Source organism: Pipra filicauda, unplaced genomic scaffold, assembly GCF_003945595.2.
Source record: "Pipra filicauda isolate LSUMZ 115617 unplaced genomic scaffold, ASM394559v2 scaffold35_size7292922_pilon, whole genome shotgun sequence".
Taxonomy (NCBI): domain Eukaryota; kingdom Metazoa; phylum Chordata; class Aves; order Passeriformes; family Pipridae; genus Pipra; species Pipra filicauda.
In genome coordinates, this window is record NW_024104487.1 from 3,530,528 (window position 1) to 3,640,903 (window position 110,376).

General features: G+C 41.2%; 1 protein-coding gene and 1 long non-coding RNA gene across 2 annotated transcripts; one reads left to right on the forward strand and one right to left on the reverse strand.

Moving 5' to 3' along the window:
* Positions 1 to 25,951: 25,951 nt before the first annotated feature.
* Positions 25,952 to 29,614, reverse strand: LOC120323862. Its single transcript, XR_005564762.1, has 2 exons — positions 29,215 to 29,614; positions 25,952 to 27,197 (listed from the first exon to the last, which is right to left on the reverse strand). It is a non-coding gene; the product is annotated as an uncharacterized LOC120323862 (long non-coding RNA).
* On the forward strand, positions 29,036 to 97,502 carry MAP1B (microtubule associated protein 1B). The gene is made up of 7 exons (XM_027709694.2): positions 29,036 to 29,284; positions 33,973 to 34,074; positions 77,356 to 77,438; positions 81,140 to 81,280; positions 87,359 to 93,884; positions 96,022 to 96,260; positions 96,832 to 97,502. The coding sequence occupies exons 1-7, from the start codon at positions 29,107 to 29,109 to the stop codon at positions 96,985 to 96,987; spliced, it is 7,425 nt and encodes a 2,474-aa protein (XP_027565495.2). The 5' UTR covers positions 29,036 to 29,106; the 3' UTR covers positions 96,988 to 97,502.
* Positions 97,503 to 110,376: the final 12,874 nt, after the last annotated feature.

Sequence of the window (110,376 nt, forward strand, 5' to 3'; positions counted from 1 at the left end):
CTCAGTTCAGGAAGGACATTGAGGTGCTGGAGCAGATCCAGAGAAGAGCAACAAGGCTGGTGAAGGGACTGGAGCACAAGTCCTATGAGGGGAGGCTGAGGGAGCTGGGGTTGTTTAGCCTGGAGAAGAGGAGGCTCAGGGGAGACCTCATCACTCTCTACAACTCCCTGAAAGGAGGTTGTAGCCAGGTGGGGGTTGGACTCTTCTCCCAGGCAACAGCAGTAGGACAAGAGGACCCAGTTTTAAGCTGTGCCAGGTGAAGTTTAGGTCAGATATTAGAAAGAAATTCTTTACAGAGAGGGTAATCAGGCACTGGAGTGGACTGCCCAGGGAAGTGGTGGATTCTCCATCCCTGGAGGTTTTTAAGATGAGACTGGATGTGGCACTTAGTGCCATGGTCTAGTAACTATGGCTGTAGGGTTGGACTTGATGATCTCAGAGGTCCCTTCCAACCCAGCTGATTCTATGATTCTGTTCTGTGCCTGCCTTTTATGTCCTATCTCCTGAGTTGTCAGGTTGCTCCACTCTAGGGACCTTCCTTTCTGGTAGACCCCTGGGGACAGTTTGGATTGGGGCAGTCCCCATGCTCCAAAATTACACGGTGGTATGAAATACTGATCACTGAAAATCCTTCCCCTTTAACTAAAACTACAAAAAACATGCAGGTTAGGAGGAGGCAGGTGGTGAGTTAAACTGTGCACAGTTAATCTACATGAACAGCTTCTCAGGTTGCCCTTGCTTTATTCTCCTCCTCATGCATCTATTTGTTTGGGGCAATTGTTTAATTCTATTATTGGTGGGAAAATGTTGCCCTTGAGTACTTCACAGTTCATCCTTTTGTAGGAAGAGCCAGGATCAGGCTGGAAAAGGACACTTTCGTCTGTCTGAAGAAGTCACTGTTGTTTTCTTTCAGATTTCTGCAATATCCACCACAAAGCTGCTCACCCTGGAACTGAGCTAGTGGGTTATGACAAATGAGTAATGATAGTAATGATAAAGTATATCTGAGTGTAGACAAAGCAAAACTGAATAATTCAACAAGAAAATACCTTTTTTCCCAAAGAAACTACACGCTTCAAGCCAGGTGGAGAGTAAGTAAGGGTTTGTGACTTCTGCGTGGATGTGTCTCTGCTCTATATAGCACAATGTGCTGGTTTCTTACCTTAGGAAACCATATCTTCTTTATCCTGGCAGACTTTCTTGGAGACTGGGAAATTAAGATGTTTGTGACCTCGGTGTGGCTATGAAAGGAGACTGTACTTCACTGGGAATTTTTATTCCCAGTCCCCTTGCAGTATTTTGAGGGGACAGATTCTCTGAGCTTTCCCAGGACAGTGGATGGGCAGCACCCACACACACATACACATTAGACTGGGAACTGGCCTCATGTCCCAAATAAACGCCAGGAAAACACTGTGCGGAGGTGTTACTCAGGCTTCCAAACTCCCACTGATGCTCTGGGTGCACAGTCCAGGGAGTCCATAATATACAATATGTATCAGGCATCACTTCATCCTCATGCCTGATACTCTACTGTTGCCACTGCTGGAGCTTCAGCAGGGATCATGTGGGAGAAGAAAGGCTACTGTCCAGCTTTGCTGCAGCTGCAGGATGAATATAAGGAGGATCAACAGGAGGCTGCACAGCCACTGGGGTCTTCCCGAGACGTGTGGGGCTAGTGTGCGTGGATTGCACGCATGTGTGGTAACTCAAAGCATGTTTACATATCTCCCCCTCCTAAGCCTGTACCACAAAGGACACACCTGACCTCAGACACATAGCAACTCAGAGGGTGGAGAAAAAGTTATATTCTTGAAAGGATGTGGAATAAAACATGTCTAATACAGAAGATCAATGTGCAGTGGAAAAAAGTTTGTATAGGACTGTTATTTTTCTTATCTTTAGAACAACACTGAAACTATGACAAATTAGTATACTGCTGTAGTGGTTTGAACCTTGTTTTCCCCAGAGGCTAAGAGAAGTGGTAGACCCCAAGGGGTGGAAACCCCTGGAAGTTTTGAAGTTCTGCCCAATGGGCGCTCCTGCAGAAATGTAAACATACCACAACCAGACCGGAAGAGATGAGTTGTAGTTTGGTTGTTGGAGAGGTGGCCATGTTGTAGAGCCACGAGGTAGGGGCTCTGAGCCCCTTGGGGCCTCTGGCCCCCCCTCCCAGCCCCTGGCTGGGGGCTGCAGGGACCTGGAACAGCATAAAGCTGGGCTAGGTGCCTGTAGTATGCCGGGAGATGTTTTCTCCATGGGCACAGAGCAGCAGCCGACGCTGACCAGAGAAACAGTGGCAGAGAGCCAGAGATAAGAACCTGAACTGAAGAAGCAGCAGAAGCAACATGCAGCACTGCAGAGGAGACTCCTGGAAGGAGAGTCGAGGAAAGGAGAGCCAGCAGCTGAGAGCTACAGAGTTCTTGGGGGTAAGACTGATACCAGATCCCCAAAACTCCTTTGAGACCTCCTGGAAGGAGGAAGATGATGGACTCTTACTTGAAAGAGCCTTGAAGTGCGACATGCACTGTAGAAAGGAGCTAGAGAGCTCCGAGAGGAATGCAGGGGGAGTTGACCTTGGCTTCCCCCCCCTCGCACTGCTGCCACGGTGGCAGCCTGAGAGACAGGGCACAGAGGCCCTGCAAGGAGCTTGAATCTCCTGGAGATACCAGACCGTCACGAAGACCCCCCTGTGTCTTCGTGATATGACGTGGTGAAACGACCTTGTCTGGGGTTACGAAGTCCACGGAAGACCCCTCGGTTGTGAGGCGATGGGGCCAAGAGAGAGGCTTGGATACCTCCCTTGTGGATGCTGGCAGAAAGCCAGCTATCAGCTGCTGCATGCATGAGAAGAAGAAACCTGCTGCCTTAGAAGATGCTGCTGTTCAGAGACTGGAAGGGATCTGTCCTTCTTTCCCTCCTGGACTTTTATTTGGAGGGGAGGAGAGATCTGATCCATTGTAAATACTATATGTCATGGTAGAGATAGTTATGATCATGTGTATAATGTGATATGGTATTTATTTGTACAGTCATTGTAATATATTCCCTTTCCCCACTTTGAGTCTGGTGTGTTTTGTCTGGAAAAACCCATCTCACATTAGGTTGAGATGTGGGAGGGGGAATGGAGCTAGGGAATTGGATGTTGGGGCTATCTCAAACCATGACAACTGCATATACTTGCTTCTGAAGCTTTTTTGGTTTTGGGTTTTTGGGTTTTTTTTTGGTTGGCTTCTTTTTTTTTTTTTTTGTAAATAAGATGGTTTCTGTGCTATAGAAGCAACTTTGAAGTTAATCACACTGTATATATAAAAGGTTGGCACATGTTTCATTTTAATATGTTGTGCTATTCTATATTTACACCACTTCACATACAGGAGGCAGGATGCTGATCTTATTTCTACCAGTACAAATCCAGAATAACTCCACCAGCTTTGATGTCAACACATGGCACTGACAATCTGACAGTGCAGTGCGCTCATTTATTTACCAGCCATCACCTATTATTTGCTGTTCATATACTTTCTAATATACTACTTAAGAGAAGCGAGGCCATCCTAGTCAATCCTACGTCCTTGGGCCCAGGTTTCGCACATTCCAATGTCCTATACATGCAGCAGTACCACTGATGGGACCTCTGTGCCTACAGAGCTGCTCTGTCAGCTTCTCTGTGAGAGCTGATTCTGGGTAGCATACCAAGCTGAGCTGCTCTACCCATACGAGGATCATTGGCCCTGTCTGCTGTGGGAGATGCAACCATCACCAGGGAAAAATCTTGCTGCAATCCGACCTGCAGACTGTTGGGTGAGGGGTTTTGGGGGGGGCAGCTGTGCACAGAGACAAAATGGCATGGAGTAGAAAAGGCTCCTTAGCAAAGAAGAAGAGATTTTAACAGAGCAGACAGCTAAATGCATATTATCTTAGTTCAAAAGGCCATTCTTGTCTGAAGCCCTTAAATTCTGAAGAGCAGGGATCAGTCAGCTCTTCAGAAATCTCAAAGTCAGTTCAGAGCCCTCAAGACCCCTTTTTAAAGATCCTGGCAGACAGATTTTCTCTGCCCGGTATCCTGAACTTTTCTGAACCACTTGGGGCAGCTCCATGTAGTCTCAGAATAGCATCACAAAGTGGAAATTCAGCACTGTTTCTTATTTCATGAATAAGGATTTGACAAGTGATGTAGAAATTAGGATCAAATCCAGTCTCATCATGATTCTTTCATGAATTTTCTGACCTGACTGCTAGGAAACTTTGTCTGAGTGTGCAATTAAATAAGGCCTGCTCAAGGGATGGGACTAATAAATTAGCATAGACCAGTGCAATGCCTTTTAAAAGCAGTGTCCAGTCTCACATTGATCCGATTGGCTCTGGACAATAAGATAGTGGCAATATTTTTCCTGACAGAATCACAGGATATGCAGAATTGGAAGGGACTCACATGCATCACTGAATCCAAACCTTAGCCCTACACATGACCATCCCCAAGAGGCCCACCATGTGCCTGAGAGTATCATACAAACGCTTCTTGAACTCAGTCAGGCTTGGTGCTGTGACCTGTTCCCTGGGGAACCTGTTCCAGTGCCCAACCACTCTCTGGGTGAAGAAACTTTTTCTAATATCCAACCTAAACCTCCCCTGCTTATCAAACCTGATTTCCTTTCATGACAAGGTAACCCACCTGGTTGATCAAGGGACAGAACTTCAGTCCATTCCCTGGTATCCTGTCACTGGTCACCACACAGAAGAGATCAGTGCCTGCCCCTCCTCTTCCCCTCAGGAGGAAGTTGTAGATTGAGATGATGTTTCCCCTCAGTCTCCTCCAGGCTGAATAGACAAAGTGACCTTTTGGGGGCCTGATGCCCCCCCCCCCCAGGACATGGTTGGCCCTCCTGGCTGCCAGGGCACTGCTGACTCATATTGAACCAGGACTCCAGGTTCCTTTCTGTGGCACTGCTTCCAGCATCTCGTTCCCCAGTCTGTACATACATTCACAGTTGCCCCATTCCAGTGCAGAATCTAGCACTTTCCCTTGTTGAACTTCATATGATTGGTGATTGACCAGCCCTCTGATTTATTGAGGTTTCTCTGCAGGGCCTCTCTGCCTTCAAGGGAGTCAACAGCTCCTCCCAGTTTTGTGTCACCTGCAAACTTCCTTAGTACCCCTTCCAGTCCTGCGTCCAGGTCATTTATGAAAATGTTGAAGAGCACAGGGCCTAAGGTGGAACTCCACTAGTGACAGGTCATCAGTCTGATGTTACCCCATTCATTATTACCCTCTGTGCTCAACCCATGAGCCAATTGCTCACCCAACACATGATGTGTTTATCCAGCTGTGTGCTGGACATTTTGTCCAGAAGGATCCTGTGAGAGACAGTATTGAAAGCTTTACTGAAATCCAGAAAGATTATATCAACTGGCTTCCCTTTATGAACTAGGTGGGTCACCTTGTCATAAAAGGAAATTAGGTTTGGTAAGCAGGACTTTCCTCTCATGAAGCTGTGCTGGCTATGACTGATGTCACTGTTGTCTCTCAGTTGTTTTTCAGTACTTACCAGAATAATCTTCTCCCTAACTTTACCAGGCAGTGAAGTGAGACTGACAGGACTGTAGTTGCCAGGGTCCTCCTTCTTGCCCTTCTTGAAAACTGGGACAAAGTTCACCAGCTTCCAGTCAGCTGGGACTTCTCTGCATTTTCAAGACCACTCAAAAATCATGACATCAGCAAGCTCTTTGAGGCTTCTGGGCTGAATCCCATCAGGCCCCATAGATATATAGGGATCCAGCTGGAGCAACACATCCTGCACAATTTCAGGGTCAACTGGGAGCTGATCACTCTCACAGTCATGGTTCTCCAGCTCAGGGTACTGAGACCCCCTCGATCCATCATCCATGTTGAAGACAGAGGCAAAAAAAGTGTTAAACACCTCTGGAAGAAAGACTGCTCCGTAATTTTACTCCTGGTGTTTCATACCAGTGCATCCAAATGTTTTCTGTTTCCTCCTGTATTTACTGAAAATAAAGTTTTTTCACGTAACTCAATAAATAAAAGATCTGGCCAGTATTTTGGAACTCAAACATTCAATTTATTTTCTACTACTTTAATCCAGAAGCATGGCACAGAAGCTGTACCTACTGTGTATCACTGTATTACCACTGAGATATGCAGCCTGCGTGTCTGTGCTTTGAAAGAAAGCATGACTTCTTTGTAACGTTTTCCTTTCGTGGGTTAAAATACTAAAAATATTTTTAATACATTTAAATATGAAAGGTAAACACTATTTATCAGTAAAACACAATATGGTCATCCATTTTGACAGCCAAATGATGTATCTTATTTATAGGAAGGTCTCTGTATGCATCCAACGTGTTTTATTACTGCATTCCCAGCACTGCCAGCTGAGGCAGGAATGTGAACCCTAGGGAAATGAAGATATCTCAGTTTTGGCAAATCACTTGAAAGACTTTACTACACTGGTGCCGAGAAAGGAATCATACCATTGAAGAGTCTGTGTTAATAGGCTCCTTTTCACTGAAGGAAAACTAAGGCCTCAAAATAGTGATAAAAGAAATAAGGAAAAAGGACAAATACTATAGTCTCATCAGGGTTCAAATTTATCATGAAAAATGAACAAATTGTCTGTCTTCTTTCTTCAAAGGGAAGAAATAAAGGTACCGATAAAGGCCGGAGTATGCAAATGTTCCTTTCCAGGACCTTAGATCATAAGGTGGGGGTGGAGGGTGGCTTATCACACTCTACAACTACCTGAAAGGAGGTTGTAGTGAGGTGGGTGACTATATCTTCTCCCAAGTAACAAGTAATAGGACAAGAGGAAATGGCCTCAAGTTGCACTAGGGGAGGTTTAGATTGGATACTAGGAAAAATTACTCCACTGAAAGGGTTGTCAAGCATTGGAACAGGCTGCCCAGAGCAGTGGATGAGTCACCATCCCTGGAGGTACTTAAGGTGTGAAGATGTAGCATTTAAGGAGGGACATGGTTTAGCTGTGGACTTTGCAGTATTGAATTAACAGTTGGACTTAATCATCCTAAAGGTCTTTTTCAACCTAACCAGTTCTATGATTCTATGATCATTCTATGTATTTTCCAGTTGCAGGTGTATTTTTCAGCAATTAGATGCAGACTATTGAATCATTATTCTGGATATCATTTGTCCCGATTACCAAATACTGTGCTTGGGCAAGTGATTATAGAGGTATACACTGGGTATCACACTGGAAAATAGAAGTGAGCAAACATGCATTTAAAACAATACAGAAACCATCTTGGTCATTTATCTAGTAAAAAAACATTTCAGTTAATGTCCCTTTGCAACGTGCCTGCCAAGCCATTTTTGTCTGAAGCAAAATAATTGCATTGATCACCATAGCATCACTCTTATTCTCACTAATGGACCTGGAAATAGCTCTGGTCCTCATCCACAATTGTACTTACCCAAGCCTGCAATAACTGTTTCAGAAACACAAATCTTTTACTTCACCAAAGCTGATTCTTAGCTGAAAGTTAATTCATGAGAGAGACTGCTGTGCTTTGATTAGGAAAAAATAATACCTACTAACCTAAGAGTTAAAAATATTATTCCTTCTCTTTTGGGGGTGAAGAGTCCATGACAATATAAAAAAAAAAAAAGGGCTCTTCCTTTCTTTATGTTTAGTCTCATTCTCCTGTTTATTTTGGTGGAATTTGGCAGGTAGTTATCCTTTAAGTTCAAGATGCTACAGAAGCATTACAAAAGAGAGATATTTGGACCCAAAGAGACGGAATATTCCCCCGTGAAGGACCTGGGACTTTATGCACTTATTTTTTGGATGGGGTGAATACCTTTGAGACTTTCTAGAATGTTGAGTGATTGCATGTAATCCACAACTTCATCTGGAATATTCATCATCATAGAATGGTTGGGATTGGAAAGGACCTTAAAGATCAAGTTTAGTTCCAACCCTTCTGCCCTGGGCAGGGACACCTTTCACTAGACCAGTTTGCTCAAAGCCCAGTCCAGCCTGGCCTTGAACAATTCTTTGAACACATAGTCTTTATTGCTGCTGAGTAGCATATGGTGTCGTGCATGGGAAAGCTGTGCAGTGCCTCCTTAGGTACAGAGTGAGGGTCACATGCTGTTGTGGGGCTGTTCCATGTGAGATAGTCCAAGAGCAATGATATTGTTGTGTGCATTGTACAGGCTGTGTGCTTCATCAAGGAGATGTTATAGTGATTCTTTCTATTCTAGCTGCAATAATCTAAATAAAACCACTCAGACTAAAAGCGTTTGTGAGCTGTGAAGATGCATAATACTGGGTTTCAGGGAATAATATAATAGTGTTGGGCTGGAATTTCTAAGACAGTTGGGGACTGTTGAAAATTAGAGAATAAACTATTTTCAGTAGTGCAATAAATCATAAGAATTGTTCTAGCTTTAGAGGAAACAAGGAACAAACTTTACTCTCAGGTGCTGTGAATGTTCTTTGTCAAAGCCCACATAGTTTGAATTACTGGGCAAGCCTCTTTTTATGGTGACCCTGATGTCATGATTGCATTGATTTTTGTCATGTGTTGAAATAAAAAGATAATATTCCTTTCTGGTAGTGACTATGAGGGAGCTATAAGCTCCTTGTAAGGTTTCTCAAAAAGCCTTTGTCCAAGTTCTGCCATGGAAAACTTAATAAAAAAAATTTACCATTTATTTTAATTTGTTAATCTTTAGTCTTTCCTCAAAATTTATGCTAATTATTTGGCTTTTGTTATTTCTGTATTTCTCTGAATGTAGTATTTCTGTTCTCACACTTATCGGTGACCTTACCCTTAAAGTTACCCTGACTTGTATTCTGCCAGCTTGACACTCTGCTATGTAACTGGTGGCTACTTGTAGAAGTAGAAGTAACTGGGGGCTACTTGTCCAGTCTCAGATCAATACTCTCGTGGAGGTGATAAAATTTACCATTATTGTAGCACTTTTAAGAATTTTTTACTAATGTTGAATTAAACTAATAGCACTGAAAATTTATGACATTTGAAAAATCCAAGGGAAAGGGCTAAAGAAATTTGCTTTGGCAGGAGAAAATCTGTAATCTGCAAAGTGTTTTTTCATTCGAAGTATAGGATAATGCGACTTTAATTATCATATAGGATACACCTAAATGCATTTACCTTAACAGTCAATTTCACAGGGGCAGATATGTTATCTTTGTACGGAGATGGATTTTAAGTTGGTTCCTATGTGATAAATACAGTGCAGGAAAAGGAGCTGGGAGGCAATGATAATCTGTAGTTCAACTGTTCATATTTTTCAAGACTACAAAAGCAGTGATTCACTCTATTACACCTCAGAAAAGGGCTTCCAGGCCATAAGTGGATGCTGACAGTAATCAGCAGTTGGTGGGTAGCTTCTGAGCATGCCTAGTGGAGAGGCTTATGTATTTCAAAGCACAGTTTCTATCTTAAGAGAAGGAGGAAGCTGAGTTGTGCTGCATCACTCTCCTTGCAATCTGTTCTGGCACAACTCCCCGTGCTATGTGAGGGAGTTCAGCCATTCTTCAGCACTGCCTTTGAGTAAGAGATAAGATTCAAAGGACCCAAAGGAGTCAAAACACTACAGCAGAAGAAGGTGAAAATATTTACATGTTTTAAGAAGGTGAGGGATAGAAATTTTGTTATATATAGCCTCCTGTTTTGTATGAGTCTGATGTTGGAATGCAATACTAACCTACTTTCATAATAAGGTACGTCAGAAGTCTCAAGGCCCCCCATTTCTCTAGTCCAGATAAAATGCAAGAAAAACAAACAATGCAAAGGAAACCTTAAATGTGCTGTTTGAGACTAGAAACCTTCCTTGACTACATCAAAGAGACAACTCTCCATCTAGCTTAGCTGATTTTTAGCTTTGCTTTATCATCACTGCTGAGCCTTCAGTTGGATGAGGTCCTAGAGCTAAAAGCCTGAAACTTCCAGAGAAGGAGCACATTTGGCAGCAATTGCTGATGGTATAGCACCTTTCAGGGCTACTTGCTCCTAAGCAATCAAACTGGAAATTTCTTCAGAGCCAGGCAGTACAGACTGTGCTTGTCTTCTGCAGCCACCTGCAGAGCTCTAGTTTTAAGGCAGCTTTTGAGCCCATCACACCAGCAAGGACAGTAGCACAGTGGAAAAATCTTCACTTGTCATCTTTTTTTTTTCCACCCCATTCCCCATTTATGTTTCACAGAAAACTTCACGCATAGCATTTTTCCTTGGGCTTACAACAGCAAACTAAAACTTAAAGCAGGGGTTTTGCTGTGTTTGTCTGTGCTCTCTAGAGTTACACATTGTGGGGAACATTTTGATAACAATGAGAAGTCACACTGGGCTGGCAGCAGTACACTTATGGGCTGCGTTTCTTTTAAGCTGTCAGGGAAGCAAGAAGCAGCACAGCTATTCATGGCAAGGCTAAAGCTGCGGAAAGGATAGCTGTGATAGCTCCACTTATCTTGTACAGCTCTGCTCTTGGAAACACAGTTCATAAGGCTCTGGGGATGGTGTTACTATACAGATGATGCCCTGTACCACTTGCCCTTTCACTGCTGTCATCAACTTGCAAGAATGAAGTTTGCCAAAAGATTTCTGCTAAATGTTTTTTCCAAGATGGAGCGCTTATTTGACATGTAAATACATGTTCAAACACTCTACTTATTAATTGTTACACAGAAGGTATTCAGGTTCCTGATTTCCCAAACCTCTTCCATAATTTTTTCTTTCACGAGATTGATTTAAATGATATGTTAATACTGTACATCGCCAACCTGTGTATGGGCTCACAACTCTATGCTTGCAGATCACATATTGATCAGTTACACCCATTTTTTGTTGTTATTGTTGTTTTAGTTTGTTTTTTTGTTCGTTTTTTTTTATGACAGACCATATGGTCACAGGTGAGAATCCAAATGGCATCTTCTATCCCCAGGTGATTCCTCTGGTGTAATCCACCTGACTAGAGCATGCACAAGAGCAAGCCATTGTTAGACAGCCACCTAAACTGGTCTGCCACTCAGTCAGGCAAATGAAATTACCATTGGATGTTACAAATTCCCTTCTGTGTTACAGCAAATTGCAAAGACTTGTGGAATTTGAGCTGTCCTTCCAGCTGGGTTTCAAAAGGTGTGGGACTGTCATGATCACAATGTCTGTCTGCCTGTAGACTTCCCTCCTCCCTCCCCCCTGTGACTTAGGGACTTATGGACTGGTTTTAACCAAGTTGGAGACAGTGGATGGCATCACAAACACAATTAAGCTCCTACACATATTACGAGCATTAGTGACAAATTAGAGCCCCATTTCATAGAAAGGAAGTAAAAACTGATATTATATGGTGTTTGGCAGTAATCTCTGATATTATACAGTGTTTGGCAGTAACCTGTGGCAAGCCTTTGGCTGTATGTGCAGCACTTGACTATACTCAGTAGCTGACTGAGGTGGCAGTACCGCAGAAAACATAGCAAGGGAAAGCCATGCTCCTTTAGCGGTATTGAAATAAAAGAGGCAAAAAATGCCAGCAGGGGCTGAAATCACTCTTCTTAGAATATTTAGCATCCTGTAAAGAAAAGTGCCCACTCCCATGATCCTGTAAACAAGAAACTCCACTTTCATTTAACAACAGTTTCTAGCTTACTTGGTTTCTGAGCAAACCTTATAAATAAAATATCAACGTAGTGATTATGGTTACCAAATACTATACATAGAGGTAATAATGAACTAAAAGACTAGGAATTTTGGGTCTAAAGACAGAAAGAATATTTTACTATGTTTAAGATTCATTTAACTGCACATTTGGAAACAGTATTTTTCTTAGATGTAGGCTGCTTTTGAGTTAGAAATGACAAAATTGAGTTACAACAGTGTGCTATCTGAAAACTGAAAGTGCTGAGAAGTGTACGCCTTTATAATTTTATGTCTTTCTTGAAGTGAGGGGCCCAAAAGTGAACACAGGATTCAAGGTGTGGCCTCATCAGTGCCAAGGATAGGGGGATGATCCCTTCCCTGGGATCACTGGCTACACTGTTTCTGATACAAGACAGGATGCCATGGGCCTTCATGGCCACCTGGGCACATTCCTGGCACATATTCAGCTGCTGTTGACAAGCACCCCGTGGTTCTTTTTCATTAGGTATCTTTCCAGCCACTCTGCCCCAAGCCTGTAGCACTGTCTGGGGTTGTAGTGACCCAAGAACAGTTCCTGACAATTCATCTTGTTGAACCTCATACCATTGGCTTCGGCCCATTGATCCAGCCTGCCCAGACCCCTCTGCAGAGTCTTCCTATGCTCTAGCAGGCCAACACTCTTGCCCAAGTTTATGTACTCCGCAAATTCAGTCCCCTCATCCAGATTGTCAATAACAATATTACACAGAACTGGCCCTCATACTGAGCCCTGGGTAACACCACTGGGGACTGGCTGTCAGCTGGATGTAACTCCATTCACCACCGCACTCTGGGCCCAGCCATCCTGACAGTTTTTTGCACAGCACACAGTGTGCCCATCCATGCCATGAGCAGGCAGTTTCTGCACGAGAATGCCGTGGGAAATGCATTCAAGAAAAAAATCTTGATTCACTATACATTCCTCTGTGGATCCATGGCATACCTATTATTGATCAGTTACTTAGTCTGTGTTCATTTACACCTGAATAATGTATTTACACAACTACAAGAACAAAAGAGATTTGAGAGTATAAAGCAGGGAAACAACAGTGTTGTCAGTGGGAATTGTTAGATGCATGATCTTTTCTGCCTTTTAGTCTATATAACTAAAATATGTGTTGGTATATGCACAGACAGGGTGGTTTTTTTCAGTAGGTGTCTCCAGTAAGATTCCTCTGCCTACAGGAAGCCAACGGGAAAACTCCACTTAAAAAAAGACTATGTTTTAAATACAGGTATGGGTCTCTGGCTTCAGGAGCACATCTTTCAAAATCTATTCTCATGCTCCTGGAGTTTGACACAGGTATGACTTGCATCAGTTTATAGCAATGTTTTCAAAAATCATGGTACTTTTTACACTGACACAAAAGCACAGTAAATCCCCTTAGCACAAACATATCTACGGGTGTTCACACACATACTTGTGTTTGCAGATACTCACCATTTTCATCATCCTGTGCATGAGGCTCAGAGAACCAGAGCAGGTGTCAAGCTGAGATTGCAGCCAAGGGTGATCTCTTCACAAACCTGCTGATTCCTGCCTCATTGAGGAGAGTAGGCAAACCCATGGGACAACAGGCTGATCAGCAGGGGTCCCAGGACTGGACACCGTTGGGAACACTGTGCCTGGAACCCAAAACCTTACGTTAAGCAGGTGAATTGCTCCCAGGAAATAAAACTGAAGTAGTTCGGTGTTCGTGGCTGTGCCTCAATACCAACTCTATTATCCTGAGACTGGGTATGAATTAAACTTTGTACATACAGTCTGAAATTTATTAAAATTGTATTGTGTACAATACAACATTAATAAATTACAATATGTAACCATATTAGGACTAGCCAACAGGACTCTCAGGATAGAAATAATGAATCAAAATGATGCAATGAGGAGGAAAGACTTTCCCACAAACCCTAGGGGTATTTTTTAAAGATAGTTTGTTGAACAGCTGATCCAAAGTGATCTGGAAATAGATGATGAACCTATGCAGGGTAAGGAACAGAAAACTGCCAAGACAAAACCTTACCATGTAAAAAGTTACTAATTTGCAAGACTTGTTTGGAAGCTCTTTCAGGAATTAGACAGCTTGTCTAGAGGCTTTCCTCTTCTTTTATATACTGCTCTGTTCTTATCATCTGGATGATCAATACATTGTTTTACGGAATCTACCATATCCACCCTCAGCCACAGACTCACAAAGGGAATAACGTCAATACAGGACACAGTCAGGCCTCCTGGCTGAGAACAATCACTGCTCTCATTTAGCACTTAGCATAAAAATGGGAAAAGAGCAAGATGGGTTTTCTGAAAGGGGTAATATTATCAAAAGGAGAAGCTGAGCTGCAGCTATTTGCATAACCACCTTTAATTTATAAAACATTTCCATTCCAATTTTAGTTAGAAATATTTTTAAAGAAAATAAACCTCATTTTTTAACTGGTGCATAGAATTTTGTGTTAATGCATTTTCAGATTCGCATTCTGAAATGTTGAAAAAGTAGTACAAAATGATGTTCCAGAGGCAACACTCAAGGCAAAACTGCTTAAAGGCCCTTGAGTTAATAAGAGCAGAAAACCAATTTTTCTTCAAACACCTTAATGGACAGTTAAGTTTAGGAGAAACTCAGCAATAAAACAACCGAACAAGTGACAAAGTATTCATTCTCTTCAGCTGGGTTTCCTTTACACAGTGTCCTGATTTCAGTCAGGACAGAGTTAATTTTGCAGTTGCCAGGAGGGGGCATGGCCAGGACCCAGAGGTTATTCTATACCACCTCACATCATTGTCGGGGGCAGGCGAAGGGAGTATCTTCCAGGGAGAAGGGGTTCCTTTGTTTGAGTAAGCTTGGCATAAGAAGCAGTGGGGTAACGCCAGTTCCAAGCCAGAGGGAGTGGTTGTTTTAATGGCAGTTCTGAGCCACAGGGAGCAGCTGGGATATCGTGGCTGCAGTCAGGTCAGGCTCTGAGTGAGGATTTTGCATGAGAGTCACTCTCTCTTTTGTACACTTCTGTTATTAATATTGTTGCTGTTACTGTTTGCTTTCTTATCTTGTTGTTGTCACTGTTCTTTTTCTTATCTCATTACTGTTTCCAGTAAATTGTTCTTATCTCAACCGGTGGTCTTTACCTGTTGTGCCTCCAATTCTCCTTTCTAGCTCACTGCAAGGGGAGGAGGAGCAAGCAAATAGCAGCATGGTTTGGAGAGCCCCAGTGGAAGCACTAAACTGGGGAGTACCATTCCTAAATCATGACACACACGAATGATGAATATTCCGTATCTTCTAAGAAACAATGAGATGTCATTAGCTGAGCAACCAAAACTACTTTAGCCTTTGCCAAAACTAACAACTCAGTTACTTTCCATGTACAATACAAATTTTTAACATTATAAGCTTAAGTTATTATTATCTTTAAGTTATTATTTTTTTAAGCACCTAATCTAGTGTCCTGAATGGTTCAGCAACCTCAGTCTCCACTGCAACAAGTGGAGGAAAAGGGATGCTCCCACAGAGTGCTCCTCACAGCACCCCAATTAGCCTTCTGCTCTGAACACTATCTCATTCCCTCCTGACAATACAAGTAGCAGACAGAAATTTCCTTCCTAACCAAGAAACCCAAGGTAGGTGTCTTTCTTAGACAACTTGACTGTTCCCAATACTCATGGTGCAGTTTTCAAACTTAACTTGGAATGGCTATTGTTGGGAAATCCTGATATGATTGTTACCTAATGCACATGTATCACTGTTAAGTAGTAATACTCAAGGACAGACCATCATGTTCTTAAGGTTGCAATAAAGACAGGAGATGCAGCTATTGTGGTCTGGATTAGAGAAATGCTTCAAATTTTAACCTGACAGTATCTTGAAGCTGTAAAACAACAGAGATTTTTGCTGTGACTTCATTATGCCCCACGTTAGACCCAGCGTGAGCAAAGGCTTGGAATGGTACACAAACAAATCTGAAAATCAAGGCAATAATTGATTAAACTGGATGCCAGAGGACTAGGTGTCCAGATTGAGGATGTCTCATTTTCTTGAAATGTAACCTTTAAAGACAGGTTAAATAATTCGATTGCAAAAATTTTAAGCATAAAAAAAAAAAAAAGCTAGAAGCTACTCAGATCAATTTACACATATTTATGGCTATGAAATGTTAAGCACATTTACAACATGTAGCTCAAGCACACTTTTTTCATTAGGTATACCTTATGCTTACCCAAGGATGCTTTTTCTTGCCCTTCCCACAAACCTGAAACACCTGCAGTCAGTCTCAGCTTATAATAATATCCACAGCTGCATTTGGGGCTCTGCCTGGTGACTAAGGGCCTGTTGTTATGCCTTGGGCCATATGTTTAGCCCCATCAGTCATCAACATTCACCCCTGATCATTATCACTTCAGCCAGTATAAACTCAGGAGATGAAATCTTACCAGTGCAATTAGAGTGTGATAACTGCAGATATGCAAGCACATCAGATCATTCCCTACCATCCACAATATGTGTAAAAATTATTCTTCCAGGTGGTTCAAAGCAGTTGGCTATGTGCCTAACAACTCACTGAGGCATTCTGGGATTGCATAATAAAATACTACTTGTCATGTAGTATTTTAATTATTGTTATCAGCTCTCAGAATTTCAGTAAACTGGGCGTACTGCTTAATGAGTTTATACTAAGCCAGAGGCATTGTATCACAAGTAAAAGAGAGCAATGCTACTATATTGTACTGGATATACTATTACCCCAACACTTTTCAGTCTCTCATGAAAAAAAATCAATTTACTGTAGACTTTTCTTCAGCATGCCTGGATCTTAAACTCTGTGAGAATGATAAACGCTATATATGATAAACTCCTTGTGTTAATATTATCACAGCATGCTTAAAATGTGTCTGGAGAATAGATGAGAGGGTCCCTCAAGGTAGGAGACTGAAAAAAGAGAATGATCATCCTCTCATGTTATGTAAACTCACCTTCACTCCCTTACGTATGGATATCTCCCTGCTTTTTGAATCAGTGACATCGAGCATAAATGCTTGAGGTAAAAACCCCCAAACAACTGAGTCACATTAGCAGAAAATTTCTTAAAAGCAAACCAGACATGTAGGAAATTGAGCAGAAGAAAACGGATATAAACAAAAATCCAGAGAAGGAAGAGTTCTTACTTTGCTGTTCTCTAAGAACTTATATCTACCTTTTCTCCTGTGTATTTCAAATAGCTTTCCAAGGCCAAGCGAACCTGTAGTTTATAAATGAGAAAACAGAAGAACAATGAAGGTCAACTACATGATTTAATATAAAGACATCTATGTGACAAATGTAAAATACATGGGTTCCCTTGGCTAGTGGGCTCTTCTCATTCTTTCAGAATTATCTAAGCTTACACTGCACAGTAAAATAATATTTTATCAATTTTTACTGCCATTAGCAGTAGAGAACAAATTCAGCTCTTGGAAGATGAGCTGGATTTTATTCTGGTTTATTTATCATCAAAAGAACTGTTAATTAAATTGTCAGTGCAAAGTATCACTGTAGATGCATCAACCCAAAATAACCCAGCTTGGCTTTCAGTGTTTATTAGATTCTCGAGTATATTTTCCTGCTCATGATCATGAAAAAAACCACAAAAAACCCAAAAAAACCCACCCCAAACACATACAACCCCCTCCCCCACCAAAAGAAACCAACCAAACAAAACCCAGAGAAACAAAAACCCTAAGAGAAGCTTTTAAATGGATATTTATAGAGAAGACACTGGAAAACAATTCTCATGGAATGAAAATGCTAGTGGTTACTACCCTTGTCAGCAGGGCAACACCAATTTGGAGATATGTTAGATGCCCCTCATCAGTCTTTCTGCTCCTGCTGCTGGTGCAATAGCAGATGGACAGGCCAAGCCACCAATGGTACAATGCAGAGACAGAGGGAGGAAGGGGTCTGCAAGCAATCCTGAGAAATTTCTCCCAAAGACGTGCGGTTCAGGGAGATCACAGTGCACTCAGCCCAGAAAATGCTTACTCATAAGAGCATTCCATTTGCATTCGGAGTTGGAGCCAGAGCATGTTGGCACTGCTTGAAAAGAAGTTGAGGAGCAGCACGCTGTACAGCAAACCTGTGACAGGATGCTGGGCCCTTGCTTTGGACAAACATTTTGTTGGTTACAGCAGGGGCTTCAGTGTCCTCTGTAGATGCATGAGAATCTTCAGGTGCCCTCCAAGGAGCTGTAGGAGGCAACCTGGAAAACCTATTCTGTTGTCAATAGGTTGAAATTCTCTCTGTGGTAATCTGCAACTACACAGCATGGCCCATGCATTCAAAAATGCTGAAATTTGATTAAAATAATAAGTTGTTTGCTCAGTCTTGAAATCCTGGAGGCAGATGGTGAGTGTAATCAATACTGTTCACCTCTCATAAGTGCCCAGAGGAGAAAATGAGAGCTGCTGGAGGTATCCTGAGAGTCAGGAGATGCCCAAAGTGCTGACTGCATGGCCAGTGCTCTGCTCCATAGGGAACGTGGACAATCATTGCTGCAAGAAATCATTCTGTTTGTCTGAGAGAATGAAGTGACTCTTTTGGTCAGTGAACACCTTGACTTGTCCTTTGTGCAATGCCTTGGCTTTTGCAAGGTTAAGGCTGAAGAGGAATTGTGCCAGAACCAACCCTCTCCCTCTTCTTCCCCAAGTGATGAATTCTCATGCTGGTACTTCCAAGGAGAATGCATGGGAAGAGAAGTGACCATGTTTAATGTTTGTTTCAATTCCTACCGTATCTATCCAAATCTCTCCCTACATCTGCTCATCCTTTATTTATGTAATTACTACCCAATTTCAATTGACAATACCAAAGCTCTCTTGCTCATCCCCTTTTTGGTCTTACTCTACTTTCCCTCCAGTGCCAATAGCCTGAAAGCAGGTATTAGTATGTGTTTTAACAGGAAGTTGCACAGTATCTGGGGCATCTTTTTCAGACAAAATAACATGACTGTCTTGATTTCATGTTGTTTTTATTCAGAAACTTATTTTCTTAAAAATATTTCACAGTCCTTGATGTTTACCCCTTTTCTGTGCTGGATGCTAGCAGAACATGGGCTTTGCCAGTCAGCAATTCCCTCTGGAGTCAGACCACTATGCTAGCCACCGAACTGTACTTCCTGAAAGGGCAAAAAAAGCTTATCGTCAACCCTGACAATCCTTGGGGCAGAAAACCAAGACCTAGACTTCAGAGAATATTTCTGAGGGAGAAAATAACTCCTTGTCCATTTTGTTATAACTTAATCAATGTCCTTTGCACTTTATCTCTGTCGTGTTTTCACCCCGGCTGGGAACTAAGCCTCATACACCTGCTCACTCACTCTCTCACCAACAGGATGTAGGAGAGAATCCAAAGGGTAAAAGTGAGAAAACGCATGCATTGAGAGAAAGACAATTTAATAGGTAAAGCAAAAGACTCATGAACAAGCAAAGTAAAACACGGAATTAATTCATTGCTTCTCATGGCAGGCTGCCTCCAGGAAAGCAGGGCTCCATCACGCATAACAGTGATTTGGGAAGACAAACACCATCATTCTGAACAGCCCCCCGTTCCTTCATTCTCCTCCAGCTTTGTATGCTGAGCATGACGCCATATGGTCTGGGATATCCCTGTGGTCAGCTGGGGTCAGCTGTCCCAGCTGTGTCACCTCCCAACTCCTTGTGCATCCCCAGCCTCCTCGCTGATGAGGTGGTGAGAGGAGCAGAAAAGGCCTTAGCAGTAAGCACTGCTCATCAACAAGGAAAATATCCCTATATTATCAACACTGTTTTCAACACAAATCCAAAACACAGCCCCATCCTAGCTACTGTAAAAAAAATTAATTCTATCCCTGCCCAAACTGGCACAGTCTCTCAATCTTTTCTTCTTCTATTTATTTCTCTTCTCAGTACCTTGCACCATAAGGTGGTTTTTGCTGTTTTCTTCTAGATACAGTTTCACTGGTCCTTCCACCACAGTCTTAATTTAGTTTTCTATAAAAGGGGCCATGGACAGCTGCTTATACTCCCTACTGAATTCGTTACTATCAAATGAGACTGAGACACTAATTGAACCCAAGAAAAATGCTGTGGCCAAACTAGAAGACTGAGTCTACAGCCTTGAGATTTCAAAAAATTAAAAGGTAATCAGAGACTCCTCTGGAGATGAGAAAATCTTTTCACTGAATGAATCATCTATAATGATTTTATTGCTGTTAAAAATACAATGTGTAAATGCAGGAAAATGGCAATAAATATTTTTATGACCGATGGGTCATAAGGAATTCTCTAGTGCTTTCTCTCAATGATGACACAATTTACTGTGACTGAACCTACTCAATGCAAATCCTCCAAAGAAAACATGCACAGATTATGGTGAGGATGTCCAGATAAATAACACTGCTCCCTCAATTTATTAGTAAACCTATTTCCTATTACAAAGTTGATACATTAAGGTTTGTGGAACGGGGATTTTCTCAGAAACATCAAAAAAAAGCTTGAACCATGTGTTCCTAAAATCTGGCGCCTTCGTAATACCCCAAAATGGAGATTACGTTCTACCTATGCAATATATTTCCTTGACTTTGCTTGGGAAGGACACATTCATGCCTTTTTACAAAACTGAGTGCAACTGCACTTTGTGTTATCTCAGAAATACCAGCATTTCAGTACTGAAAAAATATTACTGTATGTAAAAAAATAGTAGTTGCAGAATTACTGGGAGGAGAAAGAGGGGTTTCCTATATAATTTATATGATATACACAGATACATACTATTGTTCCACAGAATGACAATATAATAACTGCTATCTCAAAAGTACGTATTCAGGGTGACTGCAGTTAAATATATCAGATCAGGCTAATACAAATCTTGACTTCCTTGAGTTTCAAAGACTAAACCATACCCTTTTAAATTTGGAATTCAAAAAGTGTTTGGAACCAGCATAAGGAGAAGTTGACAAAAAAAAGCATAATCAAAGAAGTTCAAGCTATCTTGGGTGAAAGTGAATGGAATATTTCATAGAAGCATAGAATATCCTGATTTCAAACGGTCTCAAAAGAATCATTGAATCCACCTCCTGGCCCTGCACAGGACAACCCCAAAAATCATACCATGAATATTTGGAAAAGAACATAAAAAAAATGTTCCTTTCCTGCATTTTATAATGTGCTTGATCTATATTTTTGCATTGGAAATCATAGTTTCAGCAACGGCTCTACCATTGTTGCTCTACTGCCTTTGCAAGTAATGAAAAAGAACAAAATTTCCCTGTATTTCAGAAATATGATTGTGGGGTGAAGTCACAGCCCCACAACTGAAGTTTGAGGAGTTTGGAGTGTTGCGGGGTGTTGGGCCGTTTTCCACGGGAGCAGTGAAGCTAACTAGATAGTTCCCATGGACACAGTCTTGAGCTGTGTGGCTGAAGTGCAGGTGCACATTCCTCAGTGTTTTTGTGGAAATATGTTTGTGTTGTGTGTGTGTGAAAGTAGAAGTAGGAGAACCTAATAAAAGGCTGCCTGCTGCGCTGAGCAGGCAGACATCTCATTGTCTCACCATCCTCGTGTGTGTTGTGTGTCTTCTTCCCCCCTCGGACCGGGACCCTTCGACAGATACCCAGCAACATATGATAACACCATTCTAGAATTACCCAAAGAGGTTATAATGCAACTTCTGGCCAGCAGGGTATATGAGAAAAAATCAGGACAATTCTTAGAAGGAAATCATGGCAGACCACTGTCAGTCCCATGGCATGGTTCCACCTCCACAAGGACTCTGAGGCACTGCCATGGCAGGACTAGAAAGTAATCCCACGGGCACAAGGCAAACACTGATGGTGACCCCTTATATATCAGAATGCACAGGGGTGGCAGTCTCTGCCCACTTCCAAAACTGGGGTCCTTTAGCAAAATGCTCAGCTTACTGCCCTCTTTGGGCACACCTGCTGCACGCTCTCCACTTGGGTCATTCACTAAATTCTGCAATGCAACTCTTAGACAGCACATCCCAACCTCCAGCAAAATACCAATGACTAGGAATGACTTATTAAATTAAAGAGCATATAAAGAAGAAAGAAATAAAAGATCAGAGGAAAAATATTCTTAAATTGTCTTTATTTTGTGTCAGCCTACTAGAATGCATGGAACAGACAAATAAACAGTAGACAGAAAACACAGGGAAACAAAAAAAATGCTAAAATGATGCTGCAAAATCGTACCAATAATAATGTTGCTAATAATAACAAAGTGCACAAAAGGGGAAAGGAACCAGACAGTCAGTCTTGTAAGTGGTCTGAATTAACTCTTTGTTTTGAGACATATAAAATGAAGTTAACCATTCCTACTGTTTATGCTATTTGAGTATGAATATCTTCTAAGCTGAAACAGTTAAAGGACTGGATGACTGTAGCAGTAAGACTAAAGGCTACACCAGTAGAATGGCTAAACCTTGTTTAGGCAATATCAGTCACAAACTATTCCCTCAGGAATAGGATTCACTGTAATTTTCTACATAGTAAGAGAACTAGAATGAAAGGCCCCATCAAGATCCTTGCAGGAATATAGTTGCATGCACAAAAAATCCTGGGCAAGGGTGCAAAATGATGCACTACCCTGGTTGCAGCTATGAAATACGTGAAATTGCTGTAGCCTTGAAGAGTTGTGATGTTCCCAGTGCAGGACAAGGTTCTGTTGGACCTTTGCAGCAGGAAGATTGGGCAGTTCCCCCCATTCTGTGTCCAGAAGCCTGTCATTGCACTGTATGAATTACGCTTGCCTGAATTTTTTGCTTCTTATTCTCTATGTGGTAGCAATATGCTATTTCTATTGTAGTGTGCTCAAGAGAACAAGAGAATGGACCCTTGTAAAATAATAATAAGCAATTTTAAATCCTACAGAACTAGCAGAGCTAGCAGGGAACCTCAGCAAAGTATTTTAAGGCATGTCTTAAGATTAGATGAGAATATCTTGTAAAATATCTACTTGCTGTTCAGTTTCCAGAGGCAGCTTTAGACAATTCAGCTTGCAAAGAAAACAAAACAAAAAAAAAAACAAATGAAAACTGCCCTTTGCTTTAGAGCACCTCGATGTGCTCTTGCCACCTGAGTAGCTAGGATGGAGTAGCATTAGGCTGACAGCCCACCAATACGGGCTTGCGGTGAGTTACAAGACTAACACCTGACATAGAAGGTCGCTGATGGTTCTCCAGCAGGGCCATGCACAGGGTGTGCTGCCAGGGCAGACAGACTTTAGGTGGCCTGAACATGGGTGTCATGGCAGCCAACAACACGGTGCAGGAACTCTCAGCTTCCAGCTGCCTCCCAAATTAAGGAGATGATAGTGCACATCTAGTCATTCAAAATCTACCACAGCTTGTTTTACCCTGTCTTAAGTCAAGAGTGAGCTCTAAAACTGGGTTGAAAGGAAGCATATGTGGGGACTCTGGACTGCAGGGCTGCTCAGGTTCATGTGGCAGGACATACATTGCATTTTACCCTTAGAAGCTAAGTGAAATTCTGTATCTTGCAGTTCTTCAATAAGAATTTAAAAGCTGCCAAACCCATTTCCTGAAACCCAAACTATATCCTGCATCAACAGACCATTGTCCCTCTTGTTCAGAACGGTACAAAACTGAACCCTGAGTTGAAAGGAAGCTCAAAACTATGGCCTAATGGTAATTACTTATTCTTACTATTGTAAGACAGCCGATGATGTTTTATTTATCCATCCAGCTTTGTGGTACAATGGGTATCACTGCTTTCAATGTTTTTATTTTCATTTATTGCTGAATTTTAAGTGTTATCCTAATAAGTAAACATGATCTAATTATTTAAAGCCTCTCTATTTTCCCTTCAACAGTGGAGAAGTAATCTTTTTTTTTTATGTAAAGCTATGTGTTCTTTTCTTAGCAAATTTCAGGATAAAATTACACAAAATCATTATTTTCTAATATGTCTTTTTTTAATAGTCAAGAGGAAATTTTTTTCAATTAATCCTCATTGCAGTTAAATAAAGTATTCTTTCTTTTTTTTTTGTTTCTAACTTCTTTTTTCACTGAACAGATGGAAATTACTTTGATAAAAAATAATTAACTTTTTCCCCTGGCAACTAAAGTAAAATGTTACTTGGTGTTATTTTTCTCTCACTTCAAGACGGAAAGCTGAAAGTGAGAGAAAATGTTATTTTTAAAAGCACTAGTGTTGCTTTCTTCACTTTTTTTTTTTAATATTTAACTTCTCTTTTACTATGGGGAAAGTGGGAGGAGTAGGAAACAGATGAAATACCAATTGAAATGGGTATTTCACCATGAGCAAATAAAATTTTTCTCTCCTTTGCAATTTAAAAAGTAATCATTTAAATTCAAGTAATATAATATAAAATACTTGAAATGAATGATCAGGAACTTTTATTTTGTATGTAGATCAAAATAAAGCCTGCCATCTTAAAACGTGAAGTTATTTCCCCTCTTAAATTGAGAGTCTTTCATGGACTCTGAGTCTCTCATGGAGTCCAGATCTCTGGCTGCTCATCCACGTACAGCTCTCTCTGGTGATCCTGGCTTTTGCCATATCACTGCCGCAGGAGAAGCTCCTCCGGCAGCACCAGCTGGAGGATATTAAGAGATGAGGATGCTTCCCTGCCTGAAAAAATGGTGGAAGGCAAGAGTTGTCTTTATGAACCCCATATCCAGGTGCTTGCAGGGACATGAAGGGCTCATGACTAATCACATTATGGCCAGTGGCTGGAGGGTGACACTTCTGCTCTGCTGGGATCAGGGTAGTGTACTGACTGTCCCTCTGCACTTGTGCTGCTCTTGCAGGCTCTGCTGAGTTGCCCTGAAGGAGCATCACAGGGAAGAGACTCTGGGAGGTAAAGGCTGGACCCTGTGGGGAGGGTAGAGCTGCTGACTGCGGGAAATGTGGAGTGTGGGGTCACACATGGGGGAGTGGGAGTATTGGGAGTGATGGTCACATTGGGAAGGCATTAGGTAAGGTAGGAAATGTTACAAGTATTATCTGCTATAATATTGGTGCCATATTCTTGACTTCATCATGCATCAGGAAACACTTTCACATTGAGAGTGATGGAGCAGTAGCACACGTTGCCCGGAGAGGTGATGGAGTCTCCATCCGTGGAGATACTCAAACCCCACTGAAACAGCAGTCAGAAACATACTGTAAGTGGCCCTGCTTGAGCAGAATTAGACAAGATGGCCTCCAGAGATCCCTTCTGATGCCAGCTGTTCTGTGATTCTGTCACCTCTGGTGTAGACTGGCAAAGCTTCATCTCTAGAAATTAGAGCTTCCTCCCTATCCTTATGAAATCCTACCCACTTTAGGAACGTGTTTCATGACGCATTCTGAGACACTTCACTTTCAGTGAAGTTCTTAAATTCAAAAAATCATAGAATATTCTAAGTTGGAAGGGACCCACAAGGATCATCAAGTCCAACTCCTGCACAGGACCATCCCCAAGAGTCCCACTATGTGCCTGAAAGTACTGTCCAAGTGCTTCTTGAACTCAGACAGGCTTGGTGCTGTGACCACTTCCCTGGGGAGCCTATTCCAGTGCCCAGTGCTCTGAGTGAGGAACCTTTCCCAATATCCAATCCAAATCTTCCCTGAAACAGCTTCGTGCCATTCCCTCTGGTCCTGTCAGTGGTCACCAGAGAGAGTCACCAGTGTCTGCTCCTCCAGTTCCCCTTGTGAGAAAGTTGCAGACTGTGATGAGGTCTTTGCTCAAACTCCTCCAAAATGAATAAACCAAATTATCTCAGACACTCCTCCTATGGCTTCCCCTCAAGGCCCTTCACCATCTTTGTTGCCCTCCTTTGGACACTCTCTAAGAGCTCAGTATCTTTCTTATATTGCAGTGCCCAAAACTGCACACAATATTCAAGGTGAGGCTGCCCCAGTGCAGAGCAGAGTGGGACAATCACTTCCCTCAAGCGACTGAGGATGCTTTGTCTGATGCCTTCCAGGACACGGTTGGCCCTCCTGGCTGCCAGGGCACTGCTGACTCATATTCAACCCCCAGTCCCTTTCTGCAGCACTGCTCTCCACCTTCTCATTCCCCAGTCTGGATGTCAGTCGATCTGAAGTAATCCCCATGGGTATGTAATTCTCTTTATGCCAGGAATGACATTTGGCCTCAGACAAAGGGCCAACCTAAGGGTTTGTACATCACTGAAACCTCATTTAAAACTTGAAGACAGGACTTGAATGAAACCTGAGTATTAGTGGGTAACAAATGGCACATACCACCAAGATGCATGTTTTAGACTTCAAGCACTTTATTTAAAACTGCCTCTTTGCTTTAAAAATTACTACACCTAAAAAATACAGCTTTATATGTAATGTTTGACCATATTCAACTTGGGGACTCCAATTTGAACACACTAAAACAGTAAAACCAAACCAAAGCATACAAAAGCCAGACAGGTGAAGGTCTCAATCACTGTCTCTTTGAAACAGCAAGACATATTCCACAGTCCAACAATTTTGTTCTTTCTTCTACTGAAAAAAATCTATGTGATTTAGCTGTAGCTAGTCAGCTGGTATTGCTTTCAAACAGTGAGGGTCACTGGATACTAAGTCAGCTTTATGCAGCACATCTCCACATTTCACTGCGCAGTAGACCTGATGATACGCTCCATGCTGCAGAATATGAATGGGTATCCAGATAGGGAAAGGTGATGACAAACAAATCTACCTGACTCAGATACCAAGAGGACAAGTCACAGTGTGAACCTGACCACAGAGTCGGGTCCCTGCAGCTTCCTCAGAGACATGTTCAAGAGGTTAAAGCATCTTTTCTTGTCTACTTTCCATCTCAGATGATGTGGCATATGCTTTTGAATAGACAAGGGCAGAGGTCTGCATCTGTTGAAGAGCACAAGGTAGAAGACCATTTTCTTCTGAAGGCAACCTCTTGTCTTTAGAGTTTTAATGTGTGACACGTCCTCCATCACAAGACAGTTTGACTGTAACAGTTCACCTTTTTTTATATACCGTATTCTAGCTGCACACTATTATACAGTGCTGTATAAAATAGAAGACTACCTGAGCAAGCTATTTCAGACATAACTGTATTCCCTATGTATATGTAAGCATTTTCTTCCCTGATAAAATACATTCTTTTCACCTCTTACTTCTCAAACTCACAGGCACCTTTCCAGTTATGGATGTCTTAATTTTTCCTTAAAATCAGAAAGTGCTTAATGCCTCAAATGCCTTAATGCCACTCAAATGCCTTTTGAGTACTGGTGTGCATTTCTCAGAGTATCATATTTAACCTGCTGTGCTCGTGATGCAAGTAATAATTTTACCTTCATGTCCAGGAACCATTATCAGTCTATGCTGCAACCAGTCGGCAAGTTCCCTTGGCAAGCCTCTTCCATGCTCCGGAGACTAGCTGCTCTTGTTGGTGATCGAAATAAAGGCACATCCCACAGCTAGGTATTGCAGCAGGAGAAGCCTGAAGCTAGTTTTCTCCATGTGGCAAGTCTTGAGGGTATCTATAATTAGAATAGATTATTAGGGACGGGGTCATACAGGACATGCCCACAAGGGGATGGACATTATACCATCCCATGGAAACTGACAGGATCAGTAAGGAAACAGTAAAGTCACAGTGGGGCTCAGATGAACAGGGGTACCCAAAAAGCAGTACTCTGTTCCTTTGAATAACCTGCAAACTTTAAAACTGCTGCTAGTTCTCCTGCATCTCTGCCATTGCGTTTGTTCTGTCAGCAGTGTCAGCTGTAGTGAAGAATGAGCTCCGATGCTCTTTACTACTGTGTCATCTCAGACACCTAATATGGCTGTGAAAATGCTTGTCTGTACTCTCTAACCTTCAGACTAATGGCAGCTCAGAAAAACAGTCTACTTTTGATGCAACATCCAAATGCATCATGCCATATAAGCCAAGGCTCTCAGGGCCGTAGTGATGCAGAGGAACTAGTCATATTAAAAACACTAGCTACTATAGACAGATACAATATTATGGACCAGCACGTTTAACACTGGTGTTTCAAGCTTAGTAGTGACAACTTGAAATGCGTGTTAATAAGTCCACTGTGCCCTGGAACTAAGTACAAAGAAAACAGGTCTGATGTATTGGTTCATCCAGGCAAGCACTCCATTTCTGAGCAGCAGGCAGTGCATTTGAGCACGCAGTACTGGAAGAAGCTTCACTCAGAGGAGCGTCTTCTTAGTCAGGGACCAGAGGTTACCTTAAAAAACAGGTTGTAAAAGTTTATATCCTTTCCTAGGTCACAATGAAATTTCTCCTGCATCATTTCAGCCATATAAACAATAGGTTTAGTGTAAAGCAGTGCGTTGCTTATGTCAGTAAAATGAGAGGAACATTTCATAGAGGATGATTTTTGACTGCTCTAAGCCATTTTAAGAGAGGGTAAAACACTTTTAGGAGGTGGTTATCTCTTCAGTGGGTCTCAGTGAGTGCTGGGGAGCAGTTTGTAACATCCACATGAAGGTAAATGAAACTTTTGGTTTTGTAACTGTAGAGGTTTTCCAATACCATTGCTCCCTGAAGTTGCTTGAGCCTGGTAAAAATTTGTTACCCAAAACCTTTCGAACTTCTGGAGCTTTAAGAATATGGGTTTCAGCAGCTTGTCCAAAACCAGTGTTTTTCTGGTGTATGTCATATATCCATGGGCATTAAATATGTGCAGAAAGGCTATGTCTGAAATATCGTATTAAGCGAACTGCTTTCAGGTGAAAAAAGTTATCAAGAATATTTAAATTGCTGGGTGGGGGTGTGCATTTAAGTATGATTCAGATTTTGCTGCAGTGCTACAGCAAGATGCAGGAGAGAGGACTCTTGGCCTTGGGCAGTGGCACTGCTTTTCACCCATCGGCTGCTGGAGTCCCGATGCTGGCCTTCCCAGATAAGATCCCCAGGTCTGCCAGGGCATCACCTGCGGCTCCTCACCACCCTCCTTCAAGGCTGGGACCCCCGGCGGGCCTCTGGGTGACCAGCCCGGCAGGGTGACGCCCCGGCTGGTCCCGAGGAGCCAGGGACGCCGGGGCGCGGTGCCGGGGCCCGGCGGGGCTGCACGGGCCCGGGGTCCTACCGCCAGGGCCGGGAGCCGGGTACAACCCTTGGCGTCCCCTCGGGGCGTTGTTCGCCCCCCGCGTCCTTCCTGCTTCCGGGGGCCGCCGCGGGGAGGATTTGCCGCAGATGACATCAGCTGTGGATGCTGGAAAAGCGGCGGCGGCGGCGCGGAGGATGCGCCGGCTCCCCCCCTTCCTCCTCCTCCTCACCATGTCCCTGCCCTGCACCGTCTCCGTATAAAAGCGCCGCCGCCTCCCCACCCGCCTTCACTCTCTCCCTGCTGCCTGCGGAGCCATCGCCGAGCGGCCCCTGTCCCCTCAGCGCCCCGGAGCCGCGGGGCGGAGGCGATGGCCACCGTGGTGGTGGAAGTGGACTCGGAGCCCTCCTGCAGCATCGCCAACCCCACCTCCACCTCGCCCAGCCTCTCTCACCGCTTCCTGGACAGCAAGTTTTACCTGCTGGTGGTCATCGGTGAGCTGGTGACCGAGGAGCACCTGCGGCGAGCCATCGCCAACATCGAGCGAGGTGAGGCGGCGGGAGCCGAGGCGCCACAGGCAGCGCCGCGACCCTCCCCGCCGGCGCGCTGCCCCTCCCTGGGCGCGGCCGGGGTCGCCGCCCGGACACCCATCCCGCGCCAGCCGCCCAGCAGCGGTCTGCGGCTCTTCATTCCCGAGGGTCCCGCCGCAATACCCCAGCCGCCCCCCATCCTTCCCCGGCGGGGTACGGGCGCGGCGGGGCGGCGGCTGCGGGAGCCGCAGCGAGCCCCCCGCCCGCCATGGCGGGGCGGAGGGGCCGGGCGGGAGCGCAGCGCCCGCCGCCCAGCCCGTCTGCCCGGAGACACCGGCGGGTGGGCGTGGCGCGGTCCGCACTGCGGTCCCGATGGCAGCCTGGGGCGGACAAAGGGCGGCTGAGGATGGGGTGGGTGGGCTGGAGCTGCGGGGTGGCTGCCGCCCGCAGTCCCCCGTTCCTCGCCGCCAGACCAAACCGGCGGGTTCAGGGCGTTTTCCCCCTCGGTGGTAGAGGCTGCGCGAGTCGGAGCGCAGCCGCGCCTTTGTGTCTAACTTTGGGTGGTGGGACTTTTCTCCCGTCTGGGGAATTTTTCAGGACCCAAGCTCTATATACGCATATATGTATTCCAATAAAGATAACCCATGTGAGTAACAATGCTATTACCTGAGTGCTCAGCCTCGTTACTGTCCGGCTGCGGGCTGCTCTGACTCTGTGTTTATTTGTCCTTTTTCTTTAAACAGCGATGCAGGATTGTATTGCAAGTGAAATGACAGTTTAATAAGTTTTCTTTGTGGTTTATGATACAACAGATTGCAGCGTATATGCAGAGAGGGGGGAAAAAAACGTTGCAGTATTAGTGGAATGAAGCACAAAGAAAATTATTGCCAGAACCTATAGTTTGTTAAACTCAATTTATACCTGATTTTATATTATGCATTTTTTGTTTTGGGCTGGAGAAAGCCGAGATTTCAGAAACCTGCTATTGTTAGAGGGAAGGAAGAGACCTCGGAATGGGGAATTGATAGCAGCCTTGTCATGTAGGTGTGGTTCAGCAGTACAGCTAGGACCTCATCTGTCTCTATTGTTGCTTTCTCAACCATTGTTGCTTTAGTTGGCTATTTCTCTGGATTCTTTTTCACGATGCCTTGTGGTAAAAGGCTTCCTCATCTCAGCTAACCAGTTTCTCCGTGACCTGTTCATCTTTTTTGCTACCATTGTCTCCTAGGAAGAACTACTGAGGCAGGTGCTTTGTCATTCAGAGCCTCTTCAGCACTGCACTTTCTTAATTCTATCTGATTTTCAATCGTGTCAAAGTGAATTGGCTGCATTTTAATTAAATTGTTAAAATTGTAGAACAAACTTAATATTTCTTCCCTCAAAACAGCCAGTACCCTTCCTCTGAAGAAATGCTCTTCAGTCTCTTCTTGAATCTTCTATTGCTGCTGCATAGCTCAGTTGCTGCTATCTCCTACCACTAAGCAAAACGCCCATTTACAGGTTTAGATATTCAAAGGGAACATTTTGGCTTTTTAATTCGTAATTTTGGATTAGAAGTCACCTTGCTGCTCCTAGTATCAGACCACCTGATTGAAATTTTTGCCTGCTAGGAGGAATCCTTCATGAAATTTTGAGGTACATTGTTCTGGATGGGAGTCTGAAGCTCTATCTACTTGAGACAAATATGGGCTCAGCTAGGACCTTTCTCTTTGGAGAGTCTGCTGTAGTCTGGAAAAAAACCACTTCTTTCAACTTTTATGCTCAAAAGAGCTTTAAGTGCATTTTGGTTCTTGATAACTCAGCCTCCCTGCCTTCTCTGGTACATCTCCTGAGTACCATCACTGAAAACTGTGGATTTGTGCACCAAACTGCAGAGCAACGTGTCGAAGAAAACATCTGCTGATAACACATCAGTGGCGTGATGCTACGCAAGCTGGTGGAATGCAGAGTCATTTCTTAATATATCATGAGGAGGGAATGGCGTGGCAAGATGCATTTTCAGTAATTACATTTGGGATGTGACTTTGCTAAGGGCACAATCTTCCAACACACTGTCCACCAAAAGAGAAGAAGGGAGTGAAGAGAAAGCTTCAAGTTTTTTCCACTGATTTGGCAAATGCTACTGGGTGTGCCCTGCCTGCTGTCTGATTAGTCCTGTGTCTAGTGGCATTGCACCCTGAAGACTGCAGAAAGAAAGAAATAGCTCCACTTCAGCCATGTTTACAGCAGTTATGTCCATGCTGTTAATGATCTACATCATTGGATTGACCTTGGATTTTAGTTCCAGGTTTACCTTCATTCTACCCCAGACCTTATTTTGTTATATCAAGTATTTAATACATTATGCTACTCTGTAATGTACATGCATAATTTTTGCATCCAGACTGCTGAATGATGCAGTGGCAGATTTGGGACATTCTATCCAAATGTCCAGCTTCGGCTTCTAGGACTTCTGCGTGCATAGGGCATACAGGGGTTTTTTTAAACTGTTTATTTGTTTTTCTTCTTTTTCCTATTTATTTTGTGTTGAGTCCCGTATTTTGGACATTGCCTGGCTCAGCATTCTTGATTACATCTAGTCAGAATCTTATCCCTTGTGTTTGCGACAAAAACAGCTAGGCATAGTGGACAGGTCCTATCATTAGCAGCATTGCTGAATCATAGTTCATATCGCTTGACTGACCTCCAGAGATCTTCGTAGTCTCTCCATGCAAGCATGGTGTGATAGGCCAGTGAGCTGTTTATCTTCAAGCTTCTTGAAGTTCAGCATTCATTCATTCAGCATACTTCAACTTTATGATCAATATTGGTTTAACAGTTATAGTTTTCATATACGCTCTGCGTATGGTATTATATCATCTTTGCTTTCTTGCTCTCAAATATTCCAACACCTGGAAAATATTAAAGTCTGTTGAGCTGTCTTTGTCTGCCAAAACTTGCCCCAAAAATGCACCATATGGCCAAGAGATTTTTGATAAAAGAAAATAAGGAGACTTGCAGAAGAAGCTTGCTGCTTATGCCTCGGAACAATGATGCATCACTCAGAAAGTGGAGGTGGCTGGTTATAGCTGAGTTATTTTTCTCAAGTGGTTATACATAATACTGTATTTTCAAATTTTTCCAGAGATTCAAGTGGTAGCCACTTAATAGCTCGTAGCATATTACAATAGTAAGCATGCTTCTGCGTGGACTTAGATGCTGACAAGAAAAAGCCCTGGATGCATTCTCCTTGAAGAGGCTTCAGGCTGTTGAAATGCAGATGTTCATATTTGCATGGAGAACCTATTCAGAGCTGCAGTGGGAGACTGGCACTGTAGATCTGGTTTCTCTGCTATTCCCTCTCTTCTCATCATTCAGCCCAGCAACATGGCTTCTGCCATCTAAGCCCCCATGTTTCTGCTGGCTTGAAACAAAATGTATAACATGGGAAGTGGCATTGACAGTAACATCCTGAAACCCTGACAGAGTTACCAGCAGTGTTAGTGCTAGACTCATGGTGAGGGGTTGTCCACGCACCTCCCCAGGCATCCCCTTGTCAAACCCCACAGTGGTTTAACAACGATTTCATGCAAAGGCATGGTCAAGCGTGTGGGGAGGGGGTACCAGACACTTCCTCACCAGCAATCCCTTTTATGTTTGCCGCTTAATTTGTGTGAATTTAATGATGTTCTTTTAGAACAAAAGAAAATCAGTGTAATTTTGATTTTCAGAATTGCAGCAGTGCCTGGACTGACCTGTAGTGCTGCTACCTGATCATTTTTTCAAAACCAAAAGATTTTTCATAACAATTTCAAAACAAGCAAATGATAGAAAGATCTAAAGCATGTTCTCCTGTTGGTGTTTTAATTTGGGTTTTTTTTTTCTGTTTGTTTGGTTGGTTTTGGGTGGTGGGGTTTTTGGGAGGTCTTTTTGGTTGTTTTTTTAATTAGCCATCAAAATCTTATAAAAAAAATAGAAACTTATCTTTTGGCTGTAATGCCTTTTTTTTTTTTTCCTGGTCAAATTTCAATCCTTAAAAATATATTTTGGAACAATACATTTTTTGGTTATATGTGTGTCAAGAGTCTCACGTTCTAAGTAACTGGGGGGGGGGGAAAGCAGTAGGGATCAGCAATGTGCTGTTTAGTTTTTAATAGAAAAAAGATCAAGCATAGCATTTTTAAATCACAAAACTAGAGTTTTGACACTTCATAAATAAAAGATAACAAATTTTAATTTAAAATATGGGATACTTCAAAGCTTTTGAATGAAATCAGCAATTTAATACTTTATATTTAAATATTAATTAGCAACGTGCTATATAATGCTGTCTTTTTTTTTTCCTCAAAAGAGCAATATGCAATGTGACAAAAGTGTCCTCTGAGTGATTCACTCTTTCAGTATTGTAAGCCTGTGTATTTCTATTTTAAAGTCAAGTCAGGGACATTGGTGACTTCTTGTAAAGTGGCTACGAGGGTATGGGACCAGCAGTACTAAAGCTTATAGAATGGTCACCCTTTGGAAAGGCAGATTTGCTGGTTTTGATTCCTGTCAGAGTCCTTCTTAGCACTCAGCACATTCTAAAAAATAGCAGTGTGCCTTGAAAGGAAGTGAGGCTGGGTTTGGCATTTAGAAATATGCAAATAGCATGGATGCAAATGGAGACATACTCAAAACTTCTAGTGCTCATGTTTCAAGCTAGATGTGTTTTGTATTTTGAATTTTAGGAATCCGGTCATGGGACACAAACTTGGTCGAATGCAACTTGGATCAAGAACTGAAACTTTTTGTGTCTCGCCATTCAGCTCGATTCTCTCCTGAAGTTCGAGGTGAGTTTAAGAGCAGAACTAATAAATTACATTGGTTTTAGGGCCTTATTAAAGTTAAGGAAACTTACCTTTTTGACTGATCGCTTTCTTTATGTAGCACCACTTTAGTAGCCCCAGATACTGAAGCTTATTGTAGTAGGTAGAATACATACAAAAAAATAACCTGTAAGGTTTGCTCTACGTTTTGATGGAGCCAGAACTGATGTCACAGCTGTTGCACAAGTGCAGCTCAAGCCCCATGTTTCTTCCCAGGGGACATGGACTCTTCTCTTCCTTAGTATGAAAAGCTGAGTTGCCGTGAGTCTGCCTTCACTCACAGTAACTTTCTTTGGCTTGTATGAGGAAATTAGAAATTTGTAGGGCTCATAAGACTAAAACTCTTTTGCTACCTTTTTTCAAGCTTGTCCTTCCTGTCAAGGATTCATACAATAAAGTGAAACATTTGTTTTCCAATTTGGTGAAGTGTAAAATTTGGTTTTGTTCTGGTTGTATGGAAATCAAGTGTTTGGTAAGTTTTGTAAGATTTCATTTCTCTAATACAAATGCTGAGTGAGTATGGATGAAGTTAATCAAGGTTCTCAACGAGTAGTAGAGGTTGTTTCCTTGATGGAATGAATCACTGTGGCCATGTGCACATTGACTAGTACAACCTAATATTGATGCGTGTTATAAATCCAGCTTCAGGGGTATCTCTTAAGTGGTGAAAAAGGGTGATGAAATGTTGTATCTCACTACTACATCACAGTCCTAAAGCCAGTTGGTATACATTGTTGACAAAGAGATCCTGATGCCATGTTAGTATGACAGCACTGATCTCATGGTTTTGAATAATGTGCAAAAATGTCTTGTGTAACTAGTTTTTCTTCTTGCAGCATAAGTTAAGGTAGTTTTTTCTGTATCTTCCCATATGTATAGAGAGTAAAACATTGTCAGAGTTAAGAAAACAGTTACATACCTCTATGATTCTTCCTCTGGTTTGAAAACCAACAGAACTAATACAACAACACACAGCACGAAGATTTTGACTCAAGGCAAAATCTTGGGAGTAAACTCAGGCCTAGTATACATGCCTTTTGTTTCAGTTTAAATGTCATGAAGCCAATTCATATTCTTGGTCACACTAGTTGCTTTGTTTTTACAGAGAGGGGATTTATTTTTAAGGAAGGCAAAATGCAATGTATCCCATTTTTAACATGTGTATGTTTTACATTAAAACTTCAAGGAGACAAAAAAATTCCATGTTTCTCCCGTAGCAAAAATATTACAGCGTGTCTAATATTTTTACTGTCTTGTTTAGATGACACATTCTGGTACCACTGCATAAATTAAAATAAAGAAAATACTCTTATTTCATATGATAAATAAGATTATCATCCCCTTTTCAACAGAAAGAATGTAGAATTGTTTGCGAATTTTTCTCTAGGAATTGTATTTTTGGTTGATTTTTTTTTCCCTTGTTTGTCTAGACTTGGCTGTTTAGTCTGTCATTGTGTTGAATTACAGCTTAATTGCATGTGACTAGAATTCATCAACATCTCTGACAAGCAGAAATGAATGTGTTTTTCACCACTGCTCAATCTTTAAACAAGAAACTGCGAAAATCTATGTTTAAAGAGAATTAAGGAAAACTGAAACTTGAATAAAGGCAATATCCAGGCATAAAGCTATCTCTCTTAACCAACTTTTGTGTCTAAAATTTTCTGGAGAAGCCCATTTGCACTTCCAGAATCCCCATGATCAGAGGATTATTTATTTTAGTTTCTCTGCTGGTTTCTGATGTTGAATTAGAGGAGCATGAGGCTCCTTTGCATCCTCTCTACTGTTTGGCAGAGAAAAGGTTTCCTTGTTGCCATTTTTTAAAATAATGTTTCAGAATCTTTGATTTCTGTTACAGCACCCAAATGTTGAATTCTGGGTGTTTAGCTGCTGAAATGGTCAACTTTCATACTAAAGAGATGATTGTAAGTACATGTTCCCTTATGGTCTCAAACTCAGAAATTGTGTGGGATTTAGGTAACTAGGTGACCTTTTGTCCAAGGAAAGTATTCATCCAAGGTGGTGGTTTGTCTATGGAATGTAATTAAACAGCTTTCTTTTCAGCCCTTTGAGACTGAAGTCTTTGTGTGACTCGCATGTAGGGACGGTTTACTCTTGAGGAAGGCTCCTGCTGTAGTCAGGTCTGCCTGCTGACTGAAGCCTGTTCGATTCTCATGTTTAATTATGGTAATTGCAGTGCTGGCTCAGTACATGCTTCTATGCTTTTCAGAACCAGCTCGAGGATACGCACAGCAGCAATGTGAAGGGTAGGGCTCGTTCACCAAAAGGAAGCTTGAAGGAAACCTGGCCAGTTCTGTCCTCTGTCAAAGCATTCCTGTGTTTTCACTTAAAGAATTTAAGGTCTAATCCTTCTCACTGTGTAGTGGATAGCAATGTACATACTGATACTGCAGGGAGCATGACTGGATCCAAACACTTTTTTTGTGTTCTTTTCAAGGGAATGGGTTGTCACAGTGGTATTTGTGCACATTGTATTTAGCTGTTGCACAATTTATGGGTGATTTATGATTCCTGAAGAATAAGATTCAGATTGGAAATGCCAGAAGATCTTTTCTGCTATCTTGTAAAGGAACTGAGTTAGCAGGCTCCTTAATAATAACAACAAATCTTGGAGAGATGATGTCAGGTGCTGGTGAAAAATGAGTAGCACAACTAATTAAGTGGTTGCAAAGACGACAGGCAACATGACTTTAAAAGGGCTACTCCAGTGGTACCTCTGTTTTCTCTGTCATGTAATGATAACTTCCATCTTATGTTAATGTCAAAAGGACAAAAAATGCAAACAATGAATTATAACATGTACAAGCTGGAGAAAGAACTGTGCATTTGGTAGTGAGGCAGAGCAAATGGAGAGTCTTGGAAGGAGCTCCATTGAAATTGCAGCTGCACTTACCAATCTTTTCTTAATTAATGAGAAACTTTCAGCTGCATAAAGCAGCTTCACAAAAGACTAAGTAAATGGATTTAGGGGCGTGGGGGAGTGTGAAGCCAGTGAGGGCCCCTCTGTAAGACTTCCACACTGCCATTTTGTCTCTCAGTTTCTACCTGGGAATATTTGACTGTTGCTTTGGTGTATGTTCAAGCCCTTGTCTAGATGAAATCCATTTAATTTAAATAGCTGTTTAGTAGCTAGTCACCCCAAACATTCTAATAAATACTGCTCAATCTTTGTTCTTTGTACATTGTCCTGTGGTTACCAAGAACGTATGTGTTTCTTATCTGAACAATACCAGAGGCTTCCTGTTGCCCATAAGCCAGTACAGACGCCTACAGCTGATTTAAGTGACTCCTTCCTTACCTGTGCCTAAGCCTTTATAACTGACAACTTGCCTGCAGCCAGGGGGCACCTTGGCAAAGTGTGAGACATGTTTGATTTTCTTTTGGTAGCCACCTGCAGTAGCAACAACAATGGGCTTTCTTCTGTCAGGCTTCCTAAAGAAAGGTCATGGTCCTCTGAAACTGTGATTATCCCAAAAAGCCTTAATAACTTCCATTCTGAAAATTACCACTTCGAAAGTTACTGTTTAGGACTGCTAGTAACCTGTGGGGAATAACCTGTGGAGAATTTTTGGATCTGAGAGTGTTGGTCATCAATGACCACAGCTTCATACTTTGCCAAAATGCTGTATAGTCCTATTGCCTTTGTCAAAGTAGATCTAAATCCAGTTAACATCGCACCTAGTAGCTTGCAATGTGAGCTCATGAAGTCGCTGATAAAATCCTAAAGGGCATGGTTTTAATGCTGATTTACTGAAAACTCCAGTTTGCCAAAATTTGTCAAGTCAGAGGACGTAGGTACTTGAGCAAAACCTATCACTTGGAAGAAACAAAAGACAAGAAGGCCAGACCAGATTTCTCAGGTAGTATCAGAGTACCATCACTAAATGTCTAGGAATTAATTTTGGTTAATATCTCAGGTAGTCTGGTATGCACATTTAGAGATATGCTATAGATATGATTCTTCTGATATTAGAGACTATGGATAGCTGGAATATCTATTGAGTGGAGTCATTTTACCTCATTATGCATTTGCAGAGATTAATTTTAGTTGCATACTGGACTTGTTTTGTGTCTCTTAAATATTTGTGCTTTGGAAGAAAGAAAATGGAGGCAGACTAGGACTTAAAAAGTGAATTGAGCTGACTCACGCAACAGTGGCTGTGAATGGTGTCCTTGCAGAGTGACCTGCAGCTACCAGTGGTCCAGGGCTGCAGCAGTGGTGCTGTCCACGGCACAAGGCAGTGAGCCCCAGGTCCTTGTGGAGGCTCTCGGCTGGGGAGCTCTGGACTGCTGGTGAGATTTCTTTTTTTTTTTTTTTTTTTTTTAGAGGTATCCTAGGATTTTGATGGTTCAGGAGAGAATTACAATGTAACAGCCTATATGTTATGGATACGAGAATTGTCAAAACCTTTTCTTAGTAGTAATCAAAATTCCAGAGGTGGGCTAATAAGGGACTTTATCGTCTTTTTTCCAGTGAGTGTTATTGCACTTATGTGACAATCATTCTGGGATTGACTTCCATTCCTTCTTTTTTTAGGCAAGATCTCAAAGAAAATTAACATGAATTTACATTGCTGCCAAAATACCAGTACCTGCTGATGCTAAGCTGTTAGCATGAGTCAGCAAAATTACTGACAGGTTATTTTTAAATGCTGCGTATCATGAGTATATACAATGAGTTCAATAGTCTTAGAATAGCCCACACATTATGAGAACAGATTTTTGACCTGTGTGAGGCAGCTACCAGAGGCACGGGATTAAGTTAGTTATGAATAATGATAGAATTTTAACCGCATTATGAAATTTGAATCCCCATTCCTCTTTATTAGAATGATAATTAAGCGTAACTAATGGTATGTTCACAAAGGTTATTTTATTAAGGGTTATCTTACAGAATTATAATTCCTTATTTGTCCCTTGTGAGATTCCTCAATCTTTCTTTCTAAGGTTTTGTTTATGTGGGATTTCTGAAACTGAAAACTTCAACATTATTTTGTTTTTGACCTCTGCCCAGCATCATTTAGATGACCTACCTCTCATCTCTTCCATCATGGATTTATAATAAATGTGTAACCAGAATATCATTGCTACTTCTTAAATCTAATATCTGTTTGTCATGTGCAACATTTTTCTCAGATGTCTATTTTTCTTAATTTTGTAAAGACTTACAGGATTTTCTGTTACTTTCTCGTCTAGTTTATTAGTTATTGAGAGAAACATTAAATGTTTTAATTGGACTTTATAATGAGAAGAGACTTGATCCAAAGGCCACTGAAATAATTGGATTGGACTTTGGATTAGAGAAAATGCTATCTAGTATTTTGAAGGTAGAACAAGGACCAAATTATCACATAGTGAGGGAGAAAGTGAACATTTTAACTCCTTTCTTGCCAGACAAAAATGTTACTTTATTTGCAGTGAACTATGTACTACTATATTTAGAAATATGACCAGACCCAGGTAAGAAGAGTTGAGACACTCCTTGTCTCTAGACTGAGTGGAATGGAGAGCACATGGTTATGCCTGCTGCCAGCTATAGAATGAGAGTTGCTGCTGTGGCTCCTGGTATCAGCCTTGTCTGTAAAACTTGTCTATAATGGTGACATGAGTCACTGTCCTGTGTCCCTATGCCCCTGTCTCCTGCATAGCTGTGTGTGGGACATTCTGCCCATTGGAACTCTGGAAAGCTTGGGGTTTTATTTAAAACAAACAATCAAAAACCTCACAAAAAAACCTGAAAACCAAGCAAAAAACCCTCTTCCAATGAGATTAACCATATTTTTAGGCTGTGTAATCTGAGTGATTCTAGTGAGCCATGGAGACTTTCACCTGGAAGTCAACTCCTCACTGCCAGTGGCAGCCTTTGGAAGCTGTACCAGTTTTATGGCAGTTCTGTAGCTCTTCTGGAGAAAAGGCTGATCCCAGCTTTGGTTCCCATATCCTGACTCACAAAAAAGCTTATTTAGGTTTTGTAAGCTTTTTATGGTGGATTGAGTATCCCTTTCACCTCTGAGAGAGTGGAAAGAGCAAAAGTAAGAAAATACATGAATCCAGATAAAGGTGAATTAACAGATGAAAGAAAGAAGGAAAAAAAAACCCCAAAAAAACCCCAACCAAAGCCAAAACCAATCCAGCAAGCACAGTGAAGGAAATTGCTCAGCACTGGCAAACTAATGCCCAGCCAGTCTTTAAACAGTCACCACCTTGATAACTAAAACCCTAACCTTCTTCCTCTACTCCAGCTTTTGTTGTTGAGCATGATATTATATGGTATGGAACATGTCTTTGGCCAACTTATGTTAGCTGTCCCAGCTTTGTCTCTTCTCAAATTCTTGTCCACCCCCAGCCCACTCACTGGTGGATGGAGTGGGGGAAAAGAAGTTTGATGCTGTCTGGGCACTGTTCAGCAGTAGCCAAAACACTGGTGTTATCAACACTGTTCTAGACTCAAATTCAAAACATGGCACTTTACTGACTGCTGTGAAGAAAGTTAAGTCAATCCCAGTGAGAAATACTAAACTCTTCTAGAAACTCTGTAGCTTGCATAACAGACAAACTTAGAAAATAATTTTTTTGCTCATTTTTATTATGTGGCCAGTACTTTAAATCGATATGGGGGGCAAGCCTTCCAGAGTATTTCAGGACAGGATTTAATGCTTGTCTCAAACTAATAATTCAGTGGCATTACACATAATAATTTGTAGAGTGCCATTGATTCTTTCAAACTTATCATTACTAGCTGCAAAGCTCAAATTCTAAAAGCTCATTAGATGTGGAAGATTTAAATATTTTTCAATACTTGTTAGGCTTTCATACATTTAACATTTCTAAGGAACTTCATAAATTTTAATCTTATGACAGGAAGTTTTGAATAATTCCATTCTTATTCCATTTCAATCCACTCTATATTAAAAAAAACAACTTGAAATGGTATTTCATTTGTTTTTTTATTATGTTCTACAATGTGAATTGCTATCAGATGAAAACATGTCACCTTTCAACATAACACAGGAAAGACATTGAAGTCACCAAAAAGAAATCCAAATGGAGATGCATTAATGTTCAAGGAACTCTTTAAAAAGTAGGGATTGGCTTCTTTGATCATAGCACCATCTCAGGTGCATAACTAGTTTGGCTGCACCATTTGTATTGCTGAAGAGTCCCTAGTAGTTGTAGTTGCTCTGCACCTAACAACCCTCTGTACCTATTAAAGCCTGTAATTATAACAAGAATTACATTTTGTCTTCAGCTTTGGTGGGATAATGTCATTGTATATCAAAGGTGGCCTAACCAAAGCTCATCTCCCCCTTCACCTGGTTGGTTAATTGCGACCAACGGGCGTCTTCTACTAATGTGGTCACACAAAGATCAAAAGACAAAGGCATACACCTGCCTCCAAAGGTGTAACCAAATTGACTCTTGCATGGTGGAACATAAGAACCATGCTTGATACTGTGGATAGTGGACATCCTGGTCGTCGCTCTGCCCTAATTGTCCACGAACTGTCATGTCTCAGCATCGACATTGCTGCTCTCAGTGAAGTTTGTCTCCACGAGGAAGGCAGCCTCAGAGAACAGCGTGCTGGTTACACACACTTTTAGTCAGGTAAACCCAGAACCGAAAGGTATCTCTCAGGAGTTGGCTTCATGATTAAAAGAGCTCTTTGGGCTGGAAGTCAGCTTAAAGAAGACTGAAGTTCTCTATCAACCTGCACCTCAGGAAGTCTTCCATCATCCCCATATCACCATTGGCAAATCAGAGCTCAAATCAGTCCAGCTTTTTAATTACCTAGGAAGCCTCATCTCCTCAGATGGTAAGATTGATGGAGGGATAGACAACAGGTTAGCAAAGGCATGTAGTGCCTTTGGAAAGCTTCATAAAAGTGTTTGGCGAAATAAACACCTGAAGAAGAGCACAAAGATCAGTGTTTACAGAGCCATTGTGCTGTCTACTCTCTTATATGGGTTCGAATCGTGGGTCATTTACCACCACCACCTGCGACTCCTAGAACACTTCCACCAGCGCTGTCTCTGTACAATCCTAAACATCCACTGGTCGGATTACGTGACCAATACATCTGTTCTAGAACAAGCAGCAGTCACAAGTATTGAGGCCATGTTGCTGGAACACAGCTGCGCTGGGCAGGGCACGTCTCCAGGATGAAGGATCACCGCCTCCCTAAGATCCTGCTTTATGGTGAACTTGCCACCGGCTGCCGCAAGAGAGGAGCCCCGAAGAGAAGATACAAGGACTCCCTGAAACAACATCTGAGCCTTGGCCATATTGATCATCATAGCTGGTCTACTCTGACCTCCAATTGGGAGGTCTGGAGACACACCATCTATAACGCTGCTGATGCTTTTGAGAAAGCACGCAGGGTCACTCTCGAGGGGAAAAGACAACGCAGAAAGAATCATGCCTTGCAGAATATACCACCCAAGGAGTCTTTCTGCTGTGCCTTCTGCAACTGGACGTGTCTATCTCGTATTGGCCTTTTTAGCCACCAGCGTGCTTGTAACAAATGCGGGTAGAGCCTTCCCCAAATCTTCGTTCGCGAAGCCCAGCCATGATGATCAAGTAGGGGGTTACCATGGGGAAGAAGACCTTGCTAACATTCTCATTTCATGTTGAATAGGAGGATCTGGTAGTGTTAATTTGTTAGGAGCTGTTGAGTGGGGGAAACCCATTTACTGGGCTGTGCTGATTGGTGTGGGCTGTGGGTTCTCCACAACAATTTATACACAGTAATGAGGCAATGCAAAGCATTCAGATTTCCCTAAACAGTATAGACTTACTATTCAGTCCATTGAAAAGTATAATACAATCCTGTTAGACCTGTACCTACCTAAAAAGGTATTGTTTTGACTTCTGGACTGTTTCATGGCCTGTGTGCTCCCTTTGTAATTAAATTGCTCTAAACTGAAAGAAAATTCTAGGCCAAGGAAGCAGTTTCTTGCAGAGAATCTGGGAAAAACTTAGAGATTTACTTTATTTTATGTGTCTCTACTTTTTTGAGTTTCACACAGCATGATATATATTAGCAGAGTTGATGCTTCTCCAGCTTTCAGTCCATTCCTAACTGGAGTCTGTTTCCCTGCTGATGTTGGGACATGACAGCTGAGCATCACAGACAGCTGAGCATCTGTGAAATTACCTGTCTCCTTATGTATCTTTCAGACTTTCCTACAGTACTCTGAGAATCGAATGAGTTTTTAACACAGTGCCTGCTGCTCTCCAGGGGGGCAGTAGTGATGTATATTCAGCACAGGGCAATATTCCAGTCCTGACAGAATTAACACTGTTTCCCTTCTTGTCTTGACTTGTAGTCACAAAAAAACAGGGATGATGTTAAAAGAAGGGGCCATCCTAAAAGCTCTCCTTCACTATAGGAAGTGGAAGAGTGGTGGTGCAAGGCAGCCCTGTGTAGAGCTACCTGGGCAGCTGCAGATGAGCTGGTACCTCTAACCAAGTACAGTGCAGCCCCAGACTTCAGTTCCTCAGAGCAGAATGATCTCATCAGTGATGGGCCTCTCAGAAGACCATCAGAAGGGTCTCACCATATCAGTATGTAGCTTCGCCACAGCTCTGAGTTAGCAGCGCTATACTGCCATGTTTCAGAGACAGCTTTGGTGTCCCTGCAAGGGTAGTTTTTTGCATGGACAAAGCATGATCAAAGGCTTTTTTTTCTGTGACACTAACATCCAAAATTATTTTTCCATTTTTCCTGATTTTCTGTATTTCTTGAGCTTATTTTAAACATTATATCCTGTTCCCTTCTGCTTTTCTGAAATGAGTGAAATGCTGAGTTTTCATGTTAGCACACAAATTAGCAGATTTTTTCAAGACTTGAGAGAAGCTTGTGCTCATCCTAGATGACACTTTTCTTCCTTTACCCGTGCTGCTCCTTCTGGAGTCTTCCTATATGTCACAGTAATTCATGGTAATTAAGTGGTAAATTGTGAATGGCATCTTGTAAGTATTGGCTCTTCCAGGCTTACTGCCTTTCTTGGAACTGTACCACAGCTGACAACAAATAAATGTTTACTTTTTAAGAGATGAGTTTAGGAAAAACTGTGGTCAGGGATGATTCTGGTCACAAATGATGTTTTGTAGTTCTTCCTTTCACTTCTGGCTTCCTTCTGCTATTAAGTATGTTGGAGACGACTTCTGTCACTTCTAACTTTTTTGTTGGTCTTACTTTTGAACAGATTTATGTCTCCTTATCAGTGATTATTAACTTAACCTAAGCAATATTCAAATTATGTTTAGACCAAGGTCCTTGCTGAACCCCACCAAATGTTACTCCCTGTGACCATGTCTGTGACTCACTTGCAAAGATGGGATACTCTCAGAAAATATTAGGGCAATATTAGACCAATTGTTTTTTCTTAGATAGTCTAGGTAACTCAGTTGTTTGTTGGCTGTGGACTGGACACAATAAAACATTTCATCCGTAATCACCAAGGGGAAAAAAAGAGAAGATGTTTTCAAACCAGGAGAGACAGTTCTGAAACCAGCAGAGAGGTAACTTCTGTGGGTCTGCCTTGCTGTAGTAGTACGACAATAGTCATTATTTTGGAAGTGGAGTTAACAGGACACTATTTGTGGTCAAATGACAAATGGCTACATAAAGCTTGGAATCACAGTTGCTATAGCTGATGACACAATAACAAACAGATTCACTGCTGAGTTTGATTTTTTTTCAATTTTTAGTGTCAGAGGTATTCTCACCAAATATTTTTTAAAAATCCTGATATTTTTGAAATAGAATCATAGAATTATAGAATATGCTGAATTGGAAGTGACCCATCAGAATCATCAAGTCCAAGTCCCAGCCCTAGGCAGGACACCCCAAGAATCACACCATGTCCCTGAGAGTGTTTTCCAAATGCTTCTTGAACTCTGTCAGGCTTGGTATTGTGACCACTTGCCTGGGGAGCCTGTTCCAGTCCCAACCACCCTCTGAGTGAAAACCGTTTTCCTTATTTCTGACCTAAACCTCCCCCAACTCAGCTTCATGCCATTGTCTTCAGTTCTGTCACTGGTCATGAGAGTGAAGAGATCAGTGCCTGCCCCTCCGCTTCTCCTCGTGAGGATGTTGAAGGTCACAGTGATGTCTCCCCTCAGTCTCATCTTCTGCAGGCTGAACAGACCAAGTGACCTCAGCTGCTCCTCATAAGGCTTACCCTCCATAAGAATAGGAAAGTAAAAGCAATCTCAGTCTTGCAGCTCTATTCATATTTTGTCATTATTCCTGATGCCTTAAAAATTGTTATTATTTAGGCTTTTCCAGTATAAAACTAAGGTGTAGTAGTATTCTTCTCATTCAAAATCCATTTATACCGAAGTTTCTACATAAAATTCAGCATCATGGCCTGCAAAGTTACTTTATTGAAAAAACTTCAAATGAGCAATTAAGAAAAAAACAAAAATCAAACACACTAAAAACCCAGATCATATTTCTTACTCTCCCTTTTTTGGAAATTACCTGCCATGGAATTATGCTCCCTTGTGCTTTTTTTTGCCAGTAGATGGCATTCACAATGCCCGTGCTCACTGCTGTGCATTAAATGACCACATACTAAAGTTAGGATGAATACTTGTGTTCCTAATGTAGGACATATGTTTCTACTTGAGGTCTTTTTTGGAGTCTTAATTTTGGAGACTTCAGCTCTATTGACTGTGAAAGACGAATCCCTCATTGTGAAGTGAGCTCGGCAAACTTCAGATCTCTCACTAGCAGTGGAGGAGAAGCAGAGTATAGCTCATGCAGGGCAAGAGCTCCCTCAGTTTGAAGACCACAGAGAGTGATCATTTTATGAAAATGATTAACAGTACATTAACTTTGCAGAGCCAGTAGGGAGGAAAGCAACTTTGTTACCCATACAGCTATATTTGTGCATAAATTAACACATCTGTGGATACAGATAAGAAAGTCAGCCTTACAGATCATACATTCTCTGCATTTTCAGGATGTCTCTAGTAGACCTGAGCTTCCCCTATTTTGAAGCTGCAGTGTAAACCACACCAAGACGTACAGTAGTGCCTGTCTCCCATGCTGAATTTAGAGCACAGCATGGAATAAAAGACCTGAGACCTAAGCAAGTAGAGTCTGACTCACTTGTCAAGTTTAGTATATATCAGGTTTTTTCCCGTCTCAGTCAGTGCCATGACAGTCTGTTAGGAATATAGGAGTGCAGTAGCAGGTAGTTTGACAAAGCAATTCAGTATTGTCTGTTTAAAAATACTTGTTCATACAAGTTAAATCCCAGTGTGGCATTTAACCTTTCCTAGAGATGGGAAAAAAAAATCATGTCTTTCTAAGTGACTGTAGAACACAAGATATATCATAAATCAAGAGACCTGAATTTTAGTTCTAAACTTTACCCCTCAACTATGCAAAGACTGACTGTGGCAGTCACACTCAGATGCTGTGGACAACCCATGATTTGGATTATTCATCTGCAGTATTGTAATGGCATTCTTTTTGTCTTGCTTCAGCTTCTCATTGAGGACTGCTATGCCAAGTGTGCCAGTAGGGAATCTAACAACAGTGATTTATGCAGCATGGTCTTCATTAAAATTCAAAATAAGACCACCTACTCTCTTCAAGGAAGCTACTAGCCAGATGTTAGAGAGTAAACAGGAGAGGGGTCACTCAATTTGATTTGAAAATAATAGTAAAGATGAAAAGCTGAGATTAGGCCTTCTCAAAATCGTGTAACTCCTTCAGATTTCTGAGCTGTATTAAAATAAAAAACCAAACATGTGAGGACCTTTTTATGAAAGCGAACACCTGCATACATCTGTTTAGGGAAAATCTTTTCATATATGCAAATACTGATAAATAGACAATCAAATACCTCTCAGTTGATTTAATTGTGGTGGAGTAGCAGAGCTTTGGATGCTCACTGGAAGCAGCTGTCTATTACCACTTATTTAAAAAATCCGACCCAAACAAAAAAGAAAAAACGCCCAAAACCATATCCAGCAGTTTATCTTACATTCTGATTACCAAAACAATTTGACAAATTCTGCCTTGAACAAGTGTAAATTATGAGGAATTTTACTGAAAACAGAAGGGTCTCTCCAGATCTACCCTGTTACACATTAGGGCAGCATTGGAGTGCTGCTGAAGGATTGCAATTTGTAGACATCTACAGACAGTTTGAGGGAAATGGCTGTGGGCAGCTATGCTTCGGAACAGGTTCTACGTATAATAACATGCGACACTGCTGGGTTGCTGTGGCACCACTTGAAATAAAACTTAGCAATTCTCTCCTATGGTTTCCTTGCAAGTCTGCAAGGCAATAAGTTTTCTGACTTCCGTTAAACTTAAGCCTCTGTAGGAAGCTGAGGGTCTGTCCAAAACGTAAGCCAAGCTGGTGAAAAAACTGCCTGCCATCTCTAACAAAGCTCCATGTCAAGGACGAGTGAAATGCTTTTAAGTGCTACCACATGGCTGCAGAAATGTGTGTTTTGTGACTGCTAAAACATTGTTGCCAGTCCTAAATCCAGGAATGCTTACAGGGTAAAAGTTAAAATGCCATGAGGAGATGAAGTAAATGACATTTTGATTATCCCTCCAAATTTGTCTTCGTGGTTGACACAACCTTCAAATCCTGGGTAGAAGAGAAGTAGCAAGGAGTAGTCTTCTGCCTTTTATCACCTCTGTTGTGTCATCCCCCCCCTGCTTATCTCATGGCTGGGGGTCAGTTAGAAGAATTTGAGGCTGAAGATATGGAAGGGAATTTAAATTGCATCTGTATGGATTACGATCTGATGGAGTTCATCAGCATGCAGGCAGAGTTCCTGAGCCTTTCTGCCTCTCTTCCCAGAGCTCATGACTTCCAGGCATTTCCACACTTCCTTAGATCTGTTGTGCCTTATAGGCTTGGCCTTCATTTTCATATTAGCACAGTTTAATTAGGAAAGGAGAGATTGCTGTGACTCCAGAATGATCTGTGGCTATGATAGATCAATATGTATTATAGAGATTTTTTTCAAATAAATGTCTGCTCTGTTAGACAGGTTTGCTCTTTCAGATGTTTTAGAGCCATTTAAGAAACAATTAAATCCTCTTTGGTGTGAAGTGGAATATTAAAAAGGATTAACAGTTACGTGACAGACCATGTATTGTCTCTAGTTTGATCTGCATTCCTATGCCTTGCTATTCTCATTTGATACTTAGGTTGGATAGAGGGAGTTGGGTTCAGGGACCACTGTCCTTCCCTTGAAACAGTGTAGAGTCTATGTAAAATGGGTCAAGGCACTGGCTAAAAATTATCAAACCCAAATGTAAATACATAGCTGTAGAGTAATATGCAACCACTGTGCTGGGTAGAACTTTCAGTAGCTTAATTCCATTAAATTTATCATGGTTATGCAAATATGATGTGAAAGGCAAGTATGAAGTGATCTAGTCTTCTAAACACTTAACACGAGTGGCCAGCTTTACAGAGGCTATACAGTAAATGTCACATGAGGGGTGCTTGCATGATCAGGTCATTGTTGATTTTCTTTTTGTAATTTTTCTTTTCAAATTAATTTTAGTGTTCTCTGCAAGGGAAACACTTTTGCCTTTAGAGAGCATGTTGGAATAATATGCAAAATATGCTCATTTGTGAGCATTCATAAAGGTCTTGAAACAGAAACCATAAATCAAAATTTTTAACAGACAAAGTCAAGGTAAAAACTTATCTTTAGTGCATTTTCCTTATATATGGCTTTATTTAATGTATGTTTATAATATTATATATTATAAATATTTCTATTTTAAAATGTGCATTTTCCAGGTTAACATCTTATGAACTACACAGTAATGTAATTTTGTAGAAGTGTAGCCATCTCCAAAAAATACAGTAAAGACCACAATCACAAAGTTAAAAAGTATGCTCAGACTGGCAAATACAGATGATTTGACTAGTTCAGCATAAATAAACCTCTCTTTTCTTTGCTGGAGTCTTCAAATATAAACTGAATTTGTAGCACATCTTGTGTATGAAATTGTCCTTTTGGAAATGAGCTAGAATTTTGCTCTTGATCCCAGTGAAGTCAGGGTCAATCCCTCCGTTATTTCTCTTCTCCTTGGGTAAGTACTTTTTTGGTAAGAAAGAATACTTGTGCACTTGTACAAGCTAGAACTGTCATCAATCATAGGTCAATTCATCAACATCTAGCAAGAGTTCTCCTGTTAGTGTAATTTCCTTAGAAAATGAAGTGTGCCACACTTAAAATGGGTCACAGTTCATATGGAGAAAAGAAAAATACTGCAACTCTGCCTATCACATAAGGCAGCAGAAGCTTCCAGTGGAAATCTAATGGCAGTCTCCATATTTCTTTGTCAAGAGAAATATTGAAAGTCATGGGATTTCTATTCCCCCAAAATGAGAAAATAAATTAAATGCTGTGTTGTTTTAACCTTTGGGGGGGAATGCAGCTATGTTAGTTTTGTGTTCCTTAAGCATCCCCTGTATTGTTTTTAAAAAAATTATGATGATTCTAAAAGTGTACTTGAGTTGTGTTCATTTATTACAGGGAGAGTTAACTATCTTACCAGTGCCGACACTTTGTCATTATAATGAAGTACAGTTCACAAGTATCTGTAATTACACAGCACCTGTGCAATCAGCAAGATTTCTAAAGGGAGTCTACCACATCCAAAATAGTATTTTTCTTCATTGCTCAGTCTAATTTCACCTGACATTTTGCCAGCTAGGGCATAAACGTTCTTTGAGAAACAACAGAGTATCCCTGATCTCCTTCAGAAAAAAGAAGGTGGCAAATTAAGTTATTATAAATCTACTTCTAATTATGTTAATTAAATATTACATCATGTAGATTGACTGCTGTAGGTCTTAGATATTTCTTTTATTGTTTTAGTAATTTGCTCTCTTTGTTACGCATGAAAAATATTTTTGATAACTCATGTTGATCATACTTACTAACGAACCAATGCCTACAGTTACTGCACTTAAGGATATATCTTCAGAACATACAATGTTGGAGGGTTGCTAATGAGAACAACAGTAGTTGAAGACACTAATTAATTAGGGTTATTTTGCCTGCCAAAGTATAGGAGGATGGATGATGCCACTGGAAAATGCTGGAGCATTTAACCCTGTGGCTGTGTATTTAAGGAGAAAATCAGTTCAGTCAGTCTGTTTCAGAAGCACTGGTAATGCAAAATGTTTTCTTAGTTATAAAGGCAGTAGATATTTACTACCTTGTTCAGATCAATTTATTATGAAGCAGCATGACACTTTGTACTGTGAATCTTAATAATGCCCAGAGGCTTTATTGAAATGAAAATTGCTCATTTAATTTTCACTGGATTACTTTTCTCATTTAAACAACAATAATAATGTAAAGTTAGGTGCAGAGCTCCAATAACTTGGAAGGGTCCTTTCCCAATGTTCTTGACCTAATTTTGAAATGTTAATCTTTTAAAGTGCAGCTTCAGATTTCAAAGATCAATTTAATTTCATTTTTTGTTGGTGTTACGTGGAAAGCTGAACATTGTTAATAGTTCTCTTAGTTCAACCAAAGCAGTGTGCTTATCACCAAAGCGTACCAGTTTCCACTGGTCAGATTATGTGACCATCATCTGTTCTTGAACAAGCAGCAGTCACAAGTATTGAGGCCATGTTACTGAGAACACAGCTGTGCTGGGCAGGGCACGTCTCCAGGAAAAAGGACCACCGCCTTCCTAAGATCCTGCTTTATGGTGAACTTGCCACCGGCTGCCGCATGAGAGGAGCCCCGAAGAGAAGATACAAGGACTCCCTGAAACAACATCTCAGCCTTGGCCATATTGACCACCATAATTGGTCTATTCTGGCCTCCAATTGGGAGGTCTGGAAACACACCATCTGTAACACTGCTGATGCTTTTGAGACAGAACGCAGGATCACCCTTGAGGAGAAAAGACAATGCAGAAAGAATCGTGCCTTGCAGAATATACCACCTAAGGAGTCTTTCTGCTGTGCCTTCTGCAACCAGACACGTCTGTCTCGTATTGACCTTTTCAGCCACCAACAGCTTGTGACAAATGTGGCTAGAGCCCTTCCCAAATCTTCGTTCGCAAAGCCCAGCCATGAATGAAAGATGTTTTTTAAGGCAAAACTTCTGTCAATCCAGCTGCTTGAAAGAAAGTAGGCAATAAACACAACTTGCACTAGGTTGGTGATTTCCATTTTCAGAAAAAGGGACCTAGCATAATACTTAGATCTATGTGGTTGGAAACCAGACATGTAAAAGATGTACTCTGTCATTGAGATGGATATTGATAATGGAATTGCCTGTGAGAGCACAGTCTGCCAGATGATGAATAGATCAGCACTAGCACAGCTTCTCAGAGGCTGCAAATCTGTCCTCTAAGGCACATGAGGACTGATGTGTTAGTGACAGCAGTTCTCAGGGGAGGAACGAGAGGGACTAAGGAATATATCAAGTGGAAGATCAGTGGTAAACAGACAGACTGGATGGCTTTTACTCACCTTCTGTGCAATCTCTGGATGTCCCCCATGGCTATAAAAGAATAAAATGGCAGAAATTTACGGTCGTATTGTTCACTTTTACATGGGCTGAAAGAATGTCTTTCAATTCCATTAGATTTACTTAAGTCCAGTTTTTCAGTGTTTTCATATCAAAACATCATCAAGAATTTTTTTTTTTTCGTAGCTCCTGCTAAAAGAAGCCCTGAAGAGGGAGAGGGGCATTTTTTCCTTTTTTTTTTGACCCTTTTGCTTTCTGCCCTTTAGTGTACGCTTTCCAGCATAACACTCCCAGTCACCAATCCGTGGAGCTGGGGCTGTGGTCCACTCAGACCTCTTTGTGGTAGCTGCTCACATACCTTCTAACAGGCTCAAATGTTGAATGAGAATGACCAGTCTCCTAAGATAGGGTTGGCCAGAGACCCCCTCAGTTTTCACAGTTGCTTTCTTGCTATGTCAGTGATAAGTATAGAACACAGAAGCCAAAGTAGGCACTGGTATTGAAATGAGAGCAAGTTCGCCCACTGCTTTTCTGCATTTTCTAATTGAAAATCATCCCGGTAAGGCTGCAGAAAAAGAGCTCTAGAATCACTCTGGATGTTTCAAAAAAGGTGTGATTTGTTTCTTCTGCGGCTTTGTTTTGAGATAGCTTTTAAAACAAGAGCACTTCAGAGTGCTAGACTTGGTACATCCATCCACCCTGCAGCCAGCCGTAGAAGAGAATTGGTCTAATGCTGACTGAGAGGAAGAGAAGCAGGTTATGAGGGAGACTAGAGGAAACTTTCTTTTCCCTGGTGTTACTCAGAGTCTCACTGAGTGGGCTTTATTCATTACTAGCGAAAATGTTTTGTTGGTTATATCAAAGTGCAATGTACCTGGTATTGCTTTAATTTTACTTTTTTTTAAAAAAAAGGGTAGTAAAAACCCTTCAATCTAGACCTTTAAAAAGCCTGTTATTTCCCAGTATCAGCCCAAGGGAAATCTCGCTATTTCCAAAGTAATATTTTTTTTTTTTCCCATGGAGGCAATACTTATTAATAGACTGAAATTCAGACTTGGAAATTGCTTTTGTGTTCCCATAAAAAAAAAAGTGAGTGCAGTGTATACTCGGTGTTACATATGATCTTCAAACATCATTTTCAGGTTAATCAGTGCTAAAGAAGAATTCTTAGAAAGCTTAAACCTTTAAAATTTTACCAGGTCAGTGGCTCTTCCCTGGTCAGATGACCTGTTCAGATCAGTCATTGGCATAAAAATGTTTGAGGTTAGAGATTCATCATTATTGTGTTTCTTTATAGTTTTTGGGGGGTTGCTATCTCATTCCTTTGCTAACAGCTCCCTTTTACCGTACGTACCTGATAATTGGGGGTAAATTGCAGCAAATCTTGACATGGTCACATAGTTCAGAACTATAAATGGTTGGTTTAATTACAAAGAAATTTGCATTTGTTAACAAAGTAATAAAATGGAGAAATATGGAATCAGTCCCCAAATGGGAGACCATATGTGCACAGGAATGTTTACTCTGCATAAATAGTTTGCAGTTCATATCTGTATGTATAATATGCATAAACAATGCAGAGGCCAAATTTGACACAAGACCCTTTGAAAAATGATTTTAGAATTAAATTTTCCTTCCCTTCATCTTTAATGAAACATAAGAGATGGGAAGCCAAGTCTTTCCTTTGTGCCTTATTTAAACAGATTTCCATTCTGAATTTTTGTAGAAAGAAGGCTGAGAAAATTGTCATTAATATCAGAGGAACTCGGTAAAGTCCATGTATTATCAAATACAACTAGTCAGTGCTGCTGTAAGCTGTTATATTTACAGGTAATTGTGCTGGTGTCGCTTTGGTTATATGGCCCTTATGGCTGTGTGGACCATAGCATAGTGCAGACTAATGGAAATGAAGGCATCCATGAGAGTTGACTCCCTCCATGGAGCATCCAGGTGTGCCCTTGCTCTGTACGCAGGAGTCAGGGAACCTGAGAGCCCATGATGTGTGTTTGACATCTTGGAAACCCTTGGTACTTCCAGACTGTTGGATCATCCTCCTGGCAGCTGCCACCCCAGTTCCTTTTCTAAGGATAAGAATCCCAGTCTGCAGTGCTCGCTCTCTGTTCCCTTTCTCCCACCTGCTTGGACTTGCTTGTTTGTTTCCTATGTTATTCCACTTCTTTTGTGAGTTTCCCACCTACTTAGACTCCAAGCCCATCAGCACAGGAAATACATAATTTTCATAAGAGAAAAAACTACTGGATTCTATAAAGGCCAGAACTAGATGATTCATAGGAAACTTTTCAGCTGAGAGAGGCAATTTTAAATGATACTTTGTATTTTTCTGTATTTATAGAAGAAACAAAAACAATTGGAGCACCAGAAATGTAACTGAAACCCAGTGTTTTTGTGAACTTTCATTACTCATTTCAAAATGGTACAGTAGACTTTCAGTTTCCCATGCTTTTATTCTAAGGGAAGAAAATTACAATAGTCAAATTCTAAACCACTCAAACTAGTAGCTTATGAAGAAAGTCCTGAAAATGTTTTATTTGTGTATTTTGTACAAATGTTTTATTTGTACTCCTGGGCCTCACCAGTGCCAAGTAGAGGGGGACAATCGCTGCCCTGGCCCTGCTGGCCACACTATTGCTGATACAAGACAGGATGCCATTGGCCTTCTTGGCCACCTGGGCACACTGCTGGCTCATGTTCATCTGCTGTTGACCAGCACCCCCAAGTCCTTTTCTGCTGGGCAGCTTTCCAACCACTCTGCCATCAGCCTGTAGCACTGCCTGGGGCTGTTGTGACCGAAGAACAGGATCTGGCAATTGGTCTTGTTGAACCTCACACCGTTGGCCTCATTCCATCAATCCAGCCTGTCCAGATCCCTTTGTAGACCCTTCCTGCCCTCCAGCAGATTGACACTCTCATCCAACCTGGTGTCATCCACAAACTTTCTGGGGGTATATTTAATCCCTGAACGTAGGTCAATGATAAAGATAGAAGACAAAACTGGTCCCAGTACTGAGCCTTGGGGAACCTCCATTCACCACCACTCTCTGGGCCCAGCTATCCTGACAGTTAATAGTGCACCCATCCAAGCCATAAGCAGGCAGTTTCTCCAGGAGAATACTGTGAGAAACTGTGTCAAAAGCTTTGGGTAAACAAGATCCACAGGCTTTCCCTCATCCACTAACTGGGGCACTTTGTCATAGGAGGAGATCATGTTGGTCCAAACCCGTGTTGGCTGGGCCTGATCCTCTGGTTGTCATGTACATGCTGTATGATGGCACTTGAGATGATCTGCTCCATGACCTTCCTTGGCACCAAGGCCAAGGTTGCTGACCACTTCCCCTTGGATTGACGGGGTTTCATTCTGTTCCTCATCTCTGTCTTCCAATTCAGGAGCCTTGGGTAGCTGGAGAACAGCAGGTCTTATTATTAAAGAAGGCATTAAGTACCTCAGTCTTTTTATCACGCTTTGCTGCTATGTTTCCCCCCGTATCTAATAAGGGATGGAGATTTTCCCTAGCCCTCCTTTTGTCACTCCTCTATTTATAGAAACATTTTTACTTCAGTGAAACTTTTATGTCAGTAGCCACATAAAGTTCTAGTTGGGCTTTACCCCTCTAATTTTCTTCCTTCATAACCTCATGACATCTGTGTAGTCCTTCTGAGTTGTCTGCCCCTTCTTCTAAAGATCATAAACTCTTTCTTTTCCTGAGCTGCAGCCAAAACTCTGTTCAGACAGGATGGTCTTTGTCTCAACCATCTTGTCTTTCGGCACATGGCGAGTGCCTGCTCCTTTGCCTGTAGGATTTCCTTCTTGAAGAATGTCCAGCCTTCCTGTACTCCTTTGACCTTCAGTACTGTCTCTCAAGGGACTCTGTCAATCAGTGTCCTAAACAGGCCAAAGTCTGCCCTCCGTAAATGCAAGGTACTATTCCAGTTGTGATGCCCCTCCTTACTTCTCAGAATCAAAAACTCATTTCATGATTGCTGTGCGCAAAACGGCCCCCAACCATCACATCACCCACCAGTCTGTATCCATTCACAGGCAATAGGTCCGGTTGGGCACATTCCCTGGTTGGCTTCCTCATCAGCTGTGCCAAGACAGTATATTCCACACTCTACAGGAACCTCCTAGGCTGTTTTATCTCTGCTGTGTTTTATTTCCAGCAGACATCTGTTAATTTGAAGTTCCCCACATGAACAAGGGCCAGGGATCATGATACTTCTCCTAGCTGCTTTCATCTGCCTCTTCATCCTTATTGGGTGATCTATAACAGACTCTCACCAGAATATGTGCTCTGTTGGCCTTCCCTCTGATTATTACCTGTAAACACTGAACCCTGTAATGACTATGATTAAACTGTAGATAATCAAAACATGTAGATAATCAAAACTTCCTAACATGCAGGCCTACCTAAAAGCCTCTCCTTCCTTGCCTATCCCTTCTGAAGAGTTTATAGCCTTCCATTGCAGCACTCCAGTTGTGCAAATTGATTTTAAGGTAATCTGTGTAGGAATTGTTGCCTTTTTTTCCCTATTGACCCTTAAAGCATGTGAGAACTAGACTGGTTGCTAGTTGCTAGTAGTACTTGAAACGGTGCTGCAAGAACTTGAGAGATGTCAGAAGCAACAGTATCTACCCTCAGGGAAGAGGGTAGAAGTCTGACCAGACGATTTCTTTATATTTAGTAAATCCCTCTGTCTGGTCTTGTAGAATATTTGTTATACATTTATTTTTTTGTCAGTTGATAAGCCGTGTGTGCTGCAAAAGGAGATCACAAAAGACAGGCATGAATAAAATCAGACATGCTAGAAGGTAAGAGAGGGCAGTGAAATAACTTTCCTTTTCATCTTTCACTTGTCTTAAGTTGTCACTGGATAAGTATCTGGTATGATAGTAGGATTTGTCTACAGCAATAAAAAAGAAAACATAAACTGGCAGGTACTGTTCGTGGACCAAAGAAAGGCGGCAATCTGGGTGCTGATTTGCACGTACACTTAAGAGAAATAAACACCTGTGAGAGTTTAAAGGTAATGGTTTAAAATAATTAGCACTTTCACAAACATATTTCCTAAAAATACACTTTCAACATTAACCTAAGGCACAACAAAAAGCTAATATGTGGGATGAACAGATATGAAATCAAGAGATTGTCTTCTGATATTTTTATAATAACTTTATTATCACAAAAGCTCTACTACTACGTGGGTACTTCTGAACTTCTCACTCAGCTGACTCAATCAGTGGACTTAGAGATTTGGCTGGATCCTATCCTTCAAAGATTTAAACACTTGGTTGTATTTTTATGTTTTGTTTTTTTTAATGGAGATGTAAAAAATAGCTCTTTTAAATGTGGAGTTTTCTAAACTTTCCCTTTGTCTTCTGATTTGTCTCTGTAGTCTGATTTTGTTGAGAAGAGCTTGAATGATGGTAAAAAAGGACATCATATTTGCAGGTGCTTGGACCTAAATTAGTAAAATTAGACCAAGACCTTTAATTTAAATTGTTTTTAAGCATTCTACTGAGATACTGTTTTTTATTTTGAACTATTTACTACAGCTCTTAATCCATCTCGTAGTTGAACCAGAGAGTTTATGCTGGGACCTTGCTGTACACATATGTTGCAAAACTCAGTCCACAGTAGCTGCTTACTTACTGAAGACATTTTGAAGTAGAATTTCTTAGGCTTCTTGCTAAGTGCATGCTAAACATAGGATAACTGTGAATCCACTGTTGCTGTGCCAGTTTACATTAGATGGAATCTGTGCCGGGGATGGGGAGGTAATTTCCATGTGACTTGCAGAGGGGATATAGAAGTATATATATGAGAGAGGATGAATAATTTAGGTCTGAATTCACAATATTAGACCAAGAACAAACTCACAATTAACTTATTCTTGAAGTCACAGGAAAATTCACATTGTGGTGCATGGTGGATGTATTAATTCACTTAAAATCTGTCAACATTAAGTTTCCTTGGGATTGCTAATTAGCAAGTTAAAATACTTTTGGCAGTGTGAAAAATAGTGTATTTTTATCTTGTAAAGCACATTTTCTAGACTGTTGTTTTTAATTAATCTAGTGAGCTTGTCCAACTGCCACTGAAATCAGTGGAAAAAGGTCTGTTGTCTGAAGGCCAGTTGGATCTGCCCTTAGTCTGTAACTTAGGATGTTTCTTCTGTTTCCACCATTTGTGGTTCATGGTACATGAGAAATTTACACAGTCAAATTATTTCTGTACAGAAGAACAATATTGAAGAAGGTGATTCTGCCCCTTTATTCTGTTCTCATGAGACCCACCTGGAGTACTGCATCCTGCTCTGGGGTCCTCATCACAAGAAAGACCTGTTGGAGTGAGTCCAGAGGAGGCCACCAAGATGATTAGAGGTTTGGAGCATCTGTTGTTCTAGGAGAGGCTGAGAGAATTGGGTTTGTTCTGGAAAAGAGAAAGCTTCAGGATGACCTAATTGCAGCCTTCCAATTGCTCTTGAAGGGAGCCTTCAAGAAAGATGAAGAGGAACATTTTTTCAAGAACATGTAGTGACAGTACAAGGGGGAATGGATTCAAACTAAAAGACAGTAGGTTTAGATGAGGTATTAGGAGGAAGTTCTTTGCTGTGAGGGTGGAACAGGTTGCCCCGAGAACTTGTGGGTGCCCCATCCTTGGAGGTGTTCAAGGCCAGGCTGAATGGAGCTCCAAACAATCTGGTCTAGTGAAATGTGTCCCAGCCCATGAGAGGAGATCTGTAGTACTTCTGTTATTTTTATTGCAAATCACGTACAATAGGCATAACTGGAACAAAGATCCCTGTGTGCAGCAAGTTATAGAATGCAAGTATTTCCAAAACATTCATTAAACAACTTTACAAACAGAAATGCAAACACTAATCAGACATTGCTTTATTTGAAGTGCAGCTATGTGACAACTTTATTTACTGCACACAGAGAATTATAACAAAAACTAGCAAATATATTAGCCAGGGAGATACTAAGTAGGCAGAAAACAAAGTACTTCTGTGTGGGAATTCAGTTGTGACACACAGACTATTCTGCAAGATGAGAGAGATGTTCTGTGGACAGAACCTTGATTTTGTGTCTAGCTGAGTCACCACAGCTCCAAGGGCATCCAGACATCTACAAAGAGATGAGATGAGTCCCTGCAGGATCTGGCTATCCTTTGAACACTTTTCCCATCAAGGACTGGAAGGTAAAAGAGTAACCTTGATTCTGCCACTTTTTGCAAAGATTATATATCTAGCATTATCTCAACTCTGAAGAGGGAAAAACCGGAAACAGTCGAGAAAAGGACTAATGCCTATTTGCACTGAGAGTGCACTGAAGAACCCAGAGGTCCATTAGGAAACGAAGTACTCTTGCTATTAGTTTCCCAGCCATCAACTTAAGAGGTCTGAGGTCATAGCCACAGGATCCGTGCAGCCAATTCAAATACTAATGCTCCCTCACTGCCCTGCATCCCAGGGAATAGTTTTGGGGGATTTTTTTGCCAGAAATGTTCTGTAGTATTCAAACATGATGATACACAATCATTTGGAGGTACAGCGTGGATGACAGTGTGATTTGGAAGTAGGGGAGAATGAACAGGATTAAATGACACTTGAGCCTGTTACGCGGTGTAGGATTGAATGCTGCCTTTACAGCAGGAGTGGCCGGAGTGGTTAGTTGTGGTGAAGATGGGAGAGTTCTCTTTATGCTGCTCCCTACAGAAGATCTACCTGCTTGCAGACATGCTAGTACAGTAGGAACACCTTGCAAAAGTGCTGCCATGCTGCAGTGAAGCATATAAGCTAGGACGGTGTTTGACCATTGTTAGAGAAACATTGAATTTGAATAGTGACTTTGCAGCTTCTCTCTGACTTTCCTGCCTTTTCTATTTTCCTCCAGAATCTGGGTAACTGCCTTCAGTTCCCCCCTTATATATGACACTAGCCTCCAAAGCAGGTTTTCAAATTTTGGATCAATGTGAGTGAGAAATGACCTAAAGGACATAGCAATAGGGCTGAGATAGGTATTAATCTGTGAATTGCAAATCAAACTTCCAGGCAGGAAGTGCAGACTTCTACAGCACATGAAACATTTGGAAGAGCAGCATAAGATACTTAAGGAAGAAAAGAGGAAGACTTATTAAGCCTCAATTTCTTTTCTATTACACTATTTTTGGAATTGTATTTTAATGTATTTTAGCTGGGCTTTAATCACATAGGTGATTACCTATGAAAACTAGGTTATCACCAGCTGTAGAAGAAGTTTCCCTTTTAAATTACATTTTTTGACATATAAGTACTGTTGGTCTCACCTGAAATGATACTCAGCATTAGGGACTCTGCAATCTTACCAAGTTTTTCATTTTTCAGTACTCCAGCAGCTGAGTCAGATTAAAAAAAGGCATTGGTTTTCTCTGCAGAACTTCAATTTGTTTTGTAGTTCATTGATTCCATTGATTCTGTTTGAAATGCAAATAACGACAGAAACTATAGGCCAGCAGATGCAGCTGTGAGACAGAGCACTCACTCCAAATGTAAATGCGGCATACACAGGCACTAACCCCCCATCCTTGTGGCCTGAAGGGGTTTTGTCAGGAATAAAGCAAATGCTCCCAGGAGCTCAAGGAAGGAATGCTGAAAGGAAACCAAAAGTAGAATTTTGACCTTTGTTGCTAAAAATAAAGATTGCTAAGCTGGTCAAAGGTTTGAGCTAAGCAAATTTTAATTGAAAATGCCCTTTCAATAGAATTCACATTCTGCTAAAATGTCTTATTTTTCCTTATATAAAGGATTTTTCAGATACAAGCAAAATGTGTCAAATCTTATCTTCCTTTTGCTGCCGCCACAATTTCCAAATAGAACATGTCATAAAAATTAGTTAATTTAAAAACTCTTACCATAAAAGCATTGTTTTCTATACAGTAAGATTGTAGTAGCAACAGCTGTGGCCTGATGTGCTGATACTGCCCGTGTCCACTCCACTGGGGGACTTGCAGACAATGTCCCATACGCCTCCTTTGCCTCGTCACACCTAATACATGCTGCACTCATGGCCATGCTGCTTTCATGTTCAGTGTTGGTACTGCACGTTTATGTCAGTTCACATACTTCTCATGTGAGTTTTTGCTCCTGAAAATTACACTTTAGACAGAAAGGAGACAAGGAACAAGAGGAGAAGGGAATGAGCAGAGAAATGGTGAGATTTTTTAATTAATCAGCACAAACATGTTCAACATTTGCGATGATGGTGGTGCAAAGGAAGTGAAATTCAGTGGTGTAAAGTGGAGAGGGAACATCTTATCCTCATTGTAAGGTCAGAGAGCCAGACCCTTCCAGAGGATCTGGGTTCTTACTGCTTTCCTATTTCCTTCCCAGTCACCAGGAGGTGCAGGTAGCCAGCAGTGGATTTGGCCAAGTGAAGACAGATACTTGCAAGCCATCAGACTGTACCTCAGTGGTACAATTCATCTGAATGGTGTTCAGATCTTGGATTTACAAACAGGAAAGAGGCAAACACTGAAACTGAGTTGTTCAGAGCAAGAATTAAGATCTTTTGCGGTTCAGAAAGGTTTAGAATTTACTGCCTTACAAGCTGTAAAGATGCCCTGCAATCTGTAAATTAAATTAACCTATTGTTTAATATATTATCCTTTAACTGTAACTGTCTTAATGAGGGTTTTATTGATGAACAAATTGAATAGAAGTGTCAGGGTCTAATACTCATACCAGACACTATCTGTGCTTAGAATTTGATTGGTCTCTATCCCATGCTTTGTTGTCATCTAAATTAAAAACAAAAGCACAGGCATTGTCTCACATGCAGAGAAAAAAAGGCAAAAGAAGACTTGTTGGAAATCCAGGAATCTTGCTGAGACCTTCAGTCTGGGAAGGAATGCTAGGGAGGGGATCAGAATCATTGTTTTGAAATCTAAATCTAATTTATTCCTACCCTTTTAGTGATTACTTAAAGCACTGGAGAGCGTGGGTCTGACCTACCATTTTTTTTCTGGAAGTGGCAGGGAAGTAAATACACCTCAGCAAATCTGCCTGTCATCGCAGAGCTTGGATCCTCAAACTGGGGTGCAATCTCCCTGTGGATTCCCAGTGTGAATTATCCTGAGATAGTTCTAAGGCCCTCTCATGTCTAGGTGGTACCTGCTCTCATCAAGGGTGATCTTGATGTATTTCTAAAATCCCCATGCCTTGCAGATCAGTAAATGGGTCTTCTGTTTTTCTGCTTTAACTGAGTGTTATACAAGCAGCTTTAGGATAAGCACTGAATGTATCCAGCCGTGCAGCGATAAACATATATGTTTTTTCATTTCAACTCTCATAGCTATATGCACCTCTTACTCCATATATAAACTTCTTTATGGAAATATATAATCTCTTACCCCATGCCTACCAACAGTTGTATTCAGTTTTAACTCTAGTGTTCATAAAAAATGAATGAAATTTTGCCCAATGACCTATTAAAAATTGAGTAGTAGCATATGGGATTTAGTCACGCTGCTAGGCTTATGTGGGGAAAGCCACTGTAAAGCAACAGCTCTTTTTATAATCACCAGGGATTTATTTTTTCCAGGTGTTTAAAAATCAGCTGTTTCAGTGACCATTCTTTTTCAAATCAGGAAGGAACAGGGTCTCTGGGTTGGCTGAAGTTTTCATCGGTCTAAGTAGGACTGTATACCAATGAAGAAAGGGGGATATGGAGCACATCCTGTGGCACTGTGTGAGCTAGAAGTTGAATGAAAGTCCTTTTCTGTATCAGCTGGGGGTAAAAAACCCAAAACCAAAAACCTGTGCACTGACTGTACTTTGAAGAAGAGGTGTTCAGAAATTACCTTTAAGGTAAGAAATGCAGGCAATAGAGAACGCTCTTTTTCTTAGGAGAACACTGTGAAATCTCACTCTTTGTGCAAAGGTGATATTTCCTTGCTTCCTGCCACTTGTACAGTCCTAGTGCATACTGTTCACTGTAAGACAGGTATGGCTTCAGGCACATTCATTCTGAATTTGTACAGCACTTGACTGCCCTAATGCTACTTTTAGACTTGACTTCCTTCATTTACCCTGTACACATCTGTTCTTAGAAAACAAGCAATGTTACACCATCGTATCTGAATCAGGAAGTGGGTTGGCTCTCTTTAAAAATCTGAGTAGTTCTAGACCCCTTAATTTAAACAGAACCTTTAGATCTCTAGGATCCACCCTGTATTGCTCAAGAGCTACCGCTTAAATAAATTCTCAGTGTTGTCATGAAATCCTTAAATGGAATATGGATACAAGACATCTTTTAAAACATATGAAATGAAAGTACTGTATTTTAATTACGGTTCTCATTCCTGTATGTTTGTATTAACACATCAGCTCTATTAAAAATATTCTCACAACACATCTGTAGATTTTAGTTTTGACATTTAAAATGTGTCATTTTAGCAATCCATTGCTGGAGGCTACTTGGTGTCAATTGCCAGAAGTAATTAGAAAACCAAAATTTGTTTAAAAGGTTGATGATGACCATTCTTTGTGCATTTACCCTAAAGCATCCGAAGAGGATGCAAGCCAGCAAAATTACTTGTAATACAGAGCCTAGTGTTTCTTTTTTTAAGTTGTCTAGATTTCAGAAGCAGGGGTTGCCAGGGGTAATTTTTTTTCACAGCATGATGTGTCATCTGTACGATGAAACCAGCTTTAATTATTCAGTTGGTGCCTACAAACAGTTGCTTAGTGATTGTGTCCTTTCTGTTCAAATGTGAAGTGAAGCTCATTTGTGTGCTAGGTCGCTAGCTGTTTTGAGTCAGCATGACCCTGCTGATTTAATTGGTATGCACTAAGAAAGCCTAATTAAAAATACCTTTGTACATTTAATGCTTATCTTTCATAATACTTACATAGACAAGACAATGCTGACCAATAAAAGAAACATCTCGTATGATTTTCATTGTACTAGTTTCTCTTTGATGGATGTCTTTATTTTCACTGATGGCTGTCCTGAAGACTACTTAAAATCAGTCCTGCAGCAATTTTACATTTGGAAATTACTTGGTGAAGCCAATCAAATGATAACTCAAGAAGACTAGCTAGTGTGAAGATTGCACTGAAAAGCATCACGATATGTTCATTCCCAATGAAACATCTTTACTTTTTAAGGATTTGTGTCGTGCAAAATTACTTTTAAAAGCTCTATCATTTACTTGAAAATATTCAAGCTGAAAATAAAAACCACATGTTGTTCTCAGTGGGAGAGAAAGTCTCAGGAGAATAGATCCATAGCAGCTTACAGATTAGTCTCCCAAGCAGACCCTGATCTGTGCATGTGTTGTTGAAGCAGATTTCTAGTTACGGGGCACCAGGTGGTCACCTATGGTTGATTGAAGAAGCAAACACTGCCACAAATGCTATTAGTAGTGTGTAATGAGATTAACTCCCCATAGTACTTGCAATATCCTTGAGGTTTTTTCCCTAAAGCAGCAGAGGGCTGACACTGCCCCTTAAACAATGAAGTTTAATCTTTTATTGTTGTATGCGCATAACTCTCATTGGTATTAATAGGAGTTAAGCATGCACAAAAAGTGAAGAATAGACCTTGAAGTTTAAGCAATCATAGTATGCTAAAGGTTTCCAACAATTTCACAAAGGACCAGACCAAAATTTTATTATTCCCACTAAGTATTTTCAGAGATTTGTATGCTTGAGGCTTAAAGGGTCTTTAGGGGGTTCCGAAATAACAATGAAGATTTAGTAAAAGGTAAGAATACTTAGCTGCAAGAGACAGAATCTGAGGCAGAGCTCATATTTAATAAAACGTTTTGTGTTCTGTGACAGGGTGAGCTTTTGCTTTCTTTCATTTTAAAGTAAATAGTTTTGATACGTACTGAGCATGTCAGCTTTCTAGGAGTTTGGTGGGTATTTATCCAGTTAGAGATGCTCCACAGCAGTTTTTGCATATGCAGGAGTAAACTGTTTCACTAGGTGTGAGTTCTGCACCCTCCTGTAAAAGCTTGCTGTGGCTGCATAAAGCAGAAAGGATTCTCCCAGTATGAGTCTGCAAGAGTAGTCCTCTGCTCCTCAGCTCAGAGGCTGCCTGAACTATTTCTAGGGGCACGTGGTTCTTCCTAAAAAGACGACGACTTAACAACTCGAGTACTTGAAGATTAAAATAGGTGTTTTCAGAACTAGATCTGTTCCTTGCTGATTTTTCTTTACAGAAGGTGATGCGGTGAGAGGGTACAGGGCCAGTAAAGAAATTAAATAATCCAAGCTAGACTCTTGACTGACATCTAAAGTCTGCTCACTTTGTCATTCAGAAGGCGAATTTTTGCTTTTTGTCACACTTGCTGGTTCATTGTTTTCTGCTTTTTCTTGTACCAGCAGATATGAGCTATCACTGTTTGTTTTTCATATTGTACTTTTTGTTACTACAGTTTCAACCACTGATAAGGATAATTGCTTTGTGAAATTTTAGAGTTTAGGTATTAAAAGACATTGCCTTTGCAAGATAATATTTGGATATGGGTTTGTATTTCCTGAAAATACTTGCTGTTTTTTCCCTCCCTCCCTGTTTGTGATTTTCTAATTACAGGATAGTGTTGACTATTTCAGTCTTACGATATAGTACAATTGGTTGTACTTATGCACATCATCAGAAAATTAAAGGCCAAAGACTGGAGGGACTACTTATGGCTTGTTTTAATTACAGAAATGAAACCCAAAAGAGTGTTCCTTTTGGTGTGCCTTCTCATTTTCTTCTTTGTAAAACCTGGAATTAATTAATAGTACTTGCCTGTATTCTATGCAGAGGCAATTGATTTCATATTACATTTGCGATTTATATAAAATCATCACAGTGGAGAACTGCACACATCCAGTAAAGAATCGAAGGATGAAGGTGGTTTGAGGCTTTTAAGTGAGTCTTTTTCTTGGCAGAGCAAGGTCTCTGCCTTGGGGTAGAACAGTTGCTCTGCTCTTTCAGACAAGGAAAATGGTTGCTGCTAGAAAGGGACAGCGAATTCACATCCAGAAATTGATTAGCAACACTGCTTATATGTAAAAGCAGAATAAAAGCTTTGGGCAAGTTGTGCTGTGGAGCTGGGAAGCCGGATGGTTGCCAGGGGAAAAGCTTAAACCTGCTTCTCATTAAAGGCTTATAAACAGAGCATCTTGTTATGTTTTGTAGCGTTTGCAGAGGCTCAGCGATATTCCACAGCTGGTAATTAGTTGATAGTAATAATACATTCAGCAGAAAACAAGTTTCTAAAATGCACAAAAGTAAGCCCAGGTATTAAAAAATATAACTTTTCCACTGTAATTCAGCTATGATGATTATGTGATTTGTTCAGGAAATAGCAATAAAGCTGTGATGTTACCTGAGAAAGAAGAACTTCACAGTTCTTCAAAGAGCACCACTAGGTAAATTTGTTGAGATATTTTGGCAAAAAACATGGGGGTTTTCTTGTACATTATAAACATTACAGTACAAGTATCAAGGGTAGGTTATGAACTGTGGAATTTTTTACCCAAGAAAATTTACTGATTGCCAGACTGTAGGAAGATTCAACCATAAATAATTTTATATACTGCAAAATGAAGTGTCTGATCTGTAGTGCCAGCCTCCCTGCAACAGCCTTAGTGCTTGTAAACAGATCTGTCATTCATTAATCATAGGCTGCCAAAGGAGAGGAAATGCTTTCTGATTTGAATTAGAAGGATGGATAGAAATTATAGCTAAACTGAGAAACTTTAATAAATACGTGGCAAAGAAAATGTGCTCTAGGGAAAGAATGGATTCCCTATGTGTGAAGCCCTTATAGGTTGTATTGACTTGTCAGACTTTCAACAAGGATGGCAGATGAACTTAAAACTCAGTTGCATACACAGTAATGACACCAAGACCAGAAATATCCTCCAGAGGATTCTAATTGGAGCTGTTGGGTTTGGCTTCAGCTGCCATAACAATGAAAGCCCATTAGTAAGAAGGCTGTGGCAATTTAGAAACAGTAACAGAAACCTTCTGAAGTGATCAAAATTTACATACTTCTCTCTAAAGAGAAATAGCAGACTGAAAACATATTCAGGTAGAGATGTCTGTAAAGAGGAAAGGCAGACTTGAATTATTTTTTTTCTGAAATATTCATTTCAATATTTATCCCTTCACTAAACATTTTAAATTTACATCAGCTTTTCTCTGATGCTGCTGTGCTCCATTTTCCTTATGAAAGGTGGGAGTTGCAGTGAAGTGCAACGAAGCATCTGCAGAGCGTGCTGCAGAGAAGAGGAAAAGATTCTCAGCAAGCTTCCCTTCTCTGGCCATCGGGATGGTGGGGGCAGAACGGCACAGCCAGGCACTGCAGCACAGGGAGGGAAAATAAAAGGATGTAAAAAAAGAGGTTTTAGCAATAGCAACATTTGAAAGGAAGTAAAATAAATTTAACTGAGGTTGTTGGGTATTTTTTGAAATACAGGAAGGATCTTGACTATTTGGTTAAATACCACTAAGGAGAAACATAGTGCTGATGTTCCCTATCTTGTTTTTAACAGTAGATATTTATAATCAGAGAACCTTTTCCATTCCTCATTGAGCTCATTGAGCTCAGTGACAATTTTCCTATGGAGTACATTTAGATTTGAGTTAGATGCTGTGCTAAATATTGGATCGGCACAATTATATTTTGTTTTAAAAAGTAATTAAAGTAAATCTGATGGTTGGGGTTTTTTTCCCCCCTAAAATCAGCCCTTGCAAAAAGTGCCAACCATGTTGGATTCACAAATTTGCTTAGCATCTTTAACAGTCCAGTAAATGGTTTTGTTTGTAATATGAATATATCAGTTACTTGATATAATAAAAAACATTTAAGCTTCTAACCAGTCCTGTGACTTACAATATATAGTGTGTTCAATAAACAGTGAAGTATGAGGTAATATGCCCCAGAGGTATTGAGAAATAAGTAGCAATTTTTTCCAAATAAGATTTTATTTGGCTATTTGACAGTTGGGATATGAGAGATTGCTTTTCTGAATAACTGAGAAAATTTAAATTATCACATTGCAGGAAGTATTCTAAATAAATTATAGTGGGAAGGGGTCTGTTCTGCTCAGGATTATTTTAGTTTCTGGGTCCAAGATATTTTCCAGAGGTAAAAGAAGAAATTTCCTTTTTTCTAGACAGAGGTTGTATGTGGGAGAGGTCTGATATTGCGCAACTCTGCTTCTCTCCCTGGTTAGTAACACTCCCAAATGCAGTCTCAGATGAGGACTTTTATTGACCTTCAGTACTGATGAGTCAGCTCTGCATCACTGCAGTCTCCCATTGTGGTGTGTGTTGGCTGCCAGTTTCTACGCAGTACCACGGCAATGTGCTCTGCTGCTGAAAACTAAATCTCCAGGCTCACAAATTATTTCTACAGTGCATCCTAGAGCATCGCCATTTTCTTCGTGATTAAGATTTAAGCATAGGAGAGAGATTAATGAGAGAGATTAATGAAAGACAATGAAAGGATTACAGTTTAAAAAATAGGGCTGACTGTGGTACACATACAACTTCCTTGCTCTGAAGAGCTTTTTAAGATCATTACTTGTAATGGAGATGTGTAACTCAAGACAACTGCTTACAGAGAACCTCACATTTACCTACCTGTCTGCCCTCAAGTTTATGACATACAAAATCTAAGAGAGGAAAAGATAAAGTTGTTTGGGTCTTGCCTAGATAGTCCCAGACAAATTTCTGAGAAATTTCTGTTGGCATTGGTTTCTCTTTTTCTTGCCATTTGAAGGTCTGCAGTGATAATATTGTTATTGTTAGATAATATTGATAACAGTCAGGCAAGTGGTTTGTGGAAGAATTTCAGCTCTGGGAAATAGCTAAAGATGACTTAGGGAGTGCCTCAAAAAATAATTCATTATGCATAGCTTAGCTTTTTAAGTATTTTCTAAAACACAAGATAGTGATGTACTTGCAGAACCAAAAGGATTGTGTGGCTACAGCACTCTGGTTGGCTTCTAAAGATTCATGTTTCTGTTTCCATATGACCTTGGAAATTCTTTCCCTATCTGTATTTTATGGGGTCAAAATACTTTCACACCTATCAGACATGTTCTAAAGATAAAATTAATTGTGAAAGAGTTCACAGCGTCTATAGTGTTTTAATCTACAAAATCAATATGTGGAGATAATCCCAAACAAGATTAAGATACCCATTTCAGAAAGCCACTTTGAACTGAGAATATTTTGGAGGAAGATCCTAAGTTTTAATTATATGGAGTATAAGTGCTATATATTGCCTTGAAAATAATTGAAAATATAATTCATATTAAAAGGATCTAAGGGTAAACTAGTTGATGAATGCAGCAGTCTTTTAGCCGTCTCTGTTTCAAGGTTGGAAGGGTGATTCATGAGGAAGAAAGCTCATGTCAGACACTTGGGTTGGAAACAGGTGTCTTCTCGAAGCTACACTGACTACAGCCATGCTGTTGAACAGGGCAGTTCTCATGACTAGGGACATTGCATGGCCCCCTAGTAAACAGACATTACTCTTCCCTCACTTTCTGCCCAGATGTTAAACTGCTCAGCTATCTAAACACTCCTATTCCACCCCCCCACCCCCCTATAATTACAGGAGATAGTTTCTTGGAGTGGGATCATACAGCTGCACTTCTGTGTCTGGAAAGCATTCCAGCTGTGCCAGTTCAGATTTATGTCCTTTGCTTTCCATTCTCTCACTGAAATCACAGTGCTGCTAAACGGTGGTGGACAAGGCTTCTGGGATTTAAATTTTACCCACCATATGGGTTGTAAATGACACAGATCAATGGAAGAACAGAAATGGCAGAGTTTGGAGACAGCTGTGCCTGACCATGGCATCAAATGAGAATGCTGACTGACTACTGGATATAACTTTTTCTTAAACAAAGTCAAGGGTGAACCCATTTATTGGGAGCATTGGATTCCACTACCGTTACAAGTTCAGTATATAAGCAGGAGATGTAATCTTTTTTTCTTTGACTGATTTTATTGGGGTCTTCAGCAGTCTTTGGTTTTAAATTTCACTTCTGTCCAGAGCCTCAGTGAAATCAATAATGAAATCACTAGGGTACTTGGTTCAGTTTTTGTAGCATACTCCCTTTCTTGGGAGATAAACCAGTTTTAGTTTACTTTATATTATATAAGCTTTTCTTGTTCTTGTACTTTAGACTGATTTGCTTCAACTTTTTCTTCAGAGTTCCTTTTTGATTTTAATGTTTTAGCAGTCCTTCAAAAGCTCTGAAATTGTAAAATAGCAAGAATGTGAAAAATACAATTTTCTGAAGGTGAGAAATTGGAGTTGAAAGTAATAAATTGCCCTGACAGGAACAGATGTTAGTGAAAGGCCAGCAGTTTGCTTCCACTTGATAAATAGCTGTATTTTGACAGCAAATTAGATGTCACACAAAGTTGGCAAACATGCAAGAAATCAATATTTAGTGTGAAAAGATAATACAAATAGTCTATTGATGAACGGGGTGTGTAAAAAGAAGCTATAATGCCTTGAATTTACTTCAGGATATTTCAGTGGGAATGGTCGCAGAGCAGTGAGGTCCCCTGCAATCACAGAATCACAGAATATGCAGAGTTGGAAGAGACCCACAAGGATCATTGAGTTCAACCCTTAGCGCTGCACAGGACCATCCCCAAGAGGCACACAAGATGCCTGAGAGAATCGTCCAACCGCTCCCTGAACTCTCTCAGGCTTGGTGCTATGACCACTTCCTTGAGGAATCTGTTCCACCACCCAGCCACCTTTGGGGTGAAGAACCTCTTCCTGATATCCAACCTAAACCTTCCCTGACTGTCACTGTTAAAGTCGGGACAGGCAGAGTGACATAGAATCTTCTTTCAAAGCAGGGACAGGATTACAAGAAGGCTGTAATCACTTTATTGCAACAGGTTGCAAACATACTTTTCACACATCACACATGTTAACTTTCTATTGGTGCCTTCATACATCAGGTCATACACATGTTATCCTGCTATTGGTACACATAGATCAGGCCACACACATGTCACTTTCTATTGGTATACATACATCAGGCCATCCACATGTCAACCTGCTATTGGTACTTTCGTGTATACACACACCAGGATTGGTTGCAAACTAGTAAACACAGTTTTTGCCGAGTCATCCTGACTTGCAGAAAAGTACAGGAAGTCCATTTCTGTCTTCCATCTTCTTCCTTTCTGAAAGTTGCCCACATTCCTCTGCATGCTGTGTTCTCCTCCTTTCAGGGGTATACTGTAATCCGGTTTATGTCCACTGCTTCATCGATAAATGCCAGGCTGCTGACAGGCTTGCTGTCAACCCCGACACCTGACAGAATTTCAGGCCATTCCCTTGGGCCCTTTCACTGGCCACCAGAGAGAAGAGATCAGTGCCTGCCCCTCCTCTTCCCCTCACGAGGAAGTTGTCGACTGCAATGAGGTCTCCCCTCAGTCTCCTCTTCTCCAGGCTGAACACACCAAGTGACCTCAGCTGCTTCGCAGACAGGTTCCCCTCGAGGCCCTTCACCATCCTATTTACCCTCCTTTGGACACTCTCTAATGGCTTAATGTCTTTCTTATATTATAGTGCCCAAAACTCCACACAATATTCAAGGTGAGGCTGCCCCAGTGCAAAGCAGAGTGGGACAGTCACCTCCACTTGTAGTTCTTGCAGCAGCTCCTAGCTCAGCTCAGTTCTTAAGTCTGCAAGTACTAAAGTTTGAGGCAGAAAATATGAGTTATGAGAATTAGTGCAAACAGGTCAGCTTGCTTTCCCTCACTGCTGTTAAGAGTCCTGAGCAAGGATTGGTGAACTGACTTCATGTACAGTAGCTGGAGGCAGAATCTTGCAGTCACTGTTCAGACTGCACAATCATCTTCTGTCTAGCCTTCCACTTTCAGGGCTCTATTATTACCTGGAGGTATACATTTAAATGAGATCTGACAGATAAGGACTTACCCAAGAACAAAAATGAAATTATAGGCAATTAGACTTATTAAATAAATGTGAGCTTAAAAATCAAAAAATACAGTATGCTGCAGGACCGTGCCTCTCAGAACTTGTAGTTAATAGATCGTTGAAAGTCAAATGTGGGTTGAAAAAACGTTTAACTATCACCAGGCTGCAGCTGAACCATGTGAAACTTGAATATGAATTACATTTACTGGGTAGAGGTAGAAAATAAAACAAGGTTTTATGCTTTCTGGAGAGTCACAACACAGTTTAGTATTCCAGCTGATCAGATGCAAGAAAGATTAACTTAACTTTGCAAAGACGAAGCGTAGTTCTCTATAAAAAGCATGTAACATTAGATACAAATCTGAACTAACCATTGTGTCCACAGCAAGCAGATTTAAACGATGGCAAGGAGAACAGTCACTCTTTGCAGTAAGCGTCATTCTTCCAAGTCCATGTCACCATCAGAGAGCTCAGCAATGTTAGTAGACCTGACTTTTTGTTCACAGCTGTCACACCAAGTTGTCATCCTAGCAGGTATATGGATTTTATTTTCACATAGAAATGTGTAAAGTATTCTGATATTCACACACATATAGGAGTTCTTGTTGGAAAAAAATTACTATGCTGTCCTTGCAGGCATCTTAAATTTAAGAAGCCTTTGGGCTGAATTGAGCCCTGGAGGCAGTGAATCTATATTCTCTGGCATAAATGAATTTACGCCTGTGTTATGCACTCCCCATCGTGTCAGCTAATTACAAGGCTGACTGATTACTCTCCGCAGCCACTGGCATCACCTGCAGGGCTTTCAGACCGTTCCTGGAAGGGGTTTTCTGAAGTCCTGTTCTCGTAGTACAGTGCCTGGGCATTATACAGGATGTATTTCTCCATCAAGTCTGCAAATCATTTTCTTCTTACTTGCAGATACAGAACTCCAGATTTTTACAATGTCAGAATTTCCTTCAGTGACTCTAAAACCCACTCCCTTGCTTAATGCTGTGTGCTTACCTATTTCTCCAGCTTGCGGTTTAGTTCAGCAGGAAACTTAGCATGCTTTGGTGGCCCTGTCTCAACAAAGAAGGTGGAGATGATGGAGTGTTCCATATAATTTACACAAGATTTCTTCAGATAATTAATAATCTGCTGTAAAAGGGGATCTTGATCCTTTCTCTTTGGTCTGGAATTTTTTGTTGCAATGTAGTGCCTCCAGGCTGATAGTGTGGGTGTCTGGGGGTTGGTCACAATTACAACATTATTGACAATTTATACCCACAGATCTTTGTATTGAAAAGGAAAAATAGACTTATTCAGTTAGTATAAGACATAGTAACCTTCAGATGGCCAGTCATTCGGACTCTGAGTACTCTGCTGATAATATAGAACAACCACGATGAACAGAATGTTAACACATCTGGTTTTGGAGGACAAATTTGATGTCCTAGAAATAGAAGATGAAACAGTGAGCAGTTTAAAATTATTTGATTTATGAGTTATTGGATTACTGTTTGCTAGGCAAAAAGCTTCTTTTTTCCAAAGGAGTTTATTGCTTTAAATGTATCATGTGCAAGGGATATTATAACCTTCCAATAACCTTCATCTGACCTGGTAAATTTGAAAAAAGATTTTACTTGAGATGATTCTTGAACATCAGTTATTGCTTCCCAGCGTAGTGATTGACAAGCCCCAGTACTATCTTTCAGAGGCTTAGCAGCCCAAAGATCATGCTCCATATGACCTCTTGTTCAGTGGTGAAGACCTTTGTTGTATTCTGTAGGCTATTTATTACTTCTGTTTTTGCTGAAGGTGTATTTTCTTCTACCAATTTAATTGAATGTAAAAGAATGTCTGATTTGCACATGCCTTGACCTTTAGCTCAGGGGTGCACAGAAATGCAGTGTAAAACCCCTCCTCTCTTCTCCCACTTCTCTTCCAAGCCACCTATGCACTAATAACTACAAAACCATTTAGTTAATAATATTTTTCAGTCATCCAGCTCTTGCTTACCATGAATGTAAAGGCAAAAAAGACAAAAGCTTTGAAGGTGATACTACACATGGACATCAATAAACAAGGTATTGTCCTGAATAGGAATTAAAATACACCAAGCTTTTTCTGCCATCTATACCTAGAAATGTGGGAAAAGTTTACGTGTTTCTGCTCTCAAACGCAGCATTGCCCTATTGGGAAAATGTCTTTTCTTCAGTGAGTGTATTTGTCTGCTAAAAGTGTCTTCTCAGACTTTAAAAAAGAACTCCAGGAATGGATATTTTATGGTTCATTTTGGAGGATTTTTCTCCCCTCAGTGTTCTCTCCTCACTGTCCTCCACAAGACGGAGGCAGCTGGGGGGACTGCATATTGGAGTTACTTAGAGGTGCAGAACACTGGAAGTTTCTAGCTGCAGACAGTTCATTGCTTATTCATGGCTTGTGGGAAGTTTCATTAGCCAACCTTGCAGGCTGTACCATCCATCTGTTAATACCACCCAACACGGTGACTGATGTAACACAGCAGCTAGTGACACAGCAGTCATGTATTCTGGTGGTGAAATAATGCTTTCAAGTTCTTTACAGTGAAAAACAAGAGATGTTTAAAGTTGCCAAAGAGATGTGTTTGAATGCCAGCTCAGGTGTCAAACAGTTACCATCTTCAGAGAGAAGGAATACCTTCACCCCTTCTGCCAAGAATCACTGCAGGAGAGATTTACCTCCTTCCTCTGCGTTTACTTTGTGTGGGAATAGCATTGATGGGGAGTGAGTGTTGAGGTTCACCTGGAGTGGCAGGAGAAGCTGATGGGAACCCCTCTGTTCAGTAACTTGTTGCCTACAGCATGCAAATCCATGGGCTGAGGCGGCACAGGCATGCCCAGTAAAAGTGTGTCAGTAGTGATTCTTGGTTAAACAAGACCTGAAAGAGGGTTTGGTTTCTTTCCCTTGCCATTCATTTGCATTTTGTGTTTGCACGAATTTAACGTAGTGAAAAATGGGCCTCATGTTCACGCTGCTTAACTGGCCTGAAAAGGTCAACTGTGTAAGTTAAGAATTCTGTTCAGTCACTTCTAGGAAGTATTACTGACACCATTCCCATCTCAATAATCCTAAAATGAAATTGCATTGATATTTGGCTGAGTAGGAGAGCAATAGCATCCTATGGCTATAGGAAATGGGATGATGCATGCAGAAGTCACCCTTTAACCAATTGTCACTTGCTGTTTACTTCTCTCCTGGTTCTGAATCAAACAACTGCCAAGACTCTTTACTCATATAGGGTATTAATTGGAAGCTTTACTTAATAAAATCAAAAGATGATTTCTTCCAAACATAAATAATATTTATATATGAAAGATATAAAGCCCCAAAGATGGGGCTTTGACTTGCTTCCCAGAAACTATAAGCAGGTAAAATCTCTCCACTTAACCACTTCCGGGCGACCTGAAAGTTCCTTCCTTTCCTCCTGTGTCTCATCACAAAAATGATCTATCACGTGCACAGAGAGGGGCTGCAAAAATCTAGTAGAGTTAAAGCAATCCCAGATCTTCGACCTAAGTCTCAGATTCTCCCACTCCATCTGTAATTTAGTAAGTTGCAGTCTCTTGCCAATTTGTGACATGCTCTTGCTGAGCTTTCTGCTCCCACGCTGTGATAATTAATTTCTGTCTGATAAAACTGTTCCCGTGGGAGACTTTCCTTCATTCCAGCTGAGCATCTCAGGGTATCAACCTGGGCAGAAAGCCTGTGTTGTTCTTACAAAATTGCAAATAGTTTTAAGAAGTCTTTTTCTTTTTTTTTTTACTTCCCAAGCAGGGACATGGGACCATGTTACCAATATCAGCAAATAGCTGCAAACTTCCCAGGTGTTCTGTGGGATGGGAGCCCTTGTAGTGACTCACTCCGTGCCAGTGCTGGGTCCCCACCCTGTATGGTAAGCAGTAACACATGTTGATGCCAAGGAGTTGAAAAGGGAGACAGTCACGCATACATCTCTGAACAGGCACTGTGTACATGGTGCAGACCAACAGGGTTGCCTCTGGAAATCAGTCTCAAGGCCCATGAACCCACACAAGCACTAAAGCTGGGTGTCTGGCCCATGGGAACATAGGATGTAAGTAACCACCACTGGTGTTGGTCAGCAGAAGTTGTAACTGCTCAGGTCAAATCCCTTCCAGCTACAGATACCTGACCTGGAGCAGCTTCAGTTAAATCCAAAGTGTGTTCTTTGAGTCAGGTGGACACTGTGCATCTTTGTCTAACTTAGCATGTGGCTAATTGCATTTCTTTTCTACCTGTGTTTAATGTGTTAATGTCTAATGATATATCAGTCTTAGTCTGGCCTGAAGCAAAGTATGTGCTCAGTGTCACCAACTATTAAGCAAGAAATTTCTGTGTCAGCTAAAGGGTGATGATTCAATAAACTAGATTCAATAAACTCCACCTAATATCTTAATTTAAGGGAAATCTGAAGAACAACTGAAATATCAGACCATAGAGCATCTTATGAAGGAGCCTGCAGTAGCAGAGCCATCTGGATGTGCATTCCTGTTAAACAGGAAGCAAAGCTATAAAAATTAATTGAATTGCAAAGGGTAATGCCAGAACTGGATGTTCCTGAGAGAAAGAGACCTGCCCTCCTCCCCTTTTGTAATATATAGTCTGTCTCCTTCTTTTGAGGAACTATAGCAAAAAGGAAATAAGAAAACTAGGTTTCTTTAAACTAATTAGTCTGAGTCTCTAGGCACTGTCATGCACAAGAGAATAGAGTACAACCCCATCTCACATTTTACTTGAAAACACTCTGGGTTTTTTTCTCTTTTCCTTCACTTACTGCCATTTGATTGTAAACTTGCATGCTTATAAATGTAGAGATTCTCCAGAGCGACAGCGACAGACTCAGCACAGTGGGAGCTCGGAGGGCAAGGAGGAGGAAGGCAGGAGGGGTGCAGGCAGGTCAGCGAGGAGGCGGGCATCACTGGGATGGGTAGAGTTCGCGGCAGCAGGGTTGAGTCTGCTAGGGGCTGGGGCGGGGGCAGCACTGAGCCTGCCCGAGCCGGGGGCAGTGTGGGAATGGCTGTCTGCCCATCCTCTCAGACGATGCCCTCAGGCTTGCAGAGCTCCTTTCAGCCTGACTATCCTCAGCCTCGTTAATTTACATCTCTTGACAGGGGAGTTTTTCTAAGTTGGCAGATAAGTAGCTTATTCTGTGTCCCTCATACTCCCTTTTAAGCCCAATTAATTATTTTAATTGTTTAATATTGCACCAAGCAGCCAAGCAGTTTGCTCAGAAGGGACAGCTCTTCTGGTTTTTTAGACTAATTGCCAGTCTAGATTTCTGAATGACAATATGGCTTCTAATTAATCTCACTGCAGTTCTCACAGAAAGAGAGTCTGATAAGAACTTGCCAATTAATGTAAGGAAAAAAAAAATCAACAGTCCTGTTGTGTTTTTCTGGCATCCGCTCCCAGTCAGATGAGTATCACTACTAACTACAGAGACAGACTAAGTATGAAAGGCGGTGGGTTGCGAGGCTCCTCCAAACTTGCACAGACTTTATTAAATCAGTATCTGGATGCTATTTGTATGCCCTTTCATTCTTGTTACCTGACATCGCTTGCTACAGTTTTTGTAAGCAGGAGGAAGACAAAGTAGGACAGCGCAGCAAGTGTCCAACCATCCCCACAGGAAACTTTGCTTACACCATGATGGTTGAAATTAATTTCTTATCTTTTTCTTTCTCTCTGTTGCTTGCAGGTCAGAAGATTCTTCACCACAGAAGTGATATCTTAGAGACTGTAGTCCTCATCAATCCCTCAGATGAAGCAGTTAGTACTGAGGTAAGTCAGAAATACTTCACTGGACATCTCATACAGGATCCATTAAGTGGACATGATGAGAGCATTTAAGCAGACACAGTTAGATGATTATAGAGAATCAGTCACTGCCTTCCAGCTTAGTGACTGACAAATTCCAATACTGTCTTTCAGAGCTGTAGCAGACTTTGAGCAGGTCCTAACTGTGAATGAAAGGGCATATTAGAAGCAAATATGAAAAACATCAGGCATCCCTGGATTTATTCCCTGGATTTTTTTCCCTGGGTTCCCAGACTCCCGACAGACTGTCAGAGGCGTAGGAGAGAAACATGCTTCTGATCTCAGCATTCTTTTTCTCCTAATGCACCAAATTCTCTTCTTGATGCAGCAGAGGCAGCTCTGGTGAAAGTACATCTGGTTTTCTTCTGCTTCTCCATTGTTTGTTAGCTCTGGATGTCAATTTTACATAGGAAGAAAGTGCCTGAAGGTACCCAGGGAGAAATTTGGGTCTTTGAGAGGAATTACCAACTATGTGGTAGTGACTCTAGGTTGATCTATCTGTCCTTCAAAAACCATGTGGCATGATTAATGGACTCTGGAGAGTGCCCACAAGAAGACTGCCAGTTCCTTATGAACTCGGTAGAATCAAAGAACTGATTGTGTAGCTCACAGACAAAACTGGTATATTTAGCTAGTGAAACTGAAGGTTGAAATGATAGGGATAATTTCATTGCTGACCTGTGCTGAGAAGCACTGCTACAATATAATTTCTGTTGGGAAATGAAGCTTGTGGTACATGGTAAAAAATCTGTTTTGTTACCAACTTTAAGTAATGTTAAATGCAAAACAAATGAAATTTCTGAAGTTGTAAAAGTTTAAAAGTCATCTTAGTTAAAGGCAGCTCATTCACCAAAAAGCCACACATGAAAATCTGTTACAAGCCACTAGAGGTGCTTGGTAAGAACAAGGGTGTCACCTGGGTAGCAGCACTCAATACATTTATTCAGACTATAAAGCTATAATGCGTGTGCATGCGTGGAGGAGTAGAAGGGCTAAAAAACTGCCAAAAGCTGGGAAATGCTATTCTTTCTCTAGTGCCTGTCATTCCTTTGATGGATGACCACATGGAAGAACATGATTTGAGGCCCATTAATGACTTCTGAACCCTGGCCTTACTCCTTTGGTTCTGGAAGATGTTTGGTTACATTACTGTTAATTTCATCTCACTAGACTGTGGGAGCCAATCTTTTCTTTGTGTTCATCTTGCCAAACTGGTCACAGTCAGAAGTTACAAGCTGAGATTTGAAGCTGGCTAGCTAAGCAAGGCTCTGACTGGACACAATCCAGAAAGAGACAATAAGAAAGAGGTGGAAGAATTAAATCAGAGGTTGGAGTAGACATGCTCTGCCCACTATGGCAAATAGAAAACTTAGTTTCACATATCAAGAGATTTCCAAGTTGCATCTGGGGAGACAGTGATATACTGTGAAGCTCTAACTTCACCAAAAGAGGAAATTGAAACTATTCATTCAGAAAAAACCAAACCAAACCAACCAATCAACCAACCAGCCAAACCCCAAATCAAACAAAAAACCACCACCATCACAACAACAACAAAGCCCCAAACAAAATAAAATAAAAACCAGAAAGAAATATAATATTCCTCTTATTCTGGCTGCTATTAGCCATACCTAGTGGCAGTCCGAGCAAGGTTCTGCCTGAAGCTCCTGTCATATTCTGTCAAATGCCAAAATAACTCCCAGAAGAGAGAGGCCCAAAGGGAGAGAGATTGAGTTTGAAGTTTCCCAAAGAAAACAAGTTTCTGAAATGCCCATGAATATTTACTTCCTTCTTAGGAAGTCCCTTCTCTGTTGCTCCTGTGCCTACCATAAGTCTGGGAAAACACTGATCTGCTTGTGTGCCCATCTCTGTATACACTCTGTCTTTACCTCCATTTGGACTGAGGCTACCTCTTGCTTGTGCACTTCCTTCAAACAATTTGGGAATTTAACCAACAGTTCAACTGAACAAAATCATCACCTTGCAGTATTTTTTATGAAATTGAGTGGTCTTGAAATCAGGAGACAAATTTCTGCTAGTCCTTCAGGAAGCCTTGCTTGTACCCAGACACAGAATTTATGTGTATCTTTAAGGTCTTCCATGTGTATGATACATTATGCTCTGTAATCTGCAAGCATTTATTTACTTTTTTTCTTCCCATACTTTGCTAGCTCTGCAGAATGTATTTTATCATCAATTAATAAAATAGGTTGAAGGGGAATTATGTGACAGTCACGTATCAGTGATTCACAAGTCAGGAAACAGTTTTGCTGTTGCAAAACCTGGTGAGTTTACACCAAAGTTGGCAGAGTGATGAGTACTGCTGCCAGCAACAGAAAACATCGAAGAGGAAGCCAGTTCTGATATTGTTTTAATACAGGTAAAACAGAGAAAATTTGAGCAATGCACATCAGACAGATGGCTGCACTTGTCTATATTTTTCTCTAAAATAGATACACTCAATCTATTTAATCCATCAAGGATATTTCAGTATTATAGTTAGTTCAATCAGTGAGAGACCAGCATTAGTCCTACATTTTAATTAAAGGAACTTTTTGCTGCTCGGCATCAGGGTCATGTATTTAGTAAAATAACAATGAAAACGTGGTAGAGTTGGGATATTATTTTAGATGTAAACTCTCCAGTGTCTTTTTTCTACTTGTACTGAAAATGTGAGTTGTTCAGCAGAGATTCAGGTTAAGCCTTCCTGGCTCAGCCTCCCAGGCATTAGCAGGAGTTTTTTAGAACAACTGATTGCTTAACAATCAATACAAAAAAATTGAAAGAATGTCTTGCTAGGAGAGATGAGGTGATTGTGTCATCTCCAAGGAGATGGAGCTTGGATGCAACATCATGTGGATTTGTCCCAGATGGACTCTGCTCATTTGCTCATTTAGTTTAGTAGGTGAATAACCTTGTTCTAGAATCACTATTCATTTAATAATTTAATTTAATTTAATTTAGTTTAATTCCTCCTTAACAGAGGAATTAGTGCACTTGAAATTTGTACCTGACCGTAGGCTGAATTGATTTTTCAGTTTTCCGTAAATACTTTTGAAGTATTTGCACAATATTTATTCAACAGTACAGAATCTTACATAGGTTTTATTTAGTTCTGTTCTTCAGTTCAGTTCAGCCAATAGAAGTATACTGAATATATGGATTTCTCTTAGCATGCAAGTAAATCTCCCTCTGGGGGTAGTAAACAAGAATGATTAGTAGCTATAGTAGGGTCAAGTAAAGTAACAAGCATCTGCTTTTAAATAGTTTACTAAGTTTGTCCTGATACAATACTATTGAAGTATACCAGTAGTTATACTATTAATATGTTTGTTCATTGAAAAAATTATTTTTTCAATCAAAATGTATTCTGTTCTGCTTCTTGCTCTTTTTTACATGTCATTAGTTTGGTTTATTCTTCAGACCTTTTTAATTGCATCTAGTCCTTTCTTCAGACCTTCTTTTTAATTGCATCTAGTCCTTCCTTTTTTCCCTTTTTCACCTTTCTCATCGTCTTTTCTAAACAGCACTATACTTGATAATGTTTTGACAGTCCTGCTCCAGACAACAGTTTTAAATTAGGAGAAATAAACTGTATGCTCTCAGTGGAATGCAGAAACACATAGTAAATCCCATTATTGATGTATTTCTCTCCTTCACTCTAGGTGCGCTTAATGATCACAGATGCTGCGAGGCACAAGCTCCTCGTTCTCACTGGACAGTGCTTTGAAAACACGGGAGAACTTATTCTTCAGTCAGGGTCCTTCTCCTTCCAGAACTTCATTGAGATCTTCACAGATCAAGAGGTTAGTTTGGAAAAGTGTCTTCCATACGTTGTTGTGTGATGGCAGAGGTTTCTAGAATACTAAAAACGGCTCCCTGATAGAGTTAGCTTAGGCAGCCGTGGAACTACTGGTCTCTACTCTTAATTATAGGCTTCAAAACATTTATTTATTTTATTTTAGATTTCATGTAAATTGCTTAACAAAAGCATTAAATTTTGATTTGGGGAATTAAATTACAAGAGGAAATCAAGGAAGTTTTGATAATCGAAGGAGAGAGTGCTGTGTTTAAAGTATACAGGTTATTCATCTGAGGTGCACATACAAAGCAGTCAAATTGAACTCGACATCAGGTTCTTACGTGGTGGCAGCTAAATAATAGGTGGCATTAATAAGACAGAGGGTGGCTGTCGGAATAGTTGTATTTTTGGTACCATCTACCTGCTTAACTTCTTTATATTAGTGTTTAAAATTTGGCCAGTAAATCTGTACAACCTTTGGTTTTTACATACCACAGAAATAAGCATGAGCTATACCAATATTTAATGCCATTTGTTTCACGACTTGTTATTTTGCTGTCTTTCTTAATGTACTGTGTCTGAAAGCTCCCATAGGGCAGGAATCCATAGTAAACAAGCTGTCACACTTAATTTGGCTGCTGTGTAAAGTATATATTTAAATAAACTGGATGGCTCAATCCCTAGGGATTTAGTTTCCAATATTAATTAGTTGCATGTCAGTGGACTGAGATTTGAAAGTTTAGCAGTGAGAAAGCAAAGTTTGCATGGCCTTATTGTATCCATGTGATCTATTCCCAGAGCCTCTTTGTTCAGCATATGTTTGTAGGTTAGGGAAAGAACTGGTTTCCTGCTCTCTGAAATATGCATGACACCTAATACTCACTGGCACTTCTCAGAGTCACTTTTCTCTGAAATTACAAACCCAAGCTCCTTACATCTCTAGTTAGCGACACAAAATTACTATATGACTACATAGGTTGGAACTCAATGATCTCAGTCAGAGGTCTTTTCCAACCTGGTTGATTCTGTGATTCTGTGATGAATGCAAAACTAGGGGCAAATACCACCATTACTATTAGGAAACAAAACTGTTGGTTGGGAAGCAGAGCTGGGGGTTGGCTATCAGTTACAGTTGCTGAGGGATTGCCACAGTAGTGAGTGTGCAGGGCATACTCCCATGGGCTATGACTAAGGCTCATTTGGCTCGGCCCTGCAGCTGGCAGTGTGCTCACCAGCCAGCTGGCAGGGCTCTTGGCAAGCACCGGCTTCCAGCCTATTGTTTCTGAAGCCTCAGGGTCTCGCTGTTTCTACACGTTTTCACAAAACCAAAGAAAGATCACGCTTGCCATACTGCAGTTCATGTGTGCGACATTTTTTAAAAACTGGGGAAAAAAAGATCATAAAAAAGATCTAGAAAAAAGTGATAAGTGGTTTTCTAAGTGGCGATGAGATGAAAGAATTCATGTGCAATCCTGATCCCAGTGGGCTTGCCAGTGCAAGGTTCACAGTTGGACTCAATGATCTTAAGGGTCTTTTGCAATCTAAACAATTATATGATTCTATAAGCATGTAAGGTTTGATGAGTACTGCATAGAGTTGGTGTTTCTGGCCTCTGCCCATTTCCACTTCACTGGGCCAAATCTGAGCTATGGTCAAGGAACGTGTTTACAAATAAGTAAATACCCTTTGGGAGATACTCATATAAAGTCTAACCAGAAATCCATCTCTAACATGTAGAGGTCCCTTCATGCAGTGTCTAAAAGTAGGATTTTCAATTTCTCCCATGCTGAAAGATTGAAAATGTCATAGTCCCCTGCTTCTTCAACACCAGCATCTTTGTGGTTCAGGGTAGGAAACAATATTGTGTTTTCTCTGAACAGCCAACTTGCTGTTTGTCTTCACCAGCACTTTTAAAACTTAAGGATTCCTCAACAGATGTCTCTCAATGTTCACTAAGACAGTCAGGTTCACAGGCACATTTATTTGCTCCCAGATTGACTTTGAATTTGGAGAGGAGAAGGAGCAGTTCCATCTCCATGTTATCAAATGAGTGGAACTGCTGATATCCCTGGTGTCACCATCTGAAATGCAAACCCATTGAGACCTTTTCTGGGGCATTTCTGAACTTGCTGTTCCTAACAGTTTTGATCTATGTCTGGAATAATCTTTCTTCAGCTTTTCATTGGCCTGGACTACCAGTGGCTTAACATTGTCTGCATTATGCATGCCAACTTTTAGGAGCAAAAGTCAGAATTTAGAAGTATGGAGCATAAATCCAGATATGGTGTAATATAAATGGGAGAGGATTAATCTCAGACTTTGGTGCAGTATATTCATTGGCGCAATATATTCATTATCCCACTATATTACCATATGATTTTTTACCTAGGCAGAAAATTGGCTCTGTATGAGAAACAGTCTTTATTCAAGTTATCTCCTTATGTATGCAACAGACTTGGATTTATTCATTCAGAGGAAGTGATTTTTTACTACATTTAACTCTCCCTAATAATGTGTTTTCAACCCTGATCAGAGACATCTCACTGAGATCCTAAATCCATTTCAGAGTTGTGCTACCCCTCTTTTCTTATTTCTCCAGTAGACAACAGCAATGCTTACCCTACTGTCCTTATCTTTCAGCCTTTTCAACCTTTTCTCCATTTATTTGGTTTGGTTTTGTGTTTTTTTTTCACTTGCTCCCTTTCAGATAGGGCCATGTCTGATATATGGGTGAGATTAATTTATACTCCTGTCAAATGGTTTCGATACTCAACAAAGGATGACAAAGGAAGGTAGAAAATATTTATTTTCAGCTTTATTTATTTATTGGTTGGAGTTTAAAAAAAAAAAATACAACAAACAGCCACTGTATCTTTGTTGAGTCCTATTTTCAGTAAATGCTGAAAATAAGTTATGTAACACCAAGAAAGGAAGTGAGACCTACACGCAGAGAGGCCCAAAGAGATCTAATGCAATCAAACATCTTTAATCTGTTATATATTCATTTCTGCCATTGATACAGCTTGTGGTCCAAAAATTCCCAATTATTCAGCTGATGAAAACTGTTCTTACAGCTTGAACTGATACTGCATAGCCTCTGCAAAGAAGGCTATGGTATTCTCCATGATGATGTGCTGGCATGTTTTCCACTGACATTTTATATCTGAATTACTTCTTTAAAGAAGTTTGGTGCTCTCTCAGCCACTTCTCAAAGGACTTCTGCTCCTGACTACTTCACCAGCCTTGTTGACCTCTGGACACACTCCAGCATCTCCAATGTCTTGCTTGGAGTGAATGGCCCAAAAACTTGTAGCTGTTTCCATCTCTGCAGTAATAACTTATTTCTTAATCATGGAATCACAAAATAGGTAGAGTTGGAAGAGACCTCTGGAGATCATCCAGTCCAACCCCCCTGCCAAGGCAGGGTCACCTACAGCAGGTGACACAGGAATGCCTCCAGGTGGGTTTTTAGTATCTCCGGAGAGGTAGACTATGTGACCTCCCTGGACAGCCTGTTAGAGTCCTCTGCCACCCTCCATGAAAGTTCTTCCTTATATTGAGGTGGACCTTGTTGTGTTTCAACTTATGGCCATTGCTTCTCATCCTACTGCTGGGCACCACTGAAAAGGGTCTGGCACCATCCTCTTGGCACTGCCTTTGAAATATTTATGTACATTAGTGAGATCCCCTCTGTCTTCTCTGGACTAAACAAGCCCAGCTCCCACAGTCTCTCCTCATAAGAGAGATGCTCCAGACATCTGATCATTTTTGTGGCCCTCCACTGGACCCTCTCCGGTAGCCCCTTGTCTTTCATGAACTGTGGAGACCAGAATTGAACACAGTACTCCAGATGTAGCCTCGCTAGGGCGTGGAAGAGGGGGAAGACTACCTCCCTCGACCTGTTGGCCATACTCTTCCCAATGCAACCCAGGATAACAATTAGCCCTTCTGGCCACAGGGGCACACTGCTGGCTCATACTCAATTTATCATCCCCCAAGACTTCCAAGTCCTTCTCTGCAGAGCTACTTTCCAGCAGTTGGCCCCAGCCTGTCCTGGTACTTGGGGTTATTCCTGCCCAGGTGCAGGACTCTAAACTTGCCTTTGTTGCCTACCCAGGTCCCACTGAATGGCAGCACAGCCTTCAGGTGTATCAGCCACTCCCCCCAGATTCATATCATCGTCTTGCCGAGAGTACATTCTATCACTTTATCCAGGTCATTGATAAGCAAGTTGAATAAGACTGGACCCAGCATTGATTCCTGGGGAGTGCCACTGACTACAGGCCTCCAGATGGATTCTACTCCACTGATCCTGAGCCTCTGAGCTCTGCCATTCAGCCAGTTCTTGATCCACTTCACTGTCCATTCATCTAAACCGCATCTCCTGAGCTTACCCTGTGGGAGACAGTGTGAAAAGCCTTGCTGAAGTCGAGGTAGGCAACATTGCACTGCTCTCCCCTCATCAACCCATCCTTCCATACCATCACAGAGGGCTATCAGATTAGTCAAGCATGATTTTCCTCTTGGTGAATCCATGGTAATGACTCTTGATGACCTTCTTTTCTTCTACCTGATTGGTGATGACCTTCACAATGATCTGTTCCATCACCTTTCCAGGGATAGAAGTGAGGCTGTCTGGCTGGTAGTTTTCTTCTTGCCCTTTTTAAAGATGAGAGTAGCACTGGCTTTCCTCCAGTCATCAGGCACCTCTCCTGTCTCCATGATTTTTCAAAGATGATGGAGTGTAGCTTAGCAATGTCTGCCAGCTCCCTCAGCACCCATGGGTGCATTCCATCAGAGCCCATGGATTTGTGGGTGTTAAGTCTCTAAACCAACCCTCTACGACCAAGGGAACATCTTCCTTTTTCCAGCCTTCTTCTCTTACATCCAAGATCTGAAATTCCTGAGGGCCAACCTCAGCAGTAAAGACTGAGGCAAAAAAGGCATTTGCTAGTTCCACCTTCTCTGTGTCTTCCATGACCAGGACACTCATCTGATTCAGCAGTGGCCCCACATTTTCCCTAATCTTCCTTTTGCTGCTGATGTACTTGTAGAAGCACTTCTTGTTGTCCTTGATATCCCTTGCCAAACTCAATTCCAAGTGGTCCTTGGCCTTCCTCATTACATCCCTTCTTACTTTGACAATGTTCCTCTAGTCCTCCCACATGGCTTGTCCCTTTTTCCACGTCTCATGAATTTCTTTCTTCCATTTGAGATTTGCTAGAAGCTGCTTGCTCATCCATGCCAGTCTCTTGCCTCCTTTGCTTTATTTCTTGCTCATGGGTATACACTGGTCTTGAGCTTGAAGGAAGTGATGCTTGAATATTGACCAGCTCTCTTGGTCTTCTAGAGCCCTAAACTGTGGGATTCCTCTAAGTAGGTCTTGGAAGAGGTCAAAGTTCAGGATTGTAGTCCTGCTTACTTCTTTGCTTCCTCCACACAGGATCCTGAGTTCCACTATCATTGTCACTGTGCTGAAAAACTCTTCTGCAACCAGTCTTGATAAATCTGGGAGCAGTACTGGCTTTTAAGGAGCCAGCCTGCAGTAGTGATGGTGCGGTGCAATATATCCCATGAGAAAAGGACGAAGGATGGCAGCTGTCCCTAGGAGGGTGCTGGCCTCCTCCATGATGCAGTTACTTTCTGGCTGTTAAGAGGTTTTGCTTTGTCCTTTAGATATTTTGCTGGCGCTTCTGGTTGAACTGGGGCATCAGGCAGACTCATGAGTCAATGGTAGAGATGTAGTGGCAGTGCAGGCTGCCTTAGCCTCATAATCCTCATACCCTCTCAATATAAAAGTTTGTACCATCCTTCTATATGGAGGGAGGAATGAGGAAACCTTGGGTGCTGTTCTTTGGGCAATAGTGACCAGGACAAGGTCCTCCTTTGTGTTTTAAGAAGTATGGCAGTGAACTAATTGTAGTAACAGGTTACTTTGGCTTCTGGGATGCGTACTCACCACTGCAGAAGTAAATGAAAAAGGTATTATCTAACTGATCAGGAAATATTATGTTCTGACATTATTGTAATTAAAAAAGTGAATTTGTGTGCATCTTCTTGTGTTTTTGTTTTATAACCCTAGATTGGTGAATTATTGAGCACCACACACCCTGCCAACAAAGCCAGCCTAACTCTTTTCTGCCCTGAGGAAGGGGACTGGAAAAATTCCAACCTTGACAGACACAACCTTCAAGACTTTATAAACATTAAACTCAACTCGGCTTCTATATTGCCCGAAATGGAAGGACTCTCTGAATTCACAGAGTATCTGTCAGAATCAGTAGAAGTGCCATCACCTTTTGACATTTTGGAACCTCCAACCTCAGGCGGTTTCTTGAAACTCTCCAAACCCTGCTGTTATATTTTCCCAGGGGGAAGAGGGGACTCTGCATTGTTTGCAGTGAATGGATTCAATATGCTTATCAATGGAGGATCTGAAAGAAAGTCTTGCTTTTGGAAACTTATCCGGCACTTGGACAGAGTAGATTCCATTCTGCTCACTCACATCGGAGATGACAATCTGCCAGGAATCAATAGCATGCTTCAGCGAAAGATAGCTGAACTAGAAGAAGAACAGTCCCAAGGGTCTACTACCAACAGCGACTGGATGAAAAATCTGATCTCACCTGATTTAGGAGTTGTATTTCTTAATGTACCTGAGAATCTGAAAAACCTGGATCCTAATTTTAGAGTCAAAAGGAGTGTAGAAGAAGCTTGTTTTACTCTCCAGTATTTAAACAAGTTGTCTATGAAACCAGAACCTCTTTTCAGAAACACAGGAAATACCATTGACCCCATAATTTTATTTCAGAAAATGGGAGTTGGCAAGCTTGAGATGTATGTGCTTAATCCTGTCAAAAGTAGCAAAGAGATGCAATATTTTATGCAGCAGTGGAGTGGTACTAACAAAGATAAAGCTGAATTCCTGCTACCAAATGGCCAAGAACTAGACATTCCATTGTCCTATTTCACCTCTGTCTCATCCCTGATTGTGTGGCATCCAGCTAATCCTGCAGAAAAAATAATCCGAGTTCTGTTTCCTGGAAACAGCACCCAGTATAATATTCTAGAAGGACTAGAAAAACTCAAACACTTAGACTTCCTTAAACAACCAATGGTTACACAGAAAGACCTAACTGGGAACATTGCTAGTCCAGCTGTGAAACAAGCGAAGTTGAAACAACGAACAGACAGCAAGGAGAGTCTCAAGCCTGCTGCAAAGACACCACCAAATAAGCCTGTGAGAAAGGAATCTAAAGAGGAAGCACCAGAGCCTGTGAAGCCTAGTCTGGCTTCAGAAAAGCCTCAGAAGGTGGAAAGCAAAGAAAAAGTTCCAGTTAAAAAAGAAAAACAAGCAAAAGTAGAGACCAAACCAATAGTGGTGGAAAAAGACATAGTAAGTAAAGAAGAACAATTAGTAAAATCCGAAACTCCTGAAAAACAAAGTACAGATGTAAAACCAAAATTGTCGAAGGAGAAGACAGTGAAAAAGGAAGGCAAAGCAAAACCTGAAGAAAAGAAAGAGGAAAAAGAAAAACTAAAGAAAGAGGTTTCTAAAAGAGAGGAGAAAACACCCATCAAAAAAGAGGAGAAACCAAAAAAAGAGGACATCAAGAAAGAAGTTAAAAAAGAGGTGAAAAAGGAAGAGAAGAAGGAAACTAAGAAGGAAATAAAGAAAGAAGCTTCACAAAAAGAAGCTAAAAAAGAAGCTAAAAAAGAAGAGAAGAAGGAAATTAAGAAGGAAGACAAAGAAGCCAAAAAGGATGTAAAAAAAAATCCTAAAGAAACAAAGAAGACAGCTGCTTCTTCAAATGAAGCTAAAAAGCCAGCAGCAAAGCCTAAACCACAAAAGAAGGAGGAACCTGCTAAAAAAGAAGTAATACCTGCTGGAAAGCCAAAGGAAAAAGGAAAAGTTAAAACTGTGAAGAAGGACCTCAAAGTCAGTGGAACACAAGCTGCCCTTGCAGCAGTTGGAGCCACAACTGTAGCAGCTGCAGAAATTACAGCTGGTGGAAAGGAGCTTGAAGCAGAGAGATCCCTTATGTCTTCACCAGAGGACTTAACAAAGGATTTTGAGGAATTAAAAGCTGAAGAAGTAGAAACAACAAAAGAAACAAAAGTTCAAGTTGCACTTATAAAGGATGAACTGAAACTCAATGGCACAGTACAAAAAGAAAAATTGGATAATGAAGGACCTGCAGAGTCCTCTGATGAAGGCATAACTACCACAGAGGCTGAGGGTGAGTGTGAACAGACGCCTGAAGAATTGGAACCTGTGGGAAAGCACAGCGTTGATGACAATGAAAAGTTTGAAGATGAAGGAACTGGCTTGGAAGAATCATCTGAAGCAGGAGATTATGAAGAAAAGGCAGAGACAGAAGAAGCTGAAGAACGAGATGAAAATGAAGAAGAAAAGACCCATCTGGATGCCACAAAACTGTACATGCAAGAAGCAAGAAAAGTTGCAGGTGGCTCAGAAAAAAAGATGACTGAAGTAGATGCTAACATTAAAGATGAAAAGTATATTGAAAAGGCAGATTACGAGGCATCCGATGAACGGGCTGAAGAAGACAGAGAAGAAGCAATAGAAAAGGCAGAAACTGAAGAGACTGAAGAAGATGAGGAAGACAAAGCAGAAGACATCAGAGATGAAGAGGAAACTGAAAAAATAGAAGCTGAAGAAGATTATGTGATGGCTGTGGTAGACAAAGCTGCAGAATCAGGTGAAGCTGAAGATAAATATGGCTTACTCATAATTACACCAACTAAACGCTCAGAGTCTCAGTCTCCAGTAATTGAACCAGCCTCTTCTATCCATGATGAGACACTACCTGGTGGTTCAGAAAGTGAAGCCACTGTTTCTGATGAAGAAAATAGAGAAGATCAACCTGAGGAATTCACTGCTACTTCAGGTTACACACAGTCTACCATTGAAATATCCAGTGAACCAACTCCAATGGATGAAATGTCGACACCTCGAGATGTCATGAGTGATGAAACTAACAATGAGGAAAGTGAGTCACCCTCTCAGGAGTATGTGAACATTACCAAGTATGAGACATCACTGTTCTCTCAAGGGTTTGGCAGACCTAAACTTTCTCCACTTCCAGATGCTTTTAATGGATTATCTGAAGGATCCAAAACAGAGGCCACAGAAGGTAAGGATTATAATGCCTCAGCTTCCACCATCTCACCACCTTCTTCATTAGAGGAAGACAAATTCTGCAAATCTGCGTTCCAAGATGTATACCGGCAAAAAGAAAGTGAAATCCATGGCACTGCCAAATTAGACATCAAAGAACCCTATCAAGAAGATGTTGATGGAAAACGTAGTTCAGCCAAGAGTCCAGCTGCCAGTTTGTCCCCTCCATCACCTGTTGCCAAAACACCACTGGGTGAACGTAGTGTGAACTTTTCACTTACTCCAAACGAGATCAAGGTCCCTTCTGAGTCAGTCCCTGTTGCTAGATTGCCTGATGTACACCAAGAAATTGCTGAGGAGCACTGTGCAAGCCCTGAAGATAAAACATTAGAAGTAGCATCTCCCTCACAGTCTGCTGCTGGTAGTGCTGGCCACACACCTTATTATCAGTCTCCCACTGATGAAAAGTCCAGTCAGCTTCCCTCTGAAACCAGTGAAAAGTCAACAGAAGCACCTGTTAGCTTTGAGTTCAGTGAAGTCAAAGATGAGTCTGCAAAATGCAGAATAAGCCCTATGGATGAGCCTGTGCCAGACTCAGAATCTCCTATTGAAAAGGTTCTCTCGCCTCTACGGAGTCCACCACTGATAGGTTCAGAGACCACTTATGATACATTTTTGAGTGCTGATTTAAAGTCTCCCACCAGAGATTATGGAAGTCCTTCTGAGGGGAAACCTGAAAAAGAAAAATCCCCTGTTCAGATGAGCCCAGCTTCAGAAGCCAGCTCTGTGGGCCTTTTCCAGGAGAGACAAGATGAAAAAAGCATGGAGTTTATGGTAATTAGGGAAAGCTTCAGCCTGGAAAGGAAAATGGAGGATACAGAACCCAGCAGCTCTCAGTCTTCACTGATCTTGCATGAGCGGAAGTTAGCAGATGATCTCTCACCGACTCAAGTAGATAGCAGTCAGTTTGGCTCTTTAAAAGAAGATACCAAAATGTCAATTTCTGAAGGCACTGTTTCTGACAAGTCTGCAACTCCCGTTGATGAGGTTGTCGCAGAAGACACCTATTCCCATATAGAAGGAGTAGCTTCTGTCTCTACAGCATCTGTTGCCACTAGTTCGTTTCCAGAACCAACTACTGATGATGTATCTCCTTCTTTGCATGCTGAGGTTGGTTCTCCCCACTCTACTGAAGTTGATGATTCCCTTTCAGTGTCAGTTGTACAAACACCAACAACTTTTCAGGAAACAGAAATGTCTCCATCTAAAGAAGAGTGCCCAAGGCCCATGTCTATTTCTCCACCAGATTTCTCACCTAAAACTGCAAAATCAAGAACACCAGTGCATGATCACAGATCTCCTGAGCAGTCAGCTATGTCAGTAGCATATGGTCAGGAGTCCCCTGAGCAGTCTTTAGCAATGGACTTTACTAGGCAGTCTCCAGAATATCCTGCTGTAGGCGCTAGTATACACCATATATCTGAAAATGGACCAACAGAAGTAGATTATAGCCCTTCAGATATACAGGAGCCTCCTTTTGCACGGAAAATTTCACCCACAGAGCAGTCGTCTTACTCTCAAGAGAAAGATATTTCAGAAATTATTTCAGTTTCTCAAATTGAAGCTTCATCCTCAACTTCATCAGCTCATACACCTTCCCAGGTAGCTTCACCACTGCCAGAGGAAACTTTTTCAGGTGCTGTTCCACACAGAGATATGTCACTATATTCTTCTTTTACCTCAGAAAAGGTGCAGAGCCTAGGTGAAAAGCTGTCACCAAAATCTGACCTATCTCCATTAACTCCGAGGGAATCTTCTCCTCTGTATTCTCCTACTTTTCCAGATTCACCTCCTGCAATCAAAGAAGCGGTATCAGCTAGTCACACACATTTGTTGTCACAGCAAGTGTCCTCTGTCAAAGCCTTTGGTTATCAGGAATCCCTAACAAAGCACAGTCCAGAACCTTTACTCAGCCCAGAGAAAGAAGATTCAGAGAAAAGCAGGAGGTCACTCGAAGAACTTAGTTATTCATATGAGGCCAGAGAGAAAACTACTGGGTCACCAGAGAATATTAGCTATTCCTATGAGGCAGTTGGAAAATCTACTAAATCACCTCAAGCCATGGATTATTCCTATGAGACAACCAGAAAAACTACTAGGTCACCTGAAACCACAGATTATTCCTATGAGATAACCAGGAACACTACTAGGTCACCTGAAGGTACAGATTATTCCTATGAGATAATTGGAAAAAATATGAGGTCATCTGAGGTCACAGATTATTCTTATCAGATGACAGGGAAAACTACCAGGTCACCAGGGGCCCCAGATTATTCCTATGAGACAGTTGGGAAAACCACGAAGTCACCTGAGACCACAGATTATTCCTATGAGATAACTGGGAAAGCTACCAGATCACCTGAGACTATGGATTACTCCTATGAGACAACAAGGAAAACCTCTAAGTCACCAGAAGCCATTGGCTACTGCTATGAGACAATTGGGAGGGCCACCAGGTCATCAGAGGCCATGGCTTACTCCTATGAGGCAACTGGGAAGGCCTCCAGTTCACCTGAAGTCACAGATTACTCATTTGAGACAACTGGGAGAGCCACCAGGTCACCCGAAGCTACTAGCTATTCCTATGACACAAGTGCACATTTCACTCCAAGTAAATCGTTAGCAGAATCCCGTCAAGATGTTGACTTATGCCTTGTGTCCTCTTGCGAGTATAAACATCCGAAAACTGAACTTTCACCCTCATTTATCAACCCAAACCCCCTTGAGTGGTTTGCAAATGAAGAACAGTCTCAAGATCAAGAGAAGCCTCTAACTCAGTCTGGGGGAGCTCAGCCGCCTTCTGGGGGAAAGCAGCAAGGGCGGCAGTGTGATGAAACCCCTCCCACATCTGTGAGCGAGTCTGCCCCATCTCAGACTGATTCAGATGTTCCACCAGAGACTGAGGAATGTCCTTCCATCACTGCAGATGCTAACATTGACTCAGAAGATGAGTCAGAAACCATTCCAACGGACAAGACAATTACGTACAAACACATTGACCCACCACCTGTCCCGATGCAGGATCGCAGCCCTTCCCCTCGGCACCCTGATGTTACCATGGTTGATCCAGAAGCTCTACCAGTTGATCAGAATTTAGGTAAACCTTTGAAGAAAGACCTCAAAGAAAAGACAAAGACAAAAAAGCAGGGTACAAAGGCCAAGTCATCTTCTCCTGTTAAAAAAAGTGATGGTAAATCAAAACAAGTGGCTTCACCAAAGCCAGCTATAAAAGAATCTTTAGACAAAATTTCCAGAACAGCTTCTCCAAAAAAGAAGGAATCTGTGGAGAAGGCAACCAAAAATATCTCTAATCCAGAGGTAAAGTCTCGAGTGGAAGAGAAAGATAAGGACACCAAGAATGCAGCAAATACAACAACATCCAAGTCAGCAAAGACTGCAACCACAGGTAAAGACAAATAGCATTTCCCTAGTGTTACAATTTTCTTAGTTGTGGCAGTGAAGTTAGTTTAGCTTTTTATCAGCTGAGAATGTGGTTTGTAGCAAATCCTCAAAAAAGTTCCGATTTTAAGTGTAAATCCAGCATATAAAGACCACATTTAAATGCATGGAATTCACTAGTTTTACTGTTGTAATCTGAGAAAATTGATGTGTCAGTTTGCCCAGAGAGTACATAAAATACAAAGAATTTAATACTATCTGTCTAAATGGTTAATCACCTAATAGTATTAAAAGTACCACTGCTGTAGGTGAAGTGAAATCAGTAGCAAAGTGAACTCCTTTATTCATTGTGGGAAATAGGTAGGCACAATTCTCTTTAACATAAATTAATGCAGTTCAGTAGTGTGGGAGACAAAGTCATGATCAGTCTTTGGATGCTCTCATTACTACGCTGGATTGATTTTAAAAGAAGCATTTAAAAAAAATTATAACATTAGTGAAAGCATTTTCAGTGAACTAAGCATGTACATCACATAATCGGATTAAAGTCTTACACCATCGGTGGTGATTAAACATACAGAAAGTTAATGTCATTTTGAACGACTGTTGTATATTCTAAGTAGCAATAAAATATGACTTAGATATCTGAAGGAGGCATTGTGCTAACCTGTTGTTTCTGGCAGACCTTGTTAGGGAGTATTGGAGCATACTTTGATTTTGCTGCTGTGAGGACTGATGTTCTGTCGAAAGCTTTTTTACAAGGAGCAGGTCTGGGATTCTGTACAAACAAAGCAGCATTCAACTGTCTTCCCTGTTTTTAGTAGTGCACTGTTCCTTTCTTACACCATCATTTGCATATCTCTGTTAGTAGATACATTTCAAAGCAGCAATATAGTTTTTCATGGTGTGCATTTCTCCATGACTTTAGCTCCACTTGAGTCTTCTTCTTTAAGGCATACTTCTCAACTATATGCCGGAATAAAACAGGGCTCTATTGCTAATGACGTTTAAATGTAAAGTGTAACTAATAACTTATTCAGTGTTGGTATGCACAATTCAAAAAGAAATATCACAGATTTTTTTTTCATCAGAGATGATAAAATATTTTGTAAAAAAACCCCAACGGTAAAACTCTCTAATTCAGGAAATCTTATCATATCATTTGAGGTATTGCCCTTTAATGAATGGCAGGATATGCTAGACAACTGGACTTCACTGGCCTTACATTGTGTCACCCTAAATTGAGTGTATTGCTCAGATAATTGTTTACCAAGCTTCATCAACATGAGGAGGCTAATAGACTGTGAATAGTGATCATCTGGATAAAATTACTGGTTGAATCCCAATTTTCAGTTCACACCACGATCTAGTTTGTAGCAAAAGACAGGGGGTTTTGTGTATTATCTTCAATGTGTTTAAACGTTGTATTTCCTTTTCGCTGAAGCTCTTCTTAGAACATGTACTATATATATTATGTGCAACAGCAAAGACATGCTTCCTCCTACTTTTTGTGATAAGTGGCTGATTTGGGTGTGCAAATTAGGATACAGCAGGCAAACAAACACTTGACTCTGTTCCCTGAATTGCTTTACAAATGTCTCTGTCCTTCCAAGTTCCTCCTTGGTCCTCTTTCTGCTCATGTTACAGGTGCTTTCTAAAGCACCTGTAAGGCAGCCTGAGCATATCAATAGCTACCATGTCTTGCTGTCTACCTCAAATTTCAGGCCTGCTTCAAATCTGCATGGCTCCCTGTAAGACCCTTTATAGTCCTTTTATAATCCTGTGTGCGTGAGACTTTCAAAAAGCTGCACTTCTTCACCTGGAAAATAATACCACCATTTATTGAATGGTAATTCAGTAATCACAGACCTGCATAGTAATTATTGGATAATAGTAGTATTTTACTGTGTAAGGTTCAGCTGAGTTTTTGTTTGTGGTAGTGATTTTTTTGTTGTATTATATAGTTCCAGTTATTCAGATTTTTCTCCTCTTACAGTCACAATTGGTGTACAACAAAAGCGGAACATGCCGTTGTAGGTATGAGGGTAATGCCATAATTGGACACATTCACCTCAGTAGTTATAACAGTAATTAATAAGTGCATGTTTTTAACCAGCCTGTGATAAATACTTCTGTTTCCAAAGGACCTGGGAATACTAAGGTGACAAAATCTTCAGCAGTGCCTCCAGGACCTCCAGTGTATTTGGATCTGGTATACATTCCCAACCATAGCAATAGCAAGAATGTTGACGTTGAGTTTTTCAAGAGGGTGCGGTCATCCTACTATGTGGTGAGCGGGAATGATTCTGCAGCCGAGGAGCCAAGCAGGGCTGTTCTGGACTCCCTGCTGGAGGGCAAGGCACAGTGGGAGAGTAACATGCAGGTAGGCTCTTCACTCATATCTCTGCCTGGAAATTTAACCTTGTCTGGGAAACAGCTATGAGAAGCTAGAGCACCTCTGAGGAGTGGCTGGCAGCTGCCAGGGAATGGAGTCCCCGGGCTGGGCACCTTGTTTCACTGATGATAAGAGAGGATGCATGAGTGAAGCACAGGGCTGAACTTCACTCAGCTGCTCCCACATTTCTGGCCCTTCAGACCTGCTCCTGGTGAATAAAACAGTTGAGAGCTGGCCTAAAGGGCCAGTTGGCTGTTTCATCTTTTTACTGTACCATAGATGTGATCCACGTTTGGAAACATTGCGTTTTATAAGTAGGGAAGAAAAGCGTATGTTGCACACTTTATACAGTTATTACATGCATTTGGAAACTTCATATGCCTTCCATCACAATGAATGAGGAAATAAAATATTTGTCCATTATCTAAAGAGTATCAGTGCAAAGACCCACTCTTTCCAAAAGGGAAACATACTTGTTGGCTCTGGCTTCTTACAAAGACATTTTGCTTATCAACCGTTTCTGTTGTCCATTCATCAGAACTTCTGTTTTGTGTTGCAGGTGACATTAATCCCAACGCATGACTCAGAAGTGATGAGGGAATGGTACCAAGAGACCCATGAGAAACAGCAGGACCTCAACATCATGGTTTTGGCAAGCAGCAGCACTGTTGTTATGCAAGATGAATCTTTTCCTGCATGCAAGATCGAATTGTAAGAACAAAACCGTGCATCACAAGATTAAACTTTACTTCCAGAAATTCTTCAATTTGAAAACACCTTTTCTAAAAATTCAACTCATCTATTTCAACTGCTGAACTATATACCTGCCAAATGCTATACTGTGTCAGAGTGATGCAAATCACTAATATTTTTCAGTCTTTGTTGATTGCTAAGGGAAATAACAGTCTTCCCATTGTAGAGTACAAATTACTGCGAAAATACAGTTCCAGTTGCATCTCTGCTGAACATTTGGAAACCATGCACTAGCAACCCCAACTGACTTCTGCCAGGTAGAGGCATTTGCCCTCTAAAGAAACACAAAGAGAGAGAGGGTTAGGAGGAGAATGTAGTAAATAATTAGGTCTGCATTAGTCTCATGGCAATAGATGTATTGCTTACTGCAGTCTGCTTATATTCTTACATGAGAAGAAAGTTTTAAATTTGTATTAATCTGAGCTATCACTATGGGGATCCTTTTTTTAAAGAATTAAGTTAGCTCAAAAATAAAAAGAAATGGAACGTAGCTAGGAAGGGATGTACAGCCTAATCACTCATCAGCAGTTTTCCACTTTAATTTGAACTCTGCATACTGACATACCATAACAATCATAGGCCAAATATGCATGTAGTCTGCACCCTATCCAGAAATCTAGAACCTTTTTTTTCAACATGCAGAATTTTGGTCTAAGGCATGCTTCCAGTGAAAGCCCACTCACTCTAGCCAGAACTGACCAGTCCACATGCTTGAACACCCATGTCCACTGTCAATTAACTGAAGCAAAATACCAAAGCAGTCGGGAATACATACAGTAGACAATTTGCCTTAGAAAGTGACTTGAATGTACAAAGAAACTTGATGCACTTATTTTTTAATGCTGAGACAGCGTATTTATAAAACATCTGTGTAGGATCATAGTTACACCAGTAAAGAAGTATGAATGTGCATGTGTGGTGTTAGGAACCTATCTGACTGGTCAAACGGTTTGGTGCTATGAATTACGTATGTTAATTATGTGAACACTTCATTGATGCACTTGCACAGCTCAACAAGGCAAGATGAGCATTTATTTTCAAAGTTTCTTTCGTACTGTGGAAGCAAGATTGAAGTGGTGTCCAGTATCAGAGTTACAAAACTTAGTGAAACATTCAGAATGATGAAAAAGGTTACCTGCGAACCTGTACAGTATTCAACCTTCCTTTGTCTTACCTTATTTTGTTTGTTTAATTTAAGAGTGAACTTGAGAACAAATGTACAGAAACCTTTTTTTTTTAGTGCTGCATGAAGTTTTAATACATGATTTTTTAACAAACATTTTCATTTGCAGGTAAATGCAAAGAAAAATTTTTCAGGTGAAGGCAACTTTTTTAGTAGTTTTGTAAGATAAATGAATAATGTTGTTTAAGATTCTAGTGAGAATGGATATTGAGGTACAATTTATTGAAAACAGTCAACTGCCAGTACCTTTTGGGTGGGAGGGGAGTGGAAGGACACCCTGGTTATAAGATTACTCTATTGATGATGAGAGAAAATGGGATTTGAGGAGTTGATTGCCCAATACTTACAAGGGTGTAACCTACATTCTCAACCCTCACAAGATCTTGAAAAAAGATAGAAGAAGCAATAAGCTAAAATAAGTCCCTTCCCTTCCTTTCCTCTTTCCCTTCCTTTCCTCTTTTCCTTCCTTTCCTCTTTTCTCTTTTCCTCTTTCCTCCTTCCTTTATTCTTTCCTTTCTTCTTTCCTTTCCTACTCTTTCCTCTTTCCTTTCCTCCTTCCTTTATTCTTTTCTATCCTCCTCTTTCCTTCTCTCATTTCCTCTTCTTTTACTCTTCTTCTTCCTTTCTTCTTCCTTTCCTCTTCCTTTCCCTGCTTTTTCCTTTACTTTTATTTTACTCTTCCTTTCCTTTCCTCCTTCATATCTTCCTTCCTTCTCTGGACTGCTTGCAGAGGAACAGCACCACTGCTCTATGATTTAAGACAGTTTGGATTTTTTAGTCTCAGAAATTTTATCCCAATTAAAAAGTTGTTGCATTGCAGAAGATCTGCAAATCTGATTTTGAAGAAGGTGTAAAGGCCTCCGGCATGGACCTGTGTGCTGGTCTGTATGATTCACCGTTGGGGCTGATACTAAGTTTCACAATGTAGTGAACTATGACCTCATTTTATTTTCTTTACTTATAATTTATTTCAGTTTTACAGGGCTAGGATATTTTTGTTTAATAGGTGTATGTTTGCACTCCTAATTTTATGAGGTTTTTTTAATATTGCTTTAGGGTCTTCTAAATATGGGCTCCTGAGGCCCATTTAATGCTGTGAATTCCTGTTTGTCGGTTGTTGGGGTTTTGATTTATTTTTGTCTACTCTTTTTTTAGGTCTCTCTAGCAATGCTGTTTTATTTATTGCTATACCTTTTAAGTAGTTAAACTCAGAATGACTATGGCACAAAAGGCAGATGGAAATGTATTGTGAAAACATGCATGTTTGCTGAGCTCATATCATTCACTTAAAACTGCTTTTATAATATATAGTCTACAAAGATACAGGCAAAATGTTTGGCAGAATAAGTTACACTATTTCTACAATTCTTTCTGATTTGTCTACTTTATTATATAGGTCAGAATTCAGACTTTTTGAGTGGGTGGGAACAGATTTTCTGATTTTCTGACAATACCTGAAATGGTTTGATTCACTGCTTTTGTTTTAAGTACATCAGTGGTCTTGTGACTAATCTCACTTACACCACTTACTCCTGTGAATTAGGAGCAATTTCACTACTGTCAGGGAAGTTACAGTCATCTGGTCCTACTGTAAATTAAATTGGAATCAAGCCTTAAATATCCCTGAGCAAGTTTATGATGGCTGAAGCATTTGTTTTACTTCTGAAATAATAGCGATAATTAGACAGTTACAGATTACCTTAACGTGTACATTTGCTTTTTTTGCTGCTACAAGAATATTAAAACCCTGGTCTGGCTATTCTGAGGTATTGTAATGCCTGTTCCATCCATTCCCTTCCAAATGGCAACGGCACCTAGGTTCAACACAGCGATGAGCTCCTCCATTAGCTCCTCTTGCCCTTAATGTCTTTCCTGCCTGTCGAACTAATCTACCTGTGCTAATCCTAGTACTACACAACTAGTTTAGTGTAACAGTCATCAAAATGTACTGTGTACATTAACGATGAGTGCTGTTGATCAGCATAGATTTCTAGGAGCATGGTTTATTATTGATTACTCTAATTGTAAAGATTCAATATCTGAGTGTAAAGGACACTCTGTTTCAATGATGGTATTACCCATAACAGCATTCCCAGTCATGATCTTTATGCTATTAATATTCTGCTTCATATAATTCAATGAAGAATTAACTTTGGGGATCCCTTCCCACTCCTGAACTTGGACAGGGCTTCTCTTGCATGCCTTTTCAAAGTCCTGTGGTGGGCCTGACTTCATTGACCTCTATTTTCACCCCATCTTTCATAGAAATCACTTTTGATTTTTTTTTTACTTACTTTACATACTGTGGTGAATGGAGATAACTGTGTATATGAATGTTGGGGTTTTTTTAATTGTCTATGATAGCTTATGCATTTTAGGAGAGTTCTGGTACTCTTTTACTAAGATTTAATAAATTTGTTATTTGAATTTTCAATCCCTCCCACCATAAGCAAATAAGCTCCAAAGAGCGCTTACTGTGCATTTGGGACATTTCTGTCATACGCTTCTCTTTGTTCATCTGTCACCAGAGGTTCTTGCTCAGTAATGATGTTTTTGAGAGAAATAGTAATTTTGTTGGTCTGGATTTACTAGAAGATGAAAAAATATAATGTTTACACTTGAAAGAAACTGTAAGCTTTCATCTTTTCACTTAGTAATTGAAAAAACACTAAGAGCATCTAGGGGTAAGCATTTCTTAGAATGCTTATATTATTCACCTGGTTTAAAAATGTTTGCTATTTAAAATTTAAAAAAAAAAAAGAAAAAAGTCTGTTTGTTGTGACTTTACAAAAAAAAAAATCTAAAAAAATTTAAGTAATTAAATAAAACAATGGCGTAAAATATAGAAAGAAAAAATCTTGAAAGCGGCTTCTCTCTACTAGACTAGCTAGGAGCTCCAGGTGGCAGGGGCTGCCTCTTCAAGACTGGGCTGTAATCACAACTGTAAAAGATGAAGTCTGAAATATGCTTTCACGCATTTGCATGCAGCCATTATCTTCCAAACTATGGAAAGAAAGTCTTGTTGCTGGCTGAGAAGCACCTCACACACCTCCTCTCTCTTGTTCTGAATGGTGTTTGTGTCAGTCTGCAGCTGTGTATGGTATTATGTCTTATAATCCTGCATCACTTCTATTCTATCCAGTCATATCTAATGTAGAAAATTAGTTTCCAGTGAAAGTAATATGTAGTGCTTTTATGATATTTGTGTGCAATATCCCCTCTTCCATTGAGGATATTTGATGTAAAGGAAATAAACTCAGTTCCACAATAAAATACAAAAGTGGTAAAGTGGTGTTGACATGTTTCTTGTCTTTGTGTATGAATGTATTTTTAAGTTTTCCCTTTCCTTTAGTCCCTATCCTACTATACAAGATTTTTTTTTTCTAAAGATCAATGACTATTTAAATATCAGATAAATCCCAATCTCTCTTTACAAATTGGAAAATAAATGTGGAAGATTACTTTTATCTCTTGTGGTGTAAAACATTACCATGAGGTACCATAATGTGGCTTCTTTCTGTTGTTCTCATTTCTGTATTCCTCAGCAGAATGAGAAAACACCTCATTTTTGGTAAGTACATGTTCAAGGAGCTGTGTCAGAGATGATACCCAATAAAGTTACATTCAACTGAGCCCACCTTGGTTTGGAAAAGAGATCTTTTCTGAAGTTATAGCAGTTAAACAATAATGTGCAGCTTGTCTCCGGTAGATGAGGACCCTGCCCAGTCATCTCAGTGAGAGGGGATAGAGCTTTTGGGGAAGCTGGGCCCTCAGTTTAGGAGTTTTTTTTCTATAAACATCAGACTTTCTCTACTGCTAAGATCAGGCTTTCAGCCTTTGTAGTTTTGCTTGCTGCTGTGATGCCTGCTGTGGTGACGTGCAGCAGTCAATGTTTTTTTCTCAGGGAGATGGTAATGATATAAAAGCAGGTAAAGGCTGGGGCAGAAAGGTGCAAGGGGTTCTCACTCCCAGGAGGAGCAGAGGCCCTGGGGGATTTCCTTCACCTTGAGACAGCAGTCTCTTTTTGGGGGCCCTTAACCATCTCCAGTGTCCAAGGTTTCATTTGAAAACCTATGACACTAATAAGAAATACTGCACTTGGTTTTAATTGGGCTGAGCATGGTGAAGTAGAGGAAAATGATGACTAGATGAGGTGAGTCAAGTGCTGCAAATCTTACATCCTAAGTATAATTCTGCATATGTGTTCATGCAGGTTTTCTGAGCTGTTGTGGCAGAGTAGTCTGACACTATGTCATGGTTTGAGATAGCCCCAAAATCTAATTCCCTAGTCTTAGCCCCCTGTCACATCTCAATCCAATGTGAGATGGTTTTTTTCTAGACAAAACACACCAGACTCCAAATGGGGGGAAAGGGAATATATTACAATGACTGTACAAATAAATATTATAATACATTATACACACAATCACAACTATCTCTACCATGACGTAAGTATTTACAATGGATCAGATCTCTTCTCCCCTCCAAATAAAAGTCCAGGAGGGAAGAAGGACAGATCCTTTCCACATTTAGGGCAGCAGCTCTTCTGTCTTCCATGCAGCAGTTGCAACTGGATTGTTGTAGCTGGATCTCTTTTCAATACACGCAAGGGGGTCTCCGAGCCCCTCGGCTCTCCTTCGACTCCAAGCGAAGGCCTCACCTGTGGACTGCGTAGCAGGGACAAAACTCGCTTCACCACAGGTATATCACGAAATGCAGGGGCATCTTCGTGGAAGTCCCTTCCTCAGGGGATTCACCCCTGAGTCAGAACATCTTGGGCAGCTTTCAGTTGAAAGTCTTTGCCTCAAGAGTTCCACCAGAGCTCCTGTGCTCTGTCTCAACTGCCAACGTGGCAGCAGCGGGGGGGGAAAGCAAGGTCACTCCCCTCTGCGTTCCATCTGGCCGTCCCAGTCCAGCTCCGGGACGTCTTTGAGCTTCTTAGCTCCTCTCTCTCCGGTGCTGCAGCATTCCAAAACTCTTCTCCTTAATAGGAGTCCATGTCCCTCCTTTCCCGGAGGTCTCAAGGGTTTGGGGGGGGGTCTAGTTCAGTTCTTACCCCCAAAAACTCTGTAGCTCTGCTGCTGACTCTCTTTTTCTCGGCTCTCTGAGACAACTCAGTGTCTTCCTTACTCAGTTGCATGCTGTTTCTGCTGTTTCTCCGGTTCTTATCAGTTGGCTTTCAGCCATAGCCACTGGACGCTGCTTCTCTGCTTCTGCTCTGTCTCCGCTGCCCACGGTGGAGAAAACATCTCCCAGCTTAACTACAAACAGTCTAACACTGTTCCAAGTCTCTGCAGTGCCCCCAGCCGGGGGCCAGGAGGGGGGGGCTAGAGCCCTCCAAGGGGCTCCGAGCCCCTTCCTCGTGGCTCACAACATGGCCACCTCTCCTACCACAACCCAAACTACAACTCTTCTCTTCTGTTTGCTTGTGGTATGTTTACATTTTGCAGGAGTGCCCATTGGACAAAACTTCAAAACTTCCAGGGGTTTACCACCCCTTGGGGGTTACCACTTTCTTAGCTTCAGGGGGAAAACTTAGTTCAAACTACTACACACTACTTAAAATATATTATAATGATTGTGTAAAGGAGGCCAGGTTAGGCTTCAATCCCAATTATTTACCTGCAGTTGCAGAGTGACGTTCTGGATTTGCACAGATGGGATCACAAATTCAATCAGCTTATGAAGTGTTTTAGGTGGTATAGGAACATGATGGTCCCTCTAATCTTTTCAGTCTGTCTAAAAGGAAGAACCATTCTTGTGGCATCCTAGACCTGTGGACTGTTTAATACTGATTGCTAGAGTTCTGTGGATGGCAGGAAATTGTAGTGCTTCGTTGTTCACTGATGGGGCAAAAAAGAGATGTTGAGGGGTCTCTTGAGTAAGAGCTACAGTGACACAACTTAGATCCAGCTCATGCCCAGCACTGCTGCAAAGCTCCTTGGCTTTCTAAAGCATGTCTCTGAGCACATGAGTGTTGCCTGTGTCCTTCACTCAACAGTTTTGGGCCACTGCCTACTGCTGTAGTCCGTATTCTCATTTACCAGAGACAAGACTACTCACACTAGCATGCACTGTCCTCTGTTGTGCTGTCTGTGCCTTCTTCAGGTTCAGCCCCAAACTACCAGAGGCTGAGTAATGCTGAGTAGCCTCATCATTCCAGGGGATTTGCTTGTTTTAGACTATTATGTAGCATGATTTCCACCAGAAACGAAATCCAGAGGAGAAATCCAGAACTAAATCAGCAGGCACTATAGTCTGCACAAGCACTGTTCTCTTACCGCCTGATGTAGCTGCTTCTCTGCACTTCAGCAGCTCCAGCATTACCAGACCCAGTGTGAACCTGGCAAGGTTGGAGGTTGACTGTGCATCTGATGTCAGCTTCACTGCCAAAACACTGCCATGATTTACACATCATACTGCAGCTCAGCCCATCACACATGCTTGGGTATAACACAGAAAAGAAAACTGAAATAGCTGAAACTTATGTCCTAATACAAATAAAGCTAAATACACATAACAATGCCTGTATGTGCTACAGTTTCATCCTCTATATCTGTTAAGGTCTGGAAATTAATTTTCACTGAGCTTTTACAAACATCATGTTATGTTCCCTCAGCTCACCTGTGTTACATTTTTAGTTTAAAGAGTTGAAGGTAAACTGAACCACTGAGCCACTTAAATACATAACATGAACCCCACTCCACAGTGCAAGTCTGTATTTCCAGGAAGAGTTTACATTTTCCAAAGATGAAATTATAGCAGCAGTTACCATGTGTAAGGACCAGAACAGGCTTGAAAATTTTTTTTCCCCAATCCTTTAGGGGAGGAATTGTCAGAATTTGCAATAAACAAGATATATTGGAAGCTGAATTTTGTCCTGATAATCTAATGTGCTTGTCGATGGATCTCTAATGGTATTTCTGTGCCTGAGGCATCTGCAATTTAGAATGGGTTGAGTGGACTTGAGTTCATCAGAAAGGTTTAAGAGTAGCAACAGAGTTAATACTATGCAATTGCTAGCCAAGTTCAGTGACAACTTTGATTTCTGTGAGGACATGAGTAGTTGGGACAGTTTTCTAGCACGTTTATCATCTTAAGTAACTCTTGAATTAATGTTGTGTCACTAATTCTTGACCTATACTTTGTTCTCCAGTTTTATTTTGAAATCTGTCCCAAGTTCATATTGTCAGCAGTACTTTCTCTTCTACAGATGAAAAGCATTTTCCTCATCTCAACATTTTCTATTATTAAATATATAGATTTCTGGAAAGGTAAATTTAACTTTCCACAGATACTCAAATACATTTTGAATTCTGGTTTGTACATAAGCAGACCCAGGAAACCCAGCAAAGTCAGATGCTGTTCAGTGGACCATGTCTTTATCCCTCAAAGTCAATGATGCAATTTCCTTTTGTAACTATTGAATCCAGCTTCCTGAGGAGGCAGGGGAGGAGAGGACACTTGGTAACTTGTGCCCCAGGCTGTTTTCTGCCTGTCTCAGCAGCACAGTGATGACCGCTCAGGTCAGAAACCATCTTGTACCAGTGAACCTTCCTCTGAAGCTGTGGAACATCATCCTTCTGGTCCCACAGTTTTAGGGTGACCGAAGAGCCCTGGGATGGGCAGGAAAGCAGCTGGGACAGGCCACTGATGGAAGGAGCAGGTGCTTGAAGTGGGGGTTTGATACTAGCATTGTGTAAGACACAGCGTCTGACCAGGTCTGAAAGCATCTTGTAACCTTATCTTGGCAAGTGTTACCATAAATAGGGCCCATCTGCACAAGGCTTCTGGCAACATTTATTTGAGCTGCAAGAGAATAAATACGTAATTTTCCTCTTGTGAAAAATGGATAATGACCTTCAATGCTTCACTAGAAGTGTTCTGCCAGTAACACTTGTGGGAGGAAAAGTTACATATTTGCTTGCCTCATCAGCAGTGTGTTTGGTGTCTGCCATGGATTTGAATTGGGATGCTGCTTTTTTCAATTAAAAGGAAGCACTTTAACCTTTGAAGTGCTACTTTTTCTTCTCCTAAGAACAGACAAATTCTTACCAGCATATCAAGCAGTCTTTGCATTTGTACTGGTTTCTGTTCCTTTTCGCTAGTATTGTTGAATGGTCTCTCCCACACTTGGGAAAACACAGGAGAGCTGTTAACACTGTCTGGCATGTGCAAGTCTGGCAATGCCACAGTCAGGTATTATTTGGGCTGCTTGTCACAGCTCAGTGACTGTGCATGCCAGTGTATTGCTTATAGCAATGGGAGATTTTCCCCTGCCTTTAGCTATACAGGTACTAGGACAATGAGTAGGGAAATAATTTAAAAACTTGCATGAAGAAAGATGCGCTCCTATGATTTAGAAATATAGTGAAAAGGGAGAAATGGCAATAGCTTTAATCCAAATCACAGCTGTAGTCAAATGAAAACAGGATGTGAAAGAATGCTTCAGGGAGAGGTGATCCAAAAAAATGAGATAGTGTTACTACCAAGAAATATTTTGGTATGTCCCCTCCAGGAAATATTCAGCCAGTCTCACTCACATATAGAAAGGTCTAGGCAGCTGTCTGAAACAGTACAGCAAGAAACAGAAACATTTAAAAAACCTGAGAGTATTTTAGTGAGGAAGTGCTTATTGGGTTGTGAGCTTGCATGAAATTAAGTACTAGGGAGCAGGGCTGTATGAAATCAGAGCTTTTTGTGTTTGTAGAGCACAAAACTATCTTTTATATATGCATATATACACATCTACATTCTTCCCTTAGCATCAGAGCTCACATTTAAGCAGCAGCAGATTAAAAGCAGCTGTAAGACTTCTCCATCCTCCCCCTTCTAAATGTGGACAGCTGCATCACAGCAGGTGATGGCTAACACAGCAGTGCACAAACAGCCATAGGCATCTGGACAGAAGGGCTTTTGACTACCCGGGGCCCAGTTTCAGAGTGTTTCAGCAAGCAGGTAAAAAATGGGTTGTGTGTGCAACGTGATTTATGCAAGGGGGCAAATAGTCAAATCTATATTAGTTTTCCTGGACTGGGAAGAGGAAAAGCAGTTAGGTCAAGCCAAGTTCTGTTTATATTTCCTGCTGCTGCATTTGGTACACAGCTGCTATCCATGTCTTCCTTAGGAAGACAAGCACATGCCTGAATCATAGAATCATAGAATCGATTGGGTTGGAAAAGACCTCCGAGATCATCGAGTCCAACCCTTGGTCCAAATCCAGTCCATTTACTAGATCATGGCACTCAGTGCCACGTCCAATCTGCGTTTAAAAATCTCCAGGGATGGTGAATCCACCACCTCTCTGGGCAGCCCATTCCAATGCCTGATTACTCTCTCTGTAAAGAATTTTCTCCTGATATCCAACTTAAATTTCCCCTGGCGGAGCTTAAGCCCGTGCCCCCTTGTCCTATTGCTGAGTGCCTGAGAGAAGAGACCAACCCCCACCTGGCTAGAACTTCCCTTCAGGTAGTTATAGACGGTGATGAGGTCACCTCTGAGCCTCCTCTTCTCCAGGCTAAACAACCCCAGCTCCCTCAGCCTCTCCCCATAGGACTTATGCTCCAGTCCCTTCACCAGCCTTGTTGCTCTTCTCTGGACCCGCTCCAGCACCTCAATATCCTTTCTGAACTGAGGGGCCCAGAACTGAACACAATACTCAAGGTGTGGCCTCACCAACGCAGAGTACAGGGGAAGGATCACTTCCCTGCTCCTGCTGGCCACGCTATTTTTGATACAGGACAAGATCCCATTGGCCTTCTTGGCCACCTGGGCACACTGTTGGCTCATGTTGAGCTTCCTGTCAATTAGTACCCCCAGGTCCCTTTCTGCCTGGCTGCTTTCCAGCCACTCTGTGCCCAGCCTGTAGCGCTGCAGGGGGTTGTTGTGGCCAAAACACAGCTGAACAGCACTGGTCACTAAATCAGCCTCTCACAATTTGTCTGTCTCATTGTCAACCCTACTTAAAGCCAGCAGGTAGGAGAGAGCACCAAAGGGGAGAGTACCTTCCTCCCTTCCCTCAAGCTTCAATTGCTAATTCATGTTTCCAACCTCTTGAGACTCAGCAGCATCCAGGTGTCCTCAAAACTCAGGGTACTTGAGCGCTTGGTACCCCAGGCTGCTTGCACCACTGAGATGTGGGTGCAGGGCAGAGACATGGCCAGTCTCTTGCAAAAGGGGAAGAAATAAATGTGATATGATATATAGGAAGAACTTGAAAGGGATTAAGAGTGAGATCAAAAAAGGAATATGCAATGAGGATTGCTGGAGAATTCAAGAGGGTGCACGTACACTTGTTGGAAATGTGAGGATTTGCTAGGTGTGAAAACAGTTTGGCTAGACAAAACATTAGAAACCGGTTGCTGTTGAGACTATGATGAAACCTGGGTGGGGAAGAGCAAGATAGTAGCTACTGGACCATGAAGAAATACTTGGCTGGGGCACGAGGGGAAGAGGGGCACTGCTGCGCAGCTGGTCCAGCTGGTAGACTTGTCAGAAGTAGTTTCTCACTCAGAGTAAAACTGAGGGGACAGATAAATTAGAGGGCTTGGCAAAAAAATTGGCTTCTCAAGTCACAAACAGTCTGGACCCTCTGCTGCAGGTCTTGGGTTCAGTGTCCTTCATCTGGCCCCAGGAATCTGCTTTGCAGCCTGCAAATCATTTGACAAGGATATATCCTTCTCCCAAGGGCAGAGAGGGATATGGGAGGAGATGGGGGAAAAGGCAAAGAAAGGTTGTATCTATACTGTTTCAAGTTTATACTTTGAACTGGGCTCAGAGCATTCCAACCCACAGCACCTGGAGTAAAACATGGAGGTAACCTGTAATATTCATTAACAGGCCACTCAGAGCTCACAGGGGCACTTTTTATTTATTTTTTTTTTTCTCCTATTGCTGTAATACTTAAGTCTAAAGAAATGGAAAGGGAGGTTAGTTGTGGGGGAAGTGCAGTGTAGACTGTTAGACAGCAGGGACGGTGGCAGCTGGAAGCTTGCTGGAGCTCAATTAGCATTAGCAGCCTGGCATATCTATCAGCAGGGCAAGGGAGGGTGCAGGTTGGGCCAGAAACAGGCTCCTTGTGCTGCCAAGAAACAGAGGCCCTGGAGAACCAAGGAGAAATATGTCCCTGTCTGTTCTGGCCTATCCAGAATGGTGTCTCACAAGCAACATGATCAGGTACTTCAGTGGCTAGAGGCCATGTCAACAAGGAGGGTCTTAAAACTGTGGTGCTGTAGAGAATATCCCAAAAGCTGATGCCTGTAGAGAGAAGCTCATAGAGGAATCTGGATGCAGGAGTGATTGTGAACCTTTGGAGCTATAACCCATGTTCTAACACTGAAGAACTGAAATATGTGGTCAGGGAAGGGACACTACATTCTCCTGTGGCTCAGCTAGAAGTGACAACTCCTTTAAAGCCACCCAGCTTTAAGGAAATCATTCTTATGAGTGTGTTTGGCCTTCTACTCTCTCTTAAGGTTCCCTAACTTCTCCTAGTAATCAGAAAGCATTTAGACCAAGAAAGAGGAAAAAAATTTCAGGAGACTTTTCTCAAGTTGCTCCACTGCTGGCCAAGCCACTAAATCACTCACTTTCCTGGTTGGAGACAGCACGCCCTTACTGAAGTATGGGAGAAACTATGGGACCTGCTGACAAGATGGGGTGAAGGACCTTAGTGCCAAGTTGCCAAGTTCTTGGACACGAAAAAGCAATCAGGCTCTGAGTGTTTTTGCTGAGAGTAAGAAAGATATCTGGTGTGTGCTGTATCTGTGACACTTTCCTACACTTAAAACAAATTCATGGATTTGCAGCATGTTCTCACTGGATTTACAATGAGTTTCTGAAGTGAGTTTTATCACTGTAAAACCAGACAGATGCACACCAAAAACTGCAAATGCTTATTAGATCCTCTGATAAAGCACAGTGAGACGAGTCCTTTTGCCATAACAAGCTGCAATTACAGCAGGGCTATTGCTCGGGACTCCCTGTTTTAAAGGACCTTGTCCTGCCATGGTCTGCTTAAAATTGCTGGCTGCAGCTTATGAGATTCAGTGGTGACAGGGAATGTAAGCAGGGATGGATGCTGATGCATCACAACCAACACACCATGATGCTTTCCTCCCTTGCCATTTCCTTGTGCTCTTGTGAATAGCTACACTGTTTTATGGATCT

Coding starts and splice junctions, on each gene's coding strand:
- MAP1B (XM_027709694.2), top strand. CDS start 29,107: ATGGCCACCGTGGTGGTGGAAGTGGACTCGGAGCCCTCCTGCAGCATC. Junction 93,885..96,021: donor AGCAAAGACTGCAACCACAG/GTAAAGACAAAT, acceptor CTGTTTCCAAAG/GACCTGGGAATACTAAGGTG. Junction 96,261..96,831: donor AGTGGGAGAGTAACATGCAG/GTAGGCTCTTCA, acceptor TTTGTGTTGCAG/GTGACATTAATCCCAACGCA.